This window comes from Agelaius phoeniceus, chromosome 6 (assembly GCF_051311805.1).
Source record: "Agelaius phoeniceus isolate bAgePho1 chromosome 6, bAgePho1.hap1, whole genome shotgun sequence".
Classification (NCBI taxonomy): Eukaryota; Metazoa; Chordata; class Aves; order Passeriformes; family Icteridae; genus Agelaius; species Agelaius phoeniceus.
The window spans coordinates 54,494,473-54,630,666 of record NC_135270.1 but is presented as its reverse complement, the minus strand read 5'-3'; the positions used below and the strand labels follow the sequence as shown (position 1 = coordinate 54,630,666).

Genomic DNA, 136,194 nt, shown 5'->3' with positions numbered 1-136,194 from the left:
CTCTTACTCATTAATGCTCACCTAAAATTAGCCTGGAAGTTTCTTAAAGAAAGACCTGGAATCTGACATGTCCTGGAAAGTACTTTTAATATATCTTTTAATATTTTTGGGTCTGGTAAACAGGAAAAAAAATAAATCTCTGCAAGTAGATTTTTCTCCCACCCTGGGAAATCAGCATTCCATATGTTCATAGCAAACAGTGATGGGGCAACTTCATGTTTACTTTAGTTGGTTTAAACTCATTTGTCAATACAGCAGCCCACTATGTGTCACATGTGAGCATAATAATAGCTTGATACTAACTTGATTTGCAGTAATAAACACCCTGAGAGATAGCCTAATGCTTCCTCATATAAATAGGAAGCCTTTTGAGATTACTGCCTAAATAACATCAAGTCATTTATAGATAAATGGATGAGGTGGGATATTTTTCGAACCAAGAACTTTTAGAAAAATTGTGGGTTTGCAGTTCAGTGGGTAGATTAATAAAGAAGTTTTAGAAATTAAAGTATGGCTAGCAGCTTCTTCTCCAAGAATTCACATGTTATTGGAAATACCACTATTGTGTCCACAAAATTTTGATTAAATCCAAAGTTACCAGTTGAGCAGGAGAGAGATTTGTATCTCAAATGCTTTATCTAAGCATGCATTTCAGTGTCCCTGTCCACTACAGAGGCTACATACCAATTTAATGTGTAATACTGCTTTTCACCATTTTCCTTGTTCTGACTTAACATTTTGTTAATTCCAGAAGCTAACTGTGTAAATTACATTATACAAACAAATGTAGTTTTTCCCTTTTTGGGAAAATTTTTCAAGTAGCACAATGGCAAGCAGCAGATTACAAATTTTCTGGTTTCTATTTCAAATTTTCAGTTTAACTGTTAAATACATCTGTTCTTTTAGTAATAAGTCTAGAATAAGGAGACCTTTGCACACTTCCAGGCTGGTTCTGTGGGTACGATTGCCTGTGCTTCAGCAGCTGCGAAAAGAAAAATGTGAGCAGTGGTTGTGCTGCAGAGATGGATGGTGTGTGAGCTATCAAGCAGATGTGTCCTGGGAGATTCATCCATCCCTGCATTGAGACCCTGATAGGAAGGAGAAGCTTCAACTCTGGCCCTACAAAACATCAGGAAAAGCACATTGCAAACAACAAGGAGGTACTTCTGCAGCCCTGGTGTAGATTATACTTTGCCATGACTTTCCACTGTAAGTTCAGGAGTCCCAGCAGTGTGTTGAGATGAGAGCTGGAGATCACATAATCACAGAATAGTCAGGGTTGGAAGGGACATCTGGAGTTCATCCAGTCCAACCCGCTGCCAAGGCAGGGCCACCTGGAGCAGGTGACAGAGGAACATATCCAGGTGGGTTTTGAATTTCTCCAGACAGGGAGACCTTTCCAGGCAGCTGTTCCAGTGCTCTGCCACCCTCAACATAAAGAAGTTCTTCCTCCCCATGTTGAGGTGAAACTTTTTGTGTTTTATGGCCTTTGCTCCTGTTGCTGGGTACCACAAAAGAGAGTCTGGCACCATCTTCTGACACTCACCTTTGAGACATTGGTATGGATTAATGAGATCCTTCTCTGAGTTTTCTCTAAACTAAACAGGCCCAGCTTCCTCAGTCTCCTCATGAAAGAGATGCTCCAGTCTTCTGCTGGGGCCTCTGATGGACCCTCTGCAGTAGCTCCTTGTCTGTCTTCTTCTGTGGAGTCCAGAACTGGACACAGAGATGTGCATGAGAAATGAGTCCACTGAGCCCTCTTTTGCAATCAGCTCTCCCTGTAGTATTTCAAACTTCAGGAAAGCATGGTCTCATGGTTACTTTTTTACCTCCTCACAATCAATTCTCCTTTCTCTCTTTCTCTCTTTCCCTCTCTCTCTTTTTAGCTGACTTTCATTAAATGCCAGGCACCTTTTACTCTACCATGAAGTTTCTGGCTAAACCCTGGAAGCTAACACTTGAAATCACTCACTTTTTCTGAATATTTCAGCCAAGTGATTCCTATTTAAGATTAGCTGCTATGCATCAGGTCTGCTTCAATAACTTTATAATTGATTGCAATGCTTAATTGTGATAGCCATCAGAAACCTTGTAGCAACTTGATTTTTCATGTTCACCAACCAGCTGTTTTTTCAGAGTTGGCAGGATTACGTGTCCTGTCCCATAAAACCATGAGAAAGGAAGTAATTACTAATTATTTGACCATCTATCAAGATTTCCTAGGCTTTTGCTGGTTCAGGCTATTGAACATACAGAGTCAGAGTGTGACTTTGCACTGACGTAGCATGGTAATTTTTAGCAACATCTCATATTTCCGGTTTTCTGTCCTTGGAATATAGAACTTTCCAAACAACAGTGGTGAATGGTGACATAGTTGTGGGCAGAGAGCTTGGTCAAAGTGGTCCAAGTAAATAAACTGACTTATTTCACATCACACTCTTGTCAGACAGAGAGATAACAGGCCAATTGTCTGTGCCCTGAAGCCCTGGAGCTCTACAGGATTCAACAAAGATCTTTGCTGGGTGCCTCAAGGGTGCTGGAATCCTGTCATCCCAATCTGACCCTTCAGTGGGAATAAGAAATTCACATGTGCCACAGAAAGAATTGAATGCGTTGAAATCCCAGCTTTACTGGGCCCTGGTCACACAGATCCATTCCAAAACATACCCAGGAAGGAAACCACACCCCCTGGAAGATGCAAGTGTAATTATTCATGCACAGACAATCCTCATCAGAGAATGTCCCCAGCACAGCAGCTTCTTGCATGACAGGATTAATTGACAACTGTCTGTTCTAATTGTGATAACTTCATATCTCTCAGCAAATGATTGCCATTAAGATTCCTTTTTTCTCACCCTGAAATTCTTTTCTTTCTACTGAATTGCCAGGATTGTCATTTCCCTTCTATGCTGATAATTAATCATTTCATGTAGAAATAATCAGCTGGCATAAACAAACATAATTGTCATTCTCTTGCCCCTTTCTTAGCACCTTTTACTGCGTGGAGTCCCATCTAATTTCACTTTTAAGCCCTTAAAACCAGGATTTGGGACTGTTGAACACCAAGCACAAGAGCCTAATGGGATCTGCAACAGTGGCACTAGAGGAGAAGCACATTAATTATGCACATAAACATGTAATAATGAGGCTTATCTGTGCTCAGAAGTGCCGCTGAGGATACTTAGCAGGCAGCTTTGGCCAGGCAATGTCTCCCCTGGCCACCATTCTTCTGATCCCATGTGGAAGCTGAGGAGATGTGAAGGAATACTGTGGCTTGAGAGAGTGGTTATTTATTGCTGTGGTATTTACTGCTGCTGCAAGACAGGAATGATATCTCAGCCCTTTCCTGCCTCGTTGTGCAACGTGCCACGCATCAGGTCGCGCAACGCCGAGGCCTGGCAGGGCCTGCCTACGGAGGAGGCTGCGGAGCAGGGCTGCAGGATGTTGTTGGTTGGCACCTTCCCATGGCTTCCCTGTGATGTGCAGCATCCTGGAGTGGGAGGGAGGTGCTGGTGTGAAGCTCACAACGCCAGTGGGAGTGTGCAAGATATGCACGGGCTGAGCGTGTCCTGACAGGAGAGCCCTGGCAGGGCAGGCTGAGGGGGAAAGGGGCACAGCCTCTGCCCTACCACCTGTGAGAAGCTGGGCCCCACTTGTTACAACCTCCTGGTGTATTAGTGGCAGATTTGGACATCAAGGACCAAATCTTTTGCCCCTGAGATTTGAATCAACTCTTCCCAAATGGAGCCACGTTAAGTAGTGCTGTTTAGTGTGGTTCACACTAGACATTTTGCTGCCATGGTTCAGGATTCTTGTCTCAGCTACACTTTCGAGACACAGGCTTCTGCCTCTTCCCATTCAGCTGATCACAGGTAAACAAATGTATGTATAATGAAGTCTCTAAAGTAATTTCCAGATAGACACTTTGCAAAATAATAAATCTGGTAGTACGAGATTTTATTCTGACTCATGGACTATCTAAGATGGCAACATTCGAGTCCCACAGATTCATTTGTATGGGACTTTACATATCTTATAAGCATTCTACATTAGTAGCTTTTCCAAAAGAGCCACTAAAATTAAAGTGCTGCTAGAAACATGCAATCAAACACCACTGTGTCATAAAACATTGTTAAAGAATCATGGAAGACTAGTCTTACTAGTCTAGAAGGTGATTATACTGCTGATAGAGTCCACTTGGAAGACACAAACATATCAGCTGTGCTTCTGATAATATATGCTGCACACATTTGATCAGTTCTTTATAAATTTCTTGTTTTCACTCACCATGCAATTACTTCAGGTTTATCTCAGTGATCTAACAAATTACGTTGCTGGGAACTAAAAGGATTTTGTTTCTTAACTGCTGTAATAGGTCCTATGGAGGGATGAGCATTGGTGCCTGGAGAAGGTGATTACCCCTGTGGATGCATTTGATCACTCTTTGGGTCCCTTAGTGCTTTGTGTAAGTGGAACTGGGCTCACTTTGTCTTCTGTGCACGAGGGATGCATTTACCTCCCTACTTATCTCACTACTTGAACAAGCCTTAAAAATGGAGGAATCTTCCAACTAGATCACAATCCTTTTGGAAGAATTCCAGTTGATCACACTGTTCAGAAGACTGCAAATAAAGGTCCTCTGATGCAAGGAGGGGTTTAATTTCAGATGAGGGACTTCATTATCACTCACTACTGAACAGCAAAATCCCTGTATGAGGCAACTGAAACATGCTACAGTATAGTAATTCTAAGTTAAGATGTGCAAAACTGGAGATATTTAGCTTTTTAAGTAGAAGGAGCAGATACTGAAGCCTTGTTGGACATGATTAATTCAGCAAGTACTGATCAGACACAGTCAGTCTGTCCGGGGGTCAGGCAGCCTTGTCAGATGTCAACAGTTTATTATGTCAACATTCAGTAGGAGAGCAAGCACACGCTGATTTTTCAAATAATTAACAGTGCCCTTCCGTGACAAAAGTTTTATAAGAGACTCTCCAAACAGAAACTTCATATTTTCAGCCATCAGTAGAAAAGAAAGTGATTGCATTCAGGAAAGAAAAGCTGTAGCTCAAATCAGACAGGAACTTGGACATGTTAGTTGTGCAAATCTCTGCTTTCTGCAGTGTTAAGAGAAGTGCTGACATAGGCCAAGTAGTCCCTATCCCTTGGCAGTATTAGCTGGATCATTAGGAAAAAGAAACAAAGTGGAAGCTGGGTGTTGTCTTTCAAGTGAGGAAAGCTGTAGAATTGATGTAATGTTTGACTTTTAGAGGAGGCATTCAGTGTCTTCTCCGTGGAGAGGATTCATTCCCAGAACATCACTGCAACTTAAAACATTTAACACTGGAAATAAATCCAACATTTGTGCAGCAGTTACAAGTGTCACATTATTGATTGTGCCTTTTGCTGTTCTATGGTCCCTGCTGGAACTTTGTACAACAGGATGGTCCAGACCCTCAGGATCCTCTCTGACACTCACACAGGTGCAGGCTGGGAGCTTGTGCACTTTTCTGCTGTGGCATTTGACCCAGTGGTGATTCTGCAGGGCAAGGAAAACTACAGCCTGAACCCTTGCATTATTACACTGAGGCTGGAAAAGAATGGGAGCTACTGCCATTTCCTAGCAGAAACTAAAATGCCACTTTATATTCCAATTAAAAACTGACAGTAAATAATATCACAAGCTTTTCTGCACAAAAAAACCCAAACAAACAATCAAAAACCCACCAAAAAACAAAAAGAAAAATAAAAAGCCCAAACCAAAACCCAGAAGTAACTTTATCCAGCTTCCACCATGCCATTTCAATGTGTACTGTGTATAAAATACCAAGCACAGATCTGCAGCTGATCCTCACAGGCCAGATCTCCCAAACTGCAGCTGGATGTAGCTGTGGAAGGGTACATGCACATCATGGAAGTCTGGAGCTGCTTGAGGAGTTCTGAGATGTACCCACAGTTAGTGCTGGCAATGGAATGAGTGTGTTTGCAATACCCATAGCCCTGTATGGCTGCTTAATCTGCAACCCTTTACTGAGCAGAAGATTGCTGGATAAAAAGAAGAGTGCATGGGATCTTTTCAGGAATGATCTGAAGGAGAAAAATTAGGATGTTTAAAAAGACTAAGCTGCCTCTGGGATATCTAGCATACTTCAACTAATGAAAGACAATGTCTGCTGCTCATAGTAACTGAAACAAATAGGTTGAAACAAATAGGATCAATTTTATTCCTTACTAATATTTAGATTTTACTTTTGAGCAATAACTATGCAAAACTTAAGAGTTACTACACACAAATAGATTCATCATAAGACTGGGAGTTATCACAGAGAGTATAATTATGATTATTAAATCCAGCATGAAGCAAAGGGTGTAGTAGACGAACAAGACAACACAGGATCTCCAAAGTGTTACTGAAGTTCATTTCCAACATTGAGTCAAGAGCTGAAGTTTCTGGCCTTGGTTGGGTGATTCTTGCCACAGCACCCTGTACATTTAAGTTATGTCAAGTTTCTCTTAACACTTAGAGACTGTTAACAGTTCCTGAATGAAATTCTGATATATATAAAAGAGATCCAGTTCTTTCTCACATAAACATTAAATTTGCATTCATATGTCTGACATTAAAACACACTGGTTTATTTATAAGGCAAATCACAAATTTTCTAGAAAGTTGCAGGAACACTCTTAGGTAAGATGATATATTAACAGGATATATCTATTTCTGTAAAGATTTGTCAGAAAGTAGCTAATACTGCTTTATTCTTAATTTAAACATGACCCAAAAATTTCATTTTTGCTTTATGAGCTTCTAACTAAAAGTCTTCTTACTGGATCACATCTCAAAATGTTGTACTTAGTATCTTTAACTGGCTTATATGCAGGACCAAAATGGTTGGCTATTTTCTTCCCTCTCCTTCAGTTTTACTGTTGAGACCTATTATTTCAGTAGTTCACATCAGAATATAATTTTTTGTTCAAAAGAAAAAGTATTTTTTGTACTACAGATGGATATTTTAGAAATATAAGATGTTTTTATTTAGAACTTTTTCTGTAGATCAAATCAGCCTTTATTGAAACGTGTGAAGAAAATATTGATGCTTCTGTCCGTGCTGCAGTCAGTCATTTTGGTACAGAAATAAAGAATGGGTGCTGTTGTGAACAAATGATGGCATCTGAGAATAATTAAAAAATAGAAAATATTCTAATGCCAGGAAAGTCAGTTGTGGAGAAGTTTATCAGGGCATTTCCTGGTTCAGTGCATCAACACTTAGACTACTGAAGAGGCAAGATAATAGTTCTGAACACCATAGGAAGAAGACTCTGTGCATGATTTTACTCTTGATTGTAAAAATTTTCACAAACAATACTTTGCTACATACATCATCAACTTCATGTATTTACAAATAAGATACCAAAAATATTACAAATTTGATGCCTGATTTTTGATGTTAGATCTCATTTATTTAATTCTGTATTCATTTTATTCAATCTAAAGCATATTGCTATGTAATATCAGTTATTTAATAATGAGGAAGCTTAGTTGTGATTTTTGTGACCACAGTGAAGATGTGCACTACTCTTCACATTAATCAAGTATTTTTACCATTTTGTTTTTAACTGGAGTGTATACAGCATTTTCTCAGACTGCAGGCACAGCTCCCTTGTTTTGGTGTGATCTGACATGCCGTATACCTTGGGAATCTTTTAATACCAGCAGGCTCAGCAAGTAGTCATTTCTCCATGATAAGAATAGCTGTGGGAAGGTTGAGTAGTATAAAAAGGAAAAAGAAAAAACTATCTGCATTTCAAAGATTCCCTTCAGATGCAGCAGATAGAAAATCCACACAGATTACTGCAGAAGCTGTAGGTGAAATTAAAAGTTGCCATCTCCAATATATGCATTTGCCTGAAGTATTCCCTGTTTACATATTCTAGGGCAGACACAGCTGTAAACATACACATCGCCTTCTTTATTTAGTCTGCAAGAGCTGGGACTTTAAATTTGGGGTCTGTTAACAGTGAGATCCCATTTACAGTCCAAAGAATTATGTGTCCAGCATGTAGCAATCTTGATTATATTCCGGTCAGGATGTGGGAAAGATGCTATTAGAAACAAAACAATCAATTCACTCAGGCAGTCCCACAAACATGCTTTATGGCATCTGCCTCCTACTCATTTCAAGTGAGGGTTTACAGTGACACATTGGTGAAGATTAGTACACAACTGCAGGCAGATGCCCATGACTGATTCAATTGTTTGCACTGACACTCACAATTGCTGTAATTGCAGCTGGAGTGATAAAAGTCATTGCAAAAAAACAGACAAAGTGAAATCAACATTGTTCCTCAGAGATTTTATTAGCTGAAACCCAGAAATGCACAATCCACTGTTTTTGCCTGGTATGAATTCACCACAGCATTTCCATTTGCTATGCCTGCAATACTGTCCTCAGTGGTTTAATGTAAGAACATTCAAAAGGCCTCTTTAAAATCCCAACTTGTAGCAGGAACAGCCATGCATTCCAGCCTCACTCACTTAAAAGAATTTATTTCCAGAAAAGTGATTAAAAAATAAAGGCAGCAAATGATTTTCAGACAATCAGTGTGTTCCTAAATAAAGAATCTTTAAAGCTGAGCTGTAGCTGTCCTGTATGCCCCAAGCGGCACCACCATTGTTTCTTTCCTCTCTTCCTCCCATAATGGCTTAACATCATTAATGCTTCAAGCTGGTATTCCTGATGAGGAGTGACCATCTTCTACAGCCCTGGAGAAAGTGGGAATGGATGTTTAGACCCAGGCAGTATCCAGAGCCTTCCTGAGAACAGATGCCCCTGTAGCCTGCCAAGCCAGTTCTCATGCAGTGCTGAAGACTTCCTTCAGACCGCCTACACTGCTGGTGGTTCAGTCCAAAGGAATTATGAGATGATCCATGAGGAGTTGAGGATTAACACATTCAATCCTCACTTGCAAAAGAAAAGTGATTTTTGCAAACCTATTTCCAATGAAAATGGAAATCCCTTTGTAGCATAACTCACATTCTAAAGATATTTTAGCATTGCCATCCTGACTGCTGGAAAACTCCCATTTAAATGCTCAAGATTGTGATTGTATCTAATCCTCCTATATCAGGTAAAACCAAAGAAAATCCCAAAACTTTAATGGAAAGCAAAAAGAAATCTGCCTGATTATGTCCTTCAATAATTTATACCAGTATAGAGAAAATAAAAAATTCCAGTTGCAGTCCCTTCTAACATCTCTCAAATGGGACACGCAAGTGGTCAGATAACCATTGATGCAGCAAAACCTTTAACTACATTTTGTGCTAATTTTAAGAAATAAAGGAGATCATCTCCTCCCAGTATTTAAATTTGGATTAGACTTGCCAATATATTGGAGATATCTAACTCAACAATGTATTGCATCAGAAGGAGCTCTGAGAAATGAAAGGCGAGTGTTTTAAATGTTTCCAGTTACAGCACAGCACTGGAGAAGGTCAAATGCCCCAACAAGTTCCCTTTAGAGGGACTTGCCAGATCTGATGCTCTGAACACGAGGCACACGCACCCAGGGCCAAGGACACATGCTGTGGATGATGGCAGCACAGAAGGGATTCATGCCTGGCACCACCAGGCAGCTGCCCCTGGCCTGAGGAAGAGGGAGGCTGTGGAACTGCCCTGTGCTGGGCCCAGAGCAGGAGCAGCCCTGGGCACAGCTCTCTGTGACAGAGCTGTCTGCAGGCCTCCTGTGGAGGACAGCTAACTCTGTGCCAAATGTGAATTTCCCATCTGGTTGATGATGTCACACCAGGAGATTGTCCAGTTTAGGGTGCTCCATTGAAAGCCAGGAGGAGAGGGCAGGTGGAGGTACTGCAGGTGGCACAGTGGCCCCTCCTGAATGCCTGTGGTGGCTGTGCAGCTGTCCTGGGGAAGGGAACACTCCTGTGCTGGGACACAGCACCCTGAGAGCCAGGCCTGGCCAACATGCCCGATAAAAGGCATTTCCTCTCCAAAGCAGACAGGACAGAGGAGCCTTTTATTGCAACAGGCTGATGAAACATCACATTGTTGCTTTCAGTGGTTTTATTTTAGTAGCTTTTACATTCCCAACCAAGTTCAGAACTACACTGTGGAATGCACAAAAAAGCATTTCCAGGTTCAGGCAGAAAGAACATTAGCCCCACTCTACAAAGAAGGATTTAAGTAGTCAGAGTCACATCAGGAACCAAGACAGGGACAGCAGATGAACCCAGATGTCCCAGGGTGTACTAGGGCTTAAATACAAGATCCCTCTTCATGTTTGTGCTGATGATACATTTCAGTACTCCAGCACTTGAGAACAAAATCTTACCTTTGTTATTGCTTTTGTCTAAGGAAGTCAAGAACCTCCTTCTGTCCTGTAGCCTCTGCCTGTAAGTAGAAACATGAATAAATCCTGTCATCCTGTGCACCAGGACATGAAAATACTCACTTGTGGGAATTAAGACTACATTACCACCAAATCATTAAAATCCAATTTAAATTTTAATTCCTCCAACATAGATGAGAAAATTCTTGCTCCAACTATTTCCTACTTCACAATAGCGCCAGATTTGACTTTGTAACAAATTCTAATCCAGTTTATAGTCCAACATATATTTTTCCCAAATAAATATTATCCAAGAGCATGTGTTATCACTCAGCAAGCACACCAAGGGAGCACAGTTGTATGGACACTTACTACTTGTAGGGGATTCCTGCCATCATAACCAGTTTGCTCCAGGTCTGCACCAGCTAGGTACCAGGCATACAGCCCATCCAAATCACCTTTAGCTGTAAGGCTGGAAAAAGAATAATTAATATTGGTTCTAAATCTTTCAGTTAATTTCAGTGAGCTCCTGGGTCCTGTCAATGAGCTCAGCAGGTGAAGGCTGAACCAGGCTCAACATGGTTGCCAGGGTAGAGAGGTAAGGAACAATATTACAACAGCTTTGAATAGCTGAGCAAGCAACACAGCTTGATGAATCAGTTCCTTAAATTATTAGGGCTGTGCTATAAGTACTTACAACAGGCTAGTTTCACATAGTGGGTGTGACTATGACCAAAGGGGAAAAAAAAGTCAGGCAGTTTCATATTTCACAACACAATATTTATCTCATGAAATGAGTTGGGGAGAGGGCAATGGCTAAATCAAGATGCAGCTGAGTGAGAGCACAAGCAGATGTGCCAGCAATCCACAGGACTTATTTAAAACCCCTGAGAAACCCCCTTCATGAGTTTGCATAACTGTGCTTGCTATTAATAGTTAGACATTTTAAGTTCATTTATGTGACATTATTTGGACAATAGCACAGCTATACTTGAGTTTCACAAAACAATTTGTAGAATTTAAACGGGCAGCAAATAGAAAAAAGAAAAAAAATCTTTTCAAAGATTACCTCTGTGTGCCACATGTAACAAGCAATAGAAAGGATCAGAATGAAACCTATACAAATAAGTTAAAGTTTTCAGAGGAATGCACACCAAGTTATTTCTTTGCACACCTGCTGGCAGTCACATCCACAATACTTAAAGTTGATTTTTAACTCTTATTTTGGTAAAAGGGTTAAGAGCATATGCAAAATCATGTCAGTCTGTACCAAGCTTGAAGACAGGCTGAACCGAGGGGAAGGCTGGGAGTATGACCTTCAGTCTTTACAGGATACCAGCATCTCTGAGGCTTCAGACCTAAGCTTGCCCATGAGCTTGCAGATTGTTTCAGCAGAACCCTGCTGATAATCATCAAGTGAGGTTGAATCTCATTAAAAGAGGGGAAGCCTCCCCAGCATTATTAAGTTCAGAGTTTTCTGCCTTAACCAGAGCTTGCTGTGGTGACAAGCACTGTGCTGGCAGCAGGGATGGAGATGGTGATGAACTCCTGGGGGTGATGGCCAAGCCAGGCAGACCTGGTGAGGGATGGAGAAGGTTCAAGATGCAAGGGGCAGTCATGGAAGAAACCATGAAAGCAGGGCTGCAACCTTCACTTCCCTGCTAGGTTGAAATCCCTTCTGTTGCTGATTAAATCACTTAAGTACCTGAAAATATGTTTTCAGGGGAGTGGACACCTCTAATTGCAGCAGTCCCAGAGGCTGGGCATGAAAAGGGAAAGCAAATGGTCTCTGTGTTCCTCCATGCAAGCCCCAGATGAACCACAGCTGAGGCCTTTGGGGGACAGGGAATGGTAGTGGGGTACTAAGAGGTTTAACAGTGCTTCAGTCTGGCATCATGAAGGAAAGGATCAATAAATCATTAATGAAAACTGCCATCACAAAAGAAAAGGCCCCTCAGAAGCAATAAGGAAACAGAGGAAAGCAAAGGAGGTCCAACAGGAAGCTCAGTGGGAGGTTGGTAAGGAAACTGCAGGAAAGAGGTGGGCATTAGTAAAGAAAAAGTGTAAGCATTAGTAAAGCAAAGAAATTGCTTAGCAGCCACTTCTGGAACACATGAATTATCTTTATTTACAAAGCCTAGTCTCTTGCTGTTAACACTGTAAGGTCACAGGTTAAAGGAAGAAACAAAAAGCCTACCTAGAGAGTTATGAGCATCACCAACACTGGACAGGACAGCACACTGTATTTGCCAAACAGAATCGCATCATTCAGCCATGTGTGAAGTGGAAACCACTTTGGTCAAAGACTTTCAGAATTATTACCAACCCACACACCCAGGGCACCCCAGCTACATCTCTGTAAGCAACAAACAAGGACAGCTGTGCTAACTCGAAAATTAACTGCCTATTAACAGCACCATTCAGAAAGAGCAATTTAACCCTCACTGCAGAGGGCAAAACTGTGGTCTCCTTTTGTGACATTAGAGCAATCCAAACACACAGAAGTATCTTCAATTTTGCAGCAGCCATTTACTGATCAAATGAGAACCTTATTCTATGGGGACTGTGACCAGAGAACAAAAGGTGATGTAGCCTGTGAGAAAATGTAGATACCAGTCTAAACACAAGACACCTACTATTTAGTAGATTGATTAGCATCATGAGCACCACAAAACATTTTTTCCAAATCTAGATTTCCATAGTCAAGCCATAGACATCTGGATTTCCTTTATATACAGTAAGTGTTAAAATATATACAGAGGACTTCTCAATTTACACTACATGAACCCTGATTCTGTATTTATCTCACAGATATTTATGCCAGCAATTCCAACTACAAGTGCAACCTCCAAGCAGCAAGTCCATCGCTGTTATATAATGAAATGGAACAAAGATATCTTCAATATACACTTCCCATGATTTTTAAAACCTGCTTTGTTGATAAAGAACTATCTACCACAGTTTACTAAACTCTGATACCTTTGACAGCTGATAATCCCAGGCATCCTGCCTATCAGTACTCTTGCATTCAGAAAAATGATTATGTATCCAGTTCACAGTTTCAGCAGGGCTAATGTAGCCATGATGATGACAGAGCTAAGATCAAGAACACTGACAGTGCTGTCTGTGCCTACAATCACACCAACATCAAGCTGCAGTTTAAGGGGTGCTCTGTTACTGCCAGGGGACCAGGAGCAAAGCTTGTCAGGGCTCAGAGGGTTTCTAAGGACAAGGGCCAACACAGTTGTGGATTTGGGAAATAAAAAGTACAGTGAAATGACACCTTGAGGTTCCTTCCTGCCTCTTCATGAGCTAGGATTTCATCCTTTCCTGGGACACAAAGCTGTGCTTTATCAGCAATTTTCATTTATCCATGACTATATAAAGTAATCAGGACAGGCTTTCTTTTTTTCAGGTGTGTCAATACCCTGAGAGAAGAGAAAAAAAATTTTCTTCTTTTTATTTTTTTAAGATGAAGATCCAAAGGAAAAAAAAAAAAAGTCCAGCACAAGGCATGGATTGCTCTGTCCTGAACAGATTTGGGAGTGCTGTTCTTAGCTTGTGTCTCCACATCTCAGCTCAGACAGACTTCTTTGAAAGACAGCAAGCAGTAGAAGCTTGGTCCTTATTCCTGCAGAGGGATATTTACCCTTCCTTCCCCAGCCTTACCCCCTCTTTATGTTCAATTGAAGAGGCATCTTATTCTGAAAGGTGGTGATTTTGAAAGGCTGTGTCTTTGTATATATCATAATATAACGTATCATTTTATGAAATCTAAGAATATGAGAAAGCTGGTTTGGCTTTGTGCCCCTGTTTAATTTTGTGAAGTACAGACTTGAAGTACCTTAATTCTACACAAGCTTTTTTCCCTTTAAAAAATAAACACACATCAACTGTTTACCAACTCCAGAAGTCCAGAAGCTTTCAGAATAAGAGTGTCCCAATTTATCTCATCATGGTTTGGTTTTTCAAACAGATGACAATACTACTGCAATATGAGAAGATATTCTGACATTTTTAACAGATTACTAACACTGAGATTTCATTTCCAAACAAAGCCTTGAACCAGATACCAAACATCAACAAAGTGATTTTAAAACCAGACTAACACCTCTCACTTTAAAAAAGACACCAGCAAATGAAAGCATGAAAGATTAAATAACTATGTGCATCTCCACTTCCTACACAAGAGTTCCCACTGATACTCTCAACCCTCAGTTTTGGCTGGTACTCCTTTCCCTCTCAAACATCACCAGTGCCAAAGGAACACATTTATTTTCATTTTATCTCCATAACCTTCCAAGTGAACTATTCTATTCTACTCTATTCTATTCTATTCTATTCTATTCTATTCTATTCTATTCTATTCTAAAATCATGAGTCTAAACAGAAGGAGGCAGAGGAGACTATTCATGGTCTTTCACAACAGTCTGTTTGAGGATTGGTAGGAGCAGAGGGAAAACATGCTTATAGTTTAATTCAGAGAGAACTGCATGGGGGAAAAAGCTTAGTTATCTAAGTGCAAAAACACTGAGCTTATCAGAAAGCAAGCAGCTTTATCCTTCTAAACCCCAAGAACTTGACATATTGCCTTGGTGACAAACTCAGACTTGTAGAAATTGCAGCTTAAGGCACATTACAAGGTAGAAGAAACATGGGAAAATAGTTCAAATTAGACAGAAGGGAGATGTTATAAACAGCTGGTTCTATAAACAGCTGGCCATGTGGCCATGTTCCAGCTGTGCCATGAAGGTGCCAGTGCCTGCAAAGAAGGGCTTAAACAAGAGAGAGGACAGAGAAGTGAGCCAGAGCTTGCTGGAAAAATGAGCCTATCACCAAGGTCATCTGAGGACACTGTGGAAATATCAGAGACAAACACCAGCACCTCAGATTTAGTAACTTACAGGCAGCTGAGTAACACTGTGGAAAAAGTCCATTTTGTTAGAAATGAGTATGCCAGACCCTCTAAACAGCAGAGCAAATGAAGAGCTTCAGCTCTGCAGGAGCAGGGCATGAGCAGCCACTCTGCAGCACTGTCTGACCACTGCCTGGTTCTGCTGCTGGTACAGGCCATACACATCCAGGTGCACAATGATCCCTAAAAAGCTGTAACAAACTGCATGAGAACCCCATTTTGTTATTTTGTGTGAAGAACTCTTTTCCTCTCCTTGGTTTGTATTTTTTTGTTTGTTTTGGACATATTACTGCCAGGTCAGCTAGCCAAACTGGTTCTGCACGTGCCACCAGAAAGAGGCCAGTTTATTTGCAGAGGAATGCCATTCCCTAAACCTTTTGGCAGAGGCAAACTGCACAAACCAAGGGTTTAATTCTGTCCTGTTACTTGCAGTGCCCTGTGAATTGCATATTTTGACTCTATGGTAAAAGTCTTATTAGCCAGTCTCCTCTGAGCATGTTATGACAATGGAAACACTCCAGACAGTGTTCCTTAATTCCACAATTACTCCAAGGACAGAGTCCAGTCTCCACACAGAACACACATAAGCTTCACCTTGACCTTGTTTGGTGGACATTATTACAGCACTGACTGGTCCCTGCAAGTATCATGATTTCCTGCCAAGTCCTGATACAGAGGCCAGTGCTCAGGGGTTTTTTGTTTGTTTTTCTAAAGAAGAGAGAAGAGGAAATTAAGTAAAAATTACAAGTAATTTTTGAAAATACATGGAACCTTCTCACAATTTTCAGAGTAATTTGTAATTCAGGACCAGTACTTGAAAAAATGGAATCTAACAGCTATTTCTTTTTATAACACATACCCACATTGCTATATATTGAAAGTAACTGTATGGAAAGCCAGCTCTAAGAGAATTTTATCCTCTTAAAATTAATTATAGAGATGGTGAGCATCAGTTCACAAGTTTTGGGGTTAAACCTATTTGTCTCTTTGATTTGGATATTTTTAAGAACAATACTACCTACTAATTAGAATAGAAGCCATTCCAAAGTAAGTGAAAAGTGGACTTTAAGACAATAAAAATGGTGATAAAAATGATTTGTGCAGCTTTATTTTTAAAGAGAGGTGTTAGAAAATCCCACCTTGAACAGCTTTTTTTCACCTTTCCTCCATAAGAGACTTTGGGGGGAAATGGGGTATTTATTTGCTTCCAGTTCACTCATCCCCACAATCCTCTCTCCTTTGGAACTCTCTGGAGTTATTGGTGCTTTGAAACAGAGTTGATTCTTAATTTCATCACTTCACTTGCTGCCTTATTATTCATCTGTCACAGAAAGAACTCCCTCATGTGCCAGGGACCCAAATGTTTATTGAAAGTGCTCCATTTTTGAGTCTCCTCTGAAAAACCATCCCTCTCCACACTCATTTTAGGGCCACCTCAATTACCAGATCACATTTACCTGCAGAGTATTGTTCCAATGTCCTCCAAGTCATGGCTTGAAAGGTGTGCTCCTGTTTCTCGTAACAAGTTAATCACTGGTATGTGCCTTTATGAGGAATAGAAAAAAAATGAGAAACTGAGTGACTTAACCTTGAAAGTGACATTTTCTCCCTGAATCCAACATTGTCATATACACACACAGTCAGGGCAAGTTCTCACATTCTCTATTCCACAATCACAGAATCAATGAACCTTTTCCAAGGTGACAGATGTAGTAGACAGAGCTTCCCCCCTTCTCAAAAACTCATTCACACACTAAGCTCAAGGAAGTGTTAAGTTCAGCTCTGAAAAGGAAAGGGATGCATACCATTCTCTTCCAAGAGTTCTTAGTGTCTAAACCTTAGTGCTAGTTTAATTTAACAGTAGAAATATTAGTAATTGAAATACATGCAAATAGGCAGAATATTTATTACATAGCATCATTCCTGTATTTTAAAGAATACAGTGCCCATACATATCAGTCTTAAATAAAACATTGCGTCTTGCAGACAAGCAATGAATCTTTATGTTAATGGAGAAGCAAATCAGATTTTTAGGGCTTCAGAATGATGGTAAGTATTCTTATGAACCTCTGTAAAAAGCACATCTTTTCCTAACTTCCTCCTCCCAATACCTTTATTATTGATTTCTACCTGGAGATCTTAGGAGGTCTTCCTTGTCCTTTCCTTTGAGATAAAGGGACAAATGGCACTGCCAGCCAACACCTACACCTTAGTCAGATGCTTAAGAAACTCTGTGGAAAGGCTCCTCTCTAAAGGTACTATTGTGGATCGAAAATAACATGACAAGTAAAATATCTGCAAAATGCATTTTTCATAACTAACCTAGTGGAAGGTTTAGAACTAGGTTTGAAAAGGAGATGACAGAATGCTCCTGTGTTAAACAACTGATCTAGTTTACAAATCAAAACACAGGGTTTTTTCCTCCAGAAAGAGCATGATGACCCAGTAGATCAGGAATAGTTTCATAGTTCCTATTTTAAGTAAATTGCTATAATATAATACTTCAAAATAAAGAGGTAGGCTTATCATTTAATAGGAAATATATGAGTTTTTCCAACCAATAACCTGAAAGATCATCTGTAGTAATTAAAAATTACAAAATGAGCTCACATGCACTTTCTGCTTAATCACTTGGTGGTAGCCATGGGTCTTTCCATTTTTGAATTGGACTAAACTACTTTCTAATCCCTCTGCCTGTTTTTAGGAAACTCCATCTTCAATCAGAAGTTACTTTACAGTTATCCATATGAAGCCTATGTAAACTTATATGTTCCATATAAGAGCTTTAGCTTCCAAACTAACCAAAGAACTGTACATGTGCTATAGGAATCATCTCACCTTTCCAAAATTATTGACCCTAGGAGACAGATTTTATTTTTTTTTTTAATTGTACTTTGTTCCAGTTGATAGCCAAAAAAAAATTCTTCCTTTGCTTCATAGCAAAGCATTGCTGGGACAGCACACACCTCAAGTTTGTTCAGTTATCTAAAATATTTTCTCAGGTGGGTCCCTTACAACATAGCTCGTCATCCCCAAGCATCTCCTTGAGCCAGCAAACAATGGCATCCTCTCCTACTCCTCCATCCATGGTAAGGCATGAATTCTACATGGATGAATATTTTAGTTTTTAGTCTTAATCCAAGCAGTAATTAGCTGAAATGAAATTTGACCTGAAATAGATTAAAGCAGAACATGTCTGTTCACTCAGGCTCTCATTGGGTACTGAACAGAACATGGGGAGTGTCTGTTTACTCTCCAAGGACTGCCCTGGAGTGTTCTTCATTTCCCACCTTATACAGGAAATCTCAGCATGAAATGAGCATTTTTTAAAACAAAAGCTTTGCTGTGGGACAGCACTAAAAGATAAAAGGCTGCAAAGCATGTAATGTGTGGTATCTTCCCTCAATGTGCTCCACCTATGAGGTCTGTATCTCTAGATACCAGCAAAAAGACAGATTTTCTCTTCCTCTTGTAACTATTTACTCCTTACTGGTAGAAAGAATCTCTCCAGAAAGCCCTTCACACCCCACAGCCATTCCTGCTCTGAGTGGGACTCTGTAAATACCTGGTACAGACAGATTTGGGATCATTTACCCCGCTCATTTAATTTAAACAGTAGATTTAAACAAGGAAAAAATAAAAGTAGTTTGAAATAAATTAAGTTTGTAAGCATTGTAACTGATAGTGTTTACAATAAATGCTTACCATAAAGCATTTCTAAACAGAAGTACAATGTCCTGATGAATCATTCAAAGTCACATTTCTTGGAAAAACGGGAAGAAGTGCTGTGCACTACTGCTTGTTAAAGACAGGGCAAGGGAGAGGAGGACTAGGGACAAATAGTAATGCAAAGTTTAAAAGTGTCAGATTTAGGAGTGTGGCTGTGAAGTCCAAGAAAGCAAAGAGACCACCTGTGACATTCCCACCACTCAGCATGGAAACTATGTGGGAGGCAAGGCCCTGCCGCGTGTTCCTGCCTGCACCCGAGCGCCATCGACATTCTGAACAAACCTCAGCCTCTCCTGAGCACCACTTCTGCTGCCTTGTACCCACCACTAGGGCACTGCTCATATCTCAAGAGGCTGGCTGTGAATTTTCTGACACTGTTATGTCTTAGGCACAGGAGAGGTATTTGTCTTTAGAAATTGTTTCCTTAAGTGCTACTCTCCTGTGGCTTTACAAAAGCCTCACAAGGGTCACAGTTGAGCTGATCTGAAGTTCAGGTGATGTCATGAGCCATGAACTTCTTGGGAACAGATCAAATGCAATTCCCGTTCTGAGGTGACAGCACAAAACCAAGAACAGAACTGCTGGACAGTCAAAGCTCAAGGTGCAGAGGGATGGCAACCTCCCCATGTCAGCCCTGGCTTGCACAGCTCCGTGCTCATTTTAGCCCCACCTGATAATGCTTAACAAAAAACAAATGCTTAACATTGTCACCTGTGAGCTGTTCCTGACCCTCCCTTTTCTTACTGTGTTCTGTCACCAAACCATGGCTCTTGGTCAGACACAGGCTCTAGGAGCAACATTATTCTGCATATGTTACTTGAGACAGCTCTTTAGTAGTACCAGTTATACCTCCCTGTCTGAAGGAAAAAACAAAAAGGCAAAAGGTGTTTCTAGTGTCTCCTACCTGCTAGGTTCCATTGTTGATGACACTGGACATTAAAACTCAAGTGTATACTACTATTTTTAATATATTTGTAGCAGACCATCTGATTTGGTGCAGTCTTCAACATTCAGCACTACGAGCAAAGTTTGAGTTCCAGGTAAAGACATCCACACTCTTACCAGTTCTTGAGGGCTCTGGATTCACAGGAATCCAGGCTCTGTACAGTACCTGTCATCCCAGGCCCTCACCTGGCAGACACTTATTAAAAGTGAATTGACTTCAAAAGGGATGAATCATACATGTGAAATTAACACACATGTAAGAGTTTGCAGGACTGGGGCCTTAGGCTGCACACCTTCCACCAACTCTCGTTAAAGAAATGCAGGTGTAATGTATATCCAAACTTGACTGGCTTCATTCTTTTTCATGCTTGCTCCCCTAGCAACCAGAATGGTTATGGCAGGATCAGCTTCGTTTCACTTATTTGGTTTTCTGCACGGTATCAGTGGGAATTTTGTGCTCAAACACAGTAAGGACAGGCTGCAGTGTGCTTCTTGGAGTCAATGGTAGGTAGATTTTCTCTCTGCCTTGGATTTCCTGAATTAATGTAAATGTAACCTTTCAAAATATCAAGTATTTAAATTCATATTTACGTGGGAGGTAATTTTACTACCTCTAATCTGATGTTCTCACAGCACTATACGAGCAACTCCCCATTTTCAACCTTTTACCACTGCTCTACAAGTAAATGGAAGCACTTTTACTACTTAAAATATACACAATTTTTATTCAAGACATTTTCCTGCTGAGAGAGTTTCTGTTATTAAAAAAATATTATTCTATTGTTTTGAAAATTAATTATCCCTTGAGGGTGCTGTAAGAAATTAAAGGAATGCTACTTATTTTGATATGTCAAGCAACTGGCCTAGATTAACAGTGGTCTGTTTAGCCTCATGCATAAAGTGAGTGAGACTACAGGCAAATTGCAGAGTTGCAAATGGAAAAGCGGAAGTGCAGTAGTTTATTTCATATTTAGAAAGAGACAAAGAAAGAGTCACTTAAAGTCAAAAAATGTAAGAGACTATCATTGACATATATCAAGTCACTGGTCTATCAGCTGACAGTGCTATGTTAAGAAGCTTTTAAGAAGAGACATAACTCCTGGTCATCTTTACAAATTAATAAATGGAAGAGAGAAATCAGTCATCATTATACAGGTTTGCATGCTGGTTAAAAGGCAAGCCACTGAGAAATGTTACATAAAAGACTGGAAGAAAGCTATTTTTAAGATGAGTGGATACTGCATTGCAGTTAAATGCCAATTAAACACATATAAATTCTCAGAAAATGGGATTAAGCTGATGCAATGTTCAGTAAAATTGAGAAAGTTACAATATTAAACAGTTTAAAGCATTGACTACTCATTATCATCAGTTTTCCCCCCCTTCCCTCTCTGCCACTTTCTATCAGGATAATCTCTTCACTTTCAGCTTGCAAGTGTTTAATAAATAGAATTTAAATACTTCTGTAGCAGAAATCTTTTTAGTGGGTATCTAATTACACACATATACAGCTGTCTGCTCTTTAGCATTCTCCTTTATATGCTTACCAGTGTGAAATGCAGTGTGAGCACACAGCAGATCATCAATACACATTTATGAGATTAGTTCTAAGTCAACTCTTCCTCTCATTCCAACAGTAGAAACAAAAAGAGAAACTGAAAACAGTTATGGTGCAGTTTCCTTTTACAATTCCCTGCATCAAAATGGGTGTGCAGTTTTAAAGAGCTTAAGAGTCATAGTAGGAGTCTAATATAGGAGTGGCAATTCTAAGGAATCCAAACAACAAGCTCATGTGAAATTCCTCAGGCGGTAGATGGGTGCGGTAAAAAAAGTAGGTGCCTGATTTGCAGGAACATCTAATAGTATCTAATGCTTTAGCATTTTCTCACATTGGACCAGAGCCACCTCTATTCAGCTCCAAGGTTATTTGTTTGATTTGCTGTTGGGCTTGTTTTTGCTTTAAGACTGCAGAGCTTATATATTCATGAGGAAAAGCAGCAGGCACAAAGCAGTTTGGGACCATGCAGGAGGAATGGCAATAGCACAGCGCGGCCACGCCGCACTCCAGCTCACAGCCAGAGAGCTGCTGAGCCTCTGCAGCTGCTCTTGGAAACAGAGGAAGCCTTCAAGTTATTCCTGCAGCCCATGGTAATCCAGGACTGTCAGACCTCCCAGGGAGCTAAGTGCAGCTTGACAGACCAGGTGAACCTGTCAACATTAGAAAGCTGTAGGAATATCTGGGGACATTCACCCAGAAAGACCATGAAAATTCAATCCATCTGAGCTCTTTTACAGAAAAATTGACTCTTCTCCTGCCATGATACAGACTGAATGTGAGATAAGGAGCTGAAAGTGGATCAAAGACAAGGAGAGATTATGGTGTGCAGCTTCTAACATGCTGGAAGACCAATGGCTTTATGAATCCCCAGGCAATACAAACGAAATCTTAGAAAATTAACTTCTGATTGCTGATAACTTTTATATTCTGTGATATGGCCATTCCTTAGGACTATACAACATGGAAGAGACCAGTAAAGAGCAAGTCCATGACTACCATTCAAGAACTGCTGACATTCGTAACAGCAGGAAGAGGAAATCCACAAAGCAGGCAGAGCCATGCAACCATCCCATATAATTATGAGTGGGTGGAAGGGGAAAATCAAAAAACCAGTCATCCAGCAAGAGACTCAGGAAAGCACTGGTGGAAGGAGAAGATTAAAACATGTCAACCTACCGGTATATTTTGTGCCAACTGAAACAGTCTGGTCTTGATGAGAAAGGGAAGGGCAGAAAGAGAACAGACAGCCCATGGTCCTGCACTCTCACTTCTGACAATCAAAAGGAGTGATCAGTTTGGCTCTGTTTTATAAGGAAGCTTCACAATAAAGAGTGGAGCCCTGAAATTACGGACAAAGTCTTGGCAGGAGGACAGCAATAATTACCTTATGCTAAAATTCTGCATGCATACCAAGTTCTTTGCTTTCATTCCACATTATTTAAAAAATCTTTTCATTTAGGCTAGTCACATCCTTTGAAATAAGCTGATATGTGTTATTTTAACTGCTGCCATTTACTCATGACTGCTGAGACCAGACAAGACCAGAACACAGGGTGGATGGAGTTGAAATCGAAAATGGCAGAAGGTTTATAAACCTTATATGGAGCAGCACATGAATTGTTACCTGAACTTGATGGCGTTCATCAGTGGGGTAGATCCATATCTGTCTCTGGCATAAACAGTTGCACCAGACATCAACAAATACTCAACTAAGGGCAGGTGCCCTTCAGAGGCTGCAATGTGGAGGGGAGTTCGGCCGTCGTAGTCTCCACAGCTCAGGTTTCCACCCTACAAAGGGACACATCCTTCACATGCCAAAAAGATAATGGCTGCACATCAAGCTGTTGCAAACGTCACACAGTAGCATGTATACATCACATTTTAATTCTGCCACCAAATTGTTAAGCCTGTCGAACATAAAGTTTATCTTGCAGCATTGTTTTAGTGCCAATAAAGATACTTATTCCACCTCCTGCATGTTTCCCACTGAAATATATTCTTTATTACAGCACACCATACAGCAGTTTTGTGCCTGTAGACTGCTAATTGTTCTTGTCTTAGTTAATTCCTACTTTCAAGATATATTTATCATTTCTTGAGGCCCATTACCAAAATCTCAATAGTAGGGCAAACCAAGGCAAAGAGGGGGAAAAAAGAAAAGAGATGCCAGGGAAATGCCTGTTTTTTCTTTGGGTATAACCCAAGTCAGAGCTCCGGGGAGAGACAGAAATTTTGAATTAGCACTGCACTGTGTTTTGCTTAAATATAATCTTCAAGTTTGTTTTTTATTCCTGACAGATTTACATCCAAAAGGTGGATACTATGAATATGCATAGAGAAAGTTAAGTGAAAAGAAAGCAGCACAAATCATTTTAAAATGTTCCAAAGTTAGCAGATAAGAACTTGCATTTTAATCTACTTGTATTTTCACAGTTCAAAAGAAAATGTAAACAGCTGAAAACCAGAGGGGGACAAGAACATACCAGTTCTGAAAGGCAAAGACCAAGAAGTCTAAAAACCATTTGTAACTGTCATAGCACCTTGACTCTACAACTTAGGTTGTCACTTTCCATGAGTATGGCTTCCTATCATCAATTACAGTTTTATTTTAAAATTAATGTTTTGTACACACTGTTCATTCGACATTACCATTTCTGCTATGGCTCTTAGTGCATCTATGTCACCCAGTTTAGCTGCAGCACAAGCCAAAGGTGGGATTAATGCATCTCGTACGGCTTCTAACTCCTGCGAAACAAACAAAATTAAACATGTAATAGCAGCCTCGCGTCTAATGCGATCGACACCCAAGTCATAAAAACATTGCCCTTGCTTTCATGTAAAGTTTCCAAATTAGTTATTTGTATATTTAGAAATGGTAGCATTTAGTTCTTGGAAGGAAAGAAGTCTTGTGTTTATCTTACATTTTGTCAGTTGCACATCCATAAGATTTATACTCCTCTCTGGCAACACTACAAGTACCTGATATCTTTATAAACCATTTAAGGTGCACAAACTAATTGCCATCTCTGTACTGCCATAGCTACACATCAGTACAGCAGGAGAAACAGTGCTGGGGGGAGTTGGAAAAGACCATGTCCTCAAGACTGGATCAATTTTATTAATGTTATTCCTCAGATATTTGTGTAGCCTGTACTTTCAAACCTACACTGACAAGCCTCCTAGGCCCCCTGAATATTCTCCCTTTTCTCATGCTTACTAAAGAAGAACTAAGGAATACATTCAGTATTCATTAGTTATTAAAAATCCCATCCTCCCTGAACCTAAGTCAAGAGAAAAGTGAGTATTTGTATAACCAGTACCTTATTATCTAATTTATATATTTATTATATTTTCTAATTGGGCAGGACTACACACCACAAATTACACTTGTGTAATGCTTCCTTAGTATCAGCTTTCTATGACTGCATCTACAATTAAGCTGTTTTACCCATTATTATTTGGATTGCTCCAAACTGTCAATACATTTGACCACAAAAATATAAAGCAATTCTTCATATCACTGATACCCTGAATTAAAGCATCTGTCTGAGGCTTGTTATTGCAACCAGCCAGCCAAGACAGTAATCCCAAGAGGGGGCTACAAAGGAGAGGGGGAAAACATTAATATGTTTTTAATTAAAAACATTTTAGTTATAGAATTGTCATTGTGTCCTTTCTCCCTAACTCCATATTCCAATTTTCTTTCAGCTTTGCTGTTCATCTTTAATCCAGGCTTATTTAACTCAGTTTACAGCTTTACATTATACTAATTCTAAATATTTAAGTATATACCTCCTTGCTGCTGATACTTAGAGATTTGGCAATCACTTGAATAAACTTGCTATCTCTCAAAGAGATCTTGGCTCCTGTGGGCACAACAGTCATTTCTCCTCTTAGATTCTCACTCAGCATCTGAAAAGCAAGCAATCAAGCCCTTTGTTAGCAGAGGAAAAAAATGGTGGTAGTCTAATAAAAAAAACCTTATAATCAAGTTAGAAAACTGTTTGGAGGAATTATGGAAACTAATTGAATGCAGACAAAAGATTAAAGAAATAGTTACTGTCCCATGCAGACTGCACGTTTAAAAAGACAAAGGAGGGAGAGAGACAGGCAAACAAAACTTTCTTCCAAAGCAAAGAAAACCAAAATAAGCACATAACAAAACACCCCAAATTTTAGAATATGTGGAAAAAAGTTCCCTAGTGGGGTAGGCTGCAGCCTGCTTAAAAACACAAAGATAATGAGTAATGAGCAGAGTGAGGCTTAAGACCAGAATATTCTGAAATGCTGCTGCTGCCTCTTGCCAGCATTCACAAACCTCAGGACTCCTACACAGACTGTGTACATAGAGCTCAAAACAAAGCCCAGTGCTGCCTGTAGACAGTCATGTATTTCCATGGGTTTCCAAACAGCTCCATTAGCCCTGATTTTGTTACAATTTGGACATAGATCCAGCTTTGAATGCAGAAAATCTACAGTAGTAGCAGTCATTCAGTATCCAAACAGGCATGTAACAGTTTGCAGGATGGGTGCCTCCAATATAACTGGGAAAAAAACCCAAATCAAAATGTAAAAAGGTCAGCCAATTCATGTGTAGAGAGTACTTGAATAGGGCAATAAAGAAATGAAAATACTCTAAATGACAGACTCTGGGAAACTTGGAGAACACAGATAGAAGCCAGTCATCAAGAAAAAGCAACTAGTTTCCTCAATTCTGACCATTTTACACACTGGCACTCTTTCAGGAAAGGTTGCTGATGCAGCTATAAAGCACATAGTTATTTCAATTAGAATTTTAAAAAGCAGGATTGTGAAAGTTTGCAAGAAACAGATGTGATGTTGGCAGGAGGAATGCCCCAGGTTTACTTATGTCTAGGCATGCCCTTTATTAAAAAAAAACCCTCCAAGAGCTGACAACACCATAGCTGTCTGCTGGAAGAGTCCCATATACATGTAACTCAGAGGATACCAACTGCTTTGGCACACTTTTAGAATTTGACAGGTTGAGATCATTGCTTTACACAGGTAACCTTAGCAATTGGCACCTGTGCTAAATGCACCCAGTACAAAACCCTGTGTGCTTATTCAGTCCTACCAGCTCTTCAGACATTTGTATGTGTCTGGGGGCACATTCCTTGCTCTTCATGTTGAAAAAGAATCCCAAAATAACCACGCCAGCTTCAGGAGAGCTTCTGTCTCTTGGGAGACTATTGTTTGGTGATATGTTTAGCTGAAGATATTGCCACAGACAACATATTTCCAGGCTTTCTTCTTCTCCTGGTCTCTATAACTCATTCCTGCCCAGGCAATGCAGCATGTTGTTGTTCCCTTGGTTGTGCCAGCACAATTGTTTGTGGGTCTGTACAATGATTCAAATGAGGAAACCAATCCTGCATAACTCAGAGAAATCGCAAAAGTTTTTCTGTTTTTCATACCATATAAAGGAGGTCCAGCACACCACCACACAAAAACTGTGTAGCACAATCCAAAGGGCAGCACATGAAAATGCAGAATTATCTTGTGACATGGTACCTAAAACAGCTTATCATCAAATCCTCACCTGAGTAAGTCAGCTATCTCATCTCAGCAAACTGGATCTCGAATTAAGTTTTAACTCACACACCCAGGCAAGACTGGGAAGGCTTCTCCTGTCCCAGTTCAAATAATCTGCTGTGCAAGAAGATTAAAGTGAACATTTAAAAAAACCAAGCTAGTGTCTGTGTGTTCCAGGGTCCATGAGTGTGCCAGTGAAGTGGTCTCAGTGAAGAGCTGGGGTTTCTGAAGTGCAAATGTGTAGGAACACAGTTTGTGGTAAGTGGGAGTGCGGCTGGGCCAAGCCTCATCCCCAGTGGGCACAGCTGTGAGCAGCAGGTGAGCAGCACTGACAGCAATGAGCCATGGAGTGCCCAGGGACACTGACCAGCCACAAAGGGAACAGAGGGCACACAGGTGCAGTGCATGAACCACGAGGGGGATAAAAGGTTGGGCTAAAAACCCTAAGAAGGGTGGCTGCTTTAAGCTTTCTGAAGTTGTGTGGTGATACTTTGTGTTTTATGGCCCTCTCAGCTCCATCACAAATGCACAAACACATCCACTACCCTGCACCTCACAGCACTGTGTCACCTGCCAGGCATGTTCTGGGCATCCTCACCAAATACACACACAGGTCCTCCTCCTCCCATTTCTGAGCTTTAGCAAATAACTGCAAGCTCAGAGGCTGAAACTGTGTCTAAGCACAGCAAGTGGTACTTTCAGCCACTGCACTTAGCATCATAGGTATCCAAATATGTTTGTCTCAAGTGCTGCTACTGGTTGGAAGATGTGGAGCATGAAATAATGATCAGGTTTGTTATGGTTTTAATAAAAACAAAGCACCATCATGAGATACACATGTGCCTGCAGTGTTAAGTCTGGAGAGTGACTCATCATGATGTCATCTCCCAAAGTGTCAGGATTAAGATTTCACTACATACAAGCACAGATATTCATGCATTCCTGCAGAATACTGCTCCCTTATCTAATTCATAGCTATATGCTCCTTGTATTAAGGGAACACAATAAACAGCTATTTAACCTGCAGGGAAAAAAGCCTGATTAAGCAACCAATGAATAGTAAGAACATTTTTAAAGGGACTCTGATTTTAAAAAGAGTTACAATTGGTTCTAGAATAATCCTCTACTTTTTATGTATTATAAAGTGTACCTCCTCTTAGAGAAATAAAATCTAATACTGTTATGAGTAATGCTGTAAAGGAAGAGGCTGTAGGCAATATTTATTTTCAGAATAAGTCTTGTGTGAATGAGTCTGGGATGAAATCTTCACCACACTAAGATCAGTGGCAAGATCTTTGCTGACTTCAGTAGGGTTGGGATTCTGTCTCTCATAGGAACTTCCACATAGAGTTTTCAGTATAAAGTGTCCAAGCTAGACTACTAACATTTAAACATGGCATTTTTATGGCTCAGTTATGGTCTTCACCTGACTTATGCAGAAAATTATTTTCTCTCCCTATCTTCATACATTTGTTTGCTTAATACAAAATCTTTTTTCCATAAGAAAAAAACCAAAAACATGGGCTGTTCACATTACCGTTCTGGAACCAACTGCTTTTAAATGCAAGAGAAGCTCAAGGCATGAAGCTAAGCAGAAGTTAGCACAGTAGATGTGAAACTTAAAATCTTTCAAGGTCACACTGAAATATTTACCTGCCTCTTCTCCTCCCAGCTAAGGTTTCCCTTGCTGAGCGTGTATGACAGTTTAGTTAGGGCTGCCTCTGGTGTCATATCACCTCCAGGAATTACTCCAGCATCAGCGAGAGTCTGAATAAAAGGGAACAATGATTCTAATTAGCATAGCATTCAGAAATACCTGCACATGCAGAAAAGGTGTTTGGAAGATGAGTAGCTACACAGAATGCAGTGTGCAGCCAAGCCTCCACTCTCTTGCTCCTCCTACTGCCACTGTAATTTTTGTACTTTTTAGTTATCAAATACCAAGCAAATTCTAGAGAAACCTGAATAAAGAAGACTTTTACTTTAAATTCCTTTTCCTGCAATAGCACTGAAGAATTCCACCAAATGCTTGCCACGGTCGCTTACCATGCTAAAAGGGAAAGGTTACAGGTCCATATCAGCTATCTGCAGAGTTGTCAGATTCCCTTTATTGAAAAGCTGCAGTTACTCTGTTTTAACCCAGTGGCATTTTGAACACTGCCAAGTAGGCTGTTCTCACACAGACATATTTACCATTCTTTTATGGGGCATTACTTTGGATGAATTCCAGCACTACAGCGTGCTCACAGCGGGAGTGCTTTCAGATTCTTGCAGGCTGTGCTAGCAGTGTATGATTTAGAAGATACAGCTAAAATATGTAATTTACACAGTTCTGACAAGAACAACTGAAAAAGATGACCTTTTGACTTATCTTTCTGGTAGTTAAAAAATAAAATGTCTGAACAAAAGCAAAAAGAAGAAGGATCTTTGCTATGATCAGCAAGCCTTGTAAGTGTACAAGACAGCAAAGACAAAGGAGATTTCAGATCTCTTGTCATTAAACTGTACCTGGGCAAATCACAGATCACCTTCTTTGCCATAATGTCATGCCTCCCAGTAAAGCATCTTGAATTTGGTTCTTTGCACTGCATTTTCCTTTTAAATACCTTGTATACAAGCTTCAGCTTCAAAACTTGTTGTGGCTTAACTAATATTTTCAGCAAGATACAGAGCCTAATTAGCTCATTAACCACCTCCGGGAGACCCAGAGTAACATTTTTTTAAAGTCCCATGGGAAACCATATACAGAGAAGGTGAGAAATACTTTCTGTCCTGCAGAGCTAGCCAAAGAACAGTTAGGGCTTTTTCAGTGGGTTTGTGAAAGAGGAGGAGGAAGGGATTTCCCAGCTTCCTTCCTATACCTAAAGTCCCCTCAGTTACAAGTTTCTACTGTATAGATGGATCAGAGGCCAGACATTCAGTTAATTAAAACAAACACTTCAAGGGAAGCCAGGGACTCAGCTGACCTACCTGACTAGCTCAAATGAGTAAAAACTGGCCCAGCCATGTGCAAAGATCTTTGAAATATTTCATTTAAAGAAAAATCAAAGTAAAATTAACATTACAGCAACTTTACAGCATTCACTCATGACACTTCCTCCACCGAGCAGTTCCTGATGAAAAGGAGAAGGCATTGAAAGAACAAGTGTGAAGTAATTTTGTAGGACTTGCCTTGGTCAGTGTTCTCCTCACAAGATGCCAAGAAAACAGGGCAGCCTCCAGCAACTGATGCTGAAGCAACATAGAACAAACTCCATACAAAAAATGGAAGCCAGAAGGGAACACATTTCTACACAGTCTTAAAGTGGTTCAATACTACATGTACAGAATCTTCTAATTCAGTATATCAACAGTCTGGATCAGAGTGCAAAAAACCATTTTAAGTGTCTACTTGGAGAATCTTTTAGCCAAAGCATAGAAAAGGGGTTTTCCTTCTTCTTTCCATAAATTTTAGCAGTTCATTTCAAGCAGAAGAGCACAAAAAACCTGGGGTTCATTTTCATGTTGTTTTTCAAATATAAATTAGGTGTCTTTTATTGACTTGACTGCTTTTTCTCTTCTGAGTGAGCTGTTCTATATAATCTGCACATTCCTACAGTATTTGCTACAAAGCACGAGATTTTTGCAAAATTCACTAATTCTCAAAACATCTCCATAAAGTTATGCAAAAGTTTTACCAACATCCAAATAATTGCCCATATCAGAAAATAGCAAGTTTGGATACTAAGGAGGTATAAAGAAAGTCTTACAATATCCATTTGTATTGGATACTCGAAACAGTCCTTGTGCAGATACTATCTAAAGCTGTGTCAAAACCAAAGCTAAAAGAGGCAGGTTTCAGCACCAGACCAGGGTATTTAGGTTTGCCATGCAGTCAAAAGAGAGGCTGGCTCTGCCAGACAAGTGGTTGCTCCCAACAAAACCAGGTGTCCAAGGCAGAGGGATGAGTCACCCTCTGGTAGTGCTTCTTGGCTCTTTAATATCTGGTCCTTTTCTAAAGGCCAGTTAAACCAGCTTCCCTCACACTAATACATGCAGCACATATTCTTACACAGCTTTGTGCCTCTTATTAGTCCCAGTGATGTCGTGTTTTAGTACACAACTTGTGGTAGAAACACACTACAAAATTCCCTGAATATTAACAGTATGTACACAAAACCTACTTTAAGCCAACCCCTGTGGGTGAAACGAAACTGATTTCCATTCTTCAATACAGACAATTCCTTAGATACTGTTCTCCAATCTCACCCTGAATTCAGTTGTACTTTCAGTCAAATAAAGAACTGGGATTTGGAATATTGCTTGCATCTACAGGCTTTCTTCATGCTCCTACATTGTAGCTAAGCAACTGTTATCCTATCAAATACTACTCTATTTGATCATCTGACCCCTAAGCTAGCTTTTAGCTCAATGGAATCCCTCTGAGAGAGATACTACAGATCTAATGCAAAGTATCCTGGAGTGCTGCACATGACAGGAGTGAGCAATCACTAATTTGGGATTTGAGCTGCCTGTTTTGACTATTCAGACCAGGAGTAACAGGATATTGTTTGTAGAAATGTGTTTAAATGATTCCAGCTTAAGATTTTTCAGACATAGTTATTTTATGAGCAACAACTTTACAGTTAATAAACCTGGTTTTATACGCTGTAACTAGTGGAAGTTTAAAGCAAGTGTCAGTGGGATGTTTGTTTTCCACAGCAGTGGGGAATGAAGTGGTTGCACCACCCTCACCTGCCCTGTAGCATAGACTGTTTTAACAGCCCCACGCAAGCACTGCGTGCAGTTCAGAATCACCACTTTGCGCTCAGCTGCTCTCCTCAGTTCTTCCAGCAGATCTTCTCTCTTGTCTGGGGCATTGCCACTGCCATAAGTTTCGAGTACTATGCCCTCAATGGGAGGCTGAAGAAATGCTCTTACCTGGTTATAAACAAGACAGGGAACAGAGACAATAGGGATGTTAGGTCATCCTTAACATTTTCACGTATGGCACAGCATTTTTAAGAGTGGTCTGTTCCTGCTATAGTCTTACAGGCTCTCATGCCTTACAGTCTTCTTACACCCTTCTGTGCTTCCTTTTGCAATACCTGAGACTGTGCAATAAGCTTTTTAAAAATGAGACTTTTCCTCTCTGGCTTCCTTTAAAATTTCTGGAGGGTTAGATTTTAAAATAAACTGTTTTGTACAGTCATTAGCTGATGTGAAAAAAGATGCTATTGATCAAGTGCCATTAACAGGCTGTACTGTTGCACCACTGTTTGGTGCAACAAAAAGGTACAGTTACACTTATGAAATAAATGTTGAATTATTAACTGAGATTAGAACTCCACACCCCTGCCCAGATTTTTTTGCTTTAGCAAAGAGTTTAGTTAACCAATGTCTGCCTAAGAGACAGAGTGTTTCACCTTTCAGGAAAGAACATTCTAACAAAGCATGAAGTTTTTTAACCCTAAACCAAATTGATTTAACTCAGAGCCACTTATATATTCTGAGCCAGTTGACACTGAAGTAGATATTATGCCTCGCTGTAAGAGAATGCTGTCAGAGGATGCCTAGCAAAGTCCTCTTCCTAGAAAGATGTATTTTCAACCACCTAGATATTTCCTTGCTGATCACATATGCTAAATGCAACACACTGTAAACCCCCATGAGGCTAACTATGCAGTTGGTGTTTTATTGCAAATATACCACCCCTCTGTCTTTCCATCTGCTCATATTCACCTAGAAAGAATACTGATATAATTGGGGAGTGCTGCTTAAACTACTGGATTCAATTTAAGAAGGCAAGAGCCACAAAAGACCTGTCAATTTAATGGAAGTAATATTAGACAAAAACTTAAAGACTAATTTACCTAAAATCACAGCCTGCAAAATAATTTCTAAAGGCAAAAAAATTGCACTTCTCATTTTCAGCAGCAATATCTCACTTTTCATTTTCAGCTCTGTATGAATGCTGAGGGTCATGTGAACCATCAGTGTGAGTCAAAATGAACCTTTAAAAAAAAAAGAGTTGTAGAAATAATCACACTCCACCCACCATATTCTCTATTCTTTGACAAGATATCTATTAATAGGCCTCAATATGCACCAGGATAATATTTTCCTAGTCACTGTAGCTTGCACCTCTCTAGAAAACCACACTTGACCTATTTATGAGTCCTGATAAGAAATTAATTTTAAGTTCCAGAGCCCAGGCAGTTTATGCAAAAGATATTTGAAAAGCTTTTATCATTTATGGCATATGGAAATAGGCTTGAATGCCCTGATATTTCAAAAAATGCTTATCAGAAGAAGACATATGCTTTCCCTTCCCTCCAAACCCCAACCACTGCTCCAAACAATGCAACTTTCCTACAAGTGTTTGAACATCACTTCAGCCATTTCCAAAGTGAAGTGGGGACACTTACAGCAGCAGCTGTGATTCCTGGGAAGATCCTCAGAAGTCCAACATTCCTGTTCATATTGGTGTGAACTCGGAATTTCTTTTTGGTATTGGCTCTCCAAACCGTTTCCCAGTTAACTGTTAAGAGAAGTGGCCTTTTTAATTTAATATTAAGAGATCATATTAAGTACACTTGTAGTACTTGATTCTTACAACTCTGTTTTTAAAATTGTTCTTAGGCAGGGAATTCATGAAAGACAACACACTTTTTAAAGAGGAAATGAAGGCTCATTTAAGACAGAAGAATTAGCAGCTGATCTGGCATAGGTGAGATATTTACTTGTCATACACTGACCTGAACTTCACTGTTATGTAGTTGGCCTGATACAAGCCTGGATTCATGTTTGAAAAATAGACCTTGATCTTCTCAGATGTAAGAGATGACAAATGCAGTTACTGTTGCTGCTGATCACCTCCAGAGTTTATTAGGTAGTTATTAATGATTAAATAAAATAGCAAGGATTCAATTAACTCTGATTATACATTTAGAGCCAGAAGCCAGCTGTTTAACTAATAGTTTGTTTGTGTTGCATTATTAGAAGCCAAGTCATGCATTATTGATTTCAAAATTTTACTACTTCAGTGTAGGAGTGCAGCATTGGTAACGCTGACGGCTCCTACAAGGCAGTGGAAGAGCTTTAACAAACAGCAGCCAACAGCTCAGAGGATTGTGCCTCCATGAAGATAGATCATGCTGTAAAGCTGCCTGCTTTCCCTTCATGAGCTAAGCTTTTGAGATTTTGGAGAAACTCCCAAGCAGCAAGACAGATAAAAGATCTGCGTGCATAATGCCGACTTGCTCTCAGCCATGCAGAGAGTTACTCACACCAATTACGGCTGCAATTTCTTGCAATCAGCAGACAGCCACTTCCAAAAAAAATATAAAAACCAAGAATAAATTTAAAAGCCTCAATTCGGGCCTGCTTTATTGCCACACTACCAGAGACACTAAAAACTATATAATCCATTAAGTCAGGACAAAAAATAGCATTCTCCTATAAGACTCTATGAAATTTTCTTCCCCGTCAGCAACTAGAGTCTCTTCTTTCTAAAAACTGCCATAAGCCATTAACCAGGTCACAAGCAGTTGGCCTGGCATTTCTTTATCCATCCAGTCACACTTCAGCACATGGATTCCTACTGCCCTGAGAGTGGGAGAACAGAAATATAAACCATTTCTGCAGCTTCTTTCTGATAAGCTGTCCAGCATGATTCTGAAACCACCTGGCTGGACTTAGTAGCTATCCAAGTAGCTCTCAAAGGCTTCCAAGAGCTTTCCAGAGCCATTTAGAGACCTGCAGGAGGAACCCAGGGAAGTGCAGAGCCTGTGCATTTGTTCTGCATGAGGTTCATGGGCCTGGCTAACCACATTCAACATGAGGACTGTTAAGAAGCAGCACTGTTTAGCAATAAATCCATTCCTTAAGCCTTCTAAAAATAGGTTAATTCTTTAAAAGCAGCCTCCTCTATAAGAAGGGGTGGCAATAAAATTGTATCACAGCTTGCTTTTCTTTTATCCTCCATAAGGTAGGAGTCCCTGCCAAAACTTCACAAATGAATTCTACTACGTTTGGCAACTGTGAGCATCCCTGATGCCTGCAACCAACTTGAAGAATGAACTGAGGAAACCTGCCTTGGCATGGAGCACTAACACACTGCCAAAAACAGAAGACCAAGGAAAGAGATCAGAGGACAGGTTCAGAAGTCAGACCTACACCAGGCCTATACCTGTACTCTTGGAGTACACTCTACCAAATAACATCTCCAAGATAAATTTAATGCATGCAGACATAGTATAGTGATGTAATTCCAAATTATATTAAAAAGAAGATAAAGATTGCCCTTCCCCTGAGTTAACATTCACTTGGTCATGAACCTCATCAGCCTACATAACGTGTTTGGTGCTGCAGACTCCACAGATGTCAGTTTTCCATTTGCCAAACAAATCTAAAAGGCAGAAAAGGCAGATGTGATGCAAGAGCCAAAGACAAACAAATATACATAGAAGACTGATTTCATCTCAGATTTACTCAGAACTGCTGTAAGTGAGGCAGGACACCATGCAGGGGAAAAAAGAAATTAGAACACATCCTTTGCATCCTCCATCTCAAAGTTCACATCCCCAAAAAGGAACAGTATTTATGTCACATAGGTAAGTTCAAGCATCTTCATTGTACTGAATAAACCAGCTGTCTTGCTGTGTCATGTCACACAGCAATCTTCTTCTTTTGTTAAGTCAAAGAGCCCAAGAACATAAGAATAACTAACAGTTCTTAAGTAAGAAATTCATATACAAGCAAGTGAAGTGCAAAAAGCATTTTATTAATCACAAAAAACACAATTAATCTTGGTGTTCCCACCTCTTTTTTATCTTATGGGTAAGAGTGATTAATTAGGGATACTCAGTTTTGGCACAGCACAGAAAACAGTAACCTGCTCTGACTTGGGTGGCCTGTGCTTGTGAAGAGTTTAACTGATACAGCACAATGCATCATGTAAATTGGGATGCAAAAGTGAGGAACAAAGACAAGCTAGCTACTGGTGTGGCACAGCAGAAAGAACGTTCCTAAAGCAGTATACATAAAATAAAGAAGTAATGGCTATTTACAGACTATATTCATAATGGCTTGGGATAGATTGCTCTATTCAGGGAGACTGCATTCAAGATATTAAAGCCTTCTGTTTACTCTTCCAAATCAAACCATCACATAAACAATAGTCTGATATTTCCAATCTCCCCTTCCATAGCAAACACTACAGCCTCTTATCCTGGGGTGACTTTATGATGGTTGTATCATACTGCCAAATTACTGCCAAAAAATTACATCCTTATCTTATGCAGCTTTATTCACACACATACACAAAATATGGTGATTGGGTTAGTGCAAAAAAACCTCCCAACCTGACTTTAAAAAAAAGTAACTCTACACAGATCAGAAAGCAGAAAATCCCCCTGCTGTTAACACAGTGCAGGTTTCAACTTATAACAGGAGAGCAGCAACTCAGAGTGACACCTCCCTTAGGAGTGGTGACTGAATTCCGAGTTATGAAATCAAACAAGAAATACAGCTTTTCTTGATTGCAGAGCTGCAGACAAACAGCAGTGCTCTCTTCTCATCTCTCTCTGCAGGGCTATGGGTGAGCCCTACCATTATATAAACTGCCCCAGAGTTCACTGTGATTCACAGCAGCAGCAGCTGAGGAGTGGGGAGCACAGGCCAACCCATGGCTGCAAACTCCTGCAGGAGGCAAACGAGCACAGACCCCCTTTCTTGGCAGTTTGTTATAAAACAGTCAACATGCATCTTTGGGAATTAATATTTCAACTGACTGGTGTCATTGCAACAACCAAGATGCCTCCTTAGAAGGGAGCAGGGATGGGGACCAAAATCACTCCAGTGGATAGAGCTGGTATATGCCTTCATACATAAATGACCTGGGCTTTCTATATAAATTACCAACTAAGATGCACACTGTGCCAGTGACTAACAGCTTCTCTCTAATGAGATTTGTGGGTAGATGAGCCCAAAAGGGCCTTCTAACTGTTTGCTGCTGTGCCACATCTGCTCACACAAGCTCTGTCCCCTACACAGGTTTTCTTTCATCCTATGGTCCCAAACACATGCACCACTCCAGAAGTTACATGCATGTGGGATGAAATAATGCCAGCCACAGTAATAAAGCAAGTTTCATGTGTGCTTCATTAGAACAATCAAGAATAAAGCAATCAATTACAAAATATGCTGAGAATCTTTACAGATCTCAAGAGAAATAGTCTTCCTTGTCACTTCTGTTTTCAAAATATGGGAGAAATCAGGTAATGTACTTTATCTGATATGCTTTGAAATTTTAGAAATATTTCTTATTATTTCCATACTGTCCATTTTATACAGAGATTCTGATTCTGTTGCAAAAGTATTTTCCATCAGCACTGGTTTTCTTACTCAGGAGTGGGCTAGAATTTTTTAATTTCTTACAGGATTTTCCTGTGCTAAGTTGAAAAGCCTAAGGAAGTTGATACACTTGCTCATCTAGAACTGGGTAACAACTCCTATGCAGTGCTAACAAAGCTAAGGATCTGACTGAGAACACAGCCAGTTACAGGATTAGAAATCCACTGGGAGCCTCATCTAAAAAGGGAACAGGATAAGAAATGGATATCATAAATGAAGCAGAGAACTGGAAGGGTAAGGGAGGGAAGAGCACTAAGCTTCTCCCTCTCCTCTCTAGCTCTGAGGTAGACTGTTAACTTTATATGTTTGCTGAGCCACGAACAGAATGTCTTATTCCTGTGCACCAACCCATGATCCCACTGTGCTCCCACTTCCTCCATCCTGCCATCTCTCCCCTTCCGCTTCCCTGGAATTTTCATTCCCAGCTTTGTTAGAACCAGGGAGCCTGAGGAACAGTTTCTGCACATGGCCTACTCCTCCTGGCATCCTCAGGCTGCTCTCTATAGTGCTGAATCAGCCAGAGCCAGCCCTGTCTACAGGAGGATTAAGACATATTACATACAGTCATTTGGAAAAAAAAAAAAAGTTAAAATATGCTAGATTTGTTTGGTTTGTTTTTAAAAGCCCAAGTGGTTCCTTGTCTCTATGAAAGCTTCATACAAGGACTGTACAAGACAGAGATGTTTCAAACAATTACTTTGGACAAAATAAAGCAGCACCAGTAGATTGCCCTTACTATAAACTATGTTCTTTCAAAATGAAACAATCCTTCAACAGTGACACCGTCATCTTGGATAAATGATGCTACTCTAACTGGGTAATCAACTGAGGCAAATAAAAATAGAGCCTATCACACCATCAGTTTTTAAATCAGAAATTCCCACTGATCCCAATGAGGCATTTACTGAAAAGATAACAGGTCCCAATATGGGCCAAGGGAAGTGCTTAATAACGTTCTCATTTTTCTACACTAGATAAGGAATCACAAAACAATTCATTCAAATCCAAGAGAGGAATAGCATGCAATTTGCAGCTTGATTTCATTATTGATCAGTCAGTAAACGGAATTTATTCATACCCTGTTTGATGCAGTTCATAAAAACCCAAGGAAGAAGATTCTCCCCAATTTACTGCAACAATCAACTGACAGCACTTCTGCTGATTTCAGAGACATCTGACACAGCACAACAGTGGCAGACTCTCTGCCTGGAGATGTCTCACAGGCAACTACAGTATTTCACAGGCTTCCTCACTTTGTATCTGGCTGTGGCAAACTGATCCTGAAACGTTGTTAAGTGACTCCCAGTCATTAGGTGGAAGAGAGAAGTTTATTTTTCCAGATTGCAGAGTGCCTTTCTCTGGAAGTAGAACCCATTCAGAATGGCACACTGCATGGCACAGGGCTGGGTCCCCTACTGCCACTAATGGCACTTGGCTGAAGAATTCAGGAACTGTCCCCATTTTTTTTTCTAATAATGGAGACTGTCACCAAGTCTACTCCTCTTTAATATCTATTCTATACAAAAGCAGCTCACATGTTTTTTAATGTTTTCTGGCAGGTCCTCATTTGGCTAGATTCCAAGTGTGTCTCTCTTCTCCAAAGAAAGGGTGTCATTTATCCAAGAACATTTAAAAACTTTGTAAATGGGTACTGAAACCCTCAGGTAGCTTTTCCCCTTCTTAAGAAACAGACACATAAAAATTACAGGGAGCCTGAGAAAGTTTGGGGAAAAAAAACACTTTTTAGGTCTGCTGCTGTCAGCGTTTGCAGTTCAGGCAGGTCCTAAATATCCAGTAAAGCATCTTGCACAATGACATGCAGCAGAGAATCTGTAGAAGCTGGAAGTACTCTGCAATGACTTTTTTCCCTGATTTCAGAGCACAGCATGGTCATTAATGAGATGAAACTCTTTGTTCTTTCAGTCCAAACTCCCTCATTTTATCTTTGGAGCCAGCTTTTTTCTGACACAGGGGCAAACTTCCCTCTGGTTAATCTGGATCTTTAGTCAAAGTCAGCCTAGCTCACATCTATATTCAACAGATAAATGCAGTTGAGTCACAAAGTCTCAGCCTTACTAATATTTAAACAGATTCAGAGCAGATGAAGTGAAGTCAAGCTAGAGGACTTTCAAAGATATTTGACTTTAAAAACGATGTTTCAACTACATAAGCACAGGTTCTTTTCAGCTACAGTTCTATTGCATGCAGCATAAATTACATGGCTTAAGAGATGATGTTGCTTACTTGTAATATCAACCTCAGCATTTGCAAGTGGAGGCAGGTTAGGTGAGGAAAAGGCATTGAAACTCCCAGCATCCACCTTAGTCACCCTATTTCCCCTGTACAGTTTATTATAAAAATACAGGCACACCTGCAAGACAAGTAAAGAAACAGGTCTATGAATAAGCCAGTAATTAAAAGATGCAGTAGATAAATACTGTAGTCCATCCTTTATAAAGTGTTTTCTAAATCTTTAAAGCAACTCAGAGGCTAGTAGATGTTTACAAGTCTAACCCTTTCAAAAAGTGTTGGCACTTCTGTCACACATTGGTTTAAGAATTTAAGAACAAAATTAAGTTCAAGTCAAGAGCTAACTAGTTTCATAATCCTCTCATGAGGCTTACTCTAGGAGACAGCAAATTTGCCTGAGTCCACTTCAGAGATGGAGGAAAGAAATAGTGTGAGCTTTTTAATAAATTCATCAGTTATGTATAAATTCAGTGTCCAAAACCTAACAAAAGGCCTGGTGAAAATGAGGATAACTTCCAAGAGTTACCACGCATTATGTTCCTTCTCAAGTCTATTAAAGTTTGTCAATTTGAAGGAAAAGAGATACCTCAAAGCTGTTATCAGTTATGAAGATCTTGGCCAGTCAGCTGTTGCTGTTGTCTTACAAGAATTGGCTTTGAAAGCATGGCAGAAGTAAAATAAGGTGTAACCTGACCCATTTTCTCTCTGAGTTTTGAGCAGCACAGCACACACAGCAGGGTACTGAGACTATGGAGGTGCCTCCATGTTCACCAGGTGTATCACTCTCAACACTTCAATCTTCAGGAACACAGCTAGAAGACACTCCTACCAGTTCTATAGTGACTGGAGAAGTTCAAAGTAACATTCAGTTAAAAACCAGACTTACAGGTACATTTCAGACTTGAGAGTCTTTCTGGATTGCGTATGGACAAATGGAATATGACCAATGTGAGACCAGCACGTGCTTTGCCATGCAAGCACTGTTACCTCAGTTGAAATCCATTCATCTTCCTGATTAAGTGCAATTCCTTACTGCCTACCAGATATTTAGTGAGTGTTTGTGTCCTGGCTAGAGGGAGAAATGCAGCTTCTTAGATGGTCTTCCCAGCAAACAGACCTCAGGAATCACGAACTGCCCAGCCATCAGCAGTGCCCCCAGAAGGTTGTCACGGCCGTCATTCTGCAGCTCATAAATGGGCACCTGAAGAGCAGAGACTGGAATTACACCCTGGCCCTTATGTAAAGCCTACACAGCAGAAAAAATGAGTCCAGCTTATGCAATACAAATACATGAATAATTTATGTAACAATGATTTATGACAAAAAAAGTTTTCCTTCTTCGCCCAAACTATTTTAGACTGCAGCAGATGGTGAGACTTCTCTCTCTGCTTAACAGAATTTAAGTGTAATGTAATTTAAGTGCTTAAAAACTAATACAGAGATTTTTCTAATGTGATTAAGAATATTAACACTGGTTCAAAAAAAATATAAAAACTAGTAAGTAGGCATAGTTAAAAAGTAACTGAGCATAGGAGAAGTGATGATAGAGAGAAAAAGCAACACCCCCAGAACATACAGAACTGTCACTACGGGCTTCACAACAGCTCTCTTGCACCATCTTTCCTCATAGCATAGTAAAACTGAGCCAGCAGGTTATTACTGACAGAAAAGGGCAAGATTAAAAACAGAAATTTAGTCTGCTGAGTGATGATCTCCATGCCTTTTCAGACTGCCTCTTTATTAAAAGAGAGTGCTTCTTTCAGCAATTATTAAAAAAGAAAATCACATGCTCCCTTGCTGGATCATATGCCAGATACATCTCCAAGCAATAAAACCAAAAAGAAAGCAAAACCTTGAGTGATGTATCACGACTAGGCTGCTCCACGTCAAGACAGCAAGTGGGAGCCTACTCCTTCCTAGACTTTTGTATTTTGACTTCAAATAGACCACATGTGAAAGGGAAGTTATGAGATTGAGGAGGGGAAATTTACAATGTGATGTTTCATCTTTCCTTTGTGATTAGAGCAGTATTTTACACTCAAGCAAGCTATTCTAGTAAGACAACCCCTCCCCCTCAGACAATATGCAAAGGGCTGATCTCCAACTAAGAGAATGAAAATTAATAAATGTAGTCTTTAGAGAAAAGGAAACAGACCATATTAGATGCTTTGTGGAACAGAAATGATCAAAAATGCATCTAATTATTTAAGTTTATTTTTTTACATTTTAAAGAATGCAACAATGAGTAATGTAAGTTGAGATAACAACTGATGAAGTAAAAAATACTAAGCTTCAGGGCTTTTAAAGAAAAGAAGACAGCTGACAACCAGTGGCCACCTGAGGCTGGAAAAATGCTTCTCATATAAACCGATTAGTACACAATGGCCAATGACAGCCTCTTATGTTTTTCTCTGAAGCATCTGGCTCCAGCCATAATGAACTCCTGGTCTGATTTGGTACAGAGTTGTGAAGTCATTAATGATAAAATTATGGGGCAGATCCTCAGCTGGTGAGCAATCATTTCTCACTCATTTCTGTCAGCACTGTGACCATCCACCCTGGCCAGGGGCCTGGCCTGCACTGCTAAGCTGTACAGTGATAATCAGGATACAGCCAAAAATGAGGATTCCTGCTTCAAGTTCGAATTAATTCCATTACCTGAGATCCTGTCAGAACAATAGTTTTGCCCAGGTTCTCACACATGAAGGACAGGGCTGAAGCTGTGTACGCCATGGTGTCAGTACCGTGCAGGATCACAAAACCATCGTACTTCTCATAGTGCTCCTGCAGGTGGAGAGACAGTTTTCAATATGTTAAAGAAATGCCCTGGCACGAGCAGCTGAGGTACACAGGGCATGACTTCCATTGATTCAGGCAACAGCACAATGCCTTAGAGGGTACTGCACACACAACTCCTCCCAAACTTACCCTGTTTCCAGTTTAAATACAGTTAAGGGTTAATCGGACACTGAGCACTAGAGTCAGTAATTCTGATTATGGAACAGTCAAAGAGATTCTTCTGTGTATACATATTAATGCAGCGTTTTTAAACCAGAAGACTCCTAATTAAGAAAAGCTTAGCAATGGCTTTAAACAGGAATGTTAACATATGCAAATCAGGCGTATAGTCTGATGTCTTGTTGCCGCTTTTACTTTAGGGATTACACCATTTACAGGAACAGATTAGGCAAACCGGGGCTATCATAATATAGGGGAAAAACCAATCTGTTTAATCCATGGCAGACAGGCAACCGCCAGTGTCAGAGTGCCCTCTTCTGATGGAAAGCCATCCTTTCCACAGCAGAACCTGGGGGAGAGGCTTCTTATTCATTAATGGAGACATTCACCTGCTGGTTTTTGAGAATGCCCTTACACTATCAGGCACATGCACTATCAAAATGAATTTTATAAAAATTTATATATATATATAAATAAATATATATATAATCTACATACAATTCCACACAAGAGGTGGGATTTTTTTTGTAATGCAAAGCCATGAATCACACTCCTCATCCTGTGAGAATAGTTATCTGCTGGGTTTTGGAAGAGAAAGGAATTGGTTCAGCTACTTGAAGAATGGTGGACATAACAAACACTGCAGGGAGAGACACTGATGTCTCTGATGTAACTTGGTAACATGGAAAGGATTACACAGAACTCTAAGCAGATATATGAAGTGCCAGCATGGAGAGGAAAATAGGAGTTTAAACAAGATTTTTCTTAAATTACACTCCTCATGTTACACTAGGCACACACACTTGGCACCTCCTGATAATAAGGTCATCTCCAAACTAATTTGTAGGTTCCTACTTGTCCTTTTGCTATTTCTTCACTGATACTCATGTCTGACTACCTGTTGCTACCTAGTGGAAGTTTCAGAGGGTTTCTGTTTATCTCTAACAACAGAGCCAACACAACTGCCAGTGCTGCAAGGTCTTTCTGCAGGCCAAACTACAATGTGATGCAAAAACCGTGCTGCAGCCATTCAGCAAGGCAGCAACAAGGTAAGGAGGCTGCAAGAATGGCCAAGAAATAGCCACCTGTCCTCTCTAGATCAGTACACCCACAAGTACCTTCAGTCTTATGAACCTTATCAGATGCAAAAGAACATAGTTTAGTTTAAGGCTCATAATAGAAAAGATCAGGTTGCCAATTAAGGAGATATCCCACAGAAACATCTTGGAATGTTTTAGTCTGGAAAATCATCATGTTAGAGCTGTGGCAGGCAAGTGTCCAAGATGAACACGAAGTGGCAGTGTCTGTACACAACCTGGACACTTGAAAAGGGCTCCTTTTTTTTGGCCTTCTCAGCAATTTTCATTTGGATTACTCAAACTGGGCATACAGAGAACCTGGGTACAAGGAAAAAACCCACTTTTTTGTAATAAAAACTAATATGCCAATAAGGGGAAAAAGGTAAATGCTCTCCTGTTCAGCATGGGATTGCTGCCTTCTCTTGGCCCTGGGCTTTTCCCAACTGCACCCCTGCTTCATCCTAGAGACTTTCCATGAACACACCAGATCCATCTCTTCTGTGCCTGGGCAAGTTGTATTTGATAGCAAAGCAACCTCCCAAGTTTGCTGATGCTGAACCTTCAGCAGCATTGCCTGCATTATTGAACTGTTCATGCATTGCTAAGTGTGGTGGAAGAAGGGAATTTACACTATAAAGCTCACTATCACAGACTGGGAGAGCAGTATCTTCCTAGCCCCATAGTTATTTATTTCTGTCAGCTATGTATGAATTCCTGGTGTGAAGCATTTGAAGTGTTTTGCAGTTTTGCTTTTTTTAAAAGCACACAGTTAAGTTCAGACAAGGGACAGGAGCACAGAAATGCTGATTTTTTATTTTTTTTTTTTAATTCTAGAGAAGGATGTAATGAGTTTATCTATTTGTGCAGAAATATCTAGGGCTTTAAACATTTTCCACTGTAGAAAACCTAACCATGGCAGCAATTTTCCCTACTGGTTGCAAAGCTAAAGCTAGTCCAGTCCATGTGTGCCCAGAGTAAGAATTGCATAAAGACATTCAATTATTTTCTATGTCAATAACCAACTATTAAGCTATCTGAGCACTCAAATGATGTGTAACTAAGCAACCTTCAGCTAAGTTACCCATACTTAAGGATTTCATTCAACATTTTTGGACAGTGAATTTAAGTCAATGTTTTAGGATACATCAACCTACATATTACATGCCTTATTCAATCACAGCTGCAAATTTATTTTATTGTATGGAATTATGGCATGGCTCATCCTTGGAAGAACGATGTAACTTTAAGGAGTTGACAACATTTTCAAATGAAATAAAAATTCTGCAAACTTTGCAAGCACAGTACTTCTTACTTTGCAAGTCACTAATTAAGGTACTTTACATTTAAAGAAACAAATACATATGTAAAATGCTACTGAATTGTTTTATCTTCCTAAGTATACTAGATATACTGCTGGTTTTGTTTAAGTGAAAAATGAATTTATATCCCAAACCTCAAGTTTCTTTGCAATTTTGGCCCAGTCATCTGGCGTCATGTTGGAAGAATCAAGCAGTGGCGAGAGCTCAAGGATTGTGTAAAAAATTCTCTTGTTTTGCTTGGAGAGACTATGAAGAAAGAGAATTGAAAAAAAAATCTTAGTGTTAATATCAACTCATCACTTTCTGATTTTTTCTTTAAATCAGTAGTTTTCACACTTTTCCTTCCCATCCCCCAGATCTAGGTGAAAAATCTGGAAATCAAATTCCAAGTTTAAAAGTTCATGGCTTGATGTAGTTTAAAGCATAAATACCTAAATTTAATCTAATAATAAATACAACCTGGGAGGCAGACATGGGTGGTTTCTGGGCTGTGAGTGCACATTGCTGGGTCATGTCCAGCCTCTCATCCACCAGCACTTCCAAGTCCTTCTGGGCAGGGCTGCTCTCCATCTGTTCATCCCAGCCTGGATGGATACCAGGGCTCCCCTGACCCAGGTGCAGCACCAGCACTTGGTCTTGTTAAACCTCATGAGATTCACATGGGCCCAGTTCTTGAGCTTGCCCAGGTCCCTCGGGATGGAATCCCACTCTCCAGGTGCGTCAACAGCACCACTCAGCATGGTGTCATCTGCAAGTTTGCTGAGGCTGCCCTCAATCCCTCCATCCCTGTCATGAGTGAAGATATTAAATAACACTGGTCCTAATACAGACCCCTGAGAAATACCACTTGTCCCTGATGTCCATCACGACTCTGAGCCATTGACCATCACCTTCTGCCTGTAACCATCCAATCAATTCCTCATCCACTGAACAGTCCACCCATCAAACCCATCTCTCTACAATTTAGAGAAAAGGATCTTGTAGGGGACCACATCAAAAGTTTCACAGGAAGTCCCAGTAAGCTGTGCTAGCTGAAATCACCTTCCTGTCCTCCATGTTCCTTAGCAGAGCTTCTAGAAAGATCTGTTTCATGACTTTCCCTTCCCCTCCCAGAGGGGAGGTTGACAGATCAGTGGTTCCCATGATCTTCTTTTCTATCCTTTTCTGCAGTTGGGTGCAGTATTTCCCTTTTTCGAGTCACCTGAGACTTCTAATAAAATCTGTAGACTCATTCCCCCTATGAAGCCTCTAAGACTGCTGCATACAGCAGAGAGAGCATTTAAACAATGTGTTTAAACTTACATCCTGTACCTATGAAGTCAGACTTCACATGAAAAACTTCCTTGCTGGATATCACATTTACACATGCTAAGAGTAACTGTGGAAGTCAGCTGAAAATCTGTGACAAGAAAGCTCTCCTGAAAATGTGCTGTTTGAATAAAACATGACATTCTGATACCAGAAACCAGCCCTGTCTTCAACTTCAGATGCCTCTCTCCAAAAAACGATCGTGTCATTCCTCTTATACTGACGTTACACACCGATATACAAAGTTCACAAAAATTTCTCCCCTCAGGAAGTCACAATATTTCTCAACCACCTAGTTAAAATATCACTTGGCTAGCACAAAAGACAAGATGGCAAACTGCCACAACTAACCTCCAGAAACAGCACTCAGCAGTGCCAGAAAAACAAGACGAGTTTAGTTTTTAAACCTCAGGGTTTTTTATGTGAATGATTGTTTTAAGCTTTTCTGGTTTTCAGGGAAAGATGTGCCAAGAGAAGTATATTCAGGACTCATACAGGTATATTAGTCTAGCTTTGTTATGTTTCTAATCCCTTAAGTATTTAAAAGTTATTCAAGCACCATGTCATAATAGAACTCAGTTTTTCCTTAGGGTAAGCATCATATTTAACACAAACTGTATACTCATATAAATTCTACTGCACCGAGGTGTCCATTAGTTTTTTCCTTTAGTTCTTTTCCTGCTATCTGCCTTTTAAGGGGTTACTTTTAAAAGTTTTATAGAGACCTCAATACAAAGTAGAAAAAAATTAATAAACCTTTAACTTTCTTTGAATATCCTGGTTTTCTCCATAAAGATTAATGAGTATCCATTTTTACTCATATAGAAAACCAGCTATGGTCCCATTTATTTTTGAACAACTGTGTAAAATCATCATTTGTGCAAAGTTAGCATGTTTACAGGGGTACAGTCATTCATCACAGCTAGGGAATATTTCATATTATCATACTGCCCTCTAAATAAAACCTATAAGCTTATTAACCATTGCCCAACAGTTAAGAAGCAGTGCAGATTAATTATAAGCCCATTGCTTATTATCATAATGTTGCATAAATTTGGGAAAAACAATCAGCTTTTAGAGCTTTTAAAAACAGAAGGCCTGCAGAACTAAAGCATGAGGCCTATTCAGATGCATTAATTACATTTTTCAGACATATGCTGAAGATGATTCACATGGAGCTGTATATAGTTTTCATAGTTTATGTAGAATACTTGTATGTTTGCACAGCAGCAAATTAATATATAAAAAAAAAAAACAGGAATAGATTGCCCAGAATGGTTACTTGTTGCCTACTGTAAGTTATTTCTCAAGCAGTTCTAAGGAACTTCATTGCAAATATACCCAAACACATATTTTTATCACACAAACATGGCGGACTTTTTTCTTTTAAAATAATATAAGCATTTTTGCTAATCTCATTACAGATTCTTCATGTCAAATGCCTAGAGATGTAATTACCTGAAAAAGAAGCAGGTATTTGCTAACCCCTCTGTACTCACGGGAGCACCAGTGTGTTCTCTGGGAATCCGTGGCAGTTGTTCAGCTTTGTTTCCCGGGCGTACGCCTCGTCGTGCAGCATCGGCATCGTTTTCAAACTGCTTACTAATTTATTGGCCTCAGGAGCAAGCCCTTATAAACAAAGAATGAAGGAAGTGAATAAAAGAGCAGGGATAGAAGGAAGTGAGTGGCATGGTAAGGAGGGAAGAAGACAAGTTACACAGCAGTTTGCCCATTCTTCCAAATTAAACAGTCTATTGCCAGTTTAAAACCATGAAAAATGAACATAACTAATAAATATTCATGCAGCTATTCTTTTCTTGACTTGAAGTAGATAAATCCTTTATTTAAGAGAAATAATGTTTCAAATCTCCTCCACATCAAACATTTGTGCTTTGACCTATTTTTCATTGTTGCTTGTCTGCAAATACTTATTAGAAGCAGGGACAGGAAGCCAATTTTTGCAACTGAAGCAAAAAGCTATCATTCTCTTTCACACCTGCTATAGCTATTACTTAGTAATAGTAGTAAAATACTTAAAAAGCACCCAGTTGTGATATATACTAGGTACTTTCCCCTAGCAGGTTTAAGACTGAACATCTGAACTGACAGAAGGTTAAAAAGTGCCTAAACCTCTGAATAGAAAACATTGAAAGCATGGATGCATCTCCAACTCTGCTCTCCCTCTCCCTGCCCATGATAGGGACTATCTGTGGCAGGGACCCTAAAACTGCTGTTTAAACTAACCTAAGAACATGTTTGGTGTTTGGTGGACCTGCAGGTGTCCTGGTTGCAAACAGATATTTCAAAGGGAATCTGCATGTTGTTCTCTGTTAGCCAGAAAGGCACCTAATGTTGTGATGTTACAGCCCTCAGCATCACAGAACTGAGTTCACCTGTGAAGCCAGCCTGCAACTCATCTCCAAGTACCCTGTTTCAGGAATCACAGCAACAGTCCTGGCATCCAGAATCAGAAGCCACCCTGGTTTTCTGAAGTCTGACTTCTTGAGACAGTTTTCTTACAAGGAACTTCCAACAGAGGTACTTCCTTCTGGACTTCAAGATTTTGTCAAGTTCAGTTTGATCTCAGTTTTATATCACCAGTTTATATGGAAAACAAACCATTAAACCTCATTATCCTACTTCTGTTAGTTCTATTTATTTCTAATTTGAGGCCAGGGAATTCTCTCCTATTTCCTAGTTCTGATTATTTAAACATGATTCTCATCCAAGTTAGCACCTCTAATTATTTTTGGTTCACCTTCAAACAGCATGGTTTATTTCAAATACTCAAAACCCAGAAAATATTTTCAATAGTATTTCTAGATTTTTCCATTTACTTTCCAAGCTGATGGAAAAATCCTTAAGAACTCCCTGATCTCCCTCCTGGCTTGCCTTAAATTAAGAAGGGGGCCTCTTCATAGCCAACTTCCTCACAGGACAGCAACAGCATTTGAGTGGATTTCTTTGGATTACTGCCAGAATACTTTGTTTTACAAAATATACTTAAAACGCTTTCAAGCCCTGGATGTTTCATTCATTCAGCTATAATCCCTGCTTTTCCTACTAAGGATGTTCCTAGCTTAGTCACAAATGGCCACTTCTGCAGTGCCTGGGCATTGAGTCATTTTGGCTCGGAAATGCAGCCCAGTTTCAAGTGTTTCCTGGGTGTTTTCTGATTATTCTTCTGTTTGTCCAGTGTTCATCTTGCTCTGAATATTGTCAGTGGATTAGACTGTTTATTTTTTGTATTTGCCACAGGAACTGGAGAGCTGATGTACAATAATGTTCTTTAATCCCTTCTCTATAAACAGCAGTTCCTCATCTCTTAATCACAAATCTGTCAGGATTTTTCTGTAATTGCTTGCACTGAATGTAAACTTTTTTTAAGGCATTCTGCAGATGTGTCCAAGATGACCCACTTACAACCCAGACAGCCCCTCACATGCATCCACATCTAGCAGTGATTTCTGCTTTACAGCTTCAAGAAGCAAACACGGGGGAACTCAAGTGCAATGGTTTTAAGAACACTTCTACTTTACTACACATGGAAAACAGCTTTTGTGAGCCAAGCTTGTTGACAAAGTATTTGAAACAACTTCACCCCTGCAGAGAAGGGGCAGGCTGTGGGACTTGTCCAAATAGCTTTCATCACCTTCTGTCCTGTCCCTTGTCAGCTGGCCAGCCCTGGCATCACAGAGCAGGTGGACAAAGGCAGAATGGCAAACAGGCACCTGTGGCCAAGGAGTACAATCATGGTTTTGTCTCACCTACAGTCCAGGACTCTGCTTTTCACTCTGGTGCTATAGATAGCACAGTTATAGCTACCTGCCAAACAAGATATCCTGCAACCTGTGCTGCTGCAGAGAACAGGGAGCAAAAATATTAATTGCAGCAGTTACATTACTTGGAGCTTTCACCAGTGAGGTATAAAGATTTCAAACAGGAAAAGGTTTGGACTACAGTAGCCAGTCTTTTAGCAATCTAGAATGTCTAAAAAAGACAAATAACTAAGCTACCTAAATAGACTATTCCAAGATAGGTAATCTTTTTAAGGGTATTTAGCTTAGCTCTATTGGATTTTTGGATTTTGTTTTGTTTTCCTTATTACAGGTAAAAGCTAGGAAAGAGACCTAGCCCACATGCCCAAGGAAAAGATCTTCCTGAAGGCAACTTGATGGAAAGATCACTATCACAGTAACCTCACTCTGGAGTGCAGTAAGGTTCTCTTTCTGAAATGAGCTACTGATAAGCCAAAAGAAACTGATGTAGGAGGAAATAAGTAGGAGTAAGAAACTTTTAAAATGCACTGAAGTGGCTTGAGAGCAAAAACATGAATGAGAGAGTCTGTACCTGAGTCTGGTTGTCATCCAAGTCACATGAACTGAAACAGACTATTCATCCTCTGAAAATGACTCCTGCACAGGTAATGTAGGTGTGCAGAAATTCCAACAGGAATTTCCAAGACATGCTGGAGTTGCCAGATGAGCTACTTCTCTTCACCATGCTTGAAGTAAAACACTTGTAGTTCTAGGAAGGGTTGTAAACAGGCACTTTCCATCCACTGATAAATAAAAGAAATGAGCATCTATTGTATCTTCCCTTGAAGCATGCTGCCTTTCCCATGCCCTTTCATTAGCTTCTGTCTGAACACTAAAGACTGCCAAATATTCTGAAAGAGGTATTCTGGCTGCTCTGCAGCTAGATGTGGGTATGAAAAGCAGGTCAAAACCCCCCCACAGGATGCAGCAAGTCAGCATCATTGGATCACAACTGTTAGATTGTTTGCACATGCTGTAATGATTGACACTTGTTAAGCAAAAGGAAAAAAAACAAGATGAGAAGAGGTTATAAAGTTCATTCATAAAAGAACGAGACACGTGATTATAATTTATTCACTTAAAAGAGGAATTTAGAAAGCTGAGGAAATAAAAGTAGGAAATTGTTTTAGTATAAACAATGCAAACTGAGAAAGGCAAGTCAGCACATGGCTTTGAAATATGGACTTTTTTTTTTACAACTTTGACAGATTAAAAACAAAGACGACAGCCATAAAAAACAAAGAACACCTTATAGCATCTTTACTACAATAATAAGGATCAGCCAATCACCATCTCCTGAGAAGAAAGGACATGTATTTGAAAAAAATCAAGTCCAGGAAGCTCCAAGGTGAAGCCCCAAGTGTTTCAATCCTACAATAAGAAGCAAAGAGGGTATTTCAGACAGGAGCATAAAACTCTGTCGTAGGGATCACAAGGACCCGTGCTTTTGAATCTAGAGACACACACGCTGCGGAAGCCCTGGGATGCTCCACTGCCTTCCAAGTAAACAAGGAAAGAAATTAAACAGATTTTCACCGAAATTGGACTGTTTCCCTCTCACTCCCACTCCTTATGTTACTTTGTTTCCCTTTAATCCAACGCTGGCATGCACACAGCCCTACAGCAAGTCAGACCTGACTGAAATCCATTTTTTCCCCAGACACACTAATGGGTTGATGTTTCTCTTATCCCTTGGGGTCTGTGTCTACTGAGTGATGATCAAGGGGTGCTCAGGTGCCACTCCTACCAGCTGCTGGACTGGGGGCCTGTGGAGGTGTCAGCTGAGTTTGGGCACCTATCTGCTGACATTTAGGGGCACCTAAAAACACACAGCATATACCTGTAGGTACCTAAGAAGCCTTCAGATAAAATGCAGGTGTTATACTGACACATCTCAGTGTTCAGTTTTGGATGTAAACATTTTCCAGCTGCAGGGAGAGAGTTTGGCATATATAGGCTGGCATATCTAGTTTGGCATATCTATCAAGCCTCCCCCTCCCTCGGTAAGGTAAGGTAAGGCAGAACTCTTCAGTGATTTCATGAAAGAAGACAAGAGCTGGTGGGAGAGCAGCAGAAACCCGTCCCAAGACTGGCACTGCATCCGATCTCGCCCATCCCGACACCTGGCAGCTGCCACACTCGCATCCGCTGCGCCTGCCAGGTCACCACTGGAAAATCCTCGTCACGGCCGCCAGCCCCAGCGGCCCACGCTCTTCCCAGCAGGAATGCCAGGCACACGCTCTCTGGGCGGCCGGTGACAGTGGCTCATTTAGGGCTAAAAACAGCCTGCACGATTAGCGCGACGAAGCCGGTTTCATTTTCAGTGCGCAAGGTAGAGCAGAAAGGACTCACGCTGCAGGAAACACGTTGTCCTCTGCCAAAAGCCGCTGCCGCTCGCGGTGACGCTCACAAGGATGCCCATCAGCTGAGCTACCGGGTGATCCAGCTGATGGGAGCCGGCGATTAGAGGGAGCCGCTCACAGCAGCGATGCTGCACCGCAAACCGCGCCGGGTCCCCGCGGTCGCGCCGTGCCGAGGCAGCCCCGGCCGCATCCCCACCGCCAGCCCCGCTCCCCACGGCTGGCCCCGCTCCCCACGGCCAGCCCGACACCCCCGCCGCCGGCCCTCACCCTTGACGTCCTGCACCATGCCGATGGTGCCGCCCGTGTTGATGACCAGCACCCTCGCCTCGGCCTTGGCGGAGGGGGCCGGGGGGCAGCCGGGGCGCTCCTGGGGCCGGGGCCCGGCCAGGGCTCTGAGCAGGGAGCGCGGCTGTCCCGCCGCCACCTCCATCCCGCGTCGCAGGATCCGCTACCTCCCGGCCGCCCGGACAACGGGGCGTTTTAGAGGGCGGGAGGGCGGGGGCGGGGCCGCCCTTCCCGCTGCCCCGGGGGCGGGCAGAGCCGCCGTGCCGGCCCGCCCGAGCGCGGGGAGCGGCCGTGAGGGGCAGCGGCCGTGAGAAGCAGCCCCGGCACCGCCCCCTGCACTTTGCGCTGCGGGCAGCGCCGGCCCGGGCGGATGGCAAAGCCCTTCATGCTTGAAGGAGAAGCCAAGAGCAGCCGCGCGTTCTGGGCCCGGGGAGGAGGGAGGGGACACAGGGCTCAGGGTCAGCCCGGCCAGAGCACCTGCGTCGTCCTCTTTTTCCTCGTTTCCTCTTTTTCCTTCATGGGGAAGAAGGTGGGAACTGCTCCTGCTTACCTGGCCTCAGAGGCGACTCCTGCCCACCCAGCGTCTCCCAAAACAGCGCCCCTGCCCCCTCCATACCAGCGTTCTAATCTGCACCCTCAGCTTCCATCCAGATGGATTCCTTTGAGGATCGGGTAGGAGATCAGCTGTGAGGAGGCTGAAGTTGTTTTCAAGGAAATCTGGTAAATCTTTAGGTCTGATGCCGTAAGATTTGTTATTACTGTTGTTATAACTGTAAAGCAAAATCAGCAAAGCAAGTGGCTAAAACGCAGTGAGCCAGTTACTGGGGGCAGTAGCTGCTGGAAACTGCATGAGCTGAGAAGCAGCTGCTGCACAAGTACCTGAGGTTAAACGTGTCCCTCAAGTGCCTGAGTTACTCAGTACGTCAAAGGAAGAACATACTTCCTGTAGGAACGTGGTAGAGTTGTTTTGGCTCCTGGTCATTTGAACGTCGTTTGTACTCTGCACTGCACCTTCTAAAGGAAATGAAGGTAAAAACAGGGATTGTGGGATAGTCCAAGCAATTTCTTCTACTTCCAATACCTGTGACTCCAAAAGGAATAAATGTTATGTTCTCCTCCCACGTTGTCAATCTCTCTCTTGGTCTGAGTGCCCCAAACCGTGGCACAGAATTCCAGATGTGGTCCCACAAGTGAAGAGTAGAGGGCAGTGATCATTCCCCTGTTGTTTGCTGGCTCTAATTGTCCTGCTAGCACAGCCCAGCCTTCGCTTTCATCACTGCAAGGACCCTTTGCTGCCTCATATATGACTTGTCCATAGGACCCCCAAACCCTTTTTGCACAGCTGCTACTTACACTTTTTATCTATACTGTAGGCTATTGAACAAAACCCAACAATGTCTGAAAGCAGAAACAGTGTAGTAACTCCAGCTGCTGGAATACACTGTGTGTATTAACACATCCACAACGAAATTTTCTAAGTGAACAAACAAACATTTGGATCTGCTGCAGGGAAACACTTTTTTCAAAAGAATGAAAAAATTACATCTAATTCCTGTTACGTATCAAAGAAACACATTCCACTTCCTTCATACATTTCTGGCACAGATCTCAAAGCATCTTCATTCATTGTACTCTCTTCCCTGTGCTACTCAGAGGAAAAAAAGGAATCAAGATCACATGAAAAGAATATGATGAAGAGTTTTAAACTCTACAGAAAGGTCATTTTAGGTTCTGCGGGACTCCCTCCAGAAAGAACAAAACTGAAGTTCCATTTGAGTAGGATTACTAGAGTTGTTCAGAAATTTAACACTTTCTTTCACAGAATAATCAGCTTTTGAAAATGTTTCTGGCAAAAAAAAAAGTTATTTTCCTTTTTTTTTTAACATTACACACTGTTGATTTATTTTGGTTTTTTCAATAAAAAATATTTTTTCATTCAAAAAAATCAAAACTGTATGCTATTTGCTACATACACCTGATAATCATTTTGTATATTAGAATACAGAATTCTGAATGGTATCCTTGGATTAGAAAAGTGATCCCAAGTAAATTGCACAATGATGTCCAGAAATTACTCATTGCACAAACAGAAGGGTGAAGGACAAAAGACCAAGTGGTACCACTTCCAGAGAAACCAGTAACAGAATTCATGGGAATAACACCTGAATAAGAGATATTGACAATAGAAAAAGAAACCCAATGGAGATGCTCAGAGAACTGCAACACATGCACATCCCTGGAATGATGCAACAGGCACCAGACTGCCTGAGGGCAGAGAACTCAAGCTTAGAATTCATTTCCAGGGAAGAACTGATTGCAGCATTTCTAATAGCTCAACAACAGACCCAGGCTGTGCATCTCACAACATAAGCTTGGAAGCAACAAAAGTACCTCTGAAAATGTAACTGGCAAAGCTATGTCCCAAAGAGTGATTTCCTTGCAAGCAGAGAAGAATGATGGCCTTGGATGACTTAATGCACATGAGTTCTGGGCTTGCAGCAATTTTAAAGCAGGGAGTTTTGGAACCCAAATAGCAAAGTGGCATTTAACAGAGGAAGGTGGTATTTAACGTTCTGTACCTCACAGCATCCCGTACATGAGCAGGAACATTGATGGCACTTGTTGGAAAGAGTTTCTGCCCTCACAGCCTCTTAAAGTCTCCAACAGCTGGATAGCAGACCTACAGTCTGTCAGCATGACCTTTCTGATGTATTAACTGGTGTTCATGAAGGCAATGGACTCTCCATATCTGCTGAATGAGCTAGGGCCTCCTTTAAAGAATTCAGTGTCAATTTCTAGACCAGTGGAAACAGCAGCAAGACAGGAAAGAGCAAGCCAGAAAAAAATCTGTTCCCTCTTTGCCTGCTGCAGGTAGAATAATTCTGCTTTAAGCAAGATAAATCATGCACATACATCAAGATGGAAGGGAATATCATCTACCTGGGAAGGTATCTGGGAGCTAGAATGGTTTTTGGTTGTGCTGTGGGTAGATGGTGGCAGAAGATAATGTTTGAATACAGAGGAGTGTTGAAGACCAGGAAGATGATGAAAAAGAAAGCTGCAAGAAAGTATCACTTTGTTCCTGAGCTGGTGCTTGAAAGAGGTGAAGGGGGAAGGAAGGTCAGGATTGGGCAGAGACTGGGCAATAGAAATGAAACTGCAGAGGGTCTCAGGAGACGGAGACTCTTCCAAGGCAGGTGATGCTTGGAGTACCAAGACTCCTTTGGAGCTTCAGCCTCTGTCTTTCCTTCTTTTCTAAGTGCCAGCAACCTACACCCAGCGTCTGTGAGCTGCACCAGCTGATACCCCCTGGGCACAGAGGTTACCAAAAGATGAGGGGAATGTCACCCCTGGTTCCTCAACTGATTTTTGGCAGTGCTGCAGAGACCTTGCTCTGCTCTTCCAGGAGAATCACGTTGTCAGGATGAACAGCAAAAGGGTAAAAGGAAATAACACAGTTGGTAATTTCACCAATCCTTCCCCAAAGAGGATGTGTGTAGGGATTAGGGTGCTTTGAATGAACCCAGCTGAGTCCTGCTGAGCCTGTGGCCACTTGCACTGTGGCAGCTGTGTGCTCTCTGCAGGGAGTGCAAGTGGGGAAATCAAGGTGAGAGTGCATGTCAGTGTGAAGTGATCAATTTCCAGAAAAAAACAGGACTGTCCTTCTTTAGCTGGGTGGAGTTTTAGGAGGTACAGATGAGTGCATGTAGATCCTACTTTGACCTTTCCTAGCAGTGTTGTGTTGCTGTTGGCATCTATTCCAAAAGCTTGCCCGTAGATTTTACAAGAGCTTTTGTTTACAGTGCAAAGAGAGAATTGAATTACCAGGAAAAGGAAGGACAGAGATGGAACTTGAGTCATGAAGGGATGGTGACTTGATGGGCCACAGTGAGTGCAGTCCCAAGAGACTCTGCCTTGCTTGACCCGTGGTCAGGTGTCCCGGGCTCATTTACAGTGACCACCTCCTGCTGCTGAACTCCAACATGCCCAGAGTGAGAACTGGGTGAGACAAAGGGCTTTTAAAGAGTCCAACAGATGATGGCCTGAGGGAACAGAATTCTCTTGGACAAACTACAGCAAAGCTGCAGCTTGCTAACCAGAGGTGAGACCCTCTTCTCTGAACCTAGGATTTCTGGAGTTTGTTTCATCTTGAGAAAGGAAAACACCGTTGTGTGTGACAGCTGTCTCAAAATCAAGTCCAACACACAGTCTTCCTGCAGGCCTCCTGGAAGCTCTGCTGAACCTTTATTTATGTTGTTTCACAACAGCTGAGGTGACTGCCTAGCTAGATCATCCATCAAAAATAATGAACCTATTAAGAAACCTCCATATATTTTGGACCCATTTTTGAGGATGTCCTTCTCTGTTCTCAACAACTGTCCCTTCCAACAAGCAGAGGTAGGAGGCCTGCATGGATGAATAAGTAACTCCAGGTAAGAATTAAGCACATAAAGTGTTCAAGAGGTGGAAGAAGGGACACGTGTCCCAGAAGGAATTTAGAGGTACTGTCAGAATATGCAGGAGTGTTGTTATGAAAGGCAAGGCTCACCTGAAATTGAATTTACAGAGGGATATGAAGCTTCAACAAGAAAGGTTTCTAAGGTAACTAAGCAGCCAAAGCGTGACTAGGGAAAAGGTGGGGCCAAGGCAGGACACTTGGTGACAAAGGACACGGGAAAGCTGACAATACCACCTTTGTCTCAGTCTTCACTGGTTGTTTTTGCCTTTAGGAACCCCAGGCACTTAAGGCATTGTAAAATGCAGGGCAAGGAAGACTTCCTGTCACTGGAAAAGGATCAGGTTAGGGAATATTTAAATAAACCAGACCCTGACAAATCCCTGGAACCTGATGAGTGGCACTCTCAAGAGCTGAGGGAACTGGTTGATGGAGTTTGAGGACACTTGATAACCTTTGAAAGGTCATGACAATGAAGGGGAAAGTTCTCGAGGAGAGGAAGAAAGCAAATGTCACTTCTGACCTCAAGAATGGGAAGAAGAGGAGATGGAAAACTCGAGGCTGGTCAGCCTCATCTGAGTCCCTGGAACTGGTGGAGCAAATAGATCTGGAAGCTACTGCCAGACATATGAAGGTCAAACAGGCAGTCAGGAGCAGCCACCACAAAATTATCACACTTGATCAACCTGGCAGCCTTCTCTGACTATGCAACTGGCTCAGTGGTGAGGAGAGAGCAGTGTTAATATCTAATCAAGATATTAGGTCTTTGGACTGGAAAAATAACCAAGCAACATTCTACTTTATATACTCAACTAAATCACTAATTTCTTTTTTTTTTTTTTTGGCAGTCACACATAAATTAATATACCTGAGAGGAAAGATTAATCTTTTTTACCAAATTCAGTTACCTAGAAGACAGACATCTAGTTGCAAAAAATTAGTTTAGTAATTAGTGGTTAATAATAATATAGTAACAATCAGAGTTTCCAGAGAGTCATGGTGCACATCCAGCATGCACATCCACAATTGTTCACCATGAGCTAAAAAACTCCTTAGGTTTTCGTTTGATTTTAGGGGTTTTTTAGTTCTTCTGGTTTGATCTGCTGACAGAGAATACCCAGGTCAGAGTTCATGCTGTGCCACAAATTCTCAGCCCCACAAGTCACAGATTACAGTGAAAAGGACACAAGGATGGGAAGCAGATGCTGTTAAACTTTTACACTGGGCTGCACAAGTTTAACTCCCCTTTCTTTGAGGGGTGGATGGGACCAAAACTTTTCTGCCGAGCCTCAAGGGCCCACTTGAGGCAATGGCATGGACTTATTTCTGTGCTAAAAGGCAGTGAATCCACTGGAATTGCATTTCTGACCTAGGTGTCAAGCCTTATAGAAACAGTCAGTTGCTGAAACACCAGTGCAAATGCTGAGACAAATCCTAACAGGACATTAAATGGTAGCAGAATTAGGAGATGCACACTTCACAAGGGAGGCTGGCAACCCCTTCTTTTCTTCAGGCTTCAGATTGTTAATCCTTGCCATTTTCTGTTCTGTTCTGCCAGAAAACTGAGGGTTGGGCTCTGTGCAGCCCTGGTGACCATTCTGGAACAGGGAAATCACATCTCAAAGCTGGCTGTGCTGGCTGGGGAGGCACTGGGAAGGCCTTGTGACCACATGACCAAAAATGATCCCATCTCAGCCTTGGAATCGTAGCTCTAGAGAAACCACCCATGACAACAAAACATGCCACTGAGATGACACAGAATGTGCCACTCCAGAACAGGTAAGCCAAGAGCAGCAGTGAAGTGACTCAGCAAGGAGCAATTTCCTGTTACCTCTCCTTCACCTCTGGGCTGTGAGCTGGCAACAGATCCTGCAGCTGGTGCTCGGGAGCACAGCCTGGCACCAGGCTGTAGGCACTGGCAAGGGCAGGCTGAGAACGGCCTTAGGCAAAGTAAGAGAAGTGATCTGGCATCAAGAGGGGAAACACCACTGGAGGAAGGCATGAGCACTGAAGTGCAGCATAAGCCTCAGGCCACACAGAGACTGCAGGCAAGATAAACCTGGAATGCTGTTTAAGGCTTTAGGAAATGGAACAAAACTTATAAAACCCATCCTGACACTCAAGTAGGAAACAGCAACAAGTGCCAGGAGTTTGAGTTAATAAAGCACGTGCTGTGATCAGCCTCAGGGAGGACACGAGACTGTGCTATGACCCACACTGCAGCTTATCAGCAGGAAGTGAGGGTGGAGGACAGAAACCTGCACACTGATGAGGTAAAAACAGTCCACCTGCAGTACTTCTGCCCCAAGAGGAAGTTCTGGATGTGTGAAACTTGTAATAGATTTTCAACAGCAGGTCAAAAATGTCTTAAGAGTTTTCCTAGCAGTCTGATGGCCAAGCTGCACTAGCAAACCTGCACTGAGGTGGTTTGGAGAAGACACTGCTCTCCACAGGAGAGAGTTTCCATCCACTGAGGTCCAATTCTGCTGACTCCACCTGGATGATTTTTGGGATTGTCTTTTATTCAGCACCACTCCCCCAAAACAATAAGAATGCTGTAGCCTCTGGCCTCTTTCCTTGGTTTTGCAGCCTGCTTAGCTCACTCCTCACTCATCAACTCCAAAAACCTGGCTGCTGTGCCCTTGGGCACAGTGATCTCACCTTGCTGATGTTCCTCCTCCCTGCTCTGGGGAAATCTCACCCAAGGAACAGACTGGGAGGCAGTGTTCCTTTTCTTCTATTCATAGCTGTCTTAATCACACTTTTTATTTTTCCCTGTGTGGTGTTCATTATGCTGGTTCATGAGTTTCTTAGCTCATCAATTGTGCACGCTGTTCAAACTCAGTCAAAATACCAACCTAAATAACTCAGTGTACTGGCTGAGCTTAAGTTACAATAACAATTATTAGAACAATATGACAGCCAAGCTGTTAAGAACTGGGAGTAAGCAGGGAGCCAGAAAGTTGCTTTGCTGGTCTAAGATCTCCTTGCTTGTTTAGCAAGTAGTTTTTCAACCGTCTTGTATCTCACAAATTCTGTGAAACAGAAGGGGTGCACTGTCAAATGTGGCTTCTTTATATATCCAAGAGAATAAGAGCCTTCCTATGAACTGCAATAAAAGCAGAAATGCTAATTTCAAGTTCTCTCCTACCTCACATCAATTTTTCCTGACACTAAATGATAGGAAACCACATGGCAGCCACCTTTGTAGTTTAGTCCTAGACAAATTTCCCTCAGCCTCTAACATTCTTTGAATATCTATGAGAAAACCAAACAAGTCAAAGGTCATTTTTCTGTAAATGCCTGTTAGTGCCAAAAACTTCTCCAGCCCAAAGGTTCCTTTTTATTCCAATCCTATAAACCACTAATCCACAAAAAGCTAAAATACACAATATATCTCCTTTTAATCTCCAGCACTAAATAAAGAACAAGAGAACTGAAGACTATGTCTAGTATCTCGAATACTTTGCTACTCTGGCCAAGTCTTCTACTATCACATCACACTACATGCATCAAACAGTAATGCATATGATGGGACTGCACAGATAATCCTTCTTGAGTTTAGAGAGACTGTAAAGGAAAATTTATATAATAAAAATACTTTATTGCAAACTATAGACACTTAACTGCATCTTGGAGCAGATAATGTGGGTGGCCCTAAATCATTATGTCCCTATGTTTCAAAAAATTTTGTGGTAGCTCTTTCGTTTACTTCAGACAAAAACTAGTTCAGATTATATTAAAACTAGTTATTGAAATGATCCTGACCTGGGAAAGCTTTTACCAAAAGAGAGCCAACTCAAGTTGACTGTAGGTCAATACTTAGCATGAGATAAATACAGGAACTGTGTGAAACTGCCCTAGAAGAGCTAAATTAAATGTAACTATTTACAGTTGTCAAACAATCACATGAGACTATATTGTTATAGCAGAGAAACAGAGGAAAAAATTAAGAACTGTCTCAGTTCAAATAAATTGAAAAAGAGTAACTTGAAAACTGGCTGCAATAAAATTAAGACAAACATTTGCATTTTAATATGAAAATATAAGAATTAAAATCAGGGAATGTTTTCACACACATAAGCACAGAGGAAGGATACAAGAAAGAAGTCCTCTCCCTTCTGATTCCACTCTGGGGTATGGTGCTTTACAACACTGTTGCTGTACACCCATCTCTAGATGGATTGCTCTGCTGCTGTTCCTGTCCTTCAGCTGAAAGCACCTATTTGAAATGTGAAGCACTCCAGAAGCAGTCACATACCCTCTGGAAGCTCCTAAGGTACCAAGGACTGTGCTTCCCTTCCTCATCCTGCAGCACTGACACCCTATGGAGCATCACTACAATTGTATTAGCTTCAGAAACTACTCTCATTTTAGGAACTGCCATCAGCAGCAATCACTTTGCATTTTTTCCCCAGCGTATTTTCTACCTCCTTCTCTCCTTTATAAATAAAATTCAAGCAATATCTATTCCTCAGAGAACATGTAAAATAATCAGATGTAAAGTGTACCTGTTCAATTCCCATCTTACCTGGCAGGTGGGCAGGAGGAGGGTTTGCACAACTGCTGTCAAGACCAAGTGAAAGTAGTTCAAGACAGAGCTAACATCTTCAACAGGAGAGGAACTCCCTGCAGCTATGGCCTGTGATCTCTTGAAATATGTGCTGTGGAAGATACTGTCTGCAGCAAGAATTTTAATGAAATCTTATCTACTTTCCTGTCTTTTAAAAGTGGCCTTTCTGCCCTTATTAAAGATAGATGGAGAAAACCACAGGTACATATGTATCCTCTGTGCTGGTCCTGATTAGGCACTCCAAATTTTTGCTATTAACAGACCAAAAAGAAAAGAGTGAGCTTTGTAAATGCTGAAATGTTGCCAACAGCTGTACCCTTCCTTCTTCAAGCACACAGAGAAAGGTACCCCTGGGTGCTGTATGCTGTGTTTAGGAAGAAAACAAAATGAGAGAAGTGAAATACTAAAACTCCCCCATGGTTCTCCACATGGCATGAACAACAAATACTGGAGGGGCAAAGAAAACCATCACTCTGGTGTGTTTGTGGAGCACCTGGGGCTCATCCCTCTGACTGGCCCAGAGAGGAGACAAGTTCATAAGCATGATATGAAAGTCATGAACTCATCTCACCATGAGTGAAGAAGTTTTGATTGCAGTTTTTCAGAGCAAAAAGCAGTCTCTGCACTTTATGGAGCACAGAAGGAAATTATTGCCAGCATTTCAACCACACACTTCACCTCCCTCCTTCCCCTGAACCGAGTGGCAGCCCCACTTCTCTCTTTCCCCAGGGTGCCTCCCTGTGAGGGAGGGAATTGCTGGGGTGAAGGAGTGAAGGCCATGACCCCTCAGGACAGCTCACTCCAGGCCAGCTCACCTCAGCCCACTGCCCTCTCACCAGTCTGATGGCAGAAGCAGCAGAGAGCAGCAGCACCCAAGCTCAGCCCTCTGGGCCTTTGCCCTGAGAGAAACATCCACAAGCTCATCCACGTGCCAAGAAACATCTGCCAGGACTTCCACATCACTCACAGCCATGATAAGGGGGTGACTCCCCTCTCTTGAAGGGGGGATCACTAGGAAGGTCCTGTCCTCGTCCTGCAGCTCTTTCAGCAGAGGGAACAGCCACCTCTGTTTCCCCAGGGCATTTAAGGCACAGATCTGGGAGATTAGACTGACACTCCTGGTGCTTGAGTGAAAGCTAAATATAGGAGCATCAGACAGGAATGACAAATACACCTACCCATGCAGCTCAGTGACTAAAAAAAGAGCAATTTATCTTCCTACATATTCACCAGATCAGCTCAGAGCTTGCCTCTTCCCTCAACACTCCTTTAGAAGATTAATATATATCTTAGACATACCATCTTTGCCTCAGGTTTCTTTAATCTATTTATCTCTTTGGAGTTTCATCTGCTTTTTTCAAGGTTCTTTTACAGAAAGAACTCCAATCAAACTATACACTGATGGTGGGTTTTTATTTTTCTGTTCAGTTCTATCCCTTTCCATGAGGTAGACAAACCCTGCTTTGTGGTACTTTGGTCATTGAAAAACATGCCAACAACTTTGCAAGGCCAGTGTAACTCCTGCACAGTCTATGCCAACACCTGTATCCTGCTTTAAACCATGATCCATAATTTATCCTAATTCATGGGGCTGTTTTTCTAACATGTAGACTGGCATTGAATTTAACCTCTTGAGACTGCACTCATTGGGGCCTGTGAAGTCAACATCCCATTTATTGAAATTCCATCTCTGGCCTTCCTTTTCCTGGTAATTCAATTCTCTCTTTGCACTGTAAAATCCATGGTACAAGTTTTCAGAATAGGTAGTTCAACAACAGCACAACACTGCTAGGAAAGGTCAAAGCTTCTACAGGATCTACATGCACTCATCTGTACCTCCTAGAACTCCACCCAGCTAAAGAAGGACAGTCCTGTTTTTTCTGGAAATGGATCACTTCACACTGACATGCACTCTCACCTTGATTTCCCCACTTGCACTCCCTGCAGAGAGCACAGCTGCCACAGTGCAAGTGGCCACAGGCTCAGCAGGACTCAGCTGGGTTCATTCAAAGCACCCTAATCCCTACACACACCCTTTGGGGGAAGGAATGGTGAAATTCCCAATTGTGTTATATCCTTTTCCCTTTTGCTGTTCATCCTGACAACGTGATTCTCCTGGAAGAACAAAGAAACTGCTCTGCAGTGCTGCCAAGAATCAGTCGAGGAACCACAAGTGACTTCTCTGTAAAAGGATTCATTAACAATATTTTCCACCTATATACCTGTCATAAGGAAACACTTTAGCAAGGATAAAAATAGACATTCTTTCAGTATATTTTTCTGAGGTTCTGGAATTCAGTAAGACAGGGAGTTCAAGTTCCTCAATTTAAACAGTTATTAAAGGATCTGCCTTCCCTGGATTTCCAGTTAATTTTTCTATTTGTCTAAATATTTTATATCCACCAGAGCCCATGGCAGTAAATTCTAAAATTAATTACATGGAAAGGCAAAAAATCTCCTTTTGATTTAAAACTGCTATCAGGTACCATTGCAGCTGTGGGGGAAATTGTGAGTAATAGTCAATGCACATTGTTTCAGATACTAGAAGCACCTGTCAGTACAGTTTGTCACTTTATCATTATTACTGGGGGAATTTAAGAGCATTAATCTGATCATTTCTAGATTTAAGTATTTCCACCTTAAGCTCAATGAAGAAATACAGTAAATTATGGTAACTGAAGTCTCATTCTGCTCAATGTTGGTGAGCACCTGGAGATCCAGCAAATCTTGACAAGCAGTCATGGCCTTTTTGCTTATGGAAGTAGCCCCCAAAAGCCACAAAGCTGAGTGGGATCAGGTTCACAGCCACAAAGATGCTGCTACTTTACAATACTTTTTTCTCTCCAGTGTGACATACTATTACCCTTTGAGAGGGAATCCTGAAGCTACTTACCTTAAACTTGTTCAAGTGACTTTGCAATGCTGCTGAAGCCTAAGTCAAACTATAAAATACAGCAGCTCCTTTTTAAATGTTAGTACTGTATGTATCCATCTGCAAACAAACATCATCACCCAGCAAGGCTGACTTGAAGGATGCTGAGCTTCCTCCAGGGCTGTTCTGTCCTGTATCACAGCAGCCCCCACCTGGTGGCAGCACAGTCACACACACAGACCCACACATGGGAGAAACAGCGTTTAAAAATTCAAAAAATAATATGCCTGTTGCTTATGGGGAATGAATTCCTTTCTTTTTCTCATGCCTTTGTGTGTTGCCAAGTTTCCTTTTCCTACAGAAAGTCCCATCGTTAATAGACAAAAGCAAGATTTGAAATCCTGCCTGATCCACTTGCCCCTGAAGGTGTTTAACAGGAACACTTAATTGATGTACAACACTTGGCTGAGAAACACTCTTGTCTAAGCCACTTGAGATGCAATTTTTCTGTTAGACCTCTCTCACTAATCTAATTCCCAAGGATCACTAAAATGGGTCTAAGAAAGTAATGCTCTAATAAACCACTGAAATTGCCTGTTAGACAGTCATCCCTCTGTTTAATTAGAACTTAAAGTAATTTCTTACTCGAAGCATCCCCTTTTTTTCCAAAAATCTGTCACTTCTTTATGGTGACCACAGATTCTCTGCCCTTCAGAGGATGACTGGATATTACATGACCTTCAAATCACTGAGTGAACAGTGAAAATGAATACTCTTCCATATATTGCTTCTGTATTGACGTATTTTGTAAATGCAATCACATACCTTTAATAACTAAATTTAGCTTTTACTAAGCATGAACACAAAGGAAGAGACAAAACCATTTTATTTAATTTCTGCGTTTTATTCTGAAACCACTAACCTCATTTTTAGGGCAAAAGATCTCCCAGGTAAAAAGTAAGTTGAAAGGATGAAACAAAGTGCCATGAATCAGTAATTCAAAAGCATTCTTCTGCCATACAGGAAGATAAATCATGTTATGTTTTGCTGTACAAAAAAAATTAACAAAAAAATGGTATCCAGTTATGAAGATAAATGGTATCCAGTATATGAAGATAAAGTTTGGATCAGAACATAATTTAGATAATCGGTTTCTTCTGTCTTCTATTTCTTGGTTAAGGAAAACCCCAACTCCCTTTGTTGCATATTTTTTTAAGAACTAATAAAAAAGAAAACAGGAAAATGCAACTTGCAATTACAGGCCAAAAACAAAAGTAATGCCCCTAATTTCTGAGTTTTTAGACAGAAAATGAACAACTAAGCCTAGATTTGCTTCATCTTTCGTGTACCTTGTGATAAACCTGTTCAGAAGTACTATTAAAATGAAAATTGCATCCTGATTTACATCAGTTTCTTTTATGATTGAACTTGTCTGCTCTAGGCTAGCAAACCTCAGCTTTTTCAGAAACACAGGAACATTTTCCAAACTGTATTTCAATACACTTGTACTCATCTTAAGGAACAGTCTTGCAAAACATGCATACAAAACAGAACTAATTTTTAGACTAATAATACCTTATCCTCTGAAAGACTTCTAGAAATACTTAATCATTCAACAAAACAAGCTTGTGGAGCTGATAAACAAGATTTCCTCTTCCATGCTGCTTTTCAGACTCATCAATAATACACTGAGAATCCACCTAGCCAAAAGAAGCAAGATGAAAGTCAGAATGCATTCTTAATGTTTTCCTATATAACACAGCTAAGACAATGTCTTCAAGAATTCTGAGTGTTAAATCATACTGGAATTTCAACTACATGCCACACACTGCAACAAAAGAGCCAGGGCTACGAAATCTCATGGTTTGCCATTATTTTACAACAGTATTCCAAAGCATTACAGGCAGTATTTTATGATCTAAGATATCCTGGGATTCTTCAGAGGCAATGGAGAATATCCTGATTCAAGGCCTACACATTAGCTTGTTATAAAAGACAAACACCAGCAGAAGTGAGTACATTATCTTCCTAAATCCAAGGATAACTGGATTTGAAATATGAAAATAGAAACACTTTCACCTAGGGCAGTATATCACAACACACTCTAAAAAAATGCCTTTTAGAAATAAGTGCCCTTGGTTTGTTCTGTTGTCCCTCTTTTGAAGGGTGACCCAGACCCCTCCTTTATGGGCTGCAGGGTGGGAGAGGCACAGGGAGGGTGTGTGTAGCACTTTTACTCCTGCACTCACTAATTCCTCACTCCCTTTTTAATTAAGAAACTCTACTTGCTCTTCAGGAAATCCAGTGGCCTGCAGAGGCCCTTACAGAAAGAAAGGTAAGATTTCTAATGGAGTAGGAGGCTGGGAGAGTTCTCTCATGAAACCCTCCTGGGTCTTGAGAAAACTGCCCTCCTGCCTGACCCCACCACATTTGTCCTAAAACAAGCCACATTTCTGTCTGCCTAGAAAGGAAAAGCCACCTCAAACCACAGCAACTCAAAACAAATGTAAATGTAAATGTAGCTACGGCTGCTTAATAGAAAGAATAGAAAATTTTAACTTCCAACAAATGTGAAGTTACCTTTACAATCTCTCTCACCTTAAAACCATGGAGAGTTCTGTTTAAAAATACTAAATGTTTATATAAACAAAATTTAAAAAGCAAGCCACCCAACAACTAAACAAACTCTACAAAAACAGGGTATCAACAGCCATAAGTGAGTACATAAATAAACGTTTTTATGCTTTAATTTAACCCTACAGTGCTTTTGGTATTTTCTAATTTAATAACCACAAAAGTTCTCCCTCTCAACACTCTTAACTAACTGTACTGGAGTACTCAGATGCCCCAAAAAATCAACCAACCAACAAAAAACCCCCACAAAAGCAAAACACCAAAAATAAAACAAAAACCAAATAAATGAAAAAACCAAACCAAACCAAACGAAAAAATCCAAAAACGAAAACCCCACCCCCACAACAACTTTACAATTTATACCTTACCTGATTCCATTCATATGGCTTCTCATACCAGGTAGGATCAATTATGTCTCGAGGCTTTGATTTGCAGATTAAACTGAAATTACATAAATACAGCCTTGAGAAATACACTTGTATTTGGTTAATTACCAAGACAAAGGATTTTTTTAATATGAGATACAACCAGGTATTTACAAGGTGTCTGTGCTAAAGGGAATATTAAATTTCCCTCTTAATCTAGTCTGATTTTTCACTTCTCTGTACTTTGCCCATCCAGTGGAGTAAGTCAAAATAGAAATTTTCACAGGGATGTATCACATATCAGAATGTATCTTCTTCTAAGGAAGATTATGAGATTCTTTTTTTACAAAGCACTAGAATTTGCAACTGTAATTTATTCCTTACATTTTATGTATGCTTACTCACTAGAATGTATAATACAGCTATTTTTAGGGTATTTTGTTTTGCATGACAACTCAATTACTATAGATTGTCTGTCTGCTCCAGTTATTTCCTCAAGCTGTGCAAAGTACAACAGTAGTAGACATTAATTAATTCTGTCTAGATGTGTTTTTCAAAAACTCATTTTAGTCTTAAGTAGTGGTGACATGTTGTAAATACAATTAGCTTTTGAAAAATGGAAAACAGTTATGAAAGATTGTTTGACCTAAATTTTTACCTATGTAATTGAATTAATAAATGTTTTTTTCCAAAACACAGAAAGTACAATTGGAAAAAAAAATCAAAACCAAGAAGGATTTTACGCAAGGGAAAAGAAGAAATCATTACAATAATCAGACTGTTTATTGCTTCAAATAAAAACACACAAGAATAATATAAAATAAAAATTTAATTTAAATTATCTGTGGGATGGTTGGAAGACAACCAATAAATGTACAAAAATTCCAGGAGAGAAAAGGCTACCACAGAAAGGTAGAAAATCCTGAAGACAAAAAGCCTGGGGCTGACGAGTGACCGAGTCAGGCAGTCGGCGCTGACTGAGCTGGGAACACATCAGTGCCCAGGACCTGTGCCAAGGTCTGACCCTTCCCCTCCCAGCTGGCTGCAGATGTCTGAACAATCAGCCCAGAATAGGTGCCCAAACTGCAGCATGTATTCACATGTCTGAACAAATAGCAGTGACATTTTAGTGCCTTCAATTTAGCATGTAAGTGTTGATGTCCCAGCGTGAGCTGTTACTGTCACAGTCACCTCCAGACAGGGGCTGTGGCTTTGCCTCTTTCTGCCTATCCACATTCCTTGATTTCTCCATTGCTTGTGCTCTTTTGATTTCATTTCTAGTGCCTCAAAAGGTAAGGCTGACTTGTTAATTTACTATGGAATGCACCCAAATTTTATTTGGAGTTTTGGAAATAGAAGTAAGGGTGTCTGCTTTTAACTTTAGGCAATTTAATAATTTTTTTTCCACAGATAAGAGAGCAAGTACTTTCAAAACCAAGGAACACCTGAAAAATCAGCATGAACAGCTGCTCTGATAATCATTCTGATAACCCTGGGTAAGAACAGGTTCTGATCTTTATCAGCACGATGAACTGCCTAACTCTGACATCATGCAGTTATTTGAGCAAAGCTCTATTGGCAAAAAAAAAAGGTCTTATTTCTTACAGATGAAGCTGGTAAAAGTAATGTTATGGCCTCTGGACCAGAGCTCTTTTTAAGAGAGTTTAGTAGAGAGCTAGATCAGGATGAGAAAATTCTCCTGACGATACAGACATAGCATTAAAATTCTGCTGAGTGTACAAACAAGGGAAGATTTTTCACATTATGCTCAGCAGCAACAGACAGAAGAAGCTGTTCTGGGATATTTCACTGCACTCCTTCTCCCAAAGTATAAGCTGAAAAATTTTCCAGGCTGGCTACACTGAATCACAATGGTCTTTTCAGAACCTGCTTCACTTCCAAAAAGAAGGGAGGCTTGCAGGGAAAAAAGGCAGGTGGCCTTACTTCAGTTCCTAAATTCGCCTGAGACTTCCAATTCACTTGGCCAACACCTATTCTGCACACGTCTGCTGAGGGAGGAAAGGCAGCACACATGATTCAAATTTAATGTACAGGAAGAAAGAATTCTTAATCTTTCTGCCCTGTGATGCCATAAGACTCCATTAGCTTTGTCCTGGGTGCAAAAAGAAGGATACATAGGAGGTGGTATCCTGTAGAACAGGTTTTACAGTCTAGGTTTTACGACTCTTAAGTGATTTGGCTTCCCTGAAGAACCAGTGCTTCCACAAGAAGTCTAAGGTTGTTTAGTATACGGCTTTATAAATAAACAAAATAAATGAAATGCATCATTAAATGAGAGCATATATTATTTTTCCAAAGCCTAACCTGAGCTATGCTTCAAGCAATCACTCATTTTTGCTGAGACTGTGAAACACAAGATCTTATTTCTACAAAATGATTACCATAGAAGCTTCTGTCGAATATCCTCCTGCAGCTGTGCCACTTGCTCCTGTCCAGAATGCAATGCTTGCTCACAGAGCAGCTTATTCATGGCTGTCCTCAGACTGTTTATCTGTAAAACACCAGTTACAGAATATAAAGCACTTTAAGCCAGCACAAGATCTGTATCACATTACACTGACATGAAGGTGGTCATGGCATCCACATCATTGAACTTCAATTGTAATAGTATTTCCAGAAGTAAAAACATCTGAAGTTTCAGAAATGCTTTTTTCTGCAGCTGCCCCTCTGGTGGTCAGCGATGTTAATATTTCAGCCACCTGGTACCACAATGTTTAAGGTTATTCAGATATGCCATAAGACATGCAGGCTACCACCTGCCTGGACTTTTTCCAAAGCAGAATTCCTTCTGTGAAAGTTTCAAGCATTTTCTCTCTCTGTCCATAATTTTTCACAAACACAGCAGCTTGGTGTTACCACTCTGGCTAAAGCATCATGAATACAGCCAGCACACCCAAATCAGTGATTTCAGAAAATAACACCTCACAGATGTGTGCCACCAGCACGTCCACTGTGTCCTTGGAGAGCCCTCAGGAACCACCCCAAGGACCTGCTTCACACACAGACCTAACCAGGGCATGTCCCTCACTGTCCCAGGCATGTGTCACACACAGCCACTGTCCTGCACTGCACAGCTTATGTACATACTTCCCTCTGACAGACCTCACTCTCTGAGCTGCAGAAGGCAGTAATGAGGAATTTGTTTGGCTGATCTGCTCTGAGATGCATCTCAACACAGATGACTTATCAGAGCTCTAAAATCAAACTGAAGCCTGCAAAGCAGCAGTGCTCTGCTTGTCAATAAAAGCCATGACAATCCTAAGAAGAAAACTAGTAAGCATTGACTTCCACTTAGTGCAAAATTGATGATTGTATTTTGAAAAGTGTGTAATATTCTAGAGTATCTTATTAGTTCTGAGTGTAGGGAGGGGGCAACTGCTTCTCCTGATAAAAATCTAAGATTATAAAAAGGGAGCACATTGAAAAATCCAGACAAACAAAACTGAAGAAAAACCCAACAAACAAACAAAACTACAAAAAACCCAAACCCCACAGTCCAAACAAGCTTTTTTATTAACACTAAGAGAAACAACCTCATATGCACTGACTTCTACTGAATTGCAACTATAGTGAAAATTCTTACTCAAGTTTTACCTCTTTTATGTCTTCCAGTCCAAAATGCACATCAAATGTCACCTCCATATCATTTGCAGGAAACAGTGGAGTCCCAGATGTCTGACTCCAACCCAAACCACACAAAACACCAGTAAAATACTTCCCACTTTTATCAACTCTACATGAAAAAGAAAGAAAACAGTTCTCACCAAGAGATGAAGAAACGAAACTCTTATGAAGACAGCCTTAAATGAATTTGTCTAAGCCATGCAAAGCAAGACTTGAGTTTGAAAGAAGCTAATACAATTGAGAGACATTCACACTCAGTCATACTGGTTTTTAAAATATACAGTGATGATACAAAACTGAAGCTTTGGTTATAAAAACATATCCTCATAAAACTTACCAAAAAATCATACATAAGCAAAATAAAGGAAAGTAAGCTTCACTATTTTGAAATGAAAGTCTGCAAATACCAAAAATTCAAGAAAACACAACAGTGATGGCACTGACAGAGCTCAGCTTTTACAAAAAATTATGCAAGTTCCTCTCCTCATGTTGATTTAACATTGCCAGTTTAGCATTCCATCTTCCCAGGCTTCCAGCACAACTGGCAGGAGCTGTAATGCCTTATCATGGGAGGAGACTCTGCAGCACCAATTCCTAAGTACATGAACAACTTATTTTACCTACATATTTTACTAAAACTCATAAAAAACCACTAGGAAGAGAATACATAAAATGCTAAAAGCAAAGAAATAATACCTGTCAAAATTTTGTGAGGATCCTAAAGAAAATAATAAAAGAACCACCACTTTGAAATGCACAAATACCTGAGTTCTATTGCAGGAGCAAACAGCATACTGAGGAGTGCAAGCAAGCCATGAATAGGAGGCATCAAAGATGTTTCCCCTAAAATCACAGACCCTGGCACCAAAAGAAAAAAAAAATCAAATAACTCTAAGGAGCATTTAATAAAAATGAAACCTCAAAAAGATGTAACACAGAATACAGTGAGATATTTACTCATAGAGCTACTCATATAAAACCAGCAGTCTAGAGAAACCATCCAAATGTTTTTATTAGGCATTACCAGCTGCAGTTACTGATATATCAGTGGCCACCAAGAGCTGCTGAAAGGGATCTTCTGCACCATCATGGACAACAATGGAGTTTATGCTCTCCTTATGTATGAAAACATTTCTGGGGAAGAAATATTTTCAACAATTAAAATCATGAATTAGATGAAATCTAAAAAATCAGATTACATAAAAACATGTACATAAAAGAACATTTTAAATTCACAACAAAAACTCAGAATAGCTGCTTACTGATAGCAGATTTAAATGACAGTTAATAAATAATCTCTCTATGAGACAATAATGCACTTTAAAACTACTGTAAGATTTTAAATAGCAATAGCATGTGTATTAATGCAATTTAAGCTTGACTCCTTCAGTTTTTTCAACGAATAAAAATTCAGAAAAAATCTCTAGGAGTAACTAAGTGGTTTTTGCCTAGTTTATTTATTGAAAATAAAAGGTAAGAACATGACTATACTTCCCAATAAAAGTCTCCTCATACCTGAATTGAGATATTTTGGTCAGACTGTAGCATTTCAACTGGTAAGGACTGAATGGACCAAAAACTGTTACCTTCAAAAAAAGGGAGAGAGAGACATTCTAGTTGGCCAGCACCTGGATCTCTTCAAATCTAAATGCTTTATAAATTAAAGCCAAACACATTTCAGCATGTACTGAGCAACACTGAGCTGTTAAACTGGTAATCCAACACTTCCATTTCACTCATCTAAAGCAAACTTTGCTTGCTGAGGCACCTAACTAAAATTATCTATTTTCACAGGTGCTGCAGACTCATGACTTCCCTCTTGCTTAAAAACACAAGTTCAGACTTCATAGATCACGAAGAAAATCAGGTAATTTTATTTACATGATGAGGTCTTTAATCTTGAAAATATCTCACTTTAGGAAGTGGGCAGTTAAGCAGGATTACTCCTGGGGATAAATGGAGCATGATTAGGTGCTTGAAAGCCTGAAATTTTGTCACATCTGAAATGGAAAAATAATCAGAATGTAGATGAGGCCTAACTTGTAATCACAATGCAGAACAGGACACACATCTTCCTGTTTTATATTCCAACTTAGTAGTGACTAGATAGCTCAAGACACATTTCTGAGTTTGGCACTGGCATGGGAAAAGCACCATTACCATCAGTCACTGGAGTGTTCACTGATGCACCTATCCCACCTGCTTACCTATCACCAGCTGATGAAGAATCAAACACTGTGTAGAGTAAAAACAATGTTTAGATTTTCTGAAAAACGGACAGAGTTGTAAACTTGCTCTTTTGCTATGTAATGAAAACCACCATGCAGGGAAACATTGCATTCAGCTGTTCAGTTTTATCTCTGTTCTGACTGAGTTCAAAGTGCTGCTTTATTAGAAAAGCAGGATCACTTAGCTCTCAGGCTGTACTTCAAAACTTTGTTCAAAGCTGCAGCAGACCAGCCTGAAACAGTGGTCACACTATGGCTTTCTACCAACAGAAAGCAGAATGAATGACATGCCCTACGAAATGTATCAGATAGAGCTTTGGTTTTTGTGGTACTTTCAGTCCTCATCTCCATTCTAACATGTGAGAAGCAGGGTCATGTGATGACAGGCCAAAATCACCTCTCAGGTTACCTTATGGGTTGGTGCATCAGATTTCTTCTCAGAAAAGCAATTCAACAATCTTTCAATGAGATGCTTTTCTTCCTGTCTTGCAGATACGGGCATTTGCTCTTCTTCCTTTGCTCCATCCAAAAATAATTCCTTGAGCAAATCATGGCTTTGCTACAAAATAATGGAAGTGTTAAAAGCCTTGAACAATTATTTCTTCAAAAATTTTACAAGGAGGTCCTACACAAAGAAATACATACATACAAAGACAAAAAAAAACATTCTGATGACCTTTCAGATTATATAAAACACCAAAATGAAGAGAGTTAAAACTATGAAGCAGTTACAGTTTTTCAGAGTTTCAAGTCAGACTGGAGCAGTTCAACTGAGGAAATCATTTCCCAGGAAAACCTATTTTGCAGAAGGGCTCTCAAAGCAGCAATGCTTTTGGCCCAATATGCATTATGCACACATACAAAAATACACTGCCCTATTCAAGTATTAACCTTGTCAAGCTGCAGCTCAGCTTCACAGGACAGCCAGAAGTGCAACAAATCAGAGCAAGCCAGGCAGCAGCAGCAGCAGCAGCAGCTCAGTGAGGACATACCTGAGACTCGTGTGACTCCTCAGCCAGCTCAGCAGCAGCAGCTCAGTGAGGACATACCTGTGACTCGTGTGACTCCTCAGCCAGCTCAGCAGCAGCAGCTCAGTGAGGACATACCTGTGACTCGTGTGACTCCTCAGCCAGCTCAGCGTGGCGCTCCTCGACGAGCACATCCCGAATGTTCACCAGGCCCCAGCGGCCCGAGTGCCGGAACACGTCCACGTGCAGGACGCCGTGCACCAGGGAATAAACCTCCACCAGCAGGGTGCAGCCACTCACCAGAGAGGCAAATCTCTGGCTGGCACTGCAGCTCCACGGCTCCCCACACACCAGGGATCTGGCAGAGGGACACATCTTGCAGATCTTGAACTCTAAAGCCTAGAGCAGAAACATGGGAAGCAGCCTGACTAGAGAACCAGCAAGGAAATATTTCACTCTCTCAGCAACTTAACTCCTACAACTGCTGTAAAGCTACTGGCATAATTCCTGCTCCATCAGTGCCAACACTGACAGCTCATATCTCTTCAATATAGTACAGAGTTGCTAAGGAAGCAGAGCAAACAGTGCATAAAGGACAATTTGGTAGTAATTCACTATTCACAATGAAATCTTAGGAGAACAGAGATGTCTTCTCTGGAAAAAACTTTAGTCTACAACTGTTTTCAACTAAGGTAACAGAAAACTTGGTAAGATCACTACAGCTCCTCTGTCCCTGGCAGGGAAGGGTAATTAAGTTCCCATGTCCACAATCACTACCTGTAATTATGTCTTTGAATGAATTTACAGCAGAAACCCTGTGGTTTTTTCTAGCTAGTCATTAGAAGATCAGGCCTGAAGCAGAAATACATTTCCATTTAGTATGTGTGCAGAACATACAAAAAAGGATGCTTCTTGCCAAACTTAATTTTTTTACATCAATTACCAAAGAAAACCAAACAAAATTAGCCCTGTCAAGATCTAATCTTATTTCTGCTGGTCCATTTATCATTTTCACCACTAAATGCTTCTACAAATATGACACAATTGTTTCTACTAGCTTAAAAATATCTGAGTGAGCACTGAAAAATTGAATTACAATTAAAGTATAGTTACTTTATTTGTAAATATAGCTCAAGAGAATTATTTCTCTGAAAAATTACCTATAAAATCCCTCTAATTTGTGTCAAAAGATCACTAGATCTATAACACTCATATGTAATCATCAAGAGAATTCTGTCTGAAAAGATCCCAGGAAAACCACCAGTTCAGAGAACAGCAAAGCAGCATGAAGAAAACCCACAGCTTTACAAAATTAGAATTTCTCTACAATTAAACACAAGATAGTTCAATTACACAAGAATTTCTGCTCTGTAAATAAACACACCTCTGGAATTTTATTAGTGAAGGTGATTTGAAGGCACCTCCATCAGCAAAATATGTGTTATTTAAGTATTATTCTGAAAAGCATCTTGACTTCAAGTTCACTCCTGTTTGCCAAGCCAGACACAAAAATATCCAGCAAGCCACAGCCAACAGCATCACCCCTACCTGGAAAGGAAGCCCTTGAAGACACCTTGGAATCTCTTTCAGTTTATTTAAAGGCACTTCTGATCTATTGCCATAATCCACAAAAAAAACCTGGAAAAAGAATCAAGAGTATCTGCAAAGATTCCACAATGTTTAAAGTGCTACATTTAGTAGCAAGAAAAGTCACAACTTGAGTTTAAAAATTACAGCGCAACACAAATGTTATCAAGTCACATGGAAGCAAATTCAAAATCTAGAAAGCATGCAAATGAAGTCATGTCAAAAAGAATATGTCAAATTCTATCACATCTATTATTGGATCCCTTGGCATAAATATCTGCTTGTAATGCAAATAATCCACTAAATCTAGAAAAGGCAAGGTTCTCTGAAAGACTCCAAATCCTCTCCCCACATTCAGATCTGTGTAACCTTACTCCTTCAGTGAGAGATACTACCAACAACTGCTTTTAGCTAAGCAAATGTGAACATGCATTCAGTGACTGTTTATAAATTCAAATGAGAAAGTGATGAGATTGGGACTACTATTCACTCATTTTTCATGACTTTAAATCATGACAATATTCAGTATTAACTCTATAGTGGTGACACCCAGACAGGTTAAGAAATAAAAAGAATTCAAAGGCCAATCTTAAAAAAAATTAAAATCTGTCCTAAAACTGCTGAAAAATATTGGCCTGAAAAATCAACACCAGTCTTGGACTGTGGCACTAATTTCCATTACTTGTATCAGGGCAAAGAGCCAAAATATTCAGATTAATTTGTTGATGATACAGAACTCAGCAGCATAAACACCATTCCAAAAAAAAAGCCACGTTTTCAGATTCACTGGAGGTTTTAGTCCTTATTTTACTTCATTCTGCAAGAGCTTCTCAACTTAATACTAAAAATTCCTATGTTCTGAAAAAGAAACAAATTCACGTGTTCCGGCCAGAGTGATTTGCAGGAAAAATAAATAAAATACAGGCAGCAAAGCTCCAAGATTGTTAACCCAATTACATGCTACCAACTCAATATGACACAGCACATCACCTCAGCAAGATCCCCACGAATATACAGAACATGAGCTCTGTAGTATCCTCTCTTCCCCAGATAAGTGAATGGTGCCAGACAGAGCACATCTATACAAGGAGGCACTGCTAAGTCCATCAGGTTCTGATAGTCAATTTCAGCACTTAGAGCTCGGAGCACAGCTGTGTTTTTTTCATCTGTCCTGTAACCCCAGAAGTGTCCAACTTCTACCACCTGCAAGTATAAAAATTAGACAATAACAGATTTCATATTATTCTTCCTATATATAAATACAAACCCTGTCTCAGCAAAATACTGGAAAACACTCCTACTCCTGACACAACAGTTCACACACAATGCCAACAATGTAGTAAAGAATTTGTGTCTCATAATTTAGGTTTTTTTGAAAATGTGCTACTGCAACACACTTTTCATCTAAACAGATTCTGAGATAAGCATTACTAAAATACAGGGACAGGTTTCATTTTCCTAAACCAAGTTAACATACAGAAAATACAAGATCGACTAGACAGGTGCAGAGATTTGGTGCATCTTTTTTTATTAGTTACAGAATACCAGTCAGCTAAGTGTGCCACCCATCAGCAGTGTCATTGCTCTGATGAGCCATACCTTAGGGAGCTGCTGAGCATATACACCTATTTAAATCTTATTAAATAAAGCAAGTCATCTTTTGAAATGTCTATTCAGACTTTATACTGAATGCTTGTGATAAAAACCAATCTTTATTTACAATCATTAAAGCTCACATATTAAAACAGAAGTAGCATCGACAGCCAAGAGATTGCAATGGGTCTGATCAAATTTATAAACATTTTTCATCCAAGAGATTTAGCTGACTAAAAGGAGGAAAATATTCTTTTCTCCACTTGCAAAACATGCCGCTACTAACAAGAGCTGTTTTAATACTTTATCATTTCCCCTAGCTCAGTGGTTTGAACGTTTCTTTAAATTTCTATTTCAGCAGCATACATATTGCTATTACTCTAGCAATACTAATGAAGATGATTAGCAAAACTAATGAAAATGACAGCTAACACAAAATTTAAAAATCTCAGCTTCAGATTTCAGAAATAATTGTATATACATAGAATTTCCCCTAATACACTTCTATGCATGAATTTTTTTTCTGAATGAGCATATCCTACTATTAATTAATCTCATTCCTCAAATGTACATTTTCTGAAGAAAACTGGCTTAATAACCAAGTAAATGGCCCAAGTATATTCTGATTTTCATTTTTATAGTTTACAGAAGTATTTTACCTCTTCCATTAATCCTCTTTACATTTATGTCTACTTCCAACTAATATATACTGCCAGCAAATCCCACAAATTTTGTGAAGTGCAAACATGTGAGTACTGTTTAACAAAGAACTACTAAAAATAAGAAAAAGAATATTCCCCACACCTCTTACAGACACCTCTGCACTAAAAACATTATCAGTACCCAATTTTTTAACATAAGCTTGTGAGATATTAATCTCTGCTGAGCTATCTAGGTACAAATTATTAGATATGACCTACTTATATGTAACATTCCTACCTCTGTTACCCTGATGGACAGAAAACGACTTGGGATCATCTTTGACATTTGTAAATCACCAAAAAAGATTTTCACAGGCTCCACTGTCTGCTTCTGACAATCCACATTTACTCTAAAATGGAATGAAGATGCTAAATACTTCACTCACAAAGGAAAAACTCAAGAGGATGAATTCTTTTGCTTTCATCTGCTTCCCAAGGTATCCCCCAGGGCACATTTAGGTACTTAATGACTTTTATTCAGAAATAAATTAATTCAATTAGAATGGAAAATGACTACAAAGAACCAAATTACTGCAGAATAACTTTTCAACTGCAATATAACCAAACACAGAAAGATACATACCAGGGCACAACTCTGCCAGCACTTTATTAGAAATTGAAAAAAATTAGGGTTAAGTAGTGAGGCTTTCTGTGATGGCATTTTCTTCTAAGCCTATTTTTTAAAAACACAGTATACAAAACTAGAAACATAAATTCAGCAAATTTTATATATATATATGAAAATAAAATATTCCTTTTACTTGACAAAAGATAAGAACTTTTAAGTCTTTCCTCCTAGGACTCTTCAGTTCATCAAGAGCCAATTTTTTACCAAGATTTTAAGTGCTATTTTGGGCAGAGTGAAGGTGCTAAAATATTTTAATAAAAGCTAAGTGCAATCAACTGGAAGTAAGAGACTCACCTGTACTTCAACCTTCTCAGTTCACTCCTGCCTTCCTATTCTAGATTTCTTATTTTAAAATTCTGAAATTGCTGCAGACTAATCAGGAGCTAGGCAGAATGCCTTTTTATCACGTTACTTGTATGACCTGAAGCTCAGAAGCACAGCATAGAATAACACTGCAGCAAACATGCCAGATTTTCTGAGCAAAAGCAGGTGTGGACCAAAGAGACTCAATACATTGCATTTCTCAGCATTATTTCCTATTATGTTGTAACACCTCATGCCCTTATGTTCTCCCACTTTTGTTAAGCTCTGTCTCTCTCCTTTTCTTTTTTGTCCCTAAATGCTACTCCTTATTTACTTTGGTTATTGCAATCCCCACATTGTCTCTGTCAGGAACAGAAATAACTGTGTACATCCCTATTTTCATATGTCAAAGGAAAATGGACTAGAACTTTGGGGGTGGGGGGAAAGATGACTGCATAGTTGAATTCTCTTTATCTATAAAGAAATATTTAAAACAATCACCTTATTTCTAGCCCTGCAAAAACATTCTGCTTAGACAAAGTTTACATCTGTTTCTTGAACCTAACATTTTTTCCTTGGTGACGCTTCCAAGGAAATTCCCACCAAATGCAGAAAACCTCATTTTGCTGCCAAGAAACACATTTTATATATGCAATACAATTACCTTAGAAATTCCAAACCTACAGCTCCTGCACCTTGCACTTGTCTTCTGATATCCTCTGGATGATGAACACACAGCTCAAAAGGAATCTTCAGCTGTGACATCTTGACTGCCAGGTACACTTCAGGGAGAACCTTAAAAACCTCCTTTGGATTACGGGAGAACTCCACAAAAGCCCTGTTTACAAAAAAAAAGAAAAAGAAAATAACTTTTTTCTCCCTGTCTTTATCTTACCAGGTGAGCAAACAGTAAAAGGTAGGTTCCTCACAGGCTCTGCCTACTGCTTTTATGTACCTTAAAACTTTAATTATCATGATGGTGATAAGAAAACTTTGTAATATTATCACCAGCACATGCTAAATTTAATGCAAATAGGATGTGAAAATATATGTGAGTAGGGAAGGCATTAAAGGTTGGAAAAGGAGTAAGAAGGGTTACATGAGGCAGTCACAGGCTGAAATTAGTCAGATTATCAGCTCAAAAAAGCCATCAGACTGTACAAATGAGCTAAATTCAGCATAACAGACAGAAATAAATACAGACAGATGAGTTGCAATTAAGGTCCACTGTCAGAAAACAGAAGAGACAAACCAGAAGGCTCTACCTCAGCTAGCTTATCCAATGTTATTTCAATCAATGTACATCAGACTTCAAAACCACCTTTTTAGCTCTAACTGAAACATTGAAAGTAAGTTACTGATTCCAAAGAGAGAAGAAATTAACTAAATTTGTCAGGACATCACTGCAAAAGAAACTGATTACAGGATTTGTAACTGAGAACATAAGGCAGGATATTTTATTTTACTCACCTTGACCCATTGTAGGAAATAGATTTTACCTGCCCACACTGTCTAAGCAGTGACTGCAACTGTTTATGGTATATATATCCATAGGGAGGAATGTTCTTTAGCTGTAAAGAAAAACATGTTGAATTTGGATACCCTCAATTGCTTTAATGCATTTTCAAGTTCACCTAGATTTTGGTGAACTTTCTCCTTCACCTGAGCTGCAAAGAATATGTACAACCTGAACTCCAACAAATTCCAAAGTGCCAGATACTACAGAACATTCAAGAATCCCAAAAGACAATAAAAAGCCCTGTTTTGCTGCTTAATAATGCCCTACTACTTCAAACCCAGTAGATAAACTATAAATGAAGCAAATTAATTTGTAATTATATATATTAATCTGATACTTGTTACAAAAAGCTGTCTAGTGTCTCTTGATTTTGCTTGTAACAGAAAAGACTGGAATGCTATGATTCTTTTTCCACCACAGGGAACTCTATCCTGCACAGTATGCAGAGCCTGGGAAGCTGAAGGACCTACAGCTCCTGCATATCCTGGCAATCCTATCTCATACTGAATGACTGAGCTATGCTGGGACAGCTTGCACAAGTGGGAAGCTCTCTCTATGGATATAAACCTCTTAGGGATGGCAAAGAGCAATCTCCTCATCTTCCTTTTGTAGAGGTGTAACTCCAGTGTAAGGTTTCACAACTATTAACATCCAACTACAGTCTCATGTCCATTTCACTAACTTTTTCTTAATAGTATCTAATGACATCTTGATTTAATACAGAATCATGAACTCCAAAGTAGCAAGTTCAAACTTTGAGACTTTGAACTATTTTTTCAGAGCTTATGCAAATGTCTACTCTTTTCTTTGGCTCTTACAACTTGAGACAGGAAAAAACAGATTATTTTTTCACCATGTTCCTATGCCTTGAAGTTAGTTACAGCACTAAGATCAGCTGCTGGTCAAAACCATGGTCTAGGTTAGACTGCAGAAACTGCCTCAAGGGAAGATAATTTAGAGAGACCACAGAGTGGGAGGTTTAATTGTCTTTTATATCTTCAGCACACCATTAGGAGCAGTATATGGCTGTAAGAATCCCTCCAGGTGAGAGCCTGAGGAACTTGCAGCATTTGTGCCCAAGATGATCATTTACACTGATGAAGACACAGCAGCTACTTCTTCCAAGGTAACAAGCAGCTGATGTAAGAGCACATCAAGAATTAAATATATTAAAAGTAAGCAGCTATTTAAATCTACCAATTTAATATTAATCAATGCTGCTGTGGCAAGACTAGTCTTTATTCCACAAGACTGAGTCTATTGTGATATTTTGCTTCAATACCCTTAAATAGTATAGAGCACAAAAAAATCCCTTATCAACAAGATTTTCTGACTCTCTCTCCTTTTCATCTATTGTCTCTTGTGACAGTAAAGCCTATTCTCTGAGGCTTGTTGGTAGATTTGGTTTCTTTAAGCACAGGTCATGGCTATTTTACAGTGTAATACCTACTTCAGATACACCAAACATGTTCTTAGTTTAGACTGCACAATTTTGCAAAATCAACACAGCCATTTTAAATTTCCACATATGCAATCAGCTGAAAAGCAATTTCAGAAGATAACAAAACCCAGTGTAACACCTGAGTAACCTTAAAGCACATATGCTATGCACTAACAAGCAGGAGATTACAAAAAAAGTAACACTGAAGTTGCAACACTACATTAACCTAAGTACTCAGTAAAAAGTACCCTTAATAGTTCTGTTCTATTTTTCCAGATTCTTTTTAGTTTGATGAAAGTTGTTTGCCTGTGCAAGACTAGCAATCAAATGCATAGAGGCAGTTCTCAGGAATTCTTTGAAAATTGCCCACCTACACAATGTTTATTGTATTGAAAGAAAGGAAGGTGGGACAGACCAAGCAAGGATCAGAGTGGGTAATTATTTCTCTCCTTGCCCAAGTCAGAACAGAACTTGAAAATAGCACCCAAACTTGAAAATAGCACCCATTTCTGTAACTTGATTCTTAATTTAGTCATTCATCTTAACATACCATTACAGTGGTTTTTGGATCCTTGCCAGCAAGGTCTTTCATGGCAATTTCTCCATTACATTTTCCAAAAGTACAGTAGTTTGGATAGAAAGCACCAGCCATTACCACCTGAAAGCAAGAAAATACTTTGTGATACACAGCAGATTGTATTCAGTTTCTTGAAATGAGATACACTGGCAATATATAAAGACACCAATAGATCTTAATATTTTTTCCTGTCTCTGTTCAGGAATTACCAGAACTGGAGACTAAACACAAATTCACACAAATTCTTAAAAATATTTTTTTCTGAAAAGAGTTCAATTTCTGGAACAATTCTGCAACATTAATGCTTTTGTATGCAGACCTTCTCTATTCTATTGGTTGAAAACTGCAATTGTAAGTTCTGATTTCAAGAGCCTAAATTTAAATAAATTCACACAAAATAGCTACAGGTAAATTGTTCAGTTTTCAGGCTGTATCTTAAAATGTTCAACAATTCAGCTCCAAGAAGCTCACTGCTTACACAGTTAAACCAACTGCCACTGAAATGATGAATAGGTCTGTGAAAATAAAAGCACTGCTAATCAGCCCAAATAAGACAAGTAATTTAATTCAAAATTCAACAAAGTTAAAATAGCTAGACATAGAATTCCCTACACCCCCTCCCCACTAACTAACCAAGCCAGTGTTCAAATAAAACACCTCAGAAAAGGGATAATATAATTTTCCATTAACTAACATTAGCTGTCCTTCTGCATTGCCAATACACTGCCAAAAAAGTTGCTTTTTTCTACCCAAAATTGCTACATTTACATAGAATTTTGGAAAACTAGTGTAATGCTAGTTCATCAATATTATGAATTGAAAATCATGAAAACTGATATGAAGATTCAACTGCAATTTTTGTGACTAGCATCTCTTTATGGCAGTAAAGCATTACCTGCAAGATGAAGCGTTGTTTGCACACATATTCCTGGTCCATAGGAGATGGCTGAGCTTTAACATGCATGTTAAATGCACTCACTCTCTTTTTCAAGTTGTGATATAACTCTGCCACCTGAAATTTGATCTCTAGGTTACATTTATAATGGATCAAACCCAGCCACAAACTGAAATAAAATCTTTTGGTAAAGTCTGAAATAACTGAGCAAACTCCCTTCCCTTTTCAGGTGACTGGTAAGCATTTCACCAATATACTGCTCAGCACCTTTATGTAGGAAAATAATTCCAGTACTGTGACTCAAGCAGTCTTCCCAAAATCTCCTTATAAAGAACAACTCTGTATTCACAAGGCCTATCATGCATACATGATACACAACAAAATTAGGAAAAGAACTGAATTAACCTTTTACAAGATGATTTCTCTATTTAAATCATTTTAGGTTTGTAACTTAGGAGGTAAAAATCTTGCTAACAACCTGGAATTCTGCACCCAACTGCAGCAGTGACCATGCTGCACCCTCAGTTTAGCAGACAACTCTGATTACTGTGAGAGAGATCAAACTTATGCCCTCCAGCAGAACATATTTCAGCTTTTTCAATCCTCAAGTGTCGTAGCGGCGGGAGAGATGCGACACACCATATGAGATGAATAGCAAATCCCGAAGTTTATTGAAACTCTACACATATTTATATTAGTGTTAATGAAGCTTATACATATTGCAAAAGCCGAGCTCATTATTGGTTAAAGCACACTTAGATCAAACACACCTACTTCTATCTCTTAACAATTATTTTGCTTCTATGTGTACATTCTTCTAATTTCTCTACCTTGGGATAGCTACATTTTCTGGCAAGCAATTTTCTCCCCCGTCTTCCCATTTTAGAGAAGGTCACTGTGACCTTTGTCAGTAATTGGGCACCAGTTGCTCAGTTCTCAGCTTGTTTCTCTTACCCTTATCCATCGGTATCACATCGGAATGTCCTTTCTCAGCTAACCAATTAACCAAAAAGCTCTCTACACTCAAGCATTTCCAAGAAACTCCCACAAGCAACCACTGGTCCTCCACCCACACAGAGTGAATGCCTTCACTCTCCCAAACCATTCTGGAGCAGATGTACAAAGCCCTGTCCACACAGATTTTTTGTAGCTACACTTTCCTTTCAGCTGCTGGTAGTTCTAACACACTACCAGAACAACCACTGCCAGAAAGGAATCCCTGGGACTGACTCAGTTCTGCAAACTCACTTCCACACAAGGGATTATGAAATTAGGATCTTTAGGTGCAGCAAATAAAAGCCCCCAGATCTTACTAAGTGTTAAGTGAAGGTGACCATTCTAAACTCATATAATATTATATCACACACAACCTCTTCCAGCATTATCTGAAACTGAGAGGCTGCCATGTGAGACTGATCATTCCACTGTCCAGTTTTACAAAATCTGCTTTTATCTCCTTTTTTTTTTTGTTGTTATAAAGTCATAAAACTATTGCCATTTCTTATCCAGATGGCTGCTCACTATCAAATTCCACTTTTGTTTCCTGTGCTATTTGAACACAGGCCCCTCATTGTTCATGCCAAATGTATGAACTGGTGAAATAATGACCAAGGCCATTCTGCTGATCAATTATTCAGGAATCTTATTTATTTTCCCCTCAATACATCCCATTAAGCTTGAAGCCCACTGTGATGCTGAGTTTTCATTAATTGCTGTAGCAATGTTGGCAACAAAGCCCCACAGACTCTCAAGTCCAGGCCTCACTACATAACTGCATTTGCTTAGAGTCTTCCCAACCAAAAAACAGAAGTTATTTAACAACAGACAGCAGTCACACCAGAACCAGTGATCTGAGAAACCTATAAAATTAGCAAATAATACTGCAGGTTTCTTAAAAAATATTAAAAATTTGTTTAAAAGTTAGTAATTTAACCACTCTGCTTATCCTAACAAAATTCCTTTCAACTAAATTCATAGTTCATTTTAAGAAAATATGCATCTATATATATTGATAGATATCTAACACAGTAGGTTTACCCAAAATTTTAACATTTACAGATAATGAGGAAAGTCCTTCTGCTTATAAAAACTACTACCTATTTAATCTTACCTCTTTGATCTTGTTTATATGAACACAATTAGATCGACCCCACTCAAGCTCTTCCTGAAAAAGAAAGTTAGAACTTTTTTCTTCTACTGCTAGTAAACTTTGTCTCACATTCTTCTGTGTGGACACAAATAATTGCAAATATAGTTGCATATAGCAAAAGAAGAATTCAACCACATTTCACAGCTTTGCATTCATACTAAGTGTTATGACAAGCATGAAAATGTAAGACAATTATGTGTTTGACTAAAACCATATTTTGTTTATCACCAATGCAGCTGTGGGTCATCCAACCTTCCCATTATCAACACACAAGTCCAACTGCTCTGTTCTGCTACTAAAAAAATCTACTTTGACATTCACACCTAGAGAATCACAGGAATGCTGCTGTTGGGGAAAGCCTCCAAGATCCTCAAGCCCAACCATTACCCCAGCACTGCTGTGTCCAGAACTAAGCCATGTCCCCATGTGCCACACCCACAAGGCATTTGAAGAAATCCATGGACAGTGACTCCACCACTTCCCCCGCAATTTGCTGCATGTTTTCAGTGAAAAAAAATTTTCCTAATTCCCATCTAAACCTCTCCTGCTACAACTTGAGGCCATTTTCTCTGCTTCTCTCACTTTGAACAAGAGGCCAACCCCCAACTCAACATAACAGGCAGTTGTAGAGCAATAAAGTTTTATTGCTCTACAATATTGCCTCTACTGCCTCTTTTCAGGCAGCTGTAGAGCAATAAAGTCTCCCCTGAGCCCCCTTTCTCCAGACTAAAAACTCCCAGTTCCCTCAACAGCTCCCCACCCTGGAGATTTGTGCTCCAGACCCTTCACAGCCCCACTGCCCTTCTCTGGACATGCTCCAGTGTCCTCCAGTATTTTCTACACAGGACTCAAGGTGTGTCCTCACCAGTGCCAAGTACAGGGGGGAAAAAAAATCATTGCCCTGGTCCTGCTGGCAACACGACTGCTGATACAAGCCAGGATGCCACTGGATTTCCTGACAATCTGGAAACACTTAAAAAAACTCAGAACTTCTTTCTCTGTATGCAGTTCTTTATCAGACATCCTGGCTACTTGTAACTCAGTCTATGTTATCTGGTGATCATAAAATATACTAAACTCTGAAAGAACAAGGGCAATAAAAAAGGTTTTAGCTCGTACACACAAAAGGAGGACTGGAGGCAGTTACTGGGGGCATGCCACTGGTTTTTGTGACTGATGCACTTAAACATTTTCCATCTTTCAGGGGTTTCTGAGGGCACAGAATCTGTGTATGTAAAAAAACAGAGATATTTATGCACAATAAAAGTATTTCTTTCAACTACAGCTCAATTTCCCTTTTTAGGTTGGATTTCAAACCCTCTGGCCACTGTTGATTCATCTGTGGAAGGAGCTAACATAGGGGATTGTCTTCAAGTAACTCTGCACTGGATTCAAATGCTCATTTTCTCTCAAAGCCTAGCCTATTTATGTATGAAAAGTCATAATTATTATAAATAAACATTGCTAGCAAAACCTTCTTCCTCTTCATATTTACTATGAAAAAAAATACTCCAGCACTTAAGTCACCAACCTTGAACAAAGAAGAAGTTTAACTAACCTTGGGATTTCTCAGCTTCCCTTTTTCTTTGCAGGCCTGCCATGCCTAAGGAAAAATTGGTGTAGTATTCAGATACAAAATGTAATGCTCTACTAATAATTATTACAAATATTAACGTGACATTTAAAACTATAAACTTTTTTTTTATATCAACACTGAAGGTAATTTTTTAACAACAGGCTGTCCACCTGGCTTTATGAGAGGAAATGGATGGAGTGTTAAAGTACATACAACCACAAATTATTAGAACAACTGTATGCTGTAATTTGACACTGTAAAAAAGCAGATTACTTTCAAAACCATTTCTTTTTCTTCTTGCTTTGGGACAAAAGCAGTGAAATGACTGATTCAGGTAAGTTCTGATGCAAATGCCTCCCAGAAAACAGGGCTGGAAGAAAAATTAAAATACTGATTATATTAATGAAAATTACTTCATTATTAGGCAGCTTATGACAGATGCCTGCAGAATCCATTTCTAGTTTGACAGCAAGTCACCTCAGAATACAATAATCCAGTTTACTGGGGACACTGAACACATGCAAGGCTGAACAGCCAGACTGCATTTCCCTACCCTGACAGAAAAGAAGGAATCTAATCTGAACCAAGGAGTTTGGAAACAAACTTTCCTGAACTTACCTGTTCTTTTCTGATACTCAGCCATTCAAAACAAAGCTTTCACATCACTCACACAAAGAGGTATTTCACTGGAAGCTCTGTCTGAATGGTCCTGTTTATTCTCCAGGACAACAGACTGTTTTATAGAAACAGCAGGTGAACAGGTGATAACTACCAGGTGACACAAGGGAAATATGTAACAGGATATAGGGAATTCAGAAAACATTATTTTTGAGCCTCAGGATTAGTGGATACATGTGCCATACATGCTCCTGTGTGCTTCAAAAAATTCTAACAGCAGAGTAGAAAAAAACCAAGTCAGTCTTGACCAAAGGGCAACATGCTCAAAATAAGAAGAATAAATGAATAAATTAAATCAGCAGCTGAAGATTTTGGACTCTCCAGAAGATTACAAAACACACCAGAGCATGCATTATAAAAAATGCTGGAATTTGAATAGCAAGTTCTTCGAGCAGAAGCCTTTGCTGTGATGTACAAGCTCTGCCTCTACCTGGAGGAACTGACCCCTGTCCATGGTACTTAGCCACCAAACAGCCAAGAATACCAAAAAATAACATTTGCACAAAACCATCCCAAACCCAAAGCTAAGAAATTTGGAGAAAGGTCACCAAACTCATTCTGTACTAGAATTTACCAGTCGAAACTGTCCTTGGTTAAAAACAATCTACAAACATCACCACATCTCTGGCATTTCATTTTTGGTTATTAGAGTAGAGACAATTGAAACTTTACACAATTGGACCAAGACTGCAAAAAACATCAATATGTAGCTATCAGTTATGTGAAGTTTTTAACAACTGCTAAGTAAAAATCCTGCACTGATCCTACAAAAGTGAGAACCTTCATGCCAGTCTATCAGATTTCACTGTAATCTAAACTGGAACTAAAGACTTACCCTAAATGCATTCAGAATTGCAATACAGTCACTCCTACTGTTCCCAGCAAAAAACATTTTTTTCCTGTCAATATGAACAAAACACTATTAGCAACAATATGTTTTTCAAATATTGCATGTATTACACAGCTGCCTAACACTCTCCATGTCTTTAATAAACATGATCAATACACTTTTTGTAAATACTTGTTCTTATTCACGTCTCCTCGCTGAAGGAGATGAGCAGGATAATAATAAGTAATTGTCCTTGATATTTAAAGAACCATTTTAATAGACACTGCCACATGAAAAAGGCAAAGCTGAAGAACCAGGCCTTGTGCTCAGCAGATGGTGAGTTAGGCTCTGTGATTTATGTTCCCAAATAAATAGATTCCAGTGTCAGCTACTTGGAAAAGCTTCTTTTTGCACTGTTTGGCATTTTAACAGAAAATCAGACACATGAGATGGAAAATTATATTAAGCAATCAACTCTGCCCTCTGCTCTCAAATGCAGTTAGAAACTTATGAAACATCTGGGGCACTACCTGTACGCATCAACATGCTTTTTGAAAGGTACTGCAAAAAAATTCCGCGAAGACAGTGCTGCAGCTACAACAAAAACAAATCAAAATTAAAACCTGCAACTCATCTGGTTCTAGAGAAATGTCTCACATGTTTTCTTTCAGTTACCTATAATAAGGCATTCCTCTAAGCAACCAAAGACATGCCCAAGGACTATCAATTTTCCAAGATGCAGGTCCAGTGGCAACTGTGTCAATACCATTCCTAAGAAAGTCAGCTCACCATCATGCAGATCTTCTTCTGTTTGCAGAGAGGTTGTAAGTGCTCCAAGCTAGAGAAATTAAAATGTATTCACTTCTAAAACCTGACTAAGTACACAGAAGACAATTTTCAAAGCCTGGCACTTTTGAAACCAAAGCTGCTACATATACTGGATATAAAGGCAAGCTACAAATGATGCAAGTATTTATTTCTTATGCACTTTAGAAAAGAAAAAAGTTTAATGTGATGAAAATTCTCCCTTATTTTTTTAACTGAAAATCAAAATCACTATCCTTATACAGGTGAGAAGGATATCTTTAGGCTGACCTCTATAAATCATGTATTTTAAGAGTCTGATTTTTTACTTATTCATAAACAATGTTACAATACCTACAATAGTATAGCACAAAACAATACTTAGAAAGGTTTTTTTGGTCTATTTCTCTGTTCTTTCTCACCACAGATGCTAGTTCTCAAAGAGTATCATTACTCCCTGATGAAATTACAATTGTGCTTTAAAGATGTAACCACAGGAATTCTGCTAAAAAGGATGGAAACCTAACAACAGACCAAGGCGTGAGAGATTCTCTGGACACAGTTTATATCTGAGGCTCCAGTTAAGAATGCTACTACCTTAAATACAAAGAAAACCATTTCTGCAGTACATTCCTATTACCTTGATTTTAACAACATTAAAAGGAAGCCTACCTCCTTCAGCTGAAGTATTGTACGTTCAATGTCACCTACACTGGGTGGAGAGAGAGCTGTTGCCAGCAAGGCTTTTGGTTTCCCCATATCAAGCTTCTTTAATTTTAAAACTGTAGATCCTAATGGACAATGCTGAAGGGAAGACAAGATTATTGTTACTCTCCCCTCATGGGAAGTGTTACAAAGTGTTTTATATGAAAAAGTAAGTTTACAATTTAGCAAAATCTGCAGTTAATTGTGTACAACAAAGGTTTGTTTTCTTTTGAGTGGATTATTTATTTCTAATCCACATCAATTTTACTGCTATAATTTATCTCCTTCTATAAGAAAACTATGTGGAACGATCTTTGTCAAATAGTTATCAAGTTGAATTCTAGTCATTCCTATTAGTTATTAGTAACTATTCCAATCATCTTCAGAGAAAGTAAAGAAAAGTTTCTCTGCTGTGACTATGTGCATTCAAGAAAACCTAATCCTCAACCCAAAAGCCTTACCAGCATCTCAGGTTCTGACTTCTCTGGAATACAGTCTGCCCAGAAGTCCTTGCGTATGAGCCTGTAACAGTAGCCTTTGGAAACACGTCCAGCACGACCTTCACATACAAGAACAAATCACCAATCTGTAAATTGCACAAGTTTTTTCCAAACCCATCCATCTACAAACCCTCTGGGCAGCTAAGCAGCACACGACAGCTGATGCTGCAGGCTGAGCAGTGTTCTGCTCTCTTGCAGCAGACAGGCCCAGAGGACACAGGAGGGTAGGACAAAACATTTTGCTTTTATAGGAGCAGTAACTAACAAAAGAATTACATAACTATTTCATTCAAATACTCTTTCACCTTACTACCCTCATATCAACAGCCATTTTTCTCAGTTGAGCAGGCATTTCCTATTTGACTCTATAGCTAGAAAATCATCTTCAATATAAACAACTTGTAAGCTACAATGATAAACAGCAAAATATTTTTATGATCTACTATTTACAGAAAATACAATTACTCAGAAGTCTATCTTCACAAATCCAAACACCATTCACTTTAACCAACTAAATGGTACACTCCACTAGTGTCCCACAGAACGGGACACATTTTTCAGGCCACATTTTTAAGTTGCATGCACAAGCCCAAGTCTTCTACACAGAATGCTACTTCTCCTGGTTGTTGTGACCTTTGCTGACCGGGAACCAAATGGAAATAAAATCTGTATATTGGGGTTCAGAGGTTCACAGTGAGGCCTTGAAAGGGTGTGGCTATTGCTGTGGCTTCTGTAAGAAGCTGCTGGAAACCTCCCCCATATCTGACAGTGCAAGGGTGTGAGCAACAAGCAGCAGCAGAGAGAATGTGAGATGAACCGACCTCAATCCCCAGTTTCCATCTCTGGGTACCACTAGGGCAGAGAAGGCAGAGAAACTGGAGTGAGTCCAAGCCTGGGAAGGACTGGAGGAAAGCTGTTTAAGATTTGGCTTTATTTCTCATTACCCAAGACTGATTTGTTTGGTAATAAAATGAAAATCATTTCCCCAGGCTGAGTCTGTTTTGCCTGTGATGGCAATTGCTAAGTGATCTCCCTGTCTTCATCTCAAACCCTGAGACTTCTGGCATCATTTTTCTTTTGTCCAGTTGAGGAGATGGGAGTGATAGAGCAGCTTTGGTGGGCATCTGGCACCCAGCCGTAATCGTAAAGACCTCATAATACTTAAAAATTACAGTATTTTTAGATCTGAAGATATCACTGCTATTAATTTATTTAGTATTCTTTCTGACTGAAACTAAAAAGATTTTGATATTTAAGAGGACTGTCTTAATAGAAGACACAATATGGAATCTTATTTATCCTTGTGCTATGAACATTGGTGTAACCTAGAAACACTGCTGTGGTTATTTCAAGTCATTAATAATGACATATACACATGAAAGTTCCTTTTACTGCTGCAGCTCACAAGCAGTCCATAAATACCTAGCAGTACATATCCCCCCTATTCAGAAATGATCTGTGATAGAAAAATTGCTATTAAAGAATCCATGGTCTATGAATTTTAATACTTTTCAGTAAGATACAAAACACTCCTCTCCAAATATACTTTAGGGAAAAAAAATCATTCACACAGAGTTGTTTAATCCCATTTTTATGCCCTGACATGTTAAATACTTATCAAGTATTAATGGCCAAAATAATCTGTTCTTTTTACTATTAATACAAGAAAAAAGCAACAAAGAATTGTTCATGAAGGTCAGCTTCTAAAATTCCTTTGCATTATCTACTGTCATCTTACCTTTTCTTTGATTGCAGTTTGTCTTAGATGCCCAGCAAAGCCTCAAATTTTGGTAATTAGTTTCCTTATCGCAAAACAAAATTTTAGTCAAGCAGAAATCTATCACTGCAAGTAAGAAAAAAAAAATCCTCATGGCAGTAGGAAGAAATACACCAGAATAATTTGTATTACCAGAAAAGTCTGAATAACTTGAGTAGCAATAAAAAGAACATCAGATTTATAAACAATCAGACCCAAGATATTCTGAATACGAAACAAATTGGTAACAGATCTTACTATAAAAATAATAAATCACTGTAGATGACAATCATTAAAAAGCAATCATTTCTGCATTTAGAAACTCCATATGAAAATTTGCTTAAACTGATGCAATTATTTTAAAACATAGTCAGAATGTGATTAAAAATCTTAACTTGTGACATGAGGTCTGGCTCTGCTTGCTGCTGCATTTAAAATAACCCCTTAGTGAAGACTTAAACCAACCTCCCACTCAGTAGCTCTATTTATTCATATATTGAGATTTCTCTGTTGTGAAAGAAATAATTCAACATGCCAACAGCACTGCTTTGAACAGTGACATATCCTGGAGACCAAACCTAGCACAATTATGGCAAACCTTACAAACACAGTGTATAGAGAATTACAGGATTTAGACAACTTACCATACTTAACATCAGGAACTGTTACAGAGCTCTCAGCTACATTGGTAGCTAGAATAACCTGAGTTTTGAAACAAAAAATGAGCAAGGAATGGATAAACAAAAAATTACTTGCATTAATGTTTCTACATGAAAAATCCAAGTTGCTATGAAGAAATATAAATGTAATGGCAACACAGCATTTCTACTCTGCACAGTAAAAAAAGCAATTCCATGCAAGAACATCACAAAACCCCTTGTATTTTCTTGTTCTGAACTCAAAAAAGCATAATAATGTAGTGGGGCTTTAGGACAGTGTAGAGGAAGAATGGAAATAGCTCCTTGTGCCTTTGCCATAAGGAAAGATCACACTATTGGCAGCAATAATCTCTTAGTAACAGCAGATGGAGAAAACCAAGGCAGCAGTGACAACGTGGGGCACAAAGTGTGACACTCTCCCATACTGGGGCACTGCTTTGCTATCCAGTGCCACCAGCAGCACTCCCCTGTCGTGCAGGTGCAGGAATCAACATGCACAAACCATTCTGAAGGATAAAAACAGCAGCAGGCAATGGTTTAAGGGTAACTTCCTCAAGTTAATGCATCTCTCTTGAGGTCTGCACAACAGTTAAAAAAACAGCTTGGTAAAAAAGGCCATCAGTTTACACACTGAAAAACTGAAGTGCTTTGTCCTTATAAAAAGGTTTGAGTTAGAACAGCTAATATTACTTAAAGACATTATTATATGCTATTACTACTCTAGCAAAAGGTTTCAAATACTTTAAAAAAAGTAATGATTTAAAAATATTTACTTTTCTGTAGCCAGGAACCGTAGCTGAAAATACTTTACTTTGCTCCTCCAATGTTGCACATGCATGAAGTGGGTACACTTGCCACCTAAGAAAAATATATTCATGAAATATTTACTGATGCAAGAATATTAAAGTTGATCACACTTCTGTGCTAAACCCTATTATGCACTTAAATCTCATACAGCTGAAAGACTCATATTCAGGTTTAACTGAATTGAAACAAATGTGGTCTAACTTACCTTTGATATTTATCTGAGAGGCATGAGTGCATGTATCTTATTTCACCTAAACCTAAGGAAAAAGTAATCATGAATTAAATTTCATTTAGTCATCAGGAACAATTAAAAAACATCTACCTCAACTATTAACTGCCATTATTACCTCTTTTTTACCATACAATAAAATGGTAGAAGAATTAAACAGCAAATATAATAATAAATCTCTGAAAACCAGTGAGTCAATTTTTGAATAACCATTTGGCATGAATTTTACACTTAATAAAGATATAAAGGCCATTTGACAACATTCAGTTTCTTACAACTGACAACACATGCTGAATATCTGTCTGGTTCAGGCTAAAAAGGGTTATTTCAGCCAAAACAAGTTCTTTCAAAGAGCAGGGCATAGGTAAAAAAAAGAAAAACACAAACCTATTTCTGTCTTAGCCATCTCACCTTTGGCCATTCCAGTGCCCATTTTCTGGGGCATGCATTTCACATCTCCAGGAGAACTCTTATGACTAAGGGATTTTTTTCTATTTCCCTGAATACCTCCACAGATGAACCTTTCTGAGAAGCTTAGTTTACTTCTTATTGAGACTTCAATTCCAAATGCCCCATTTTCAAAAACCTGTCCCACAGTGGACTTCCATGGAGATTGTTTTTAAAATTAAAAACAACCAAAAGAAGTTTGATTCATGTTTGGCAGAGCAGACTCTGCATCATCACTGTAAACAGTAATTATTAATCAGTCCAGTAATTACTGACTAGACACAGCAGGCACTATCTGCTGACCAGTTTCAGAAGAAACAAGAGCTGATTGACCATGACACCTACAGAACACAAGGATCCCACCAGGAGACAAAGGTCTCAGAATGAAATGGGAACCAGTAACACAAACCTGTTTGGCAAACATAAAAGGAAAGTAAGGAGAAGTGCCGAAGAAAATATGCAGAGAAAATGAGATCAACACCAGCAGAACAGATAAAATTAGATCATTTGGAACATATTCATGCATGTATGTTAAAATTACAGTTTAACAAGGTACTTTGAATCACCTGTTACCTACAGAGAGGCAAGTTCTGGAACCAAAGAAGAGTGAGTACTGAAGAATACTTACCTACAAAGAATCAGACTTGGTAGCATTACCAAAAAAAATTAAGCAATGAACAAGACAGGCAATTACAGAAGAAAACATGGCATCCTACTTGAGACAGCTGCAGCTCCTTTTGGAACCAGATTCTGCCCCATCATTGAGTTCCATGAAGACAGTGGGAAAAAATCACTTAACAGCATCCTCAGCACTGCACTGCTCTTTCTGGCTGCTGCTGCACACTCAACTTCACAAGCCAGTGGGAGCGTTATTTTTAAGGTTCAAAATGCTATGCAATCATTAGCACTCACAAAAAACCAAAGCATCTCAAATCAGCATCCTCAATGTGGATGTTAAATGTGTAAAAATAACCCAGAGCTCTGCCTCAGCTGCTGTGCTGCAAACTGAGGGCTTGCCTCCCCTTTTCTCCAGTTCTGTATAAAACATTTGTGAGGAAAATTTCAAGGGGTGTTTGATAATCCTGTGTTCAGGATCAGTCTTGACTATCCAGTTTAAAACCAGACAAGGTCAAACACTGAACAAATAAAACAAAAACCTGAGTGCACCAGCTTATTACTGCATGGGTTTTCACAAATTTACCAAATGTATTTAAACAAAATGAAAAAACAAAAAGCCCAAAACAAAACAAAAACAAAAACAAAAAAAAAAAAAAAAAAAAACAAAAAAAAAAAAAAAAAACAAACCAAAAATCAACCAAACAAAACAAACCAACTCAAGGTGAAAGATAAAGATTTAGGATTTGAAAATGCTAAGGAGTAATTCCAGACTGAAAGGAAGCCTCAGAGGGGCTGAGAAAGCCTGAAAACACACCAGACAAACACCAATATCAACAGGCCAGAGGTCTCCCTGATATGGTCTCCCAACCTTATTAATCACAAACTGGAATGGGCATCACACTGACACAATGAAGAAGTTCCTTCTACACATTAATTTTATAGTGAAGGTAATTCCAAGAAAGGCAGCTCTAATGCCTTTTAGCTAGTGGGGAACACTCTCCAAGGAAAGCTAAAGCTGCTCTGCAAGTGCAGTTTATCTTTCAGCTGGTGAGCTGGGCCTCCAGCCCCAGCCCTGGCATGCCTATTCCTAAGCTCAACACAGCAGGGAGATGACATTCATGAACATTTTACACGTTTAAAATGTAAATTAGAAAGTCTTGGTAGGGACAGACTTCACTGTGTCCAAGGGACAGCTGCCCTGGACTTCAATGTGACTCTCCACTTGAACACAACCAAATCTTTTCCAAGTTTTCAATTAACAAATGTTCAGCTCATGAAGTAAAAGAACACTTGAAACCTCCAGGTGACAGATTTATGATGTTCAGGAAAACTACTCTGCAGGCTAGTTACACTGCCTCTAAAATCCAGCCAGTGAGTTTAACTAAGAATGGCAGTCAAAACCAAAGCCTACAATAATTTCTGTGCAAGACAACTTAGGTTTTATTCTTCACAGAAGACTACATGTACAGCCAGTTTTCTGATCAATAATCTCTGTCATCATGTGTACTTTTGAGCATGCCAATCACACCAACCAATGTACAAGGAAAGAAAAACGGGAATTTGAGCTTTTACAACAATTTAAGTGATGACCACACTATATGCAGATAAGGAAACACCTCTAAAAGACTCCTAGGAGCTTCATACAATAATTAATAATTGCACTAAAAAATTTAGTAACTGCACTTCTGTAGTTTAACTACAGAATTAAATTTTATTATTTTTAAAATACATAACACCTTAATTTTTGACTCACAGCTTTTCCAATTATTGCCACAATTAAACCAGTTTTCAAGAAAAAAATGCCCAAAGAGACCTCATCTAAGTATGTGTTTAATAAACCCCTGGAAGAAGTGCCAGCAGAAAGCTCATTAGATGAAAAATAACAAAAAAGAAAATTATTAAGACATATACTTGCCTGGTAAAAACACGAGCACACTGCCACGTTCCAATGTACCACTGAAATTCTCCTTCTCCCTAACAAGAAAACACAGCTTCATTAGTTTTCAAGTCTGAATCTACCTCATTACCCCAAGTTATTTTATTCTGGAAGAACAAGCAGAAGTGCACACTTTTTGTAACATGCATTATTTAAACTTCCTGAAGAAATTTCAACCATTATTTGCAACTATGCTTTCTGAAAAATGCAAGATATAAACACTAGAACCAGAGCAATAAATTTAGTGTTTTTCTTCAAAACTATGACACGACAGAAACTTTCTCATTCCACAATGAAAATAATCAGAATTAGGTTACTTAACACACAGTGATAGACAAAAATGGTAGAAGTAACTTTATTACATTTTCAGATGTAATATTACATCTTCAGATACTAAACATCAATTTACAAAACACAGAGCAGCAAAATCCATCATTTACTTATTTCACATGACATTAAGGCATTTAAACAGCCAGTGAAAATTAATGCCTAGCTTTTATCCTGATCCTATAATTTCCCATGAAATAATGTATGTTTTATGTTACACTATAAAACAGTATCATTTATATTTATATAATTCTTGATCTAAGTACTCCTCAGCTCTGGTCTACAGTAAAGAATGTATTTTCCATATGACATGGCTGCCCTGTATAGTCACTCATGCTCCAGGGTATGAAGTGCACTTTAGGAACACTGGGTACAAATCAAACAAGTATGTAAAATAAGGGCAGAGAGGCAAGTAAAAATTAACTTTCCACTAATAACTATGGACTCTGCTGTTGCTTAATTAGCTTCTCATTTCCCCAAGAGCCACTGATTCCAGATCTTGAACTGCATCTTACCCATTGCTCCTCTTTTCCAGCTCATCAAATGACTGAATCAGAGCCACTGCCACTTGATACATTTTCTGTTCTATCACTGGCTGCCCAAGGCTCTGACGATGAAACTGTTTGGAGAAACAGGCAATGAGGGTAACACAGTATAACTGGCTACAAGACTGTAGCTCACACATGTCTTTCAATTTCTCAAGTGCTTGCAATTCAAACTGATCCAGTACAGAAGAAGTAACTTCATCTGATGCACTCATTACCTTCTAAATAGACTTTTTCTTCAAGCACCCTACAATTTTAATGCTGAAGAAATACTTCTGATATTTACCTACTTGGTAAATAAGCTTGCTGGTGCTAGCAGCACCAGCCCACCCTCCATTCATTTGCAGAACATGCTCCTTACCCTGAAGTGTCAAGCACATGGGAACTGATCAGAACTCATGGCAACAGGATGACAGGGAGGAATTTGTATAGGGAAGGCAGAGTGCTTCTCACAGCTGCTATTACACAGAGCTCTCTACCTGCCTGCACATAAACCATGTTCCTCTTTCTCCTTTAAATTGTGTTTGCATTTAATGGGTTTTGTGGTTTTGGTCACACCCTGTCAAAGAATTACTGTTCTGTTGCACTCAACAGAACCATGGTGATTTTGTCTACACTGTTTTCCAGCATTCTGTAAAAACTCAAGGCTTTAGTATTTAAGAACACAAACCATCAAATCTTCAGAGCAAAGACAGTAACTTAATCACTTTTCAGTTTTATGCTTAATGAACTAGACCTGCTATGAAAGAGGTCTATAGCATTACATGTTTTCCTCTTGCAGGGAAAATGGCTTTTGCTCACCTTTCATTCTCAGAGTTTCTCCTCACTCTAGTGCAAACTCCTTACTGAACCAAGTGTTCCAGAGAGCTAAAATCACAGATCACTTAACTATCTAAACTATTAAAATGAAATTAGTAATTTTTCTACCAGTTTCCCATTGTGAAGGAGCTCATAACAATCACAAAAGCACAGCTCCTAGCACCAATCTGGAAACACTGATTTACATCAGCATTTGCTACTGCAACTTCAGTCCTCAGCTCGATTAACCCAGGAGAAACCTTAAAAATACTTGACTGTTTTGTTCAAAGTGATTTTTGCCCTAATATATGTGAAAAATCTAAACAAGTTCTTGTCTGGGCTGCTCCAACATAAGATTTTTTGGCTTATATTATCTCTGCTTAAATAAGCGCCAAATTTGTCTTTTCAATTTTGCTACTGACTGTACCTTTAGTATTCCCTAACAGGACAAGGCTTCCACATCACTCCTAATAAAAGGTAACAATGTGACAAACAGCAAATCCAAACCCCAGTCAGACCTGACTGAAATAATACAACATAATCAGAACAGCTTTTGACAGCAGCTCACTACCTTCCACCAGCACTCTGACTCTAGTTCCATGGACATGAAGGAGTTTTTACCTTTGCAAGCCAAAAATAGGTTGCATTTTTGCATTTTGCTTCATTTCTTAAATTTGCATTTCATATCTCTACCACTCTCCAGAACAAAAGGCAAATATTTACACATCCAGCTTTAAAATTGCTTATAGATAGAGCCTTCATGCATTTTTCATGAACCTGTGTTTCAATGATTCCTTGGGGCTTAGAGGTCCCTAGTATGACAAAGTCATCATTCTGTTAAGCATCCAGAACAACCTGTTTACCAAGCTCATTACACCACAAGAAAAATAAACTAGTTTTTTGTAAGCCCATGCTCACAAATTAAGCAGCACACCTATAAATGACCCAGTATGTTGGCAAGGGTAAGCCAGTGCTACACTGAAAAATGTTTCTCCCTTATTTTTATTCTTTCTTACAAATGAAGTAATTCAAGTAGAAAGCTTTATCTTTGATTCAGCTAGATGTCTGTCTAGCCACAGCAGAGGGCTGACTGCAAACATGCATATAGAAGAAAAAGTAATGACTGGCATTTTTGTTCATCTTCCAAATCACAACAGCATCAATGAACTGACAAATTATTCAAGTCAAAACTACCCATAAAATTTTTATTTTCAAGCAGAGTTTTAAAACATTATCACATGCAGAAATGAGTGATGTATTAAAACCAAGAGCTCTGCAGGATTCATGGAAGAATTCTACATCTCTACAGCAACATCCAATTATTTTAATATTTTTGAGAAGAAATGAAGACTCACACCTCACAGCCAAGAGACAATTACAGACAACTAAATTGATTTTGACTGAGATGCTTTAAGAAATGATTGAAGATTTATGTAATGTAGTTTTACAGTTACTAATTTTAAAATCAAAAGTAAACTTAGAAAAATTCTGCTTATCTAAAGAGCTATGACTGCATTTACTGTTAACTGCTGCGTTCCTTTATGTAAATTTTACAGGCTTTTATAGGTGAAAATAAAACATCAAGAATTAAAGCCTGAAGCCTGTACCTCAGGCAGTTATCTAACTGATTTAGATTTTAGCATGATTAAAGATGTGCCTCAGCCTCCATATGGCAGCATTAACTCATTAACTGTCTTCATACTCACATTCCACTTTCCATTTTATTAGGATGTTACACAAACCAACTTAGACTTTCCACATTTCAATTTTTTAATTGTAACTAGTATTCAGAGAAAATCTTCACCCACAGCACCATAAGGAACAAGATCCAGACCAAGAATCAGTGCTTTAGAATTCAATTTCATCCTTTTTTAATATATTTTTAAAAAAGAAAATGAACAGCACTTATGTGCTTCTATTGTTGCCCTAAGTCACAAGAAACATCTTGAACAAACATATTCTCCTCATCTTGCTGAGAAACAGAATGGCTATAGATAGGACAACACAAGATAAAGAATCAGATTAAAACTTTAAATAAAAAATACAGAAAAAATAAAAAAGTATAAAAAGGGCTAAGCACTGAAAGCAGTTCCTTTGTTCGTGATCTCTGAGGTGAAAGGTGTGCAAGCTGACATTCAGCTCCAAGTGCAGCTATGACAAATCAAATTTGACTGAAGGAAACTTCTTACTCAATCTCCTGGTTATCTTTTTGTTGTCATCATCAAAAATCTTTTACAAAGCCCCATGTATTACATAATCTCCTCCCTATTATCTGACTGTGATACTAATGTATAAATGCTGATGGGTCAACTGCTATAAGCAGCTGAGTTTCTTTGTTTGCATCAGAACTCCAATGGTTGACAGCCTTTTATTTTACCTTGCCTGTGTTAAAGCATAACCAATGCCAATATGTACACATATTGCTTACCTGTACAGCATAAGCAATTATTTTCTTCTGGGCTTCCTATTTTATTTCACTATTTTATTTTCTGTATAACTGATGGATGAAAGCTAAATAATAATTGTGTGTTCCCCCCACTGGTTATTTTTAAGCGCATGCCCCATGTCCTTCATTGAAATAACATTCTAATAGTGTTTTGCATTATCAAAACTGACCAATAATTACACCCACGTCCCAGTTATTTTTAGAGTGGATATCATAATACAGCCTGAGTGCATTTGTTGTAGTCTGCTTCAACCTGTTTATTTTGCCTTGAACCATAATATTGAAAGAGCTCACTCAAGTGAATTCCTACACAGCTGTTTTTCAAATGTAAAACAAACTCCTATTATAAAACCACAGAAAAGAGATCACACATTTACATTCATTCCTTCATTATCTGATGTCTACAGAGATACCTGCTATAATGTCAGAAACTCGAAAAACAAAATATACGAAATACATTCTGTGCAGCTTATAAGCTAGATTGATAAAGCAAACATATCTTCAGCCAGCACCTACTCTCCTTAGGCATCAGAGAAGCAGTTGTCCAGCACAGCCCTCCACAGATCTGAGAGGTATCAGTTATTTTAACATGTTTTCATTACTCAAAATTACACATCTGCCATGGTGGCTTACATGGTTACAACAGAAATACGCTCAAAACTACTGCATAACATCTCTAGCACTATTAAAAAAAAGAAAAGAACCAGGACAGAAAAATAGGAAAGCCTCAGCTGATAGAGCCAACTTAATAACCAAGCCAACTTAATAACCAAGTTCTAATCAAAAATTATTGTTTTCTCTTCATTTCATAGCACTTTCTGCCTTTGATACATAACAACAACATGAACCAACCCAGGAAATATTCCCTGATTTTTTCAGCTATATTCAAAGAGATCTGTAAATCTATTTATGTTACTTTCCACACACTCTTTTACACTGTTCATTTTGAATGCAACTATTAAACAAAATGCCTCATCTTACTGAAACACTTCTGTTTCATGAAAGAAACCAGTCTACTCATAAGAAGACTCCTGTTTTATCATCATCTATTAATTCTTACCTAGAATTGCAATATAAAAGTGGCTATATGTCATTTTATTACACAGTTTTCAACTGACTATTCCAATTTCTATTATGTCAAAAGAAATGAAATTATATTTACAATACCTGTAAATCAAAAACGTTCTTCAAATCATCAAGATAATATTCTTCAACTGCAAAAGGTCTGCCTTCCACCTTAAACACGCAGACTGGATTCAAACCATTATGAACTGGAAGTGCAAAGTAATCAGCTAATTCTTTAGAGTTGATGGAAGCAGACATCAATATTATCTGTTAAAAAAATTACAGCAGAAAATTAAATGCAAAATTAATGTAAAGCATTAATTTTAACACAAATTGTCTTGTTACATGGGACTCTCCATTTCCTCCTCATGTTAAATGATCTAATTCTGGTTACTACAGATATGTAACCTAAGGATATTTAAGACAATCAAACTAAGATACCCTAATCAGCACCTGGAAGAGAATGGCTCAGGCTAGAATGCCTAGGGCAGACAACATGGTGAAAATTCAAACAGAACAATACAGTACACTTGATAAAGATCTCACCACCACCCAAAGCAGAAATGCTGTAAAACCCAAAAGCATCCCCCCTAGAAAACAACAGGAAAGCAAACTAATGAAGAGGGCATTGTACCACTGTGCTCAGGCACAAGGAACATGTGGAAAGGGCAGGGTAAACCATGAAGTTTTCCAACATGATCCTGAAAGGAGAAATTTGAAAGGACATAGTTTTGCAAATATATGAAATCTGCCCCACTACAGCATGGACTGCCTCATGGCTCAACAGACAGTGACTGGCCTATGCCAGGGCAATAGGCGAAATGTAACCTTCTCTGAAGGCTATCCAAACAAAATCCAAGCTACATCTGCAGCTAGAGGCAAGGAATATCAAACTACCCCTCCTTCTAGGCAATCTTTGTAATCTGGACTCTAATCTGTGTGGAATCCTTCCAAAGTGGAAAGAAGTGACAGATTCTTCACAGAGTGCCTGAAGGGTCACATAACTGAACCAAGAGTTTGATGCAGTCCTGAAGCAAGAATTCAACAATCACGAATCACCAACGCGGCAGATGAACACATCACGAGAGATGGTAATCAAAGAAGACAGCTCAAGATCAAGCAGTCCAAAACCACTTGTGCAACACAGAGATGTCCAAAGACCCACTAGACAATACCAAGAACTGTTCTTAGTCACTATGGAAACTGTTTGGTTTGACCCAATAGAGCCACTCTTAGTCTCAGGTTTTCTTTCAAAACCCTATCCCAGCAAGATCAGCCTCAGAACAATCCAGCTTCTGCTCTGTGATCTAAAAAAAAATAATCTGCAGCAGCCACCTGCCAGAAAATCCAGCATAATTTGAGCTGGTTAGTTCAGCAGGTAGATCTTGTCCTCAGTACACCAGAATCACTCAACTAACTCCTGTTAGTTGATGCAATGTTGAATTACCTGCTGCTTCTGAGGTCTGCAACTTCCAAACCAGGAAACTAACACTTCACATACATTTCATACTACCCTAAGTTAAAAATGTTTTATTTCCTCTCTTAAATAGGGCTCCTTGCACCCTTTTGTTTCATGAATTCAGGGAGGATGGGAAGAGAACCTTACATTTTCTAAATGAATTTGCCACATCAAAGCTCCCTTCCTTTACAGTTTTTCTGAAGGGGCTGAAAAGGAATGAAGTAGGAGACAATGGGCTTAAGTATATAAATTCAAAATGAATAGCCCATTCCACTCTGCTCAAGGCCAGCAAGTGAGATCAAGAGTTACCCCTTCTTCAACATAAAAAAAAAAAATCAAAGGGACAGCCCTCCACTCTCTCAAATATAGGTCTCTCTCAGATTTGTACAATATTAAAAAACTGTCACCTGCAGAAACAAATGCAGAGAATGCTATAAAGGGGATAAAATTTTTCAGTGACAATTTCAAGAGACTGAAATGAAACTATAGAGAAAAATGAAAAATTTGTCAGGCACCTCTTAAAGAAAAATGTTGTCTAACAGAAAAGATGACAGGGCCTGTAGGGATTCCTGCCATTGAAACCAACCCAATAATCAGAATAAAGGGCAAACTTCTCACAAACTCAGTTTGAGCAAATTATTGCTCTTCTCAGTAGGCAGAGCCAAGTGCTAAAAACAGCTGAATAGTTTCACATAACTGTCTCTAAATCTAAAGACAAGAATTTTCTCTAAAATCAAAATCAGCATGAAAAGGGATAAAAAGTGAAAGATGTGAAGTGCACAGCCATGTCCTATGCCAAATGAAAGGGCACTTTCAGTGACAGCATGTTTGGAAGACCTAAAGATCAAGTTTGAATCAATGTGATGGACTGCACAAAAGAACACATTATTCCTTCCAATGGCAACAGAACCAGCCAACCTAGACTTTATGCTGAACAGGAAAAAAATCACATTAAACCATTTCCTTGAAGCACTTAAGAGACATGCAGTCTCACAAAGTATCTGTAGAGTTCCAAAGAGCTGCATAGCAAGATACTGAGAACTCCATCACTTTTCCTTAATTTCTAACATTTCAAGAGTTCACTACTTTGAGACCCCAAAGACTAAATATGTCATGCTAAATGTCTGTGAACTCTGCTTTAGTACAAAGGAGAATTGCCCAACATGCTGAGAAAAACCTCTGCCAAATTTTACTACCAGTCCTGCCCAGAAATTACAGCACAGCATTTCTGGCCTTTTGCTATTTCTTCAGATATGCTGTCCCACTTAAACAAAAAGGCTCAGTATTTCCAGGAGTTAATGCTACCATTTTAACAATAAGCACTGCCCTCAATACCCAATATGTAATTCTAGTCAAATATCCTTTGTGCATTTCTTACCCTTAAGCAGGCTTTAGAAACTAATGCATTTTAACATGAGGGGAAAAAAAAAAACCAAGTCTCTCAGAACACATTACAGCAGCCAGGAAAAGAATGCCCCTTAGCTTGCTTACTTATGAGAAGTGGGAAACGAAAAAATATTTTGGTAAAAAGCAATAACATGGTAATTCATGGCAAATTCTTTAAAACAGTGCCTTCATAGATAAAAGACATGCAAAAATTTTCTGGCAAGATAAAAAGCAGAATTCAGTTTGAACCCACCTTCACAGACTGTGAATTTGTACACAACAGTTTACGGGTCACCAAGAGCAAGAAATCAATTTCTTCTGTACGCTCGTGCACCTGGAAGACATTACCCACAATTTAATTTTCATTAATTCATCCTCTTCTTTTTGACAATCTCTTACTTTCCTACTTTATTTTATGCTTTATTTTTGTAACTTGGAATAATAATACATTTTCATAGAAGGAAGCACACACCTTTTGAGCCTAGGCATGCTAACAACACTTTAAAATCCCAACAAGAGTCTTCAGATGACTACAGAACCCTCTGTGAAAATCATGTCACTCTAAAGCTAAAAAAAATCTAGAATAATGACTAGAAAATCAATCTGGAGCTCTAACCACTGGTTGTACTAGAGCTGTCAGTAACAGATGAAGTCTGTGATACTGATGCTGGGTAAATCAATTGTACTGTTAAGATCCCAAATGATCCAGGGGCTGTTTTGGTTTGTCTGAAAACGAAGCAAATCAAATAGATGTGCCTCATTCCCAATGGCTTCCAGCTATGATGCAATACACAGCTTTTTTCTAAAACATTCATTTACACCCAATTCTTTATATAACCTAGCACCCGAGCCTTCTGCCTTGCTCCTTACAGTAAATACTTCTTCCCAACATTATCCATGATGAACATATCCCTTTCTTGAATTACAGTTTAAACATTTCAAGTGCAGCAGCTTTTTTTGGAGTTCAGCCTTCACAAGTCAACATTCATGTCCTGGAAACTAATTAGCATGTTCTAATATAAGGTAAACAGGAGACATATTAAATGCTGTCCTGTTACAAAAACTAATTTAGCTAAAGTAGTTTTCAGGCTGACAGTAAGGTTTCACTGTGAGAAGTCAAGATTTTTGGTCCTAGTTTGTTTAAGTATGGTCCTAAATGTCTGCAGTACACTGAGAAGGATGAGACCTGCAATTAAAAATGTTGTGGAGAACATTCAGTGGTTAAAAACAGTGACTGTGGACTCAAGATCACAATCTCTGTAGTAGGTATGGAGGAAAAGGTGGCATATGATCAACAGGAGGGACCAGAACCCTGGCTGGGGAAGAAAAAAACCAGACACAGTCTTGACAGATGGATGCTGCTGAAAGAAGTGGTACAAGCCAGTAACATCAGTTCAAATTACAGCACCTAAGAAAACAAAGATTGAAAAACCTCTGCATAAACCCATTCTCCTGTGTAAGGGGCCAGAAAACTTTATTCATTCATTTTCATATGTAATGAATAAATCTTAAAACTAAAGGAACAGCAACACTTCATGTGTGCACCTTCTGTGGTTCAGCTTCTGAATCTACATTTAACCTAAATTTCCTCACTAAAGGAAATGTTATGGTTTCCAACACTCTGGTAATAGACTGGAGGGCTCAAATCTTATCCATGAAGGCCACTGATACAATTCCTCAGGCTTTGGGGGTTTTTTGCTCTTTTTCTGTTTGAATGAAGCATTAAGTTCTCCTTATACAAAAATGTAACTACTTGCTCAATCTTTTCCAGGTTTCCTGTGTACCATCTCAAATGCAGTCATGACAGCCTTGTTACTGTAATAGTCTAATGGTACACTAACTACTGTCTCCCTGGTCCTCAAATATCCAAGAATTACAGTAGTCTCAGCTACAATGTCAGTCACAGGATAAAAATTTTAAATGGCACTTATTAAAGAGACAAGCTAAAACAAAACACACCAAAAAAAAAAAACCAAAAAAAACCCCAAAAACTACCCAAAAACCAACCAACCAACAACCTCCAGAAAAAAAACAAAAACCCCAAACGCCTAAATCCTCTTCTGTATCCCTACATGCCAAGATGTTGTACATCCTACATGAGATTTACATTCATGGTTTGTGACAGCACAATTTCACATCTGACTATGACTAAAAGTCAAATATTGCTTTCCACATAAAAGAAGCAGAAACACATGTAAAAATATATGAATTACAAGTGTATTTTCTTTAGCTTCTTAGTGAAGTGACAGCAACAATAATGAATCCTCATGAGTGAACTGTACCCACAACAGGAGAGAGAACTTCCACAGAGAGATTTTTCAGGACATCCCTGAAGAATAAAGACATTTTAATTTACAAGTAGGTAAAAAGTAGCTGCCTTCTCCTGACAGGCCTAACTGGACAGGTTCTTGAATTCCACAACACCGATTTCAAAAAACATTTCAAGGCACCTATATAAAAAATTAAGGACTCCCAAAAACCCTCCCCACACCCTCAATTCCAAACTTGGTGCTCAAAGGAACACTGACAAGCCTATTTCAGCAAGTGTTACATTAGACAACTTATATAAAATATCTTTAAAAGTACATATCTGCATTTCTCTTTTCTTGTGTGGTAAGAGACAAAAGAGGTTTTATTATTATGAAAATGAAACTTAGATCCAGAAACTTACTTCATCAATGAAAATGTGTGTGAACTGAGTGAGGCTCCTGGCAGAAACAATTTTCTGAAGAAGAACTCCCGTTGTCATATACAGCAACTTCGTCTCCTTTGTCGAAACGTTCTCTAAACTTAACTAACAGCAGAAAGAAAAATACATACTAGCTGGAAACTTATTTATTGTAGTTAGTGTAGAAGCATGCACATCAAAGAACTCCAAAATCAAACACAGTGTAAAGCCATCAAAATTATTTACTCCAACTTGCACAAGTCTCCATAAACAAGTGTTCTTAGCAGAACCAATTAAATGGTTTTTCTTTGGGAGAAATTTCAAAAAAAATTTAAACTCTGAAGTTTTATGAATGAAATTCCTTGCTGGGAACTTTAGACTAAGAATTCTTCAAAGACTTCTAAAGGTATACACATACACCATCCTTTCCACTGATATAAAGAGCAAGAAAAAGATTTTGCCAAAATGTGGTTTGCTTACAGGACAGGAAAGGAAAGAGGTTTAAGTTATCACCAAGACCAGGCAACTTACTCCTAAGAGAAAGGTTCTACAACCCAATATGAAACAGATTTTTGATTTCTAACATACTTGTATACCTTTGGCTATCTCAGGTGTAACCTGCCCAGGCAGGCAGAGCTGTGAGCACCAGGCTTTACATCAGCCCAGAGCAGACACATGTGCACTCCATTATTTCCCTCTCTTTCTGCTCAGCTCACACAGCTGCTGGTGAGACAAGCACAGCACATCCACATACACTGTCCTGAAGACAGTTTGGAAGCACAGTATCATCTTAAGTCTTTGAGACTCAATAGCCTGATTAATCAATTTAGCAATTTAATAACAAATTAATTCAAAGTACCAAAAATCACGAAGGCTTTACACATAAATTACTTTGAAAAAAACAACATACATAACTGTCTTGGTTTTTGCTGGGATAGAGGTCATTTCCTAGTAGCTAGTAGAGTGCTGTGTTTTTGGGATTTACTATGAGAACAATGTTGATAACACTGGTGTTTTGGTTACAGCTGTCATGTTTATGATGTGGCACAGAAGAAAACAGATATGGGATAAGAGATGAAGCAGAAGCCTGACATGTAAGAGTTCATGTTATGAAGAGCTCTGCCACTCTCAGTTAAAAATCAAACTCCTCCAGACCTGAAAACTGTACAAAATTAGATTTAGGGGTAACAAAGAACACCTAACACACATAGCATATTAGGAAGTAATCTGAAGCTGCAGACCTCTGAAGAAACAGAAACCTCTAAATGCACGCTAGCAAGCATACACATATTACCCTAAGTGCAAGAAAGAAAGAAACAAGAAAGAGAAGGAAGCAGAGAAGAGCCCAGCAAATATTGCTCTGAGCAAAGGACTCCAAAAGCAGAGAATTCTCCATGAACTGTCCCCACTGTCCCACTGTGTGAACCCACTGGCTGAGGAAGCAGAGCAGCTCATGCAGAGACAGCTGTGGCCAACCCAACAATGAAACCACCATCACAGCAGCTTAGGGTGGGTACTGACAAGGAGCTGATCAGAACACCAGGACCTGTGTCAAAACAGGAGTGTGGCATTAAGTTTAAACAGAGGGGCAGAACTGGGCTTGAAGCTGAGTTGAACTAAGCAAAAGGAAGAGACAGATTTAAGAGGAAAAACTAGCTTGAGTTTTTCGCATGTTAAAAAAGAACAACAGATTGTTTACAGAAAAACCTGGTCATATATGCATTAAATGCTGACAGAGCTGACAAGTAAATGTAGTAAAGTCAAACAGATAGTATATTACTTAAGGAGCTGAAAGGAAAAATGACATAACATAGTTCTCCTGCAACAATTTCAGTGATTAATAATGTAGACATGTCTGATGCAGACACATTTTCTGTTGGAGTCCCACCAGGATTTACAGTTGTTCAAATGTACAAGTTGATTTAATTACAAACATTTAGCAGGAGACAGATAAAAAACAGCAATTCCACTTTAAAAGCAGATTCTCTAGTATTTCTTCAGTATGCTAGACATGCTTAAAAGTAATCAAGGAATGATATGCAGTACTTTTTAATGCATTTTTAAATACAATTTGGATTGCCTCATACCTGGTATCCTACAAATCCACCAAGTGTCCACGATCTTTCCTTGCTAATCCACCTGGCAAGGCTGCTGGCACTGATTTTCCGAGGCTGGGTAACAGCAATGTTGCAGGGCATAGACCGGGTCATGCAATAATCCAAAATATACTGGGGAATCTGGGTGCTCTTTCCGCTGCCAGTCGCTCCTTCCACAACCACAACCGAATTGTTTTGTATGAGAGACACTATCTGAAACAATTTTTCAAGAAAACTTGTAAGTATATGAGTTTTAAAAGATATAAAGAACTCAAACAAATATAAACAAATAAAAGAACTCAAAACAGGTTTCAAACAGATTTGAAATATCAACAGCTTCCAAGCCACAAAGCAAGTTTCTTTAGAACACTGTGCCATCTTTTCTATCAGAGATAACTGGAATGCTACAGTGCATCAGAAGATGACAGAAAAGAATATGGGCACACACCCATGTACATATTTTACATGAATACCTATGAAGTGTAAAAGCAAGGTTTCTTCCTCTAAGGAATTTGATGCAATGGTTTTGTAAAAAACACGGAAGTTTTGTACAGTGTTTAAAACAGGAACGGAAATTACCTTGCAAAAAACAACAGAAACAAACCAACAAAAAAAACCACTCAAAAGCCACAACAAAACACTATCATTATTTCCAGCTTTATTCCATGAGAGAAAGTAAACTGACATTACCTTTTCCCTGTGTTTGGCTGTAGGCATATCCAAATATTTACACTTACTTATTTGTACAGAAATTGAATCATTTGATTCACACTGAGACAATGAAGTACCTAGGCACAAAAATAAACAAGAGTAACATTTCAATAGAGAAAGGAAAAGACCAGCAGGACATTATGATGACAGTATTTGGAAACCTAACTTCTCTAAAATGGGAACCACATACTTTAAGTATTAATAGAAAAAATATTTTTTTAGTGTTAGTAGACTGAAGAGATTTTCTGTATTTATGCAACTGCTGTTTTACTGGAAGCAACTCTGAAAAACATGGCTTCTATGTTTAAACCACCATCAGTGGAAAGGATGTATACAACTCTATGTTTGTCTCTTAATTTAAAAAAATGGATTCTTGCAGTTTGCATTAGAATTCTATCTGTATACCCAAGAATTTTTTACAATACTGAAAAAACTATGGCTTATTCAGGTACCCACGTTGTTTCCCTTAAAGTCTATTGGATTCACAGTACAAAATAACCAGTAATTTGATATGAATACCATTATATTTCTACCACTTGGCCATTAAAATCTGCTAAGCACTATAATGACCTTTCAGTGTGATACCACACTGCAGTCTCTTGGCAGTAGTCCCCATTAGCACTGGGTAATACAGAACAAAAATCTTTCAGTGCCAGCCTAAGTTTCTGCTCAGAGGTCTGCAGTCAGTTTGACCATGCAGAACAAAAGAACAGGTCTGGAGGTGCAGAAGGGGAAAACCTGGACAAGACTGTGGTAAACAACAATTTTGCAAGTTACAATTAAACAAATAGTTAAAATACTCAAAGCCTAATGAAATCAAAAATAGGAATGCTTCCCATTTGAAATGGGTTTCACCAGGTATTACAGTGAAATGGATACTTACATACAGGTAATAAAACCCTATACTTCTTTTTTATGGTATTTTTTCTCTAAGAAATAAGAGCAGTGAGACAGACTTCTATTATTCTTTCTACAAAGGCAATAATTACTTTAAAATAAAGGCTACAGGCTAAATACTTGACTGCAGTTACAGCTCTCTTTCTTTGGAAAAGTAACACTCTCACACAGCAGTGAAGCAGAAGCAGGCAGAACAGCATCTTAGCTCGGTGCCAGACCTCAATGAGTTCCCAAATTGTCTCCAAGTGTCAAGGAATACAAATTAAGTTATTCTAACACTAAAAAAAAAGCCCCAAAACTGGACAGCTCACTATGACAGTTTCATAACGTACTAAAAACCAGAGTTCTCCTAAAGCCACATTCTGCAACAGGAAAAATTCTTTTACCTGGACTCTGTAATGCAACAGTGAAAGGTGATCACTGCTCAAGGATCTACTTAGCACCACTAAACACAAACAAAACTAGAATTTGATAGCAGCCCCCCTCTGAAAAACTAACTGTCCTTTTTAAAATACTTTTGGTCAAGGTTCTAAATATATTCCCCAGAAAAATGTGTATATATAGCATTCTGCCAGAGCAGCACTGCACAAAGGCTGCCTGGCTTCCCTCTGGCACAAACATGTCACAACTGAGACATCCATAGCTGTGTGTGATTTGACCAATGCTGGAAGAAACCTCAAGCTGCCAGGGAACAGATCCCAGTAGCAGCAGATTCCTGCTAAAGCAACATCACCTTTCCACTTCTGTCAGGTTTTCAAAGAAACAACTGCAATTTTTAAAAGTTAAAATGTTAAAAGAATAAAGTAATTTTTAATAGTGCTTATAAATAAGGAGTGAGGCACAAAAAATTCAAAAGGTAGGGTTCATATAATAATTCTCTGTAATGCAGTACAAACCACAGTGTATTAGTAAGAAATCATTAACCTAAAATTCAATTAATATTTTAAAAACACAAAGAAACAAACCATAAGCAAAGAAACAGCCACCAGTATTCACGTACCTGCTGAAAAACAATTTAATTAATTTTGTATGTATCATTTTTTTCACTGATAAATCATAAGTTTTTTTAATATTGCTTTTTATATAACATTTCTAGGACAGCAACATCTTACTCTCTCCTAAGCATCTTACTCTCTCCTACTCTCTTTTAAGCTGTCAAAAAAAAATGATACCAGAAGTAAATGATGATCCAGTGTTGGCCACAATCACCACACAGAATTTAAGGACAGCCATACAAGCATTTAGCAGATGCTGCAAGTACTGAACACTGTATGGTTTGTTTCTTTTCTCTTCAAGACATCCCTCAAAGAGAAAGAAACATTAGTTTGCTTGGGGAGCTAATACTACAATAGCTGTGAGACTTCAGTCTGCAGAGACAGAACAATTTTGGGCTCAGCAAACTGGCAGCTTGAGACAAACACTGACATGACCCAAGCAGCAATGAAAATGCCCCACCCTAGCAAAGTGAGGATAAACTCCATATGAAATCTCTTATGATCCATAGTAAAAAACAAAACAAAATTGAGATGGGGAACCTGAACAGCTATCTTAAAAGACCTTAACAATTTCATCTTTATTTTTTAAACATGAAAGCTGTTCTGAACCATGAAGACCTGCTGCAGAAGAGAATATTTCAATGTACACCCCAATGAAATATTATTCTACTGATTTAAATAACCATTCAACTGGGAACTCTATATCATACAGTGTAATTACCTTTAAATGTTTGAGCTTGCTTGAGGTTTTCCTTTTTTATTTTTCATATCGTGTAAGTAATAAATCCCCCAATGATAACTAGTCTTCAGAAAAGCTGGTCATTCCTGGCAATACAGATGAATCTACAAATTCAGCTACAGGTCTACAGAATTATCAGCAAGGGAGGCATAGAGTTTTGCTTTTTCAATTGCTTTTACTTTCTGAAAAACATTATTGGGACTGGGACAACTGACCCAACCAATGCACACCTGTGTCAGGCATTGTGCTCTAACCTGCAACTTGGATTCTGACATAGAATGCAGGATGCTTCTAACCTGAAAACAGTAAACTGAGGAAGCAGGCAACTGCCACCCATGCTGGTTCAGGACCAACAAAATATTTCAGTGTATAAGAAGCATTAATTCCAGTCCAGAATAATTCATTTCTCTATTCAGAGTTGGTGCAAAAAAAGAAACCGAAAACTCGGTTATGGGAAAGATTAATTTCCCTGCTCACTTCCCTTTCAATTACTATGAAAGCCCTGTAGAGACAATGACTAAAACAGTCCAGTGCCTATGCAAAGAGCAATTTTTCACTATCTCAGTATTACAGCCCATACAGCAGATGTACTCCCTCTGGTACCTGTTTCCTGAATTGAATTTGAAGAGATCCTTTAACATAAGATTAGATTTTTATATTGACCAGTTCTGGGAGAAGAGTTTGTACTGGTGTATCTTGCTATCTGCCACTAAGCAACTAAAATGAGATGCTTAAAAAAAAATATACTTGAAAGTACTGGTTAGATTAATCAGATGAGATGCTTATTAAATCACTGATGATTCTTCTGCTGAGCCACAAAGACACAAAGTGATGACAGTTTGCAAGGAAGCTCATAGGAAAGGAAAGCCACAGGTAACAACTGGCTCCTACACTGAGCCAAAAAGCAAAAGGGCTTCCCAAAACATGGTGCTACCTCAATCAAACACCAAGTACACAAAGGTGCTGCTGATTGATCCTTGATAAGCTTAATTCAGAGAATTCCTAAGAAAATACTTGTCTGGTGAGACTTCCTTACTGCAACCCTCTTCACCTTACACAGATCTTATATACAAAAGGTTTTGGGGTGAGGATCTGTGCTATGAATAATTTTACTGGCATGCATCTGTTCTGAATTTAAAATATATAAAGGTACCAAAAAAATTCAGTTTCTTATATATCAGAAAGAGTGTTTAAATTTATTCTTCTCTGAAAGAAATTACTTCAGGTGGGAAATGGAAGACTTCCAAAAGATATCCATTTATAGGCAGGAAAATCATGAAGACAGAGGAAAAAAAAAATTCTGCCATCCACAAAGCTTCATGAAAATAAGGTTTTTAGAAGCTTTCTGAAGTTCAAAGCTCTAGTATATACAGTTCAGAATTCCTAAATTTGGTAAAAAATAAAATTTCTACATGATGAATAAAGGGGTAAGCGTCCCATACACCCAGCTCTGGCAGGTTTCCCTCTGCACAACACCCCATGACCTCACTGAATCCAAAGTGTGTGAAACTGGAAGAGCCAGTACCAAATGCCACACAAACCTGGTGGGACAGGGAAGAACTGCTAATGCTCTGCTTGTTTTGGGTAACAGTAATGACAAAGAATTTTCTTCTGCTTTTATTTAATCACTTCAACTTCCTTTGCACAGCAGTATCGTTTCTACCATGCTCTGCAGAAGCCAGAACTCTAAATGCAGTTCCCTGATGATCTGTTTCCCCAACAGAGAAGCAGATCAGGCATTTCTGTTTGTCATCTCAGCATGAAAGCATATGCTCTTTCAAAGAAATTGGAAAGCACAAGATTTAAACTCGATAGAACTTCATCAAATAACAAGGCACAAGTAGTACAAACACAAGCAGTTTCAGTAACTGCAAGATTTAAAAAAGGCTATCAATTTGCACAAAAAATATTGCCTACAGTCAGAACAGCAACTCAGAGAAAGAAGCTACAAAAGGGGTACCAATTCAGAGCCTTCAGAAAAAATCAGTTTCTCATTTCCATGTTGTGAAGGTTATTTCTTGACTACATTTGTATTCAACACACCTCAACTCACAGGTCCTGGTCTAGATAAAGTCCTTGATCATTTATGACAGTTCCCATGTTCTTGAGGAAAACAAACTTTCAGATCAATATAGCTGATAGTTACAAATACATCTGAAAGCTCTTAAAATCTGAATGACAAGCATACTACATTAAAACAGTCTCAAATGTAGAACAACATACACATTTATAAGCTATAAAATTAACACTACAATTCTTATACTCACTTACTGAGCTTTTTCATTCTACTGTCCTAACACAGTATTTCTGAGTCTGCCTGTAAGTCAAAGTTAAGGGCAGTAGAAGCAGGATTTTCTGAAGCTTTTATGTTATTCTACATCTAGGTGAGATTTGGCAGCTCAGCCTCAGACTGCCTTAGGAATGTTCCAGTCCTGTCACTATCCAGTTTGCTTGGAGTCTGCCATGGGATCACACACTGCTGGCAGCACAGCACTGATGAGAGCAGGCAGCCATCAACACTGCACAGAACAGCTCCTGAAGCAACTGAGACTCCAGACAATGAGACAGACAAAGAACAGAACAGGGGGAAGGAAAGGGGGGCAAGAAACTGAGGAAAATATCTAATGCATTAATAATTAGAGATTATGTAATATGTCAATACTTTAGTAATGTTTATGGTTGTTTGCCAACTAGATGCTGTTTCAGTAAGTTACAACAGGAAGGCAAGAGTAAATACTAGAAGGTGAAATTTCAAAGACAAGTATTTTAGGGTAGATCAAGAGAAAATAGGTATTTATAAAATAAAGCATCAGGATGACCACACAGAAATATTTCCTAAACAGCCTAAGTTATAATCCTGTTTCTTTTACAGAAAGAACACTGCTAGCATCAGTCCCACTCAAAGTCATGCAGGCCACCAGTGCTGCTAAAGTTGCTAGTCTATTTTATACAAGATTCTGATTTAGTAGGCAAAAGACACTGAATAAGCTATGGTATGTCCTTGCATCAATCAATCAATACCACTGTATTATTAAAGAAATCTACAGAACTTAATCTTACTCAACTTGTTGCTGTCTCTCCTTTGCTAGTAAAGCACATGAAGAACTAGGGAAATGTCATTCCTGAATGACAACACTGGAAGCTCCTTCCAGTCTCTTTATTGCCCCATTTCCACCTTTTAATACTTCCTCTCCCACAAACTTTTTGCAACATCAAGGGAACAAGAGAGTATTTTGTGGTTAGGACAGAAAACAAGGTGTACTGCACATGGTGAGCTGGCCATGTGCCCCTACTGCATCTCAGCTGATGACAAATCCCACAAGTGGCTTCATCAGCCTCAGTTCCAGAGGCCAGAGAATTTGCAGAGGCACTGAAAGACAGTAATTTCTAGAAAATTTCTCTATTTGTCATATTTTGGTATGCCAGCAAAGGTATACAGAAAGTATTAAGAGAATGACAGAGAGAACAGATAAAACATAAATGTCCTTTTCTCAGGAAATCAGCTACATTAACAAATCTGGAAATTAGGAGGCACAGTAAGAGTTTGAAGCTGAGCTGCCCTGACAAGTGAGTCAGCCTCACAGTGCTTTTACCAGAGCTCCTAGGAAAGAAGTGCAATTGAAATTCTCTCCAAAGGCAGCTCAAAGCAACAATCAAGTACACAGAGAAATATGAATAGAAAATGGGAAAACAGAACAAAGGCATGAATCTAATGAGTGGTATCTTGTCCTTGCAGATTCATTTTAATCCTATATCTACATTTATCAGTACAACAAGCCAGATGTATGAACACTTACCTGTGCAACAGCATTATACATTGTAGTTTCCAGAAAATAACTTGACTTTTTAATATCATGCTTTACCTATAACAAACTAATGCACATAAATCAATAAAGAAACAAGTACATTCAATTTAGAGAGGGAGATAGGATAAAGACAACAGGGGAAAAAAGGACAGGTATATCTGAGTTTATAATAGGAATGAAATAATTTTTTTTTCTTTTTTTTTTACCTGGTTTATAGACAAGCTGATAATTTCCAGCTACATTCAGCTCTTGTTCCTCTGCTTGTCTGCATTTTTTAGCATATTCAGTTCCAATGTTCTCTGAGATAGGCAATCTGAAGAGGAAAGAAATAATAAATCAATAATTGCTTCCTAATACAAGTCTTTGGGATCTCTGGAAATAACACCATTATATAGGAAGTTCTCTATGTTATGCAGGAACTACCTCAATGAACAAACTTCAGAAAAAAAATTAGTCTATGCATTTAGATCCTAGCCTGAGGAAAATGCCACATTGCATCTTTTTGTTTAGACCCAAAAAGACTGAACTCCCAAAAAACCATCCTGTAAGGCTTCAATACCTAGGAATTTCTCTTCTAATGAAAGACTACAATTTCTTCTGAACAAAAATGAAGTAGCTCTGTTTCTTCAATTATTGACATGTACAATTGGGAAAATACATGTAATTCTTGCACAATTCCCTGGAGACAGGTGAAGTGGACAGGAGGAAACACAAACATCTCACTGCTTTTAAGAAAAAAATTTTGACAGTAAGCCAAGAAATGATGGTGGTCAGCAAAAAAAATTAACATTCATTGAATAATCACTAAATTTGATGGAAATCTGTTACACACAAGAAAAGTTAATCATGATATAAATGTAATGAAGTGAGATTTTCAGAAGTGTCTTCTACATAAACAGTGTGAAGAAATTCACATGAAATTCGCTAGAGAATAAAGTAACATGTAAACAATGACTGCATGGTTATTAAAATCACAGGTGAACTTAAACATAGAAAAGCTTTGAAAACATCAAAAGTGATTTTTTTAAAATAAAATAGAAACTACAGCACATTAACTTCAACTCTGGACCCTGTGCAAGCCTTACGTATGCAGCAATTCATGAAGGCACAGCAAATCTAAGTTTTATGAAAGGGTAGTGTTGTGGAAGTGTTTATTTCTTCACCCAAAAAAATAGGCAATGCTGACCCCAGAAACAGTGACACTGAAAACTACATGAGATTTTTAATATGGCACACAGCCCTCAACAGAGGGAAATTCCCAAGATTTTGGTGCCACTGAGCACTCACCTTCTCTGCCAAGGCAAACTCTGCCAGCTTGGCTCTGCTACAGACAATTCACTCAGCCCAGTTCAGAACAGAACACCAAGTATTTATCACCTAGTGCTGCCAACAAACTAGGAGATAGCTTCTGATCCAATTTTAACAATATTTTAGGCATAGAGTGACAGCAATTTCCCTCAGACCTCGAGTATTTCTTAATGCAAGGTTCAGCAGGACTGCACCCCTCTGCAAAAAGGCTACATGAGCAACAGCTGCTGACAGCCAACTTCATCACTCAAACCCTTCTAAAACACTCCTCAAAAGGTCTGAATCTGTGAAAATATGTAGAAATATTCATACACAGGATGTCTGACTGTTTGCAATGTAGGTTGTTCCACTGAGTGTATTTTAAACACAAATAAAACCCAAAAATTCAATGATGCTAACAAAGTCAAGCATTCGGTAGCTGAAAATACCATAATGAAGCTTGGCTGCACACTCTCACTTGGGCAGCATTGTATGCACATACTACACAGATTTTTACTCATATAACCAATTATTTTTTCACTTCCATAAACCTGCAGCCTCACTGAATACACTGGACACACATATTCTCAAAACAAAACCAGGTTATGCAGTAAATGCAACTTGTCCTTAGGTTCTCCATGAGGAGAGAACCCATGCAGGGCAAGCAGGCAGGGCTGTCACAGAGGAGCAGGTACTGCCTGACTGTCAGAGCCTGGAGCAACAGCAAGCAAATCACCAACAGAAAGCTCCCACTGAGGGGCTAAGGCTGGGAGAGGCAGGACTGTGCTCCTTGCTTGCAGTTAAACCTTGCAGATACATCAGCATCTAAGCAGGAGCTGAAATCACTTAAGGAACAGATAAGGAACAGTAATAACTACATAAATAAACAAATTAACTTATTAATTATATCTCTTGGAACTTTAAGTCTCAAGCATTTCAAAAGAGCCTCCCAGAAATGTTTATGTATGTATACATGTGTGTGAGCTTTCAACCTTTGCCTGTACAGCTTGAGGAAAACGAGGATAGCATGACCTCAGTCATTTGCAAGAAAAGATGAATTTTTTTTTTTTTTGTTTGGACAGCTGAATATTTTATTTCAAGAATTAGGTTTTCTGTCTTCAGAAAACAGCATGCAGTAAATGAACCTCAGGCTACACAATGAATAAACAAGATATTTAATAGCCAGTCATTAGGAATAAACATTGTGCACTTGACATACCAAATCAGGCTCCAGTCTTGAGGAAAATCATATGCAACTGGAAAATTACATATGGGAATATGAAATGAACAAATAAGCTTCTCTATACCATTTATTGATGCTTTAATTATGTACTTTTCTGCATTAATAAAATTTAAAGCTTACAGAATAATGGGGGGTTTCAAGCAAAATGGAAAAAAATTACTATAAAGCCCCCTGGAGCTCTCCTAAATCACCAGAATGATACAGTCCTTCCAAGTAATAATTAATACACCATTAGTGGGAGGTATCCTCCTATATACCTGGATAAATAGCAAGAAACTTCCCTCAGGTGGAAATCTAATAATTTTCAGCAAAATTTGCTGACAGCAAAAGAGTAACAAGATTCAGAAATTCAGATCCATTCCAGGCTAGAAACCAGCAATGCAAACGAAGGGAATTTTCTGGATTCTCCTTATGAACCCCCACTTCAGGGGAATTAAGAGAAGGGAAACACAGTTTAACACCAAAAATTTTTGACACTCTCAATTGTAAATGCTTTAAAATACACTGAGGGTGCCTTTCTTTACACAAATTGAGTTAGAGAAAGGTCTTTCTTCAAGTTATAGAATGACCTTTAATAAGGCAACAAGGCATCATAACAAAGTATATTGAGTAAATATTTGCATTTGAGCACTTGAAATAATAACCAAAGAATTTTGGCATACACTTAACTGCCAAAAATAGAATCAATTGCCCAGTCTCAGCTGTGACAGGTAATTTGTTTGGCCTTTTACAATGACATAACTGTAATGCCAATGCCTACACTGAACATAGTTAACACTTCTAGAAGAAATGCTTGAAAAAAGCTTTATTAAACTAACAGACACGTGCAGTCTTATTCCCTGAAAAAAAAATTTTAAATTGCTTATGCAGCATACCTGACTGTATAAAGAAAATATCCAAGCATGCAATGAAATTCCAAGGGTTAAGATGCTTATCTAACTTTTAAAAAACATTCCATTAATTTTGAGGTAGAAGCTTCTACTCAAGGCCATGTAACTTCTAGAACATGTCCATCTCAGAGGCAAAAATCAAACATCAAAGTCTCCTGGGACAGAGTTTTCAGAAATTCTTATAGATGTACTTTCTGCTTATTTACATTCTGCCTCATTTAACACAAAAAATCCTGTGCACATGGGACTAGAAGTTGAACATAAAGCTAGTGTCACCCATTTCACAGATCACAAGAGAAGGACTGCCCCAAGTCATGGCTTCTGTCACGCACACAAACTATTCACCTATTTACAGATCTTTGGGGAGGGAGGAAATCACTTGAACAAAACACTTAGCCTCATAACATACAGAGCAATATTTTGCTGTACAATTTTAGTAAGAGATATACAGTAGACTGTTTCAAAGCTTCTCTTCTGAAACTAAAGTAATGTGACACTTTACATAACTGAACATTTGCCATGACAGTAAATAACCTTCCACTGGGTTTACTGAAGGACATACTAAAAATTACTTTTCTTCCAAATGGAAGCTGGCTTTCTATACCAAAGATTGGTTCTACCTGCAGAAATACACTAACTTCAATTAAATCATGTACTGTCATTCAAAATCTACATTTCATCTGTGAAAACAGACTATTAATAGAATTCAGAATAAAAGTAACATATTAAAAAACTAAAATACAGATTTCACAAACTCGTTACTTGTTATTTCAAGACTTTAAGAATCAGTTAGGTGCATGCTTTTTTCCCAGTAAGAGAGCTGTTCTGAAATGAAACTTGCTAGATTTAGTGATAAAATCTTCATACTTAAGCATATTAAAAGGCTTGCACTGCTCTTCCTCAGGTGTAATTCAGATTGCCTGTTTTAAAACCTTAACTAGCTGGGGAGGGGGGGAAGAGAGAGGGAGAGCATTAAAACAATTTTGTAAAATCCTGAAAAACTCAAATGCTAATATTTGGATTTGGATAGACTATGGAAACTCAATAACTCAGAAATATTTCACATATGTCAAACTAATAGCTCTGTCCCTTATCAACAGTTAAAATCCAAGAAACATAAAAAGCATAAATGCCAGGATAAAACAGCCCAAATCCTCCAATTTACTGTCTTCTACCCTGGGATTTTATGTCAGTGGGCTGGGCTTCAAAGAACTGGACTCTTCTAGGAGATGAGCTGCTGATGAGCTTCCCTTCCTGCATTTGGTTACCAACTTGGTAAAATCCAGATTAAACAAATCTCTGAGAAAAATAAAATGCAAGTAAGAGACTGCTCTGAATTTAGAAGAATGCTCTTGAAGATTAGTATTAAGAGCAGGACTGCCTCAATTTCAAATTGATGCCTGTAACTCCCCTGCCTGTTAGTGATGTGTCATCAGCACCAGAGACATTAATGCTACAGACAGTTCAAGTGGAAGAAATCAGCTTCAAACATTTCCTGGTTTTATTCATCTCAGCACCAGGATGCAATGATAGCTTACAGAAACTTCTGTCAGCTAACACTGCTGAAAGAAAATTATTCTGTTGTTCACTGTCACAGCAAAAGACCAAATAAGGAGTCTTATCAAGAGGCCTCTTGAGTAGGCTCATAGCAAATGTTGCTCATAACTGTTAAAAAAACCACAAGGAGTAGTCAAATGCTGTCTCAAGTGGTCAGAAGAGGTAGACTCACCATCTGTCTGCTGCCCAAAACAGCCAGAGTGAGTTGTTCTGTCAAATCAAAAGAAAAATACACTACAAAGTTGATTAAGCTCTTAAAGTAGCACTGCATTATAAATTAAAGGAAACCATCCAACCTGCTAGCTGTGGATAAATTATTTTTGAAATCTCTCTCTGCCCAGATGATGGGAGCATTGTAAACCTTCCTTTGTAACTGTTCTGGACCTGGTTGGGATGAGGTTTTCTTCATAGCAGCACTATGATGCTGTTTTAGAATTGTGACCAAATCAGTGCTTCTGAAAATTAATGTTTTAGTTACTCCAGAATAGCATTTGCACAGAATCCAGGACCTTTCTGTTTCTCACACTACATCCTCCCCTGCTCCCCATAAATAGGCTGGTGGGTGCACAAGAGTTTGGGAGGGGGCACAACCAGGAAGGCAACACAGACCAGAGAGATGCCATTTAGTGACATGCTCAGCAACAAAAAGGGAGAAGAGTGGGGCTTCATTTCAGCTTGCCATCTATTGCTGAGACCTTGGCTGGGCATTGGTCTGCCCATGAGAGGTGATGTGGGGGGCTGCCTCTGCATCACTTTTTTTTTGTTTGTTTTCTTTCTCTCTTGTTCAACTTTTTAAAACAGCTTTTATTTTGAACCCAAGTTTTTTTCTTTCCTGTTCCACTCCTCATTCCCTGTTCCCCTGAGGAGGAATAGCAGGTAAGCAAGGGCCTGTGTGGAGCTTAGGTGTCTACTGGGCTTAACATCCAGCAATCACCAGCCCTTCACACAGAATCTATGGCAGCAAACCACAGTATTTGATTATCATCAACAGATACTGGGAAGAATTATGGAACATGCAGTGCTACACCAATGTGCTGAAACGTTAGCTAGGTAGCAATGCCCATGATGTGCTAGCAGCACTTTTGTCAACTAAGAATTTCTCAATGTCACATTGAGTCTCATTCATAAAGAGAGCTGTACTTCTTGCTTCTTTCAACTACTACAGTCAACAGCATCTCACATGGTACAGATGCCATAAAATTTCCCAAAGAAAAGAATAAGAAGCTTCTCCTCCAACCATTCTCACCATATATCATGTCTGGATGCTCACATCAGTGTAATATTTGGTTAAATGGAGCTGGTTTTGAACAAACTGCTCTTCAGCACCAACATCTACTCAAACTGGCTTTGTCAAAAAAAACCCCCACCAAATTTAAAAGCAATACTTCCAAGTTACATCTTCATTTTCAAGCTCTCCCTCACATTTGTGATGTCAAACAGGAGGAGACAAAAGAGGAATTCCCCAAACAGATGAAATTTAAAGTACCAGATATTTTCAGGTTAATAGTTAGAGCCATTAACCATACTTCCACTCCTTCACACCAAACCACCCACATGGCAGAACAAAACCACTCCAAAAATTAGGGTTCTTCCAAGAATGCTGGGTTTGGGTTGCAGCTCTTCAATACAAACCATACCCAGAACAAACCAATCACTGTGGGTGCACACATTACCTTAGGAGGAATTCTTTTCACATGACAGGTACTAACCCCACACTGACAATCCTTTCACCTCAGACAAATAAGAACTAACAACAGACTCCCCAAATACACCTTGGAAAATCAAGAAGTAAATAGAGCTGTGTATAATTTATATTCAGGATAAAAGAAAGCAACAGAATAAAGCCAGCACCTTACTATGGGAGCTGTTCTGCCACACACACCAGGGAATGCTCCTTGTTCTGACTGGGGATGGACAGAGTTTACCACTGAGACATAATTAGTAATCTTACAAATAAAGACAAACTTCCCAGTGCCTTCAGGGAACAGACCCAATATCAGCAAAGTCAAGCCAAAATTTTCACCCTGACATGGCACTTTAGATCCAGGATTAGAGACAGTGGGTAGAATTTTGACTCTTAACAAAGTTTCCAGGATTAACCATGGGCTACAAACTGCATAAACTACCACCCTACTTTTGAATTCCAGTGTCCACAGCCAGCTCCACATAAGCAGTCATCTCTTCACACACCTGAACTGCATACAAAAGTAGAAGCAATAGAAATTTTCAGCTTCAATGCTCTCCTACCAATGGAAAAATACACATGGTCCTGAGGATCCTGCCTTGAATCTTCAATGATGCAACCAAAGATTAGGTTGAAAAATAAAAGTTGTAGATTTCTCATTTAATGACTTTGCACACCTTCCAGTATACATCTCTAATTTGCAAAGACATGATAATGGTTATACACTGTACAGCAGTTTACTTGCAGATTGATACAGTGGAAAGAAGTGGTGACATGTTAACTGTGCTGTAAAGGAGGTGGCAAGGAGCATTTTAATTTTATCTGAAAATCTGTCAGGACAGTTCTGTCATCATAAACCTAGCTGCCTTCCTTTTTCATAGTACCACATCCAATGCAATGTGAAAACCTTCCAGTTGAAGAGGATTAATACTGACATTTGAATTTTTCCAATGTATAAGTAGTATCAGCTTTAATAACAGCCATACACGTCATCCTTTATGTTGTATGACATCTAGAACAAATTTAGAGAACATTTGTTCTCCCAACTGTTCAACACACCCGTGGAGGGGGAAAAGTAGGGATGAAAAATACTGAAGAGGGGCACAGACAGTGGTTAGAACAAGGGCAAGAAGAAAGGCAGTGTTTCTTATACCATGGCTCCTGTTTAGATTAATAGGAAGAGACCGGATAACTGGAATGGAAAATGGCTCCTTCAGCGACCTTTAGTGTGCACAGTGCCATCCCCGAGAATGAACCTTAAAAATGGATATGATCAAAACATTCATCAAGGAAACAAGGAGCAGGCAGCTGACAGCCACTTGAGAGAGAAGCAATGTCTATGGTAAGACTTACAATTCTGGGCTTTTTAGATCAGTTTGACCTCAATTTGCATCTCCTTATCATTCTATTCCTTTAATTAGATTACAGTGTCTTTCATGGCAAACTGTAGGTGTTACAGTCTGGCTTCTTTAAACACATTTGAAATGTTAATTAAAAATGCTAACAGCTATGCACAGTAATGAAAATGTATAGAACCATGAGATTGAAGAAATTCAGCTGGAAGAAACATTTAATGTAGCGACAAAATCCTGAGCAACTGTCAAATACCTCTTTTCTGTCAACACTCACTTAACAAAAGCTTTAGATGATCTTTACTAGAGAAAAACTATTCTTAGCTGTTTAAAAATGACAGCAGAACAGCCTGATCCCCCTCTAATGGGAGATAAGTCTTCCAGCATCTCAATGGCCTGAAAGTTTAGTTTGATGATAAAAGCAACATAGTTATTTTTAGCACTCTACGGGCATAAAAATACAGCTCTAAACTGTGACCTACAGCTATGCACAGCCAAGCATCACATCATACGACAGCCTTAACTTCAGCTACAAGCACGTCTGTAGTTGCTTCAGACTATCATTATTCATCTCACTACCAACAATACATTTGGATGGATTTAGCAACAAGCATTTGAAATTGTTACCATCTTTTTTCAAATTGCTGCCATCGGCAGAACTCAATTCAAAGGTAGGAGATCTTAATGGACTTGGGAGAAAGTATTTGAGAGACCATGTTAGGTTAAATGGATTACTGCTTCTCTCCAGTACAGAGGATGAAAAAGAACCTTAAAAGCAGAAAAACTTAAACTGTCATATTCAGTACAGAAAGTCATTTTTTCTGGGCACAGTTTGAGTAAATGAAAAAAAAAAAAAAAGAAAATAGAAAAAAGAGAAAAACCCCTTGTTTTCTTCCAGCAGTACTAAGAACCTGCAAACGGGATATGCTAGAATAAGAGACCTTCAAGCAAACTCACCTGAAACAACACTGTTCACAGACAACTGCTAAGGTAATTTATGTTATTTTATTCTAATTTGCATGCTTGTACGTGCATGATTTGTTACAAAGTACAAATCAGAAGTCTATTCTACCAGATTTCTGTCTCCAGATTATGTGAACAATAATTAAAATATTTAAAATAAAAATTGATACATAAGTTGTAAAACCAGGTCAAGCAGAGTTGCAGCACTTAACTACTAATTAATTAATTTCATTTTTAAATATATGTGTAAGTTCAAATTTCTGAAGTTTGGGAGTTTGCATTTTCTTGGAATGGACTGTTCTTATTTAGTTGGCTTTTTTGTGAGGTTTGAGGGGTTCTTTTTTGCTTGCGTGATGGGGTTTAGGGGTTTCCTCCCTGTTTTTAAATCATGTATACTATGGATAAAATATTGTTTTCAAGGTGACAGATATGTACTTTCAGATGCTGTAAATTCCACAGAGTATGCTAAGTCAGAAAAGAGACAGGAAATATTGTAAGGTGCAAGACTTGTCATATTTCATCATGGCCTGGTGATTTTGTACAGCAAACTACTCTAATCATTAATAAAGTTTCATTCAACCATTCAGTTCCTAAGAAAGAAGTCTACAGGTAAAAAGAACTAATCAGTTAGACAGACAAGCAAAATTTTTTTTTTCCTCTCCCCAGCTTAAAAATGCCGCTTTTTGGCTGGATGAAATGGTCAAAAACTGATTCCTTCAAATCCACAAGATGTCCTGGGTCAGAAGTAGTTACAAAAACCCTGCTGAGGGAGTTGAAATGGCACCTGAAGGAGCGTGAAAGATTACTGCAAGAGATTGAAAATGAACAAAAAGTCCAGAAACCTGGCATGGATTACAACTGGCTCAAGAACTATCAAAACCCTCAAGCAACAATTCCAGCTACTGAGCAACGACAGCTTGAAGTTCTGTGCTCTCAAATCCAGCCTTGCCAAACAGGAACTGTTCTCAGCAGGTAATTGTTCCGTATTTCCCTGACGCCGAGTTCTCTATCACCAGTAAGATGTTTCTCTACCTAATCAAAGTTCGTATTTGGCTCTGCTCTTCCAAAGTAGCAATGACAGCAACTGGAGAGCATTTGTACAGTTTTAGAAATTACACCTTCACTTTAATATGTTGCACTTGAAGGAAGTTTTAAATCAGGATTTTCCTGGTCTAATCCAAACAAAGGAAATTTCATATGACCCTTCAATACTTCCCATTTTTCCTGTTACTTATCCCTACTACTTATTAAATAGCAACCCAGTAACTAAAAATCAAATAAAACAACTAATGCAATGCACCATTATGCAGAAATCCAACCTTACTGTCTACAATGCCAGAAAGCTCCTAAAAACTTGAAAATCAGTATAAATTAAAAAAAAAAATCCCTCCATGCATTTTATGAAGAAAAAATCTCCTATGCCTGCATTTTAAGTACATTTTCTAGGGACTCAGAAACGACAGAACAAGTCCATTTGCCTTTTAAAGCCCAGAATACACCTAAGGGCAAAGTCAGTTTAAATCAAGTTACCCAGATGGGCCAAAGAATAAAAAAAAAGGAAAAAAAAAAAGCCTACCCAATCACAACTGCTTTCAATCCACAATAGCTGGAGCACATCCAGTGCATTGTTAGAGCTCTTTTCCTCTTACAATCTTCTGGGGGAGGTGAGTGGGGAAATGTGGCAGCAAGGAAAAAATGACACTAGAACTCAAGTCATTTCCTCCTTCCCCACCCCCAAATGACCAGAGAGGAAAGAGAAAAGTTTTCAGTGTCGATGATTAGATTTCAATTTTTGTTGTTTTTTTTTTTTTTTTTTCTAGATTTCGGGAAGTTTTGGCAGAAAATGATGTTTTACCATGGGAAATAGTCTACATATTCAAGCAAGTTTTAAAAGATTTTCTTACCACCATTGAGAGAGAAAACCAAGCAGAGCAGCTGGTAGATGCATGGAATACAAATTGCCCTGAACATTTCAGTCTGCGTGGTGACAGCTCCAACAAGTCGGACAAAGATGAAATCCCCACGGTTTCAAGTTATGTCGACAAAAACACACAAAGCATGTTTCCCACCTTCTCTCACAGGATCTGGAATCTACCCTATTACTACCCATCAAGTTAAGTTGGTTTGTGTTACTTTCAAAAAGTTATGTAGCCATCCACATTCCTTTGTTGTAATTGCCATCAAGACACACAGGAGTAAGAAATGTGGCATCCTCCCCTTTTTATTCCAAGTTTAGGAATTAAAATCCTTTGTAATAGCTGGTATGCAGTAACTTAGGTATCAACTCACCTTTTACCTTTATAGTTTCTTAGAGCTGTTGTGTTTGAAGCCACCTTTTAAAAAAAATGTAGAGGTTTCTGAAAAAAAATCTGAGGCAGTTTAATTATCAGCCATATAGAGCTAGAAGTATTTAAATAACAAAAAAAGATTGCTCTGCATATTTTGAAACAGCATCAATCCACAGAGTGTTAGGCAAAACTTCTGTGTTTGTCACATAGTTTTTAGGCTCTATGAGAACTTTATACTGTGTAAAAGAAATGGTTTAATATAACATCAGTTAAATAAACTGGTAAATACTTTTTGGAGCTGAATAATTATTTCTTAACTTCAAGAATAATTGCATGTAAACACTGACAGAACTCAGCTGCATGTACTATTTCTATGTTTTTTTCTAAACTATACTCTGCACATGCTGAAGTATGCGAAGTTGGACAGCTAAACAAAACCAGCAGATATTTAACAGCATTTAACAACTAGCTCTCTATTCTTTTTAAAAATTATTTAATTATTTCATTTTTAATAGCCATTTTTCATTTGACTTACTTGTTTTGAAACCCAAACTCTGCATTAAACCCTGAACATTTTGATCAAGTCAGATTACCTCTCTAGAATAGCTAAGGAGTCAACAGATCATTTCTAACACACAGGGTGTTCATTCTGAATTTACACATAACAAAATCTAATGTTTCTCAGCCACCATGATCTATCACTGTGGGTTCACCAAGTTTTACAAGATTAATCACATACGTAGCAGTCACGGTCACAGCAGGCAATTAGAGCAGAAAATCAATGAAAACATATGCCAGAACTCAGTTGGCTACATTTCCAATTGGGCTCCCATCACTGGAACAAGTTTTTACATGTTTCATATAACGTCTTTTTCCCTGTACTTGCTTTTGATCTGTCTGCTGGATCAGAAAAAATGGGCAAGACTCACATGGCCCAATTCACAGAATACAGTATTTCATAAACAAAATTGCTTCCTCTGGTATTTTCTTCAAACATACTGAAGAAGCCAATCAGATTTCATCAAGTTGGTAACATAACTTTAAGGCATCTTACGCTCCACAGCTGTATTCCCCATTCCAGAAAAAAATTACTAATAATGCAACGTAAATTGGAGGAACAAATGACACAATAATTTACTAAACACTTTTAAATCTTTTAAAAAATGGGTTTAAAAAGTCTTTGAAAAGCTTATGCTATAGAGAACATTTCATGTAGAAAAATAAAACAATATTCACAGAAGATAAAACAATGAGAACTCCTAATCCACATAAAGGACAATGCACTGGAGGACTAGAGCAAAAAATTTCCAACAGGTTTAAAAGAATAAAAGCTACAGCTCAATACCAAATGAAACTAGCACCTTCACCTCCCCTGAACTAAATACACAAAGCTTCACAAGGACATGCAAACTTCTTATATCTGCACTCAGAGCTGCTGCAAACTCTTTGCCCTCTTCTTGTCAGTTTGAGGATTAATACCAAACACTGTGCTAAACTCACTCTGCCCTACTGATGCAGCACAAGGAGGTGGAGATTCTCCTCCTGCAGTTCTAATCTAATCCCTGCATGAGTGCAGCAAGAGATTCAAAGAAAGATTTTTCCACAGTGATAAAACTCACAAGTATTAAATATAAAGGACCTTTCCTACAGGAAGGGGGGTAACAGGTAGTGAGTATTTAAAAGGTATTGGCAGGATTACTCTGAGAAGTAACATTCATAATGCTGGTTTCAGATGGCTTTGAAGTGGTCAAATGTGCAAGATTCCTGCAATGGCAATTCATGTAAGTTTATTTCTTAAAATGGTATCCTCACAGCTCTCTATCTGAAAAATAGGTAAAAAAACCTCTCAAAACACAGCTTCCAAATTTTCACTTATGGAAAATGGAAGGCCAGTGACATGGAAAATCTACTTACCTTAACAATCACTGAAAATGAGCAGGGAAAACAAACACAAGAAGATAACCCCAGATACAACCTACCCATTACCCACGCTCCGCAAACTTCACTTCAATTTCATTTTAACATGAGCAAATGCATTTTTCCAAGTTCAGAAAGAGGGACCATCAACTATGCCATATTCTAAAAGGCAGTTGCTGCACAATAGTTTAAAAATACAGGTAGGCATCATAGCAAATTCAATGTTAAATCCCCATACAGTGCCAGGGAAATGCACAGAAAGGCTCACCTACTTTTATATGCATGTTTTAATCAGATTACTGCATCCAGTTCTAGTGTTCACATCTGGGGGGAAAGGAGAAGGAGAAAGCAAAGGGGAACTGCAGAAGGTACAGGAAAAAAAATATCCAAGGGCTGAGAAAATGCCCTCCTCTAAGGACTCACTTTGGCCATTTTTTCAAATACTGAAATGTGGGGTAACTTTGTGCAAGGAGTGCAAGCACTTCCTCCTGACCAAATTGTTATAATACTCTCTCTAGTTAAAAAGTAGAAAAACCATAGAAAAAGCAATGGGGTAAGGGCAAGAAGCCAAACTAAAAATGTTAAATATATTTTAAAGAAATTTGTTAGATTTACTGCAACATGCTCCCAAGAAAATCTATTCTTCAACTCACCAGCTGACACAAGGCATTTGCTAGAATTATGCTTACCCTTAGAATTCAGCCACCTCAGACAGGACTGAGATTGCTGGAAGACCAGTCACCACTACCCTGTGGGAGACCACTGTCCAAGCAACTGCTTCTTTAAGTATTTTATATTTATGCCCTACACAATTTGCAATGTAGCTCTAAAACTACATTGCCCCTTACACGGAGCCAGCAGGTATTTCTGCAATAGGCAGGGAGCCACCACAAACCACTCTGGTGACAGAAAGGTGAGTGGCAGTAATTCCAAAGGACAGCAGGGTCTCCCACCTGCACAAGCATCAAGCAAACAAACAGCATGCAATGTTTCCAGCCAGTAATTCAGCTTCAAAAAGAGGCTAACTTGGTGAAAGGTTATGAGATGCAGGAAATAAAAGAGATAATAAGCACCTTTTACACACTTAAGCCTTAACTGTCTTAATGTGAACACAATTGGGTTGATACCAAGGAAGGATTTAAGGGTCTGAATTTCTTTTCTTTCAGTTAAACATAATAAAAGGAATTAAAAAGTTAATCAATGAGCTGTTTAAGGACAGAAATTCCAGTCAGATTTTAGGAGGTTTCTATTTCTACTACCTTTCCCCAAGAACCTCAATTACTAATCCTGCTACTCTAGAGGTAGTTCAGGAAGCAAAAGAATCTTAAAATCTTGGAAAATGAGGCATCATCAGTAAAGGAAGCAAACACAATCCACATGTCTTTTTAAGGGAGACACGAGGCTTTTAGATCCCATTAAACAATCTCAGTAACATTTCTGTAAAGTATTATTACACACACTCATGTGCAATAACACACCTGTTATTACCAATCTGGCATCAAACTGACACATTCTTATATATAAATTTAGACAAAAGTGGTAGGCAGACAAGTGCCCATCAGTAATTGTACATCCAGCTTCAAATAAACATAAATAAGCTTTTCAAAAATCTGAATAACTTTGGTTTTGTCTTTCCCAAGAACAAAAAGGTTTGAAGGAAATAGACAATTATGCTACAAGCAGCCTCAACAAATGAGGAGAAATTCTTTTGTTTTCAGCTCCTCAAACTGTTTCTGAAGAAGTCAGTGAATAAAATACAAGCATTTCCTTTGAAATGCTTGAATCTAAACCACTCGAATCTAAACCTCCTATAGAGACTTCAGGTTTTGCAAAAAACACTCCAAATGTAAGCACGCTCCCAGAGCTGTGAAACAGAAGTATGCATGGAAACAAAACACACCTAAGCAAACACAGCTTCTCATAGAGATTCCTTCCATTTTGTGTCAGGACAGACACACACCTGTCATCTATGCTCAAAGGTTTTACAGCTATTGTTAAGAAATTCTGTCCACGCTTACATAAATGGTCATTTAAGATGTTTCTTAAAATAAATTAAATAATCTTACGTTAAATATCACTTCTGTCCCACTCAGACATGGGGAAAAAACATTATAAAACCAAACCTGTAAAAATATTTTTTTCCCTACTAACATAGCTGTCAAACTCACAATCAGGTTATCTGCTAAGACTTGTGAGCAGAAAGAGTGAATGTTTCTGTTCAACCAAAAATAAAGATATGCCTCTGCCTAGTCACACAAGGCTTGATCAATCGTGCTTATTCCTCCTGTGTACAGAAAATACACAAAATAGATCTTGTGGCTTAGTACTCAGTTGGTTTAAAGAGTCAAACACTTCATAAATGTTCAGTTGGATTAAAGAGTCAAACACTTCAGAAACGTTACTATCACCTAAATAAAGACCGAAAAGTCACAAACATCTTGTTCCTACTGAGTTGAGGCATCACATTCACAGAAATAACTTAAAATAACTGTAAAATTTTGTCTGGTCACTTCTGGAAAACTTTAACTACAGCAATTCAGAGCACTGACAGATAAAAAGGAATAGATATTTTGAGGTGCCAGTTTTGTCCTTCACTTGAAGCAAAGATAGAAACATCAGACTACCTGATAGCAAGATGTTATGCAAAAAGTTCATTTTTTCTCAGATGCCAATGTACACCTTTTAAGATAAATATACCTTCCTGAAATACAGCAACCTCTATTGCTGTGCAACACACAGGGGAAAATAAAACACGAAACACTCACTCTGGAGTGCATGCCCAGCTCTTTCTGAAAAATACTATATGGAAGTGCATATAAAACACTTTCCTACAGAAACCACAGATACACTACCACACCTGGTCTAAACACCATGATTAGTATGTACTGCCACAATCCAGGCAACACCCAGGAGAAAGTAGTTTCTGGATTTCAATATCCAGACTCCAGCGAAAAGCAAATGTACCTGCCTGCTCTGCAAACACACATACACTGCTTGTTGCCTGTAAACTCTGCCATCTGAGAATAACCCATAAAGAACAATACATCAATATACCGCTGATTTGCTTTATTCTGGTAACTTAAATGCTTCCATAGGTGACGACAGCAATGAACTTGTGCATCTCATTTATCGCTTGCCACTGATAAAGTTTTAAGTTAATGCACCTGAATCAGAATACACTGAGTCCTTTCTAGTACAGTTCTACAGTTTTTTCAACAGAACAAAGTACAGCTGCACACCAGTGCTAATGCACTTCAGAGGAAGCAAACTCTACACGCAACCCATCTAGTGATGACGGAGACAATAGACCTAAGCAGTAAATCAGAAAACATCACTAAATACTAAGTGCACAAAAACGCATCAGCCACAAACGCTACCGGGGGTGTTAGGCTGGAATCCAACACCTCCACAGCGTGGGCCCACCAGAGCAGGGGAGCCAGAGGAGGCTGCCCTGGCTCTGGGGAATGCCCGGGGCACCCAGCACAGAGGAGCGAGGGAGGCCATCAGGAGCAGCGGCCCGGCGCGCCGCACTCACCCCGCAGCCAGCAGCGGTTCCTGTGCGGGATGGCGGGGAGAAGCGCCAGGGCGGCCGACCCGCGCCTCCTCGCCCAGGAGCTCGACGGCGGTGACGGCCCCGCCGACCGTAAACCAGTCCCGGCTCCGGTCCTCGCCGAGCTGCCGCAGCATGGCGGGAATGGCGGCCCCGGCACGCGGTCCCCGCCGCCGCCCTCCCCAGCGCGGGCACACCCTGCTGCCCCCCGCGGCACCGCCCCGCTCCGGGGCCGGGCTGCTCTCCCTTCGCACGCCGTTCACCTGCAGCTGCGGGCCCAGCTCCTCTAAACCGGCCCCCAACATTTATTAGAGCCTTCCTTAGGCAGGACATACAGATGCAGACCACAAGTATAGGTAGGGTCGAACACTAAGGCCTGCCATCACTACTGGATAAATTTCAAAAGAAGAATAGGAAAAAAGATAAACGTGTCTGTTGAAGTTCCCTTTCACCCTGTCATCCTCTCTTCTGAAATAACTGCAGACATCTGTGTGTAATTTGTTAAATCAGATAGATAATGAAAAACAATCTGAACTCAGGGTAGAACCTTACTTTCTCTAATAGGATTTGTCATCTCCACACTGAGTACCTGATCCAGTGCACGCATTTGGCTGCTTTAGAACTCTTACTGTCAGACAGGTAAACAACGGCCTCTGGTTGCTTAATATATCAGCCTCAAAATTCTAAATTAAAGAAAGAAGGGGATTTTCCTCACTAAAAATTCAAGAGGTTTTAAAGTTTTAAATGAAAGAGGTGACATAGATGCAGCATTTTGACATAAATTATGCTCCTATATTAAATGCAAAAAATGCCCATGTAAGATCCGAGCAGTCTTGTTTGCCCTGTGTGACAAAGCTCGTATGTAGCAAATCTATACACGTGCAGATTATGTAAATCACTCACAGGGAAAGTAAATGCAGTCTGTGATCCCACTAAAGCATTTTAACACACACGATAAAGGTCTGAGCTCTGCTTTCCTTTCACAGCCTCGGGAGGCCCGGGCGGTCATTCCCCCCCCCCCCCCCCCCCCCCCACCTCACAGAACAATGCCTGAGCACAGCTCTGGAATTCCAGTCACTCTGTCCTTCCCGCACCTGGAGGAAACGTGCAAAGCACGTTGGTGCTTCAGACTTCATCATTATGGCCCAGCGGGTGCCTCCCACTCCTCCAGGACAAGCTGTTCCCTGAGGGACATAGGGAACTGCATAGACTGCGACAGGCCCTTCCCGGCATTGTCCTGGCACGGGACCTGCTGTGCTTGCTCTTGGGAAGCAGGACTGAGGTGAAGATCTACACTGGAGGAGCATTTCCAGGGAGGGATCGAGGGAGGTGGTCCTGCCCCTCTGCTCAGCCTAGGGGAGGGGAATGTGGAGTTTTATGTCCAGTTCTGTGCTCCTCGGTACGAGAGGGGCGTGGAGCTCCTGGAGCAGGTCCAGTGGAGAACAACAGATAATGACTGGGAGCCTGGAGCATCTCTCTTATGAGAAAAGGCTGAAAGAACTGGGCCTGTCCAGCGTTGAGAAGAGACGACTGAGAGGGGACCTCATCAGTGTGTATAAATATCTAAAGGGAGGGTGGCAAGAGGATGAAGCCAGGCTCTTCTCAGTGGTGCCGAGCGATAGAACAAGAGGCAATGGGCAGGAATTGATGCACAGGAAGCTCCACATGAACATGAGGAAGAACTTCACTGTGCAGTGACCATGGACTGGAACAGGTTGCCCGGAAAAGGTGTGGAGTCTCCCTCACTGGAGATATTAAAGAACCATCTGGATGCAATCCTGTGCCACGTCCTCTGGGATGACCCTGCTCGAGCAGGGAGGTTGTTCCAGGTGCCTGACTGCGGTGCCTTCCCGCCTGACCTATTCCGTGATCCCGGGGGCAGCGGGGCTGGCGCCGCCGCGATGTGAGGGCGCTCCGGTCCTCCGCGGCCATAGGGGGCGCTGCTGTCTCCGCCCGCCGCGCGTCTTTTCCCGGCGCGCCCCGCGGCAGCAGCGGACCCGTCCCCGTTCCCGAGTGTGACCTTCGCCG

The 136,194-nt window shown here is 39.3% G+C and overlaps 3 protein-coding genes across 6 annotated transcripts; 1 reads left to right on the top strand and 2 right to left on the bottom strand.

The window, feature by feature from the left end:
- Positions 1-8,339: 8,339 nt before the first annotated feature.
- ASPG (asparaginase) lies at positions 8,340-53,088 on the bottom strand. 3 transcript variants are annotated; one of them, XM_054634848.2, is made up of 16 exons: positions 52,802-53,081; positions 47,853-47,982; positions 45,180-45,291; positions 42,348-42,473; positions 40,807-40,890; positions 39,684-39,810; positions 33,452-33,564; positions 31,779-31,964; positions 28,698-28,811; positions 25,284-25,403; positions 24,141-24,236; positions 23,116-23,279; positions 16,717-16,803; positions 10,717-10,816; positions 10,348-10,406; positions 8,340-8,764 (listed from the first exon to the last, which is right to left on the bottom strand). In XM_054634848.2, the coding sequence occupies exons 1-15, from the start codon at positions 52,962-52,964 to the stop codon at positions 10,353-10,355; spliced, it is 1,776 nt and encodes a 591-aa protein (XP_054490823.2). In that variant the 5' UTR covers positions 52,965-53,081; the 3' UTR covers positions 8,340-8,764; positions 10,348-10,352. The 3 variants fall into 3 exon arrangements, 2 of the variants coding, with proteins under 2 accessions (XP_054490823.2, XP_077036876.1); XR_013182901.1 differs by lacking the exons at positions 8,340-8,764; positions 10,348-10,406 and adding an exon at positions 22,668-22,761 and having other exon boundaries at positions 10,718-10,816; positions 52,802-53,088; XM_077180761.1 differs by lacking the exons at positions 8,340-8,764; positions 10,348-10,406; positions 10,717-10,816; positions 16,717-16,803 and adding an exon at positions 22,706-22,830 and having other exon boundaries at positions 52,802-53,087.
- Positions 53,089-65,588: 12,500 nt separating this feature from the next.
- Positions 65,589-128,124, bottom strand: TDRD9 (tudor domain containing 9). 2 transcript variants are annotated; one of them, XM_077180760.1, is made up of 37 exons: positions 127,988-128,124; positions 117,642-117,748; positions 110,978-111,075; positions 110,279-110,500; positions 108,195-108,317; positions 105,777-105,857; positions 102,781-102,945; positions 98,340-98,443; positions 97,477-97,535; positions 94,473-94,524; positions 94,234-94,318; positions 93,446-93,503; positions 92,784-92,888; positions 91,007-91,104; positions 90,513-90,644; positions 89,712-89,874; positions 89,567-89,630; positions 89,043-89,106; positions 87,512-87,556; positions 85,915-85,968; positions 83,805-83,921; positions 82,883-82,990; positions 80,843-80,943; positions 80,037-80,210; positions 78,680-78,791; positions 77,138-77,350; positions 76,109-76,198; positions 74,699-74,959; positions 74,002-74,151; positions 72,880-72,950; positions 72,389-72,498; positions 72,129-72,222; positions 71,335-71,473; positions 70,122-70,231; positions 67,723-67,795; positions 66,296-66,420; positions 65,589-65,767 (listed from the first exon to the last, which is right to left on the bottom strand). In XM_077180760.1, exons 1-36 carry the CDS (start codon positions 128,035-128,037, stop codon positions 66,325-66,327), a joined length of 3,948 nt encoding a protein of 1,315 aa, XP_077036875.1. In that variant the 5' UTR covers positions 128,038-128,124; the 3' UTR covers positions 65,589-65,767; positions 66,296-66,324. The 2 variants fall into 2 exon arrangements, with proteins under 2 accessions (XP_077036875.1, XP_077036874.1); XM_077180759.1 differs by having other exon boundaries at positions 65,589-66,420.
- RD3L (RD3 like) lies at positions 127,084-128,774 on the top strand. Its single transcript, XM_054634455.2, has 2 exons — positions 127,084-127,383; positions 128,232-128,774. The coding sequence occupies exons 1-2, from the start codon at positions 127,085-127,087 to the stop codon at positions 128,527-128,529; spliced, it is 597 nt and encodes a 198-aa protein (XP_054490430.1). The 5' UTR covers position 127,084; the 3' UTR covers positions 128,530-128,774.
- The last annotated feature ends 7,420 nt before the right edge of the window (positions 128,775-136,194 follow it).

What these genes read in the sequence shown, in the direction of transcription:
- ASPG (XM_054634848.2), bottom strand. Translation starts at nt 52,964, where the DNA reads ATGGAGGTGGCGGCGGGACAGCCGCGCTCCCTGCTCAGAGCCCTGGCC. An exon ending in AAATTGCAAAGAAACTTGAG is followed by an intron (nt 42,474 to 45,179) that starts GTTTGGGATATA and finishes CTCCACCTGCAG; the next exon opens with GAGCACTATGAGAAGTACGA. An exon ending in GCAGGAATCCCCTACAAGTA is followed by an intron (nt 10,407 to 10,716) that starts GTAAGTGTCCAT and finishes TTCTACTTACAG; the next exon opens with GCAGAGGCTACAGGACAGAA.
- RD3L (XM_054634455.2), top strand. Translation starts at nt 127,085, where the DNA reads ATGCCGCTTTTTGGCTGGATGAAATGGTCAAAAACTGATTCCTTCAAA. An exon ending in ACAGGAACTGTTCTCAGCAG is followed by an intron (nt 127,384 to 128,231) that starts GTAATTGTTCCG and finishes TTTTTTTTCTAG; the next exon opens with ATTTCGGGAAGTTTTGGCAG.
- TDRD9 (XM_077180759.1), bottom strand. Translation starts at nt 128,037, where the DNA reads ATGCACTGGATGTGCTCCAGCTATTGTGGATTGAAAGCAGTTGTGATT. An exon ending in TGTGCTCGTGTTTTTACCAG is followed by an intron (nt 94,525 to 97,476) that starts GCAAGTATATGT and finishes CTTTTTCCTTAG; the next exon opens with GTTTAGGTGAAATAAGATAC. An exon ending in AACAACGCTTCATCTTGCAG is followed by an intron (nt 82,991 to 83,804) that starts GTAATGCTTTAC and finishes TCTTGCTTTCAG; the next exon opens with GTGGTAATGGCTGGTGCTTT.